This window comes from Procambarus clarkii, chromosome 6, assembly GCF_040958095.1.
Source record: "Procambarus clarkii isolate CNS0578487 chromosome 6, FALCON_Pclarkii_2.0, whole genome shotgun sequence".
Classification (NCBI taxonomy): Eukaryota; Metazoa; Arthropoda; class Malacostraca; order Decapoda; family Cambaridae; genus Procambarus; species Procambarus clarkii.
Genome location: NC_091155.1, coordinates 21076655 through 21199142, shown reverse-complemented (window position 1 = coordinate 21199142; position 122488 = coordinate 21076655). Strand labels below are relative to the sequence as shown.

General features: G+C 44.6%; 6 protein-coding genes across 8 annotated transcripts; 3 read left to right on the top strand and 3 right to left on the bottom strand.

Moving 5' to 3' along the window:
* Positions 1-7364: 7364 nt before the first annotated feature.
* LOC123753581 (mucin-22-like) lies at positions 7365-11517 on the bottom strand. The gene is made up of 2 exons (XM_045735556.2): positions 9837-11517; positions 7365-7414 (listed from the first exon to the last, which is right to left on the bottom strand). The coding sequence occupies exons 1-2, from the start codon at positions 11515-11517 to the stop codon at positions 7365-7367; spliced, it is 1731 nt and encodes a 576-aa protein (XP_045591512.2).
* LOC123753570 (titin homolog) lies at positions 8734-79890 on the top strand. The gene is made up of 8 exons (XM_069310844.1): positions 8734-9864; positions 13457-13699; positions 15735-15841; positions 25232-30175; positions 44026-44106; positions 73860-74898; positions 75022-79203; positions 79650-79890. Exons 2-7 carry the CDS (start codon positions 13525-13527, stop codon positions 79131-79133), a joined length of 10458 nt encoding a protein of 3485 aa, XP_069166945.1. The 5' UTR covers positions 8734-9864; positions 13457-13524; the 3' UTR covers positions 79134-79203; positions 79650-79890.
* Positions 79891-83229: 3339 nt separating this feature from the next.
* LOC123753932 (neuroparsin-A) lies at positions 83230-105392 on the bottom strand. Of its 3 annotated transcripts, none has more exons than XM_045735920.2 (4): positions 105241-105392; positions 87591-87669; positions 84520-84628; positions 83230-84406 (listed from the first exon to the last, which is right to left on the bottom strand). In XM_045735920.2, the coding sequence occupies exons 2-4, from the start codon at positions 87650-87652 to the stop codon at positions 84278-84280; spliced, it is 300 nt and encodes a 99-aa protein (XP_045591876.1). In that variant the 5' UTR covers positions 87653-87669; positions 105241-105392; the 3' UTR covers positions 83230-84277. The 3 variants fall into 3 exon arrangements, with proteins under 3 accessions (XP_045591876.1, XP_045591877.1, XP_045591875.1); XM_045735921.2 differs by lacking the exon at positions 105241-105392 and adding an exon at positions 95855-96251; XM_045735919.2 differs by lacking the exon at positions 105241-105392 and adding an exon at positions 94281-94433.
* On the top strand, positions 94214-95211 carry LOC138355564 (uncharacterized). The gene is made up of 2 exons (XM_069310839.1): positions 94214-94314; positions 94689-95211. The coding sequence occupies exons 1-2, from the start codon at positions 94214-94216 to the stop codon at positions 95209-95211; spliced, it is 624 nt and encodes a 207-aa protein (XP_069166940.1).
* Positions 103518-104906, bottom strand: LOC138355563 (uncharacterized). Its single transcript, XM_069310828.1, has one exon. It carries the CDS (start codon positions 104904-104906, stop codon positions 103518-103520), a length of 1389 nt encoding a protein of 462 aa, XP_069166929.1.
* Positions 105393-112715: 7323 nt separating the features above from the next.
* Positions 112716-119868, top strand: LOC123753930 (uncharacterized). The gene is made up of 2 exons (XM_045735917.2): positions 112716-112876; positions 118796-119868. Exon 2 carries the CDS (start codon positions 118796-118798, stop codon positions 119555-119557), a length of 762 nt encoding a protein of 253 aa, XP_045591873.1. The 5' UTR covers positions 112716-112876; the 3' UTR covers positions 119558-119868.
* The last annotated feature ends 2620 nt before the right edge of the window (positions 119869-122488 follow it).

Here is a 122488-nt window from a genome sequence, read left to right as displayed (position 1 = left end):
CTGGTGCATTCCAGCTATATAGAGGTGTTGTGGCCGTGCAGCAGTGTCCACACAACTAGTCAGTCTCAGGTGTTTCCAAAGAGCAAATGAGGAAGCTGTAATTTGATACAGTCCACTTGCAGCTGGTACACTATAGCCAGTATAACCACTAGCCAGCTGCAGTTCACTTGCAGCTGGCTATTGTCATCTTCAGCTAACTCACTAAGAAAGGCTGCCTGGAATGTCTTAATACTTTTATTAAACATATTTTAGCTTTATACAGCCTTTTAAGTATTAAATAGTTTTAAGTAAATCAGAATAGAGTTACTGATAACATACAAGCCATTAATAAATTATAATTGAGGATTTACGTTAAGTAAATACCAACATAAGACCCATGAAATAGCAAATAGTGCAGGAAGTTGCTATTGTTTTGAGTGATATCTAGCATAGAAACTTAAGTATTTATTATATTAGATTTTGAAAGCAGCAGCACAAATACCAGGGATATTCTTACATGGATTGATCATATTGAGATGTGATTCTCACAATCATGCATTAAGTTCTGAAGACAAAGTGGTATTGCTTAATGTGCATGAGAACAGGAATGTGGGGAAGGATTAAAGGAAATCAATGTGTAGGATTAGGCAAGACTTGCGTGTGTGGGTTTTTTTATACTAATAACAGTGCAAAGTTATATGACTGGGGGAGTGTTGTATTGCAATGGAATGTTAACATTTGAAAATATTAACCATGCAGCAGCCAGCTTGTAGTGAATGCGAGGTTCAATACAGTACATATAGTCTTGAGTGAGTGCATTGAACTAGTACCACTTTTACCCTAGCTCAAAATTTACCATCAATTGGTTTAACATTTTCAGTGATTGGTTATGCACAAGTCTGAGTTGATTATATTTATATTTAGCCATCGGACCAGGTAGTGGAACTGGTATTAGTTGAGTGTTTGTTGCACATGTTGTATATACCTCCATTGTTAGGTGACCAGGGAACATCTCAAGGTGGTAGTGATAACGTCAACTACCCAAGTTTGTGTCAAGATGCAACGCATCCTCCTGTTTAGATAGTACATTTTGAAACTGTGCACCATAGAATAAATATTAACATACTAAGCAATTAGTAGGATTTTGTACTATTCACTCTATCGTCCAAAAAATAATGAAGTTAAAATCCAATTTAAATATTCCTAGGCCTAGTATAGTGCACACACATGTACTATATTAGGCCTCAGATAGTGTGTGTTAGTCCTGGTAAGGTAAGGTTAGGTTAGTTTAGTTTGTCTTTGCAACATAAATAGAAAATATTTTCCAGTTTGTCTCAATATGTCCGATTTGTACTTTCTAATTGGGTTGAGAGTCAGTATATGTACTGTGGTCTTCATCGTCACTATACTACCAAAACAAGAGGATGAGCGGCAAGATGGCAGTTGCTGTTTTCAACAGAGCTGTGTTATTTTCCCAACTCCACATAAATAATGTTTTTCATTGAAACTTTTAGCTTCTCCCTCCCCATTTTTGTTTTCCAGAAATTTAACTATTTAAACACAATGAGAATTGAGACCAAAATAGTGTTGTTTTGCATTGTAAAAACACTACATTCATCATCATGTGTGCTGGATTGTTAAGAAACCTTAACATTGTACATACAGCAAATTTTTATTCTCTTGTTTTAATATACATGATCTTAAAATGCATCCTGTTTTCTTGCAAGATCATTTGTGGTGTATTCAAATAATATCCTTGTAGAACGGAACACTACAACATACATCACATTGACATATAGGATGTAGCTCTACACTACAGGAATGCATCTTAATATAGAGCAGCATGTTGTTTATACAGTATTGCTGATTATGTACTATTTTGTTTTGCGAGTATATATTGTACAGAACATATTCTAGTGTTGCCACCAGTAATTTCACAGATGCTGATGCTTAAGAGACCGTTCGAACTCTTTCCATCTCCCTGCGTTAGATATCTTACTTGAAATTCTTTACCATCTACAACCTTGATAAAATCTTTGCCGAATCTGGCCCTTTGGCATAACTTATCTTTGTGTCTGCTCATGTAATGGCGTCCTGAATATCTAGCAACTGTGCTGTGAAAGCATCTAGCCATTCTGGCTTAGTGCTGTCTTTTGATTATTAATTTCTGTATTGTGTTTATTGTGCTGCTGTATGTGCATTCACTGTACCACTGTGTGTATAAACACTGTACTGCTGTGTGTATATACTGTACTGCTGTGTGTATATACTGTACTGCTATGTGCATATATATACTGTGCTGCTGTATGTGTATATACTCGACCACTGTGTGTGTATATATACTGTACTGCTGTGTGTATATACTATACCACTGTGCATATATACTGTACCGCTGTATGTGTGTACTGTACTGCTGTGTATATAGTGCACCTATATGCTGTACTGTACCGCTGTGTGTATATGTTGCACATGTATATACTATACTGTACTGTGTATATACTGCGTACCTGTGTACGTATATACACTATATCGCTGTGTATATATACACTATACCGATGTGTATATTATATATATATATACACATCGGTATAGTGTATATATACACAGCGATATAGTGTATATACGTACACAGGTATGCAGTATATACACAGTACAGTATAGTATATACATGTGCAACATATACACACAGCAGTACAGTACAGTATATAGGTGCACTATATACACAGCAGTACAGTACACACATACAGCGGTACAGTATATATGCACAGTGGTACAGTATATACACACAGCAGTACAGTATATATACACACACAGCAGTACAGTATATATACACACACAGTGGTCGAGTATATACACATACAGCAGCACAGTATATATATGCACATAGCAGTGTGCAATATATATATATATATATATATATATATATATATATATATATATTAGTCATACCTAGTAGCCAGAACGCACTTCTCAGCCTACTATGCAAGGCCCGATTTGCCTAATAAGCAAAGTTTTCATGAATTAATTGTTTTTCGACTACCTAACCTAACCTAACTTTTTCGGCTACCTAACCTAACCTATAAAGATAGGTTAGGTAGGGTTGGTTAGGTTCGGTCATATATCTACGTTAATTTTAACTCCAATAAAAAAAATTGACCTCATACATAATGAAATGGGTAGCTTTATCATTTCATAAGAAAAAATTAGAGAAAATATATTAATTCGGGAAAACTTGGCTTATTAGGCAAATCGGGCCTTGCATAGTAGGCTGAGAAGTGCGTTCTGGCTACTAGGTACGACATATATACACTGTACTGCTATATAAATGCAGTATATACTGTACTTTATATTTCACAACAATGCAAGTTTTACCATCAAATGTATGGAGTTTTATTAAGAGGAGAGAGATAATAGCTCACTGGCATGATGAGGTAATAATAGTGGTAGAGTATTGTGCGACATCATCATCATGTGCACAGAAAACTGCACATTATCATGAGCAGGTACCAAGACTTGTATTGGTTGGTTTGCATATCCAGAGCTCTTGTTGGTGCAGTTAATAAGCATTTTTGTTGCTTTGTTCATCTAATTATGCAATCTAGTTGACAGTTTTGATGATCATTTTGTTTTTATTGCATTCATCTCATCATTAGTCGAGAAGAGCATGATGTGCTCTATTAGATGCTGTAGAGAAAGTTCGGAGTGCATTTTATCAATAATGATGGATGACATGATTTAATAAAACTGTTACAGGAAAAATATCAACAAAGTCTATGGTCAATTTGGCATATATCTTATGTCAATATATATGGTGCTACATAGCCTTCCCGGTTTGGTGCCTTCTATTGATAAGTAATTATGTCAAAGATGATGTAAAATATTTTGACATCTCTTACTGATACTTGCTGGGAGGAGGAAATGGTATATTAATGGCACTGGAGCAGAAAGCCTCGAGTTCATCGCCAATGTAGACAGTAGTGTCTTCAGGGAGGATTAGCTAGTGTGCCTTCCTATGCTTGTGTGTGTGTGTGTGTGTGTGGAGCAGCTACTGCTCAACTTTGTGTGGGTGTGCTCGCACTTCTTGAAGCTGAGTATACAGTGTTACTGCAGTTACTTTGGCTGTTTGGTTGGACATGTTCTCTCTTTCTATTTTGTTTTTATGCCGTTACCTGTTTTTTATTCCTTTGCTATGAATTTCAGAAAGCTACGGAGTGCACCAGTGTTGCATTTGGTGCATGCTAACATTGAAGAATTGAAATCCAGATTTTGTCAGTATTATGAAGTCTTTGCAATCCTTAAATATTTTCTTGTGGCATTCGGTTTGTTAACCCTTAGACCGCGCATATTGGGGGTATATTGGCAAAAAATATTCAAATTATGTAAAAATAACTTAAAATGTTAAACAAATCTCCAACTTATTGGCTTCAGTGTTGTGAAACTTTCATCAACATTTTCAGAGATTGATTTTAGACGATTTTTTAAAAAATAAGAACGTTTTGTTGATAAGGAGAACAGCTGCTAATAACTGGAACTGAAGGATTATGCAGTAATAAAGATATGCAAGCACCTGTCCGACGAATAGTAGTAAGAAGTGTCCACAAAGTGGATATGCAGTTGGTGCCTTTGTATCATTGACGAGTAATACATAATAACAAATAATAAATATGTTAATATGCTTTATTTTGATATCATTAACATTGGACAATGTATTTATATATGTTACTTTCATCAATGTTCCAAAAATATAAAAAAAATATAAGATTTTTTTCTCCTTTATTATCTTATTTTGTTGTAACCTTTACATTCTGGAGAATGCATGTGTTTTCCTAACTGTGAAGATAGAATGAAATTGGTCAACAAATAAATCAGTCACAACTCGTCAAACTTGGTACTCTTAATTTTTTTTGGCCGATTTTTTCTCAGATTTCAAACTCTATTTTCTTTGTCTCTTCAGGTTGTTTTGATGATTAGGGATCATATTTGGGCTTTTTCACTTGTATAAAGTATACCCCTAAATCATTATCATTATTATAATTATCCCTATATTTTATGTTTTTGGGGGCTATTTTTTCTTGACTTCATTTCAACACACATTGACCTACAACTTTCACATATTCGAGTACGAATGCCAAACAATGTTAATTAAAACATACAATTAAATTAACGAATTAAAACTACTTTTATTCATTGTTAATAACTTCAACTTCAATTATCTCTGAAACTAGAGTTTCAACTTTGAGTGGCTTCTAAAATTCCAGTTTTTGACCAATTCTCACTATTTTGACATACAGTACTGTATTGTGTGGTCAGCTGTCTGTTCTGCAATCCCTTCATAATGGATTTTTCATAAGCTTTATACATTTGGAATTATAATTTTTTTGGTCTAAATTTGCCACATTTCAAATGCACTATTGATTTTTTTTTTTTTACAGTAAACTATACTGAAAAGTTATACAGTATTCTAATTTGATGAAAATAAAGATCATATGCTATTCTGAGAGAATAACAACATTAAATGAACAATTGGTGATGGTTCATATTTTTTATTCTGAATTGAAAATCTGAAGTTTTCAATATAAAATTTTATAATTAATTTTGATTCTTGTTTTTCAAGTTATACTGTGATCATTTAGACAAAGTTGGAGCATTTGCCTAGTTGATTATGCCAAAAAAATTGGAAAGTGTTTGTGCAAATTTTAAAAACTTATGTTAAATTATTTTATGTCAAATCATACATGCACTGTATGTATTGCACGGTCTAATGGTTAATGTAGTGTGACTGGATGCTCGGTGAGTATCAAGTCATCTTATTAATTATGACTTTGGCAGATATGTTCATTATTTTGAGAAGTTAGCCCATGGCATTCATGTGCACTTTAAATACGGTAGATTTTGTTGTGTCAGTCAGAATTTTTATTGTTATAGTGAAATAATGAAACAGTAATGTGCTCCACTGCTACTACTTGCTGTTATTAATATCATATGGTAAAGTATGCAGAAAGATTTCAAGTTCCCTCAACAAACATACATAATTTGAACTGAAAAGGAAAATAAAGTATATATGGGATAAGAGACGATAACAATCTTAAGAGATTAAAGTGTATTGGTGTAGTACTTGGGAACATGTAGACATGTAGCACGTTTCTAGTTACATATTGTATTGTAACTGCAGCAATTATGAATGTTTTCTTTGATACAAAACATTTTACTCCATACAAAATTATATAGAAAAATAAGGAAATTTTATCCTGAACCTTGAAACATTTTCTATGAAGTACTGTATTGCAATAATAATTTGTCAAGTGGTTGACATTGGGGGAATATATTATTAAAACTTTTGTAATTAATGTGGGGATTTGTGGGTGTAGAGATAGAAATACTGTACAGTATATGAGACATAACTGTATGGTAGGGGAATTGTAGTGGGGCTTGGGAGGGGGGAATGTTGGGGGCTGAGCTTGCAGGTGAATGTATTGATGTCAAGGTGGGCTTATGAATGTGCATGAGAGTGGGCTTGCAGGTGAATGTACATATTTGTAAGTGCACCGCGTTATAGTGTGTTTACGTGAAGGAACAGTGTTTATTGTCATGTGTGGTATGAGTGGCATTACAATGTGCAATATTACAGGTGAATCTGGCCTATATACAATGTTTATAACATGGTTTTGGAGATGAATATTAACACATTTGGTCTAATGTGTACATGTATTCTGCATGTGTACATGCACACAATACCATGAGCAGGAACCAAGTCTTTATAATGTGGCTGAGCACAGTCTACAGTATTTTGTATTACTAATAACCCAGTTTACTTTTACTAGTTGCAAATGTTTACCTAGAGTGGCACACGAGTGCTCTACTTGGCTCGCTCAGTGTTATGCTCCACTACGCTTGAGAAAAGATGAAATGCATTTAAAGGGGGGAATTATGAAGTATATTGCCTAGATTAAAGAAAATTGTTATCAGCTTTCAACTGTAAACTTTTGATAATAAAACTATACAATTGGTATGTTACCATCAATGATGATACCACTCTTAATATAATGTGCCAACTAGTGTAAGAGCCCACTAAACCAGATCTTTGGGTAATCCGGCCAAAATCGAGTCTTGAGTTTTTGTGTCCAACTTAACCTAATTCTGACAGAAATGGGAGTTTTGGCTGGAGCTACTGAATGACATTGTGAGACCTAAGACCTAAGCTCACCAGAAAGCCAAGGGCCTTCAACAGCTGACAGTCAAAACTGACCTTGCCAAGTTCATGTGCTGTACACATGATCTTAAAATGATTAGGCGAGTGTATTTACATATAACTTAATTGAGGAAGAAGGTGGAAGTTGTGATGGGTGGCAATGACTGTAAACATTGGCTCTTCACTTATGTAGCTCTTATACTACCACTTTACTGTTCTTAGGAATGTTTGTACAATTAAATGGATCTGTAAAATTACCCAAAACTATTGGGTATAACTAAGCAAATATTGCGGCAGCCAGGAAAATGATAGGATGGATTACGAGAACTTTCAAATTCAGGGATCCCATCACAATGGTTGTACAGTACTCTTCAAATCACTTGTGCTGTCCTGTCTCGAGTACTGCTCAGTACTCACTTCCCCATTCAGAGCAGGAGAGAGTGCTGAAAAAGAGTACAGAGAACATATACGGGATACATAAACGAGATAAAGCATCTAAATTATTGAGTTTGTCTCAAAGCTTTCCAAATGTACTAGCTAGAAAGACGACGGGAGATATCAAATAATATACACGTGGAAAATACTGGAAGGCCAGGTCCCAAATCTGCACAGTAAAATAACAACATACTGGATTTTTTTTTTTTTTTTGCAGGGATATTCCTGCGCGGGCCCTAAGCCTCTGGCTGGCCCACTAAGTGTTGGTTGTTTCTGTTTTACTTGGGCGGAGTATGAGTATTTATGACTCGTAGGGTCGCTTCCGTAAGATTTTGCCATGTGTGTTTAACAACAACTTCTCTTTGATGAATCTAAGTTGAAATCTTAATGGGTTTGTAACTATGCACTGTGTTAGATAATGTTCCAGTGGTCTGTCGGGCATTTCTCCAGTGCTGACATTTCCTATCATCTTCCGGAACCTGTAAGTCTATTTCCCATGCACATGGGTATCCAAGCCTGATGCGATGTAAGTGTACTTCTGTTGCTCTACTGCTCCCTTTCATCAAACTAAGTGGTTCATAGTTGGTTGAATTCATGTACCGACCCGCAGATCCTGATGTTGCAACTGCTGTGTTGTGGTCACTGTACATCTTTTGCAGTGCTCTGTTTCTAATTACTTTCTTAATCTGTGATAGACTCTGTGGTATGTAAATGTCTACATTTCTTTTCTTAGTAGCAAGTTTTGCAGCTTCGTCTGCAATGTCATTTCCTATTATTCCCACATGACTTGGCACCCAGTTCATAAGTACCCGTCGGCCTTGTCGTTTGAGTGTTTGCATTAATGATATGACATTTGTGATCAGATGTATGTTATCACATATGTGTTCTTGTTGCAAGGTTTCAATGGGGTGCCATAGGCACCATTAAGAGTGAACTGTAAAAACATCAGAGGTCCACGGTTGTTCAACATACTCCCAGCGAGCATACAAAATATTGTCGGAACAACAGTGGACATCTTCAAGAGGAAACTAGATTTTTTTTTTTGAGATATATACAAGAGTTGTTACATTTTTGTACAGCCACTAATACGCGTAGCGTTTCGGGCAGGTCCCTGGAATACGACCCCCCCACGAAGAATTGTTTTTACAACCAAGTACCCATTTTACTGTTGAGTTAAACAGAGGCTACAGTTAGGGATTTATAGTTTCCTCCAAGGAGTGCCGGACCAACCGGGCTGCGGTGGGTATGTGGGCCTGCGGGCCGCTGCAAGCAACAGCCTAGTGGACCAAACTCTCACAAGTCAAGCCTGGCCTCGGGCCGGGCTTGTGGAGTAGAACAACTCCCAGAACCCCACCAACCAGGTATCCCTCGGGCTCCAGTAAACCCCCTCCCCCCGCCACCCTCGGGCGGTGTGTAAAATATATAAATAAAATAAATAAATAAATGTTTATTTAGGTAAGGTACATACATACATGAAATTTTTTACAAAGATTGGTGGACTTATAGATAGAGCTAGTACATACAATGCCTAAAGCCACTATTACGCAAAGCGTTTCGGGCATATGCTCCAAATGCTCCAGATGCATCTTTCTGGATGATGATATTAATAAAATAATTAAGGCGGTGTACAAGTGACACCCCCCCCCACCCTTGTGTACAAGTGACAAGAGGCGTGAGTACACCTTGAGTGACCCAACCTCACACCTCAAAACATCTCACTCGTACTACTCCAACAAACCATGCATTATATTCTATTGTACAACATGAAACATCAATTAGCAGACGGAGGCCGGCCGTGGAGGGATCGATTATCAAGGATTGACCAGCGCGCCGCTAGCTTCTGTGCTGGGGTTCCCGGGGCGTGGAGGGGCGCTGGGGCTACATGTTCCAAGGGATGCCTGGTGGGTGAATGGGGAGCGGGGGCTATATGTTCCAAGGGATGCCTGGTGGGTGAATGGGGAGCAGAGGCTATGTTCCAGGGGATGCCTGGTGGGTGGGAGGTTAGGTTGCAGAGGTTGCCAGGTGGGTGGGAGGGAGGAGGGCAGAGTCACAGGGTTGCCTGTAAGGGGAGCTGGGAGGGGAAGGGTGGGCCAGGCTCCAGGGGTGGCCCAGCACGGGCCTCGCATTCCAGTCTTGGAATCACCCGTGTTGCGGTGCGCCTGAACTCCTCTACTCCAGCCATATCTGTGCCCAACGCACACCTGGGTGCCACACACCTGGCCGCCACACACACCTGGGCGAGCGCTAAACCTGAGAGGAAGGTGAGAACTCATATTCACGTTTTTCTTGAACCCAAAATGTTCGTTAGTGTTGATAGTGGTCATGTTGGAAGTGTTGGTGTTGACAGATGTCATGTTGGAAGTGTTGGTGTTGACAGATGTCATGTTGGAAGTGTTGGTGTTGACAGATGTCATGTTGGAAGTGTTGGTGTTGACAGATGTCATGTTGGAAGTGTTGGTGTTGACAGATGTCATGTTGGAAGTGTTGGTGTTGACAGATGTCATGTTGGAAGTGTTGGTGTTGACAGATGTCATGTTGGAAGTGTTGGTGTTGACAGATGTCATGTTGGAAGTGTTGGTGTTGACAGATGTCATGTTGGAAGTGTTGGTGTTGACAGATGTCATGTTGGAAGTGTTGGTGTTGACAGATGTCATGTTGGAAGTGTTGGTGTTGACAGATGTCATGTTGGAAGTGTTGGTGTTGACAGATGTCATGTTGGAAGTGTTGGTGTTGACAGATGTCATGTTGGAAGTGTTGGTGTTGACAGATGTCATGTTGGAAGTGTTGGTGTTGACAGATGTCATGTTGGAAGTGTTGGTGTTGACAGATGTCATGTTGGAAGTGTTGGTGTTGACAGATGTCATGTTGGAAGTGTTGGTGTTGACAGATGTCATGTTGGAAGTGTTGGTGTTGACAGATGTCATGTTGGAAGTGTTGGTGTTGACAGATGTCATGTTGGAAGTGTTGGTGTTGACAGATGTCATGTTGGAAGTGTTGGTGTTGACAGATGTCATGTTGGAAGTGTTGGTGTTGACAGATGTCATGTTGGAAGTGTTGGTGTTGACAGATGTCATGTTGGAAGTGTTGGTGTTGACAGATGTCATGTTGGAAGTGTTGGTGTTGACAGATGTCATGTTGGAAGTGTTGGTGTTGACAGATGTCATGTTGGAAGTGTTGGTGTTGACAGATGTCATGTTGGAAGTGTTGGTGTTGACAGATGTCATGTTGGAAGTGTTGGTGTTGACAGATGTCATGTTGGAAGTGTTGGTGTTGACAGATGTCATGTTGGAAGTGTTGGTGTTGACAGATGTCATGTTGGAAGTGTTGGTGTTGACAGATGTCATGTTGGAAGTGTTGGTGTTGACAGATGTCATGTTGGAAGTGTTGGTGTTGACAGATGTCATGTTGGAAGTGTTGGTGTTGACAGATGTCATGTTGGAAGTGTTGGTGTTGACAGATGTCATGTTGGAAGTGTTGGTGTTGACAGATGTCATGTTGGAAGTGTTGGTGTTGACAGATGTCATGTTGGAAGTGTTGGTGTTGACAGATGTCATGTTGGAAGTGTTGGTGTTGACAGATGTCATGTTGGAAGTGTTGGTGTTGACAGATGTCATGTTGGAAGTGTTGGTGTTGACAGATGTCATGTTGGAAGTGTTGGTGTTGACAGATGTCATGTTGGAAGTGTTGGTGTTGACAGATGTCATGTTGGAAGTGTTGGTGTTGACAGATGTCATGTTGGAAGTGTTGGTGTTGACAGATGTCATGTTGGAAGTGTTGGTGTTGACAGATGTCATGTTGGAAGTGTTGGTGTTGACAGATGTCATGTTGGAAGTGTTGGTGTTGACAGATGTCATGTTGGAAGTGTTGGTGTTGACAGATGTCATGTTGGAAGTGTTGGTGTTGACAGATGTCATGTTGGAAGTGTTGGTGTTGTCCACATCATCCTGATGTGTTTATTGTGCTAGAAACATTTCTAGATGACAGGACTCCTGAGAACTTTAGTAACTTTAGTAACATTGCTTTGGCTAACTGCCACTAGGCTCTAGTGGCAGTTAGCCAAATAATGATGTGCTACGTTAATAATGTGCTACGACTTATTTCTTTAGTTGCATCTTTGCAGTACTGGCATTCTACTCAGTAATGTTATACGACATCATTTATATTGTGGTACAGCAGTTGATCTTTATACATTAATTAATAAATAAGGTCCCCCCCATTCTGGCTTGTGTTTTTCTCCCCGATCAGAATATACTATTATAATTTTATTTGAGAAAATTCCCGTTGTGAATGAACAGAATGTAAAAGTTTATGAATGCGTCTGTGGGGTCGACCGCTGGATGGAATGGACTTAGAGTCGAGGACGGGTTGGGACTGGTAGTGTGAGGGTCATGTTGCAACAAGGGAGGGGCACGGGATTCTCCGCCACTCAGAAGAATACATTTCTTGAGTTTTGGTGAAGAAGACAGCAGTGAAGTGCGACCTTAGGTCAGTGTTGATAGAGGACGACTGTGATGTTGGTCTTGGCTTGTGGGACCACAAGGACGGTGTGACGCCAGGGGAGTGGTATCATCCTGGTAGTCCACTGTGGTAGACCTCAGGTCTGCTTGTCCCAGTTGGCACCTATTGACGGGTGACCCCAGTTGGCACCTGTTGACGGGTGACCCCAGTTGGCACCTGTATACCCCAACACCCAAGTCACAATAAAGTGACGGGAGAATTAAGACCTTTGGGCGGCCTGAGAGGCCAACAGCAACGCCATTATGACTGGAAGTCAGCGTCGCCGCTCCAGTAATGTTGTGGTAACGAGTCTTGGATTGTTACAGTTTGACTTGTACAGTGAGAGTAAGTGTACAGCGATCTTGTGTTGACACTTAAGTACATGAGTTAGTCATACTTACAGTCATTATGAAACGACATTAGACAACCGAGATGTATAGCATGATGGAGACGAGAGCGACACACACTGACCCGACGGTGGTTGAGCTATAACTGGCAGCAAGTGGACCCAAGGAGCAGATTTAAGGTGTGGACTCGCCCGGCGGGGAGTACCCTTCGCAGTGAGCGGTGAAGAGAGTAATGGAGATTTTATTTTAATTATCGTCTAGTTGTTCATGGAAGATTATTTTGTTATGGTAAACTCGCAGGTTCGTGGATGGCAGCTGTTAGGAGTTCAGATACATTCGAAGACCAATTGATTGATGGTTCTACAGTTGGTTTGAAGGTCAAATCCACAGGGAAGAAATTTAATCGATTATAAGTAGAATTAGTCCACAGTTGATCCACAGGGATCGTTGGACGTCTTCGTTTGTACCAATATTGGTATCATACAATATATATATATTATATCTCCTGACGGATCCTGCAGCCTCTCCGAGACACAAACCAGGGATTTACACAATTCCCCCCAAGCACTCGGGCTGGGGGAATTTTTCCGACTCAATCGAGGATTCCGGGTTCGAATCTTTTACCTGAAGCCTCAGTTCATAAAGCAGTAAATTGATACCTGGGTATTAGAGAACTGTTGTATTCACCTATTTGTGCTTGCAGGGGTTGAGCTCTGGCTCTTTGGTCCTGCCTCTCAACCGAGGTTGAGAGGCGTTGTGGGTTGCATCCTGGAGAAGGTCAGTAGTTAGTTTCGGTAAGCCTAAGCACAGGCGTTCTGTACCCTACAGCGAGGATATATATCTGTACCACATTACATAAAGACTATATAATGCACAAAAATTTAGTTATGCCCGGCCATTTTTTAGTACAAAATAATAATACAATGAAATAACTCTTGTAGCAGGAGACATGTGCTACAACAACCGTGTGGCTCTAACTTGACGTCTGTTGGTGTCTCACTCGTGGCAGGCGCAGCCGGAGGGGCAGCAGGGCCAGACTCTGCCGAAGACCCAGCCCTGGCCTCATCCGTCACCGGGATGTCTGCGCCCCTCTTTACACGGCTGAGCCTGCCGGAGGGGCTGGAGGAGATGGTGGAGGTGCTGGCTCGGGAGGTCATCAAGAGCCAGTACTCGGAGCCGTATGACATATATAACTTTGCCTGGAAACACTTCTCAGAGCTGGTGGCACGCCACAAGAGTCTCCCTGCTAAAGGTAAGTGCCGGAGTACCACAATAACTCACAACATATTAAATCCAAGTATGAATGCAAAACGTCGCCAAAGATCACGGAGAGGTACGGTAAGAGTGAGGTAAGGGGCGCAACTTATGTACCATGCAAGGTGATGAAGATCTTGAGAAAAAAGGCTGGTAGCACATCTGGAAAAAAGGGACTTTGTAACACACCACCAGCATGGGTTCAGGGATGGTAGGTCGTGTCTTACAGGTTTAATAAAATTCTATGATCAAACAACAAGCATTAAGCAAGAAAGAGTAGGAAGGGCAGGCTGCATTTTCTTGGACTGTCAGAAAGCTTTTGACAGTTTCCCATAAAAGAGACTGTTGCATAAGTTGAAGAAACAGGCTGGAGTAGACTTCCTAAACAACAGGAAGCAGAGAGTTACTGTTAAGGGTGAAACCTCAGACTGGCAGTCCCACAGGGTTCTGTACTTGGACCTATCTAATTTTTGATATACATAAAAGATCTTCCAGAGGGTATAGACTCGTTCCTCTCAATGTTTGTTGCTGATGCTAAAATTATGAGTTAAGACAGAGGACGACAACAAGGGACTACAAGATAACATGGTCCAAAAATGGCTACTAGAGTTTAACTCGAGCAAGTGCATTATGATGATGTTTAATGCCTAGGAAACAGGAGGCCAAAGATAAGGTACCAGCAGGGAGAGAAAATTCTCCAGGAATCGGTAAGAGAGAAAGACCTGGGGCTTAATATCACACCAGACCTGTTCCCCTGAAGCCCACATCAAAAGGATATTGATGTGGGCTTCAGGACACACACACACACACACACACACACACACACACACACACACACACACACACACACACACACACACACACACACACACACAGTACCCACATGAGCCACAGAGACAGTCATCCCTTCAGTGATGTGGTGGAGGCTGACTCCATACACAGTTTCAAATGTAGGTATGATAGAGCCCAGTAGGCTCAGGAACTTGTACACCAGTTGATTGACAGTTGAGAGGCGGGACCAAAGAGCCAAAGCTCAACCCCCGCAAGCACAAATAGGTGAGTACTAATAGGTGAGTATAGGATAGGCCGGGATAGGTTTATCCGGGCCCAATAGGAAAAAAACGAGAAGCAAAGAAGAATCCGTGGTTTAATGGGGCATGTATGGAAGCAAAGGAACTGAACAAAAGGGCGTGGAGGAACTTCCGAAATAACAGAACACCAGAAAACAGAGATATACCAGAGAAAAAAGAATGAGTATGTTAGTTTGAGAAGAGAAGCAGAGAAAAGTATGAAAATGATATACAAATAAAGCCAAGACCGAACCAAAGCTACTCCACAGTCACATCAGGAGGAAAACAATAGCGAAATAACAGGTGATGAAACTTAGAATGGGTGAGGACAGGTACATGGAGAATGACAAAGAGGTGTGTGAAGAACTCAACAAGAGCTTCCAGGAGGTCTTCACAATAAAACGAGGAGAAGTCCCTGAGCTAGGAGAGGTGGCAGTAAACCAAGCGGTCTTGGAAGGGTTCGAAATTACAAGAGATGAGGTCAAGAGGCATCTGTTGGATCTGGACGTGAGAAAGGCTGTTGGTCCGGATGGAATCTCACCATGGGTATTGAAAGTGTGTGCAGAAGCACTTTGCTTGGCACTCTCCATAGTGTATAGTAGGTCACTGGAGATGGGAGCTGGCCTACCAGAAATATGGAAGACGGCTAATGTAGTCCCAATATACAAAAATGGTGACAGACAAGAGGCACTGAACTACATGCAATTAGGCAAGTGTCCTTAACTTCTATACCATGCAAGGTGATGGAGAAGATCGTGAGAAAAAACCTAGTAGCACATCTGGAGAGAAGGGACTTCGTGACAAGATGGTGTTATTGTCAATAACAATGAGGGCTCCTTTCAGGTGCTACCTTCACTCTGAATGTACACTTACAATATTTTATCTTTAGGCTGAAGTGTGACTGAGTAAGATGAATGTATTAATTGTGAAGTGATAATAAGTGTTGCGTTGTGTGTCCAACAGATGGGGCGCCGTACGGGGGTCGCTCCAGGAGGGTCCCAGGAGGCAGCCAAGGAGAGAGCGGTGGGCAGCGCGCCAGCAGGAGACGACCGCTGCCTGGGACTGGCGTGGTTGGTGCTCTCCTCTCTCATCACACTTCCTCTATTCTTTTCTCTCATATCTTCATTTATTAAGCATTAATCACTTAAACACCATTAATATATACTGTCTTCCTCTACACACCATTTGTTTTGTTTCTCTTGAACTACACACCTTCCCTATGCTCCAGGCTACCCTTCACCTTTATGCTCCAGGCTACCCTTCACCTTTATGCTCAAGGCTACCCTTCACCTTTATGCTCCAGGCTATCCTCCACCTTTATGCTCCAGGCTATCCTTCACCTTTATGCTCCAGGCTATCCTTCACCTTCTTTATGCTCCAGGCTACGCTTCACCTTCTTTATGCTCCAGGCTATCCTTCACCTTTATGCTCCAGGCTATCCTTCACCTTTATGCTCCAGGCTACCCTTCACCTTCTTTATGCTCCAGGCTACCCTTCACCATCCCCATGCGCCAGGAGCTCCTTCACCCTCCCTATGCTCCAGGTGCTCCTTCACCATCTCTATGCTCCAGGTGCTCCTTCACCCTCCCTATGCTCCAGGTGCTCCTTCACCCTCCCTATGCTCCAGGTGCTCCTTCACCCTCCCTATGCTCCAGGTGCTCCTTCCCCCTCCCTATGCTCCAGGTGCTCCTTCCCCCTCCCTATGCTCCAGGTGCTCCTTCCCCCTCCCTATGCTCCAGGTGCTCCTTCACCCTCCCTATGCTCCAGGTGCTCCTTCACCCTCCCTATGCTCCAGGTGCTCCTTCACCCTCCCTATGCTCCAGGTGCTCCTTCACCCTCCCTATGCTCCAGGTGCTCCTTCGCCATTTCTATGCTCCAGGTGCTCCTTCACCCTCCATATGCTCCTTCACCATCTCTATGCTCCAGGTGCTCCATCACCATCCCTACGCTCCAGGCGCCTCTTTATCTACGCTCCTCTCTGTCTCATGCTAATTGTTCTTCTCTGCCACCTTTTACTGTTATTCTTGATGACTGTGTGTGTGTGTGTGAGGGGGGGGGGGGTGCGTGTGTGCACGCGTGTGTGGTGTAGGTGCAGACTCCTCGCTGAGTACTCTCGTCTGGGTCTCGGTTATCAACGGTCTTTCTTATCCTCCTACTCCTTCCTGTGTTTTCTTGCGCCATCCTTTAATCTTATTTAGTGTTTGATACCTTTCATCGCTAAAGCATTAAGGTGACAGTAGCTGCTTCAATTTAGTATGAATAAATGTTTATTAAAATAAATTCCTGATTTAAAACTTTCAACAGCTTGATACACCTGCGATTGTTTTTAAATCTTAAACAGCTTAGTTAATTTAATGAGTTAAGTAAATAGTCCCTAGTTGGTGTGGACCATGTGTGGAACCAGCGAGCAGGACCAGCGTGGACCAGCTGGCCCACACCAGAGCCATGTGTGGGACCAACGTGGTCCAGCTGGCCCACACCAGGGCCATGTGTGGGACCAGCGTGGTCCAGCTGGCCTACACCAGGGTCATGTGTGGGACCAGCGTGGTCCAGCTGACCTACACCAGGGCCATGTGTGGGACCAGCGTGGTCCAGCTGGCCCACACCAGGGCCATGTGTGGGACCAGCGTGGTCCAGCTGACCTACACCAGGGCCATGTGTGGGACCAGCGTGGTCCAGCTGACCTACACCAGAGCCATGTGTGGGACCAGCTGGCCCACACCAGAGCCATGTGTGGGACCAGCGTGGTCCAGCTGGCCTACACCAGGGCCATGTGTGGGACCAGCGTGGTCCAGCTGGCCTACACCAGAGCCATGTGTGGGACCAGCGTGGTCCAGCTGGCCTACACCAGGGCCATGTGTGGGACCAGCGTGGTCCAGCTGGCCTACACCAGAGCCATGTGTGGGACCAGCGTGGACCAGCTGGCTACACCAAGCCCGTTTGCAGTAGCTGTAGCTGAGACACCTGCCATCTCAAAGGCATGATTAAACATTAACTTTTACCTTTTCCTCCATAAAGCTTAACAGTAGAATTGTAGCAGACAAATGGAGCTCTGGAAGAGCTTGTATTCATGGCTTCTTGCTTTTAATAATTTTTGTTTTTGTGTGATGGTGTTAGCGGCGGTCCTCAACGCCTGCCCGTGAGGGCCGGTGAGGGCGTCTCTCCGGGGAGACAAACAGTGGAGTGTTCCGTGGAACGCATTCTCCTGCCCACTGTACCTAATATATATGTATAGCACTTAGAGCCATGATCAGGAATACCTACTGTAGTGTTGGAGGTTCCCATCATCCTGCTCTTCGTCACTGGAAGTTGCAGGGTAAACTACAGCTGTTATGCTGTCCGTTACCTACCTACTGCCACAAGTCAAATTAACCATGATACCAAATTCACCTTGTCATGAAAAAGTTCGTCAACAATAGGATGCGAGAAGACGGGTAAGAGGGAGAAAGAGCAAATATCAATACCAGAGCATACTTCATGACTCAGGATGGCAGGTAAGAAGTCACCTGTGTAAGTGCTTGCTTAAAGCCAAGAGATAAAGCAGTAATGTATCATATATACGAAGAAATACCGAAGTAAATCGTTCCTTTGTAGAATGTCACAGATTACCGTAGTAGAAAGGCAATGTCTAATGGTCATTCACTGAGGCCTTTCTAGCTAGTGGGCGGTCTTATGAAAGACCAGTGATGCGTCTCTATAATGCTAAGCAAAGCTTTCGAGCATGCACACATAACTCCTAGCATAGATAACAAAGGAAGAATGATAGTTTTCATGTGTGCGCATGATTGGTGCCTGAGAGTACGAGTAGCAAGGTGATACTCGGACGAGGCCAAAGAGTAGTACTGGAAGGAAAAGAACACAAAGAAGAAGCCATAGGTTCCACTAAGAATATGGGTATTCATAAATGGCCATGAAATACTCCTGGAAGTCTAGAAAACCCCAAAATGGTAGTGGTGCGCTCCTGGATCCAAGAGACTGCACAGAAGAGGCCATGAGTGCCTTTAAAAATAAATAGGTAACCAGAAGTAGTCATGGGAGGGGGGGAGGAATGATCTTGGAAGCAAGAGAGTACCCGGAACAGACAACGAGATCCATCTGGAAGCAAGAGGGTATAAAGAAGAGGAGGTGGAGCGCCTCAGCAAGTATGAGGGTGCTCGCTACCGGAAGCAAAAGAGTGCCCGGAAGAAACCGTGGAAGTAGTAGTAGTAGACAGCCTGGTAGTAGAAGCTGCACACTTTTTGTTGGGCGGTGTTCTGGAAGTAAGAAGAATCCAAAGGGCCGCAAGAAATGCAAACTGGAAGAAATAATTATAGAATATTGTTTTCCAATTAATATACTTACCTGAATAACATGACACAGGCTCAGAGGGTGCTATTGAGGAGAGCTGCGTCAAGACTCCCAAGTTGTGATGCAAGCTGCAGGAAGATTATCATATACCTTTTGATGTAAGAATAAGGGTTACCCCAAGAGACTGTGAGGAAAGTCATACGTGTACTAGAAAATTTGTGACGCATGCCTAATGGTTACTCCTGAAGACCTTGTGACACAACCGGCAGGGTTACTGCTGGACACATTGTGACGCAAGCCACAGGGTTACTGCTGGACACATTGTGACGCTAGCCACAGGGTTACTGCTGGACACATTGTGACGCAAGCCACAGGGTTACTCCCGGAGACCTTGTGACGCAAGCCACAGGGTTACTCCCGGAGACCTTGTGACGCAAGCCACAGGGTTACTCCGAGAGACCTTGTGACGCAAGCCACAGGGTTACTCCCGGAGACCTTGTGATGCAAGCCACAGGGTTACTCCTGGAGATCTTGTGACGCAAGCCACGGGGTTACTCCCGGAGACTTTGTGACGCAAGCCACAGGGTTACTCCTGGAGATCTTGTGACGCAAGCCACGGGGTTACTCCCGGAGACCTTGTGACGCAAGCCACAGGGTTACTCCCGGACACCTTGTGACGTAGCAGGCTACCTGCTGAAGGCTGCAATAATTTTGTATATTTTATTGTATTCAATTTTAAATATAATTTTATTAATTTAAGTAGCTAAGCCTGCACACACACACGTATACTCACATACACACACAAACATGCACATGCACACTCAAACATACACACACTCCGTTTCAAGCGTACATATGATAGAGCCCAATAGGCTCAGGAACCTATACACCTGTTGATTGACGGTTGAGAGATGGGACCAAAGAGCCAGAGCTCAACCCCCGCAAGCACAATTAGGTGAGTACATGCATACACAAATACTCACATGCACAAACACGCACGCATGCGCACACACAAAGATCCCAGAGAGCCAGGAATGAGTATGTCAGTGTGAGAAGAGAAGCAGAGAGACAGTCTGAAAATGATATAGCAAATAAAGCCAAACCCCAACCAAAACTGCTCCACAGTCACATCGAGAGGGGAAACAACAGTGAAAGAACAGGTGATGAAACTTAAAATGGGCGAGGACAGGTACACAGAGAATGACAAAGTGTGTGAAGAACTCAACAAGAGAGTCCAGGAGGTCTTCACAATAGAATGAGGAGAAGTCCCTGAGCTAGGAGAAGTGGCAGTAAACCAGGCAGCCTTGGAAGGGGTTCGAAATTACCAGAGATGAGGTTAAAGAGGCATCTGTTGGATCTGGACGTAAAAAAGGCTTTTGGTCTGGACGGAATCTCACCTTGGGTATTGAAGGGTGTGCAGAAGCACTTTGCTTGCCACTCTCCACAGTGTATAGTAGGTCACTGGAGACAGGAGACGTACGAGAAATATGGAAGACGGCTAATGTAGTCCCAATATACTGAAAGGGTGACAGACAAGAGGCACTGAACTACAGGCAAGTGTCCTTAACTTGTATACCATGCAAGGTGATGGAGAAGATCATGAGAAAAAACCTTGTAGCACATCTGGAGGGAAGGGACTTCGTGACACACCACCAACATGGGTTCAGGGATGGTAAATCTTGCCTCACTGGCTTAATAGAATTATAAGATGAAGTGACAAAGATTAAGCAAGAAAGAGAAGGATGTGCAGACTGCATTTTCTTGGACTGTTAGAAAGCCTTTGACACAGTACCCCATAAGAGGCTGGTGCCTAATTTGGAAAAACAGGGAAGAGTAACTGGTAGGGTACTCCCGTGGATAAGGGAGTACCTAAGCACTTGGAAGCAGAGAGTTGGTGCTGGGTAAGACCTCAGATTGGCATGAAGTCACCAGCAGAGTCCCACAGGGTCCTGTGCTCGGACCTATCCTGTTTCTGATATATGTAAATGATCTTCCAGAGAGTATAGACTCATTCCTCTCAATGTTTGCTGCTGATGCCAAAATTATGAGAAGGATTAAGACAGAGGAGGACCTCATGAGGCTTCAAGACCTCCTGGACAAACTAGGAATGGTCCAACAAATAGTTGTTAGAGTTTAACCTGAACAAATGTAATGAAGATAGGTGTAGGTTGCTGGAGGCCAGATATAAGGAATCATTTGGGAAATGAAATTATTCAAAAATCACAGAGAGAAAGACCTAGGGGTTGATATCATGCCAGACCTGTCCCCCGAAGCCCATATCAAGACGAAAACATCAGTGGCATATGCCAGGTTGGCCAACATAAGAATGACCTTTAGAAACTTGCGTAATCATTCAGAACCTTGTGTACCACATATGTCAGACCAATCCTGGAGTATGTAGCTCCAGCATGAAGTCTATATCTTGTCAAGCATAAGACTAAATTGGAGAGGGTTCAGAGATTTGCCACAAGACTAGTACCCGAACTGAGGAGTATGAGCTATGAAGAGACTACAGGAATTATACCTCACGTTGCTGGAAGACAGAAGAATTAGGGGAGACATGATCACCACATACAAGATTCTCAAAGGAAATGATAGGGGTAGATAAAGACAGTTTAATTAACTAAGGGGGCCCCTTGCACTAGAGGGGACAGGTGGAAATTGAGTGCCTAAATAAGCCTTAGAGACATCAGAAAGAACTTTTTTTAGTATCAGTAGTTAACAAATGGAATTCATTAGGAAGTGATGTAGTGGAGGCAAACTCTATACACAGTTTGAAGTGTAGATATAATAGAGCTCAACCCTTGCAAGCACAACTAGGTGAATACATACATGCACATACACACACACACACCATGGCTGCCAACACGGGGAAGGTAAACACACCAATAGATATATGTTTTAAATGTTATGTCACCACAAGACATAACGAAAGGAGGTGTTCTTGGCAGGTTAGAGAATACTGAGGACATGCTAAAAAAGTATGAAGAAAAAGTACTTGAATTAAAAGAAGGAAGTGGAGCTCTCAGGAGTAAGTTTCGCACTTTAAAATGAAGTATTCTTCAGCAAGGTAAGAAAATTACCACCTTAACAGACAAGGTTAAGAATCAGGCGGAACAAATCAAGGAACTAGTGAAGGAAAATGAGTTATTGACAGTGAAGAGTGGTGAGTTTGACAAAATTAGCAAGAAAATACTTATATGGTGAACAACTCAAGGGAACCCTAAGGGCCAAAATGGAGTTAGGGAAGGGAATGCATGGAGAAACTTAATGGACAACTCACATAGAGGAGGTTAATAAAGAACTAGAAAAGTACACAGGGGTAATTAAAGAAATTTATGTGCAAGTAAATGAGAGAAACAATCAAGGAAGTGTGTTTGGAAGTCAAAACCAGAAATGATCAACAAGAAGCAGAAGTCAGGCAAACAATTAGGAAAGAACTAGTTACCAACAGTAAATTAGTACAAAACACTGCAGATATAATTAAGTCCATAATAATTTTTGGGTATTTAGAAAAGGAAATATCATCTAGGTTGGACAGAGCAGCAAAAGAGATGAAAATCATAAAGAAAATAGTAGGTTTAGGAGAAGTCCTCAATTTAAAGGCAAATTTCTGATTTTAGGAGAATAGGAAAATATGAGAAAGACAAGAACCGCCTCTTAAGGGTGACATTTAATGGAGTGAAACAACTGACGGAAGTGCTTAGAAATGCCAAGAAATTGCAGGGTGATGAGGTTGGCAAACTTTGGTCAACAAGACAAGGCCTCTCAAAGAAAGACAAAGAAAAGCCGAAAACATACCTCGATGAAGCGAAACGTCTAAATGGGAATAGAAATGAAAGAAATTATTTTTTCTACAAAGTGTTAGGGACTGGAAAAATAGTGAAATGGTAAAGGACAAAAGGAAAGGGAACATGTTCCTGAAAATTGTATATACGTACTGTACCAACATAGATGGAGAGATAAAAAATACTGGAGCTAAGATATATAATTCAGCTTAAGGTCCCAGTTATTGTTGCACTAACAGAGACGAAACTTAAACAAAATATTTTAAATGAGGTGGTATTACCAAGAGGCTACTCAGTTTGGAGATGTGACAGGAAAACTAGGAAGGGGGAAAGGAGTGGCTGTGCTGGTGGAAAAACACCTGAAGATAAGAGTTAATAATAAAAAAACCCTGAGAAGTTGGCATAATGGCATTGATCGTCTGGAATCAGGATGATAAACTGATAATTGTAAATGCCTACAGCCCAACAGCAAGCAACACGGGGACAAAGGAAGAACTTGATGACAAACGAGAGGGGCCTCATAATGGTCTCAAAATTACGTATGAGAGTTTTAGGCTTCAAAACAAGGGGGGAAGCCTGATGGTTGATACCTGGTTGATGGGGTTCTGGGAATTCTTCTACTCCCCAAGTCTGGCCCGAGGCCAGGCTTGACCTGTCCCGAGTGGACAGCGCTCGAGATTCGTAGTCCTAAGGTTCCAGGTTCGATCCCCGGCGGAGGCGGAAACAAATGGGCAGTTTTTTTCACCCTGATGCCACTGTTCACATAGCAGTAAATAAGTATCTGGGAATTAGATAGCTGCTACAAGCTGCTTCCCAAGGATGTGTAACTAAAAGGAGGCCTGGTCGAGGACCGGGCCGCGGGGACGCTAAGCCCCGAAATCATCTCAAGATAACCTCAAGATGGTCATGAGAGAGGATATAGTAAAAACAGATAAATATAAATCACGACTGTTGGTACTGGGGGACTTCAACTTGAAAGCAAAACATTGGGGGGCCTACGAAGCAAGGTCGGAGGACATTTGGACAGGCAGATTTGTAAACCTCATTCTGGAGACATTTATGTATTAACACATCAAGCAGGCCACAAGAATAAGGAAAGGGGGATGTTTTGCCAATACTGGATAATACTGGACCCCCAGAAAAAATATTAGAAAGTCTTCTTTTGCAAACAGAGTGGTATATGGTTGGAACAAGCTAAGTGAGAAGATGGTGAGGCCAAAACCGTCAGTAGTTTCAAAGCATTATACGATAAATAGTACTGGGAAGACGGAACACCACGAGCGTAGCTCTCATCCTTTAACTACACTTAGGTAATTACACCCATGCGCACACGCGTAAATTAAATTAATCTCACGACCCGGAAGACAAGAGTTAAGAGAGACATGGTCACCACCTACAAAATTCTCAGAGGAATTGACAGGGAAGATAAAGGGACACAGGTGGAAACGTAGCACCAAAATGAGCCACAGAGACATTAGAATTTTTTTTCAGTGTCAGAGTAGTTAACATATGGAATGTATTAGGAAGTGATGTGGTGGAGGCGAACTCCATACACAGTTTCAAATGTAGATTTGATATAGGATTAGGAACCTCAATACTAGTTGACTGACAGTTGAGAGGCGAGACGAAAGAGCCGAAGCTCAACCCTCGCATGCACAACTAGGTGAGTAAGCATAATAGGTGAGCACACACACACACACATACATACACACACACACACACACACACACACACACACACACACACACACACACACACACACACACACACACACACACACACACACACACACACACACCCGCGGGGCCTCGCGACTGAGAGGACAGCGTTCTGGGATTGTAATCCGAAGGGCTTGGGTTCGATCCCCGACAGAGGTGAAAACAAATGGGCAGAGTTTCTTTCACCCATATGCCCCTGTTTACCTAGTAGTAAATAGGTACCTGGGAGTTAGACATCTCCATGACGCAGCCTGTGGCAGCTGCCATAGGCTGCGTCATGTAGATGTGTGCATGTGTGTGTGTTAGAGAGAAATATAGGTTATATATAATAGAGAAAAAATAGATTGGTAAAAAGGAGGAGTCCAAAAGCTAGTAGGTCGATTCTGCAGACACAAATAGTAAATATTCACACGAGCAAGGAGACAGAGGATCATAAATGCACCTTAGGAATATTATAAGTAATTTGTGTCAGTGTCAGAACTCAAGAAATTATAAATTACCAGTACTGTATGTCAACCGGGACCTAACAACTGACGCTCAACTCTAGCCAACTCAGCTTGGTGTCTATACACACTCAAAAACAAGAACATTTGTGTGTGAGGGCATGTGCAGAGCCAACAGTGGTGAGAGGCTGACTAGTGTTTGTGTGTGTGTGTGTGTGTCCTAGGTGCTGGCGGGCGTGGCAGGCGTGGCTGGCAGAAAGAAGGAAGTAAAGCTCCTGAAGGAAGGCGTGGCGGCTAAGACAAGTTCCCTGGACCGCGCAACAACTAAACCTGTCCGTCGTTCCTTCATTGCTGAAACAAAGGACAAGATGAAGAAGAGCATGTCGCTGGACCGCCGCAACGCCCCGGCGCTCAGCCGCGCGGACAAGGCCGAGAGCGAGGAGAAGGTGGCCATCGCTCGCGAGTCCATGTTAACAAGAGCCAGGAAGACGAAGAAGCTTGAAGAAGGGAACAAAAAGAAGAAGCCCGGAGTCAAGGAGGGAAACGGGCGCCGGGCAGCTGTGATTGGAGGTGTAGCAGCTGCGGGGGCGGCAGTCGCAACTGCAGGGGCTATCGCGGCAACTGAGCTTGCTGATTACACCACTGAGGCAGCCGGAGATTTGAGTAATGCAGTTGAAGATGTTGCTGGTGGAGTATTGGATGCTGCAGGGGCACCAGCTGAGGATGTGGCAGCTGAGGATGTGGCAGCTGAAGCAGAGGAACCAGCTGAGGATGTGGCAGCTGAAGCAGAGGAACCAGCTGAGGATGTGGCAGCTGAAGCAGAGGAACCAGCTGAGGATGTGGCAGCTGAAGCAGAGGAACCTGCTGAGGATGTGGCAGCTGAAGAAGAAGCTGCAGCAGAGGAACCAGCTGAGGATGTGGCAGCTGAAGAAGCTGCAGCAGAGGAGCCAGCTGAGGATGTGACAGCTGAAGAAGCTGCAGCAGATGAGCCAGCTGAGGATGTGGCAGCTGAAGAAGCTGCAGCAGAGGAGCCAGCTGAGGATGTGGCAGCTGAAGAAGAAGCTGCAGCAGAGGAACCAGCTGAGGATGTGGCAGCTGAAGAAGAAGCTGCAGCAGAGGAGCCAGCTGAGGATGTGGCAGCTGAAGAAGAAGCTGCAGCAGAGGAACCAGCTGAGGATGTGACAGCTGAAGAAGCTGCAGCAGATGAGCCAGCTGAGGATGTGGCAGCTGAAGAAGCTAAAGCAGAGGAGCCAGCTGAGGATGGGGCAGCTGAAGAGCCAGCTGAGGATGGGGCAGCTGAAGAGCCAGCTGAGGATGGGGCAGCTGAAGAGCCAGCTGAGGATGGGGCAGCTGAAGAGCCAGCTGAGGATGGGGCAGCTGAAGAGCCAGCTGAGGATGTGGCAGCTGAAGAAGAAGCTGCAACTGAGGAGCCAGTTGAGGATGTGGCAGCTGTAGCAGAGGAGCCAGCTGAGGAGCCAGTTGAGGATGTGGCAGCTGCAGCAGAGGAGCCAGCTGAGGATGGGGCAGCCGCAGCAGAGGAGCCAGCTGAGGATGGGGCAGCTGCAGCAGAGGAGCCAGCTGAGGATGGGGCAGCCGCAGTAGAGGAGCCAGCTGAGGATGGGGCAGCCGCAGCAGAGGAGCCAGCTGAGGATGGGGCAGCCACAGCAGAGGAGCCAGCTGAGGATGGGGCAGCTGCAGCAGAGGAGCCAGCTGAGGATGGGGCAGCTGCAGCAGAGGATGTGGCAGCTGAAGAAGCTGCAGCAGAGGAGCCAGCTGAGGATGTGACAGCTGAAGAAGCTGCAGCAGAGGAACCAGCTGAGGATGTGACAGCTGAAGAAGCTGCACCAGAGGAGCCAGCTGAGGCTGGGGCAGCTGCAGCAGAGGAGCCAGCTGAGGATGGGGCAGCTGCAGCAGAGGAGCCAGCTGAGGATGGGGCAGCTGCAGCAAAGGAGCCAGCTGAGGATGGGGCAGCTGCAGCAGAGGAGCCAGCTGAGGATGTGGCAGCTGCAGCAGAAGAGCCAGCTGAGGATGTGGCAGCTGAAGAAGCTGCAGCAGAGGAACCAGCTGAGGATGTGACAGCTGAAGAAGCTGCACCAGAGGAGCCAGCTGAGGCTGGGGCAGCTGCAGCACAGGAGCCAGCTGAGGATGGGGCAGCTGCAGCAGAGGAGCCAGCTGAGGATGGGGCAGCTGCAGCAGAGGAGCCAGCTGAGGATGGGGCAGCTGCAGCAGAAGAGCCAGCTGAGGATGTGGCAGCTGAAGAAGCTGCTGCAGCAGACGAGCCAGCTGAGGATGTGGCAGCTGCACCAGAGGCACCAGCTGAGGTTGTGGTAGCTGAAGAAGAAACTGAAGCTGCAGCAGAGGAGCCAGTTGAGGATGTGGCAGCTGTACCAGAGGAACAAGCTGAGGATGTGGCAGAAGCACCAGAACAACAAGCTGAGGATGTGGCAGCAGCAGCACCAGAGGAACCAGCTGAGGCTGCTGCAAATGCAGCTGAAGTGGTTGATGCAACTGACGTTGCAGAAACAATTGAAGACACGGGAGCTGCAGCCGAGGATGTTACTGAAGCAGCTGAGGGAGTTTCAGAAACAGCTGAAGATGAAATTCCTGCAGATGAGGATGCAGTAGATATTGTCGAAGATACAGGAGCTGCAGCTGAGGATGTTACAAAAACAGATGATGATACAGCTCCTGCTGCTGAGGATATTACAGAAGCAGCTGAATATACAATTCCTGCAGCTGCGGATGAGGCAGATATTGTCGAAGATAAAGGGGCTGTAGCTGAGGATGGTACAGAAGCAGCTGAAGATACAGTTCCTGCAGCTGAGGATGGTACAGAAGCAGCTGAAGATACAGTTCCTGCAGCTGAGGATGGTACAGAACCAGCTGAAGATACAGTTCCTGCAGCTGAGGATGGTACAGAAGCAGCTGAAGATACAGTTCCTGCAGCTGAGGATGGTACAGAAGCAGCTGAAGATGCAGTTCCTGCAGCTGAGGATGGTACAGAAGCAGCTGAGGATAGTACAGAAGCAGCTGAAGATACAGTTCCTGCAGCTGAGGATGTTACAGGAACTGAAGATGCAGTTCCTGGAGCTGCGGATGTTACAGAAGCAGCTGAAGATGTGGCAGATACTGTCGAAGATACAGGAGCTGCAGCTGAGGATGTTACAGCAGCTGAAGATGTGGCAGATACTGTCGAAGATACAGGAGCTGCAGCTGAGGATGTTACAGAAGGAGCTGAAGATGCAGTTCCTGGAGCTGAGGATGTTACAGAAGCAGCTGAAGATGTGGCAGATACTGTTGAAGATACAGGAGCTGCAGCTGAGGATGTTACAGGAGCTGAAGATGTGGCAGATACTGTTGAAGATACAGGAGCTGCAGCTGAGTATGTTACAGAAGGAGCTGAAGATGTGGCAGATACTGTCGAAGATACAGGAGCTGCAGCTGAGGATGTTACAGAAGCAGCTAAAGATGCAGTTCCTGGAGCTGAGGATGTTACAGAAGCAGCTGAAGATGTGGCAGATACTGTTGAAGATACAGGAGCTGCAGCTGAGGATGTTACAGGAGCTGAAGATGTGGCAGATACTGTCGAAGATACAGGAGCTGCAGCTGAGGATGTTACAGGAGCTGCAGCTGAGGATGTTACAGGAGCTGAAGATGTGGCAGATACTGTCGAAGATACAGGAGCTGCAGCTGAGGATGTTACAGGAGCTGCAGCTGAGGATGTTACAGGAGCTGAAGATGTGGCAGATACTGTCGAAGATACAGGAGCTGCAGCTGAGGATGTTACAGGAGCTGCAGCTGAGGATGTTACAGGAGCTGAAGATGTGGCAGATACTGTCGAAGATACAGGAGCTGCAGCTGAGGATGTTACAGGAGCTGCAGCTGAGGATGTTACAGGAGCTGCAGCTGAGGATGTTACAGGAGCTGAAGATGTGGCAGATACTGTCGAAGATACAGGAGCTGCAGCTGAGGATGTTACGGAAGGAGCTGAAGATGCAGTTCCTGGAGCTGAGGATGTTACAGAAGCAGCTGAAGATGTGGCAGATACTGTCGAAGATACAGGAGCTGCAGCTGAGTATGTTACGGAAGGAGCTGAAGATGCAGTTCCTGGAGCTGAGGATGTTACAGAAGCAGCTGAAGATGTGGCAGATACTGTTGAAGATACAGGAGCTGCAGCTGAGGATGTTACAGAAGCAGCTGAAGATGTGGCAGATACTGTTGAAGATACAGGAGCTGCAGCTGAGGATGTTACAGAAGCAGCTGAAGATGTGGCAGATAGTATTGAAGATACAGGAGCAGCAGCTGAGGATGTTACGGAAGCAGCTGAAGATTTAGATCCTGCAGCTGAGGATGTTACAGAAGCAGCTGAAGATGTGGCAGATACTGTCGAAGATACAGAAGCTGCAGCTGAGGATATTACAGCAGCTGCTGAAAATGCAGTTCCTGCAGTTGAGGATGTGGCAGAAACTGTCGAAGATACAGGACCTGTAGATGAGGATGGTATAGAAGCAGCTGAGGATGTTGCAGATACAAATGAAGACAATGTAACTGATGTGGATGATTCGGGAACCACAATTGGTGAAGTTGCAGATACAGTTGACGATACTGAAGCTGCTGCTGATATGGCAGATATTGCTGAAGATGCAACTGAAGACACAGCTGGTGCAGATGAAAGTTCAGCTGAAGCTTTAGCTCCTGGACCTGAAGACGAGGCAGAAGATGTGACAAACACTGTGGCGGCAGCTGAAACTGTACAGGAAGTGGAGGAGTCTGTGAGGAGCGCCATGGAGGGTAGAGTTGGAGACGAGGAGCACAAGAGCACTCCTTACCCCTCCGCCAGGCTCCGCTCACCAGAGGCCCTCGCCTCCACACTTGACAGCATTCAAGACGAAGGCTCGAATTCCGCCGATATTGACGAGAGTAAAAATGTAAGTTTCTTCGTTGGTGATGAAGATGTCGATAACGAAATCAAGAATGAGACGAGTCAAATTCTCGGGGAGACGGAGGCCGGGATAAGCTCTGCAGAAGGACTCGTTATTGACTCATATGGCGGACAGACAGCTGGGGAGGACCCGAGCGATGCAGCTGCCCACGGTGTTGAATCATCGCCCTTCGCCTCCTTCGCTTCTCAAAGTCAACACCAGCACGAGTTCGACGAATCAGACGAGGTGGGTATCAATTAGATCTAATCAGTGTGGAATGTCAGGCCTCAAATGGTTGTGAATTTTTATTCAGGATTAGTTTTTAATGTGAACACCTGTGATGTTTTGTGGATTGTGGATACGTTTATATTCTCAAGCAAATCACCTGTTTATCTTCATGAAATATTTAGAGCATAGTGTTGTGTGTGAGGCTATCATCTTGAGTGTTTCCTTCAGTCCCGCATGCTGGTTGGTGCCTCACTGTGTAACCATTGACATAGTCTCAGTGTAGCAAAATAATGCATTATAACAGTACAGTACGCATCTCACAGTAAGGACAGAGAGATGAGCTTGTTTGTTGCTTGTGTTTGGAGACTTGAGGAAGCCTGAAGATTGTTGTCTCTAGTACGGCATGAGTTAACTTAGTCTGTAATGTATGATAAGTCTGTCACTCCTAGCATGATGACTGATCATTCTGAGGTATAACCCCACCTGCCAGTGGTCATAGTAACCTCGATGAGAGACTCCCTTAGTATTTAAATAATTCACCAGTTTAATGTAGATCTTCCTTCTGCCTGTGGACTGCTGGTGTGTTTGTTGGGCCGAGTCAGGATGACGAGCTGGTAAGCGGGGCGGTGGGCGTGGCAGCCACCAGCGCCGCAGTGCTGGTCGCCGCTACCTGCGTCGCCGCCAGCGACCCCGGCTCCTCCAGCGTGCGTACCCTCAAACACGCTCCTCTTCTCCTACCATCTCGTACCTCAAAATTGTCCCTTCTTCTGAAGATATACATCACAAATGTACTCTCTTCTACCATCGTATTTCACATTAGTACACACATTTATATTAGACAACCACCGGGATAAAGAACATGGTTTCAGTATTTTGTGTGGCCATAACCTTTCTTTCTGTGACCCTCTCGACACCTCACATGACTCTGAAATTGATTTCCTCTGACGAGGAGCCCCGGGGAGCTGTGTGTTTATGTGTGTGTGTGTGTGTGGTTGGCATGCGACATCACAACAGCACAAGCCCCTCACTCAATGTTATGATGTGATCACAAACTCTGACCCAACAACTGTGCTTGTCTGTTACATACACCTTGATGTTGCTGGGCTAGTTTGGTTGAGAATGTGCATCTATCAGAACGACAACTGGAATGCCATGTTATAGCACAGTAGACTGTCACAAGAATGTAACAGTGTGAGAAGCAGTCTACTTTCTGTTTTATTAAACATAAATGAAAACTTGCCAAGTTCAGGGAAAATTGGAATGAAATGAAGAATAAATCCTATTACTATTATTATTATTATAATTATTATTGAGAAAATCCGTAAGAGTCGAGTGCCACTCCTGCCTGACAGCTGGGGCTGAGCAGATCGCCTCGGACCCATGCTGAGTCAACGCCTCTTTTTTGCCAGACTTCCCAGCCCTATAGCGGCCAAAATATGCCACTTACAATTTTTTTTATTATTTTTCCTGTGATCAGAGAACACAAATTAACAGGTTAAGATATTTTTTTATGTGTCTGTGGGTGACAAAGGCCAATTAGCCCTTGGGTTAAGAAACGCTAGGTCCAAAAATGATGTCTTGTGGCACTCGTATGGTTAAGGGAAGGAGAGGTTATGTTATCGATCACTACTTATTGGTGTCTGGTATTGAGATATGATCAGGTAATATGATAATATTATAATTTGGAACGAGGCTTCGAATTCCGTAATGAGGAAGTTTAAGTAGGAAGTGATTGTGATTTATGGAATCAAAGGCTTGTCTTAAGTTAATAAAGAGGGTATTTGGTAATTCATTTGTGTCAAGGGCTGCGTAGATTAAGTCAAGTAAACTAATAATATCATCATTGGTATATTTTATTGTTTGCCTGTGGGGAACTGACCTAATGAGATTTATATTTATTTAATTTGTTTAATTTACATAGTAATTTATATATTTCGATAGCAAACTGTCTGATGTTTAAAGTGGCCTGTATGATTTAAAATTCTCACAAATTGCTTTCCTTACACATTCTGGGGGTTTATGGTTTATTTATGTAGTTATTAATATAAATTATTGGTTAGTAGATCTTCACTACAATATTAGACTACATATATTATTAACTAAAATGGGAAGGCCTTATCTGTATATAGTGAGCCTGGTCCACCAGTTATGAACAAGGATGATGACACCAAATAATCCTCATGGTTGAGGCTGACAACACCTGTACTGGTGTACTAGGTAACTATTGTTTATTCTTCTTCCTCTTCAATTACACCTGTCAAAGGGCACTCACAATAATAGCAGGAATCCTAATATGACAGCTATATCAGAGGGATATATAGTTACTATTTATGAAATAAATCCAATGAATATTTACCTTGTTTTTGTGTCTCGCTTGTGTGCTAACCGGCATTCCTAAATCTAAATATTATAGGCCAATAATAAGCTAGATAATATAGGAATCGGAAAAGACACCTCCCTTGATAGTAGTCAAAGTTGTGTTGGTAACGGGAGCATTTTACTCCCATAACACCGGTCCAAGGGTAATTTATTGGGGCTTGATTTGCCCCAGCATGACTTATTGTTAAATTAAATGGCGACTACTGAGGTCCTCCTCCCACTGATGCCTTAGTTGTTTTGTCCACATGTCAAGAAGTAGTGAGAGGGGCCCTCATTTACTCTACTTTGGTACTGCTAATTAAGTTGATTAAAGGGAAATGTTTTTATGATGTTTACAGTCCAGAGACTGCTGTATTAAGAATAATTCCATTACTTGGCTGGTAAATTTAATGATGACAAGTGGCAATGATATCTCGTTTTCTACGAGAGGAAAATGCCACTGTGCCACATCTTCTATGAGTTAATTTGTTAATTACACAACAGCAGCAATATTACCTGCCTGTTGTATAAAATGCTAGTAAATGGTGTCGGTTTTTCCCGACATCGCTAGTTGTATCACCTCCTTTGTGGACTAGACATGATCTTTTAGTATACTGTACCAGGAAAGGCTTGTGGCTGGTGCAAATGTCCGAGTAGTTTGGGTATATCATGGTTGGTATATTCACTAGTGTTACCAACTCTGGGTTTGGGTGAGTGAATTATATGAAGGAAGCAAATAAACAAGAGGTATAGGGAGTTAGGATACCTGCAGGTGGGATTTGTGACAACAATTGCCGGGATCTTAGGATAATAATTTGTCAAGGATAACCCCAATTGACGAATAGAAACTATTGAATGCATGTGTTGTTTCTAAATCTGAAGACAGAGTATTATTGCCTTCGGTGAGCTTAATCTGTTTGTTGCGTGTTGTTGGAATCCTAGAAAGTTAGAGATAATTTACCATATGCTTTTCATCTTTTTCATTTTTTTAGCTTCTTTATTGTCTTCAGAATAGGATAGTTTGGTCTTCTTTATATGTTAATGTTGATGAGTATATTTTTGCTTATTCTTTCATGTGTAAGCAAATACTTCGTTTTTTTGTGTTTTTATTTTGTTAGCTGCTTTAACTAAGTATGCCATTTGTGAGCCATGGATTAAATCTTTTGGCAGTTATTGGTTTGAGGAAGAGAGGAGTGAGTTGCATAGATGTTTGATATTATGGTTTAAAAGTTATCAGTTGATATAATAGGTGCCCAAGTGTTAATTTACCATAATATTATTTTATTAAGACAATTGTGGAATTTTTAACATTATCTAACTCCGTAAAATAAGAATCTAACTACTGTACTAACATAACAGTAAACTTAGCTGTCTACAGTGACAGTAGTCATAACCAGTGGCTACTAGGAAACTGTTGCTGTCTTTATGGGGTAGTGGACTGTATCTATTCTCTGTGTTCCCCCAGGTGGCTCAGTTTCAGTTTCACCATACCAACAGGTATGGTGCAGCTTTCATTTACCTGTCGGATGAAAATTACCACTTTAGCACTTGGTTAAAAATAAGAATATGTATAATGCAGTGAGCATTAATACCGTTACAAATTATTTTACCCTATCCCGGCTGGTCGGCCGAGCGGACAGCACACTGGACTTGTGATCCTGTGGTCCCGGGTTCGATCCCGGGCACCGGCGATAAACAATGGGCAGAGTTTCTTTCACCCTATGCCCCTGTTACCTAGCAGTAAAATAGGTACCTGGGTGTTAGTCAGCTGTCACGGGCAGCTTCCTGGGGGTGGAGGCCTGGTCGAAGACCGGGCCACGGAGACACTAAAAGCCCCGAAATCATCTCAAGATAATATCAAGATAAAATCCCTTTGATCTGGTATCTTACCACATGTGTATTATACAGTATTGTAAACAATGACAAGATTACAGTATTTAATTCCTTATTGCTGTTAATTTATCTATTGCAAATGTATACTTATCTTTAAGCAATTGCAATATATAAAATATTTGTTAAATATTGGTTAACCTAGTTAGTATAATTTTAATTAAGTGGTAAGTAATTTACTTACTGAGGTGGGCTTGTAAGCCCACGATATAACCACATCTGCAATAAATGGGGTTAGTGGCACAAAGATATTGGATCCAAATCTCAAAACATAACCAACCTCCCTTATTTTATAATATGCAGGTACGGAGCTCTGTTATATTTTGCTAAAACCTAACCCTCTTGTTGGGCTAGAACATGTAGTGTTGTTCGCTGCCATTGTTGAAGTGGTGTTGTAATGGCGTCTGGGCGCTTAGTCAGCTGAGGTCCAGTAGCATTATTTCACCTCACAGTTTCTTTACATTTCGCACACCATTTAGGTCCAAAGATGTAAAACAGCTGCTATTAAGCAGCTTGTACCTCTTGGAGTGCCCTTATGTGGTGGAGGAGCAATGTTTACTGTCACGACAGTGTCTGGACACTCATGTGATCCACTCCCAGGGCAGGTATATGTGTCTGGAGTACCTGTTTTAAGGATCCATTTATACTATTCATTAACCAAACATGTTTGGTTAAACAATTATTTATTGAGTATATGTATTTATTTTGGAGTACAGTATTACCATGATATGCTTACAGCTATAAGATGTAGTTGCATATCCTGATATGGATCCATTAAAGATGCTCCCTGGGATGGTGTTCACAAAATGGTCAAAATATGCTGATGTGACACAGTCTTGGAAGGGAGGGAGGGAACTATTAGGAGAAAGCACCCAGCCATTATGACTATATAGCACTTGGAAGAGATCATGATAAGGATTTGGGATAGGACAGAGGAAGTAAGTAATTATCAAAAGAAGGCACCAAACCGGGAAGGCTATGTAGCACCATCAAATACGCAAAATAATCAGAGGGCGCTAAATATCACCAAGGATGCCAATACGAGAACAAAAACGCATAAGGCGAACGATATCAAAAGTATCCGAGTCACCAAGAATTCTATCGAGGGACAGGTGACCGCGAGGGGCGGTCGGAAAGCAAGACACACGCTCGTCCTGGAAGTCAGGACATTCAAGAAGGACATGCACGACCGTAAGAGGGACAATGCAACTAGGACAATAAGGAGCAGGGCGGCGCTCCATCAAGTGACCATGGGTTAAGCGAGTATGGCCAATACGCAACCTCGCCAGAGCTGTTTCCCACCGCCGGTTACGGTGGAAGGAGGACGGCCACGAGGAAACACAACATTTAAGAGTACGTAGCTTGTTACCAGTAACAGACAACCAAGAAGCCTGCCAACGGGTAAGGACTGAGGAATGGATAACCGGGTAAAAGTCGGAATACGGAATGCCTTTACGAGAGATGGGACAAGAGCGGACAGCTTCCTTAGCGGCAGCATCCGCACGCTCATTTAAAGACACGCCAATATGGCTGGGAACCCAACAAAACTCAACCGACTTAAATTTACTGTGAACGAGAAACAGCCAATGCTGGATCTCGACAACTACTGGATGAACTGGATTAAAGCACCCGAGAGCCATGAGGGCACTACGAGAGTCAACAACAACCACAAAGGAAGACTGACAACGAGAAAGCAGGAGACGAAGAGCATAGAGAATAGCATAAAGATGCTAGTCTCCGGAGGCAAGCGACACATATAAGTGCGATCAGGAAAAACAACAGAGTAGCCAACACCGTCCGCTGACTTAGACCCATCGGTGAAGACAGAAACGGAGCGGGAGTGAGAAGAAAAGTGCTCGAGGAAAAGGCGTTTTAGAACCGTAGGAGGGGTAAAAGCTTTAGTGATACGAGTCAAGGATGTACAAAACCGCGGAAGAGGGACCCTCCACGGGGGCAAAGAAGGAACAACACGAGGAGAAACATCAGAAATACGAACGGAAAGAGAATCCTGTAGGCGAGATAACCGGACAGAAAGAGGGAGGTGGTGAAGAGGAACAGGAACCGCAGGAGGGGTAAAAGTTAAAGCACGACAGAGGCGAGAGGAAGGATGTTGCAAGGACCGCGCAAGATAGCGAAGACAGTAGCGATCACGGCGGTCCTGGAGAGACAGGAAGCCCGTGTCAACATACAAGCTAAGGACGGGAGTCGAACGAAAGGCACCAGAACTGAGGCGCAACCCAGTATGGTGCAAAGCATCAAGACGGCGAAGAGTAGAAGGAGAAGCAGACGAGTAAGCAGGGCAACCATAATCGAGCTTAGACAGGACGAGAGAGGAATGTAAAGCAAGGAGAGTGCGCCTATCTGCCCCCCAAGAAGTATGGGACAAGACCCGAAGGAGGGTAAGGGCCTTAGAGCACTCAACACGGAGGTAAGAGATATGGGGAGACCAAGACAAACGAGTGTCAAGGAATAACCCCAAAAGCTTCGCGGAATCTTTGTATTCAAGGGGATGACCATAAAGTGACAAAGAGGGACGAAGAACAACCCGTTTCCGCGTAAAAGTCATGGCACAAGTCTTAGAAGTAGAGAACTTGAAGCCATGACCTGTGGCCCAAGACGACACGGCATCAATTGCAAGTTGAAGCCGGCGTTGAAGGAGAGGCGAATCATCACCCTGACAACAAAGGGTAAGATCATCGACATAGAGAGCGGAGAAGACACCAGAAGGAAGAGAGGAAAGAAGACCATTGAGGGCAACCAGAAAAAGAGTAGTGCTCAGAACACTACCCTGGGGCACACCTTCGTATTGCTGAAAAGAGGGAGACAGAGCGGTACCAAGGCGCACCCGAAAGGAACGACGAGAGAGGAAGCTGCGGAGAAAGAGAGGGAGATGACCACGAAGGCCAAAAGAATGAAGTTGAGATAGGATATGATAACGCCAAGTGGTGTCGTAAGCCTTTTCTAGGTCAAAAAGGACGGCAACAACGGAGGTCTTCGCAGCAAAAGCAGTACGAATATAGACCTCCAAGTTCACCAGGACATCTGTCGTGCTGCGGCACTTGCGGAAACCAAATTGAGAAGGGGAGAGGAGGTGATGGTGTTCCAGGAACCACATCAGACGAACGTTAACCATACGTTCAAAGAGTTTGCAGACACAACTTGTGAGAGCAATAGGGCGAAAGTCCTTAGGGGAAGTACTCAGAGACCCCGGTTTGCGAACAGGGAGGACAACGGCATCGAGCCAGTCCTCAGGGACTGACGACGACTCCCAGATCCGATTATACAGACTCAGTAAATACCGAGACGTGCTCGGAGGGAGATGGCGAAGCATCTCATAATGAATACCATCGGAGCCCGCCGCCGTAGAACCGCAGAGGGCCAGGGCAGAACGAAGTTCAGAGAGAGAGAAGGGATCATTATAGGGAAGCTGAAGATGAGTACAGAAATCTAAAGGACGAGACTCAAGGACAGGTTTACGAAGAAGGAAAGATTGGGGAAGATGAAGACCAGAGCTAACAGAAGAAAAGTGGGAACCCAGTTCGGAAGCGACCTGCAACGGGTCCGCCACAAGAGTATCATGGAGGTGAAGGACCGGTGAAACATCGGGAACGAACTTACCCGCTATCTTGCGGATACGCTTCCAAATCTGGGCCAGAGGGGTTTCGGACGTAATTGTCGAGACATAAGATGCCCAACATTCACGTTTAGCCGTACGGATGGCCCTACGGGCCACCGCACTCGCTTTCCGAAAGAAAAGAAAAGAATCGGTCGTCTGCCTACGGCGGTGCTTCTTCCAGGCTGCACGCTTACAGCGGACAGCCCGAGCACAGTCCGCATTCCACCAGGGAACGCACTTCCGTGGACCCCGAGAGGAAGAGCGAGGAATAGAGCGGAGGGCAGCGTCGAAGACAGTGTCATGAAAAAGGAGGAGAGCGCGAGAGAGGGGCAGAAGGGAGAGGTCAGAGAGAGTAGCACTGAGGGAAAATAGGGTCCAGTCCGCCTTAGCAAACTGCCACCTAGGGAAAGAGAGGGAAGGGCGAAAAGAGAAAAAGGAAACAAGGATGGGGAAATGATCACTTCCATGGAGGTCATCAAGAACCTGCCACGTGAAATCTAAGTAAAGAGAAGAAGAGCAGAGAGAAAGATCAAGACAAGAAAGGGTGCGAGTTCGAGAGTCCAAATGAGTGGGCTCACTAGAATTCAGAAGAGACAGGGAAGAAGAGAGGAGAAACGGCTCAAGGAGGCGACCCCGGGTATTCGTCAGAACGTCACCCCAAAGAGAATGACGACAATTGAAGTCACCCAGCAGGAGCACAGGCTCCGGCAAGGAGTCTAGGAGGTGTTTCAAATCAGGAAGAGAGAGTGGGACACTCGGGGGGAGATAAATGGAACAAACTGTGTACCATTTCCCCACAAAGATACGAGCAGCAGAACAATGGAGAGGCGAAGGAAAAAGTAAAGGAACAAAGGGAACATCAGCCCGAATCAAGAGAGCAGAAGAATTAGAAGCCCCAGCAATGGCTGGGGGGGGGGAGAGAAAGGAATAGCCACGAAAACGACCAGGACGAGCACCAAGCATTGGCTCCTGGAGACAGACACAAAGGGGCGAAAACCGCGAAACCAGAAGTTGGAGTTCGAGGAAATTGGCGTAATAACCTCGAACGTTCCATTGAAGAATGGACAACGACGAGAAGAGAAAGGACAAAAACAGAGAACAAGGAAGAAACAAAGGCGAAAGACCAACAGAGCACGTTAAAGAATATCAGGGTTGGGATCAGGGTCAGCAAAGTCAGGGTTAGGGGGCATGGGTAAACTGAGCAAAGACGGAGGGAAGGAAACGGGAGAACAGATCAGAGGTGGGCGGGCAGGGTCTGGAGGAGGAGGAGGAGGAGGAGGAGGAGGAGGAGGAGGAGGAGGAGACAACGGAGAGGAGCAGTCAAGGACAGCAGCAGGAAGAGGGGGAGTAGAAAGAGAGGAGCGCACCCCAGCAAGAGCAGCAACCGAAAGGGAAGCAGGGGCCAAAGAAACCTCCATAGCAGGAACAGGGGGCGCAAGCACTGAAACGGGAGGGGAAGGAGCAACAGAGCCAGGAGGAGGAGCTGAGGAAGAAAGCGAAGCCTTCTTACCCGCCGGGGAAGAGGAAGGAGAGGAGCCAGGCTTACGCTTCTGACTTAAAGAGACCGGTGTCCCAGCAACTACGTACCGGGCAACGGATTCCAGTGTCTCAACAGGAGAAGCCGAACGAGAGCACACACGACGGCCGTTAGGAGAGCGATGGACATCCGCCCGCACCGACAGGCGGCGGGGAGAGCCGATAGATGGAGGAAGAGGATGGGAAGGAGGATCGGAGGGGGACGAGGAAGAAGACACAGAAGACACGACAGACCGGGTAGAAGGAAGGGGAACCCCAGACAGAGGACCAGGAGGAGGATCCTTCGGGAGAGAACCCAAAGGGACAGAGGAGGGGGCAGTGGGCGCATCAGGGTCCAAGGCCCGGAAACGGTTGTGAGTCTGAGGAAGGCGGGAAGGACGAGGAGAGGAAGAGCGCAACACGCGAGCATAAGAGATATTAGCATAAGGCGGGAGCCGGCGAACCTGGCGCCTCGCCTCAGGAAAAGATAAACGCTCCCGGTGCTTCAAGTTGAGGACGGCTGCCTCAAGCTTGTAATGGACACACGCACGGGAGAAGGTAGGATGGGCCTCACCGCAGTTGAGGCAACGAGCCCGGGGAGAAGCGCACTCCGACTTAGAGTGACCTTCGCCACCACACAAAGGACAGAGAGAGACAGTCCCGGAGCAGCGGAGGGCACCATGCCCAAACCTCCAGCACTTGTTGCAGAGCCGAGGAGAAGGAATGTACTCCTGGACAGAGCACCTGGCACCAGCAAGAATGACAGAGGGTGGAAGGGTCCTACCATCAAAGGTAATCTTCACAACCCGGAGGGGTTGACGGCGACTACCACGAGGGGGACGAGTAAACGTGTCCACCTGGAGAATAGAGTGGCCCTGGGCAGCGAGGATATGTCGAATATCGTCGTGGCAGTCGCGCAGGTCCCGAACACCGGTCGCAACATGGGGCGGGAGCAAAATAGTGCCAACACTGGCATTCAACTGAACGTTCTTCGAGACCCGAACGGGGGTCTCGCCAAGGCAGGATAAGGCAGCCAAGCGGGAAGCAGCATCCTGAGAAGGAGCAGCAACGACACGTGTACCGAGACGAGTGGGGTTGAAAGTAATGGAGGCATCCACGGAATCAATGAGATGTCGATGGAGGGAGAAATCGTCAGGAGGCGCAGAATCAAGAGGGAGGAGATCAAAATATTTGGCCCACGAAGCGGGACCAAACAAGGCTTGATAGGTAGCAGAACTGGAAGGAATCGAGCGAGGGCGGCCGTGACGAGGACGGCGGTGAGAACCCCCAGAGAGAGAGGGGTTAAAAGGCGCAGTAGTTACAACTAGAGAAGGAGCCGCGCCAGGGGACGAGGTAGTCACCACTGGGGGCTTGGGGCTCGACCCAACCACAGAGGAGGGAGGGGAGCCAGAGGAAGGAGTCAGAGAGGCCAAAGGAGGAGCAAGGTCGGGGCCCAATGCAGCGGAGGCTACAGAGCCCGGTCTTCCAATACGGACCGACTCGGGGGCTTGGTCGCCCACCCCACGAGCCTGAGAAGGTAAACCAGAAGAAGCCGAAGCAGGGGTAATCATCTTGACGAAAGAAAGAATTCACTCACGAATGTGTCCCCACACCCACCATGGAGCCACAATTAGAGGCAGGACACCCAACAAGAAGCTATCGCCGATCTTGTCGGGGCCTCCTAGGGGTGCGTCGCGAGTATACGCCCCACAAACGCCACCTTAAGAAACCGACAGTCCGTCGAGATCGGGTTCAGTGACGAAGTGGGGATTGACAATAAAAGGTTCCCCTCGCTCTCGACGTCGGGTACTGCAGTTCTACGGGTGCATGAGTATGCCTCCTCAAGCACCCGGGCGTCAAAATAGAAGAAGTCCAAGGGAAGAACCAGAACGAGCAAAAGGTCGGTAGGAAACGGCAAGCAGATAGGAGAAGAGGGGGGAGAAAAACGAAACAGAAGGAAAAGGAAAAGATGCCCAGCAGAATTGGAGAGGATGGCAGCAGGAGCACAAGGCTAGAAAAGGACAGAGGACTGTCCCAAGGAGCATCACACTCCGGCAGCCGCCCACTAAGCCCCCACACGGCGACAACGAGCTGAGCGGGGAGGGGGTAGGACAGAGGAAAAGAATGGTGCCCAACCACTTGGACGGTCGGGGAGTGAATGCTGACCTTTTGGTCGACCTGTTATACTATAATTTTCTTGGAAATTTGCCACAACAATCATGTGCAAGAATTAAAATGGAAAAACAATTAAAAAATAAATAATTAATAAAATGATTTTTTGTTTTAATGTTTAAATTGATGTATTTTAATTGTGTTGGTTTTTCATTTTATTTTTTATATATCTTGAGGTTATCTTGAGTTGATTTCGGGGCTTTTAGTGTCCCCGCGGCCCGGTCTTTGACCAGGCCTCCACCCCCAGGAAGCAGCCCGTGACAGCTGACTAACACCCAGGTACCTATTTACTGCTAGGTAACAGGGGCATTCAGGGTGAAAGAAACTTTGCCCATTTGTTTCTGCCTCGTGCGGGAATCGAACCCGCGCCACAGAATTACGAGTCCTGCGCGCTATCCACCAGGCTACGAGGCCCCATTATATGATTGTGTTAATAAAATAATATTGGGGTAAAGTAATATTTGGGCCACCTTATATCATGTACATATTTAATTGGTGCTCTTTGTTTATATTGCATAGTGCAATATAGGTTGCAGAGGTTGAGGTTGCATATTGATGTTTTGTTGTGTTATCTGAAGGTTAATTTCTTGGTATGTAATAGTGTTTTATTAATATTTATGAGGAAGGTACCATGGTGATCAATTGTTCTGTCAGTGGTTATTCCATAAGGAAGATGGGCTGTTATATTAGTGCATATGAGGTTCAGCGTTGAATTACGGGCTATTCATGCCCGTGCCACCTTTTGGGTGGCTTAATCTTCATCAATCAATCAATCAGCGTTGAAGCACATGTTGGAGTGCTTCAACTTGCTTCAACAATAATGGGCTTGATGACTGGGAATTAGCGTACAGGAGTTCGTGCAGTTAAGGTAGTTATCAACTTGGTGGCTATTTTCTTGACCAATGGTTCATGGTAAAGTCACCACCTAGTATTGTGATTTTTATTGTTTGTTTTGATTAAATCCTTTAGTTGTTTGAGAATTCAGTTACAGTTGCATTGGAAAATTAATAGAGAATGTAAACATTTTTATTGAGAAACATTGAATCAAGTATTTCTAGTAGTGAGGTTATGTCATCGCAATGTTTAGTGTTCTGGGTAAATTCCGATAGGCTAGTGTTAGTTTGAAGTTTGTGTTTTGCGTGGTTGACCATGTAGTAACTGCAATAATGATTATCACTGTGTTGGGTATTATACTGATGAGATAATAGATTGAGCTCAGAATCAATGATAGTTTGCACCCAACAGAGAAGGAAAAAAGAGATGTATGAATATGCAGGTATTAGCAGATCAAGATTGTGAAGTCTATTTGAAAAGCGCAGTTATTGTAATACTTAAATACAATTTATGAACGAACATCATATTAATTTTAGAATGATATAAGGAGAGGGTGTGGAAGAGTATTTTCAATAATTGGCTTAATATTGAAATAAACAGGAACAGAATCCTGGGGCACTAACTAGATTGATTTTAGTGACCTCGATGTGCTTCATCACCCCTAGGGTCCCAGGGAGCAATAGACTAGCTGTAGCGGCCCTGCAGTGCTACACCATCACCACCCCCAAGGTCCCGGGGGAGTAATATACTTGCTGTAGCAGCCCTGCAGTGCTACACCACCACCTGCAGGATCCAGGGGGGCAATAGACTAGCTGTAGCGGTCCTGCAGTGCTCCACCACCACCTGCAGGGTCCCAGGGGGGCAATAGATTAGCTGCAGCAGTCCTGCAGTGCTCCACCACCACCTGCAGGGTCCCAGGGGGCAATAGACTAGCTGCAGCGGTCCTGCAGTGCTCCACCACCACCTGCAGGGTTCCAGGGGGCAATAGACTAGCTGCAGCGGCCCTGCAGTGCTACACCATCACCACCCGCAAGTTCCTGGGGAGTAATATACTAACTGTAGCAGCCCTGTAGTGCTCCACCACCACCCACCCCCTTACCCCCCTCCCAAGGGTCCCAGGTGGGCCATAGACTATCTGGGGTAACTGTCATTCATGCCTCACATCTTTGTAGCCTCATGACAGCTTTGTCTCTTATACTTACCAACATAACTACATAGAATTTTTTTAATTTATTAATGCATAATATGCAATACTGAAGAATTAACACAGTTTCTCACCATAGACATTGTAAACTGTGTTGAGGCATTACAGTACCAGTAGTCTGTAGGTATATAATATTAACCTGCAAACACACATTTTGATAGGATGTGAACTGGTATAATATATAATGGTGACTTATCTAAGACTGCCATGCCAAGACAGATGGTGTATTACATGATGGGTCAAACATCTGGGGCCTCCTGACCACTCTGCCTTCTTCAGGAGAATCATCGCAGAGGACAACAGCAGGAGTTCCAGGGCATCAACCCGAGCTCCTCACAGGGTCACACAGCAGTCAGCACCGTAAGTGTCCAGTTCCATCTCCCTGGTCTCCCTGGGACTTGGCAAACAACTCTCACTCATGCCTCGAGATTCTAACAAATATAAAGGATCCAACTGTTCTGATATGTATAATGTATATATGTAGTTTATTATCATAATTGAGTTTATATGGTTGAGGCGCTTTCACTTTGGATAATATATATTTTTGAAAGGTTAAATTTTTTTGCTGTGGTATAATGTCTTGCTAGTTAAGCTGAGATGAGGATGTGGTCGTCTCTGAACTATCTGGTAACAACACCAACGTTGTCATTACTTCTCCATCAATGATCAATCACACCATCGACAAAACTTCGATGCACTTGAGCAATATCCTAATTTTAAATTATGTGTATAGTTAGAACACACGACACAAAATAACATAATAATTGTAACGTAGATTTGGTAAGTAAAATAAATTAAACGTCATCTTTCATGTCAAAAGAAATCAGCTTCAAATGAAAATTATCAATTACAAAAATATTTTAAATTCACATCGAGATAAACTACAGCCAGTTATGGAAGCGTAAATCCTGGCCATAATGACTGACTGCTGCTCTCTTCTATTAAGTCTTACAATAAGTCATTCGGTTTTCTATGAAGGCTGCAAAATGTGTTGGTAACGAGAGGTTTCAGTGAAAGTCCACATTCAGTCTTAACTCTTAAAACTAACTTAAAGTAGAATATAGAGAAGCTTTTATTTATAGTTCAATTACCTAATTTCACAGAACTTTTTTTTCTCAACTTAAAGATACTAATCAACCTTTAAGACAGGTTTAGTGTAGACTTCTTAACTCGTAGTATACTGTAGACAGCTCTTTTCTCATGGAAGATTGTAGCCTGGTGAAGCTGGGGCAGTTGTGTTCACTCTGACTAACAGGTTTGTTTCCACCTCTGCTTCCCCCTTCCCCTGGTGCACTCTGGACAGTAGGTATACGACTTTGATGCCCCCAGGTTGTCACCTTTTCCTCAATAACACTTGAGTTATCAAAATGTTCTTCATGACATATAACTGCTCGTCGTACACACACAGTTTCAAACATATAAAACCTTCAAGTTGACTTTCTACGTTCCAGCACTTTCTCAGACACTCACTACAGAATACATTGTTAGATTTTACATCAATGTACTCAATTCTTTCTCAGACACTCAACAAAACCACATATTTTATTCCACGTGTGTGGAAACGACACAAGTTCCTGTGACGAAACACAATCATAAATACTCATTCCTATTATTATATATATGTTTGCCATGGCAATTTGATCTGGTGGTACTGATGTGTGTGTCCCTGACTACACATTATTGCTACATAAATATCAATAGTCAATGCTAACTGCAGAACAATAATGTTGCAGTCTGGAGGCGAAAGAATATTTCGGTGGTTTGAGGATGTGATTAACTATGTTTTGCAATTTGCAAAACAAGTATTATTTGCTAGCACTTGCAGACAAGTGGTGAAGGAGGGTTTGAATGTCACATTATGTCAAGAGATAGCTTGTAATGGTACAGTCATTATCACTGTAGCTAACAGGAGCCGTTACTATCACGCTTGTAGATCCCGTTATTGTTGCATTCCCTGAAGGTCATACATCTGAACACTAAATTCCAGTAATGTATTCGTATGTCAGTTAACTACAATCTGCTGTTATACACAATATATTATTAGGTCACCATTATTCTCTCTGTTGCCGAGAAGAACAAATTAAGTTGTATACCAATATACTGTGATGAAGCAGTATGTCGTAATCATATACCAGTATACTGTGATGAAGCAGTATGTTGTAATCATATACCAGTATACTGTGATGAAGCAGTATGTTGTAATCATATACCAGTATACTGTGATGAAGCAGTATGTTGTGATCATATACAGTACCAGTATACTGTGATGAAGCAGTATATTGTAATCATGTACCAGTATACTGTGATGAAGCAGTATGTTATAATCATGTACAGTACCAGTATACTCCCTGTCAATCTACACAACTCTGCTGTAGATAAATGTATTTATAATAATATCTTAAAAATTTACCAAATGGTGCCTGGAGAGACTGGCAGCAACAACAATAATGACTGGAAGGCTAGTAACTCACGAATGTTCTTAACAATAGAACAATTATATTATAATAATAACACCATGTGTGACACGCCAGGAAGCAACCTGTCCTCAGGGCTGTAAGACACGTCAACTACTCATCATTATTGTTCATAGTTGTAATCTCAAAAGTTTGTTACTTGGATAGAGAAAAATAAAGTGCTTACAATTTCTTGTTGATGTATAAAAGATGTCAAGTGATAAAGATTAGCATCGAAGGAGTAGTTTAGTATTTTCCTCCTGATGGCAACAAGTAAATGACCTGCGTGTAGAAGCAGTCCATCTTCTCCATGGTTCCCCATGTCATTAAACTGATGTACTAAATTGCCCGAATCTAACCTAACCGAGGGACCATGAATTGAAAATGGGACGTCACGAAAATCAGATTTTTGCCTTTGGGGAATTATACGTCAAAAAGCACTGTACTGTTAGAGAGGATGGATTGTAATGCGAAGAGGGGGAGGGGACACGTCTATTTTGACGTCTAATAATTTTTATATGTGCAAAATATTAGGAATTAATATAAATTATTTTCATAAATGATGTTCTCTCCTGCTGTCAAACTGTTGACAAACTGTCATGCATGGTGCCGTCTTCACTGCTGCTGGATCTCAGTTGAGTCATGCATGGTGTGTCTCAGTGAGTAAGAGATCAGCCTTGGGTGTTGAGAGAACAAGTGAGAGTCGCCTCTAAGGCAGTAACTGTGGAGAACATGTTGATGGAGCATCTATCGCTGCTTGTCCTCTCCTCCATCCCTACCAGCATCCCAACCTTCTTCCTATCACAATACAGCTGGTGGTACCTGTGGCACACTTCTGGCCACAACTCTCGGTGCTGGCCACAATTCTCGGTGCTGGCCACTACTCTCGGTGCTGGCCAGAACTTACTGTGTTGGCCTGAACTTATTGTGCTGGCCAGACCTTACTGTGTTGCCCAGAATTCCTTGTGCTGTCCAGAACAGTCACAAAAATATCAACAGTACCACAAGAACAACAACAGAACCACAACAACAATAGTACATCATCAACAAAAACAACAGAATCATAACAACAGTACCACAACATTATCAACATTACCATAACAACAAAGTGAGGAGATTTACGCTTACAAGGGTCCCCTCCACCTGGCAGCTGGTGCAACAGGGTGCATCAGCTGCCAGGTGGAGAGGACCCTTGTAGACGTAAATCTCCCTACTCAATAACAATAGTACTACACAATCGACTTGAGAATGGTCCAGGACGGACCAAAACGTCGTCGTCCCTTCACCTTCTAGTGTGTGGTCTGGTCAACAATAGTACTAAAACAACAATAATAATAATAATACAACAACAGTACCACAGTAACAACAACAGTACCAGAGAACAATACCACAACAACAACAGTACCCACACAGTGTACTGTGCCACACACACACACAGTGCCATACACACAGAGTGCAACACAGTGTACTATGCCACACATAGTGTACTGTGCCACACATAGTGTACTGTGCCACACACAGTGTACTGTGCCACACAGTGTACTGTGCCACACACAGTGTACTGTGCCACATACAGTGTACTGTGTCACACACAAACACTTGCAGGTTATTAAGGTGTTCTCAAGTGGTGTTGAGGAAGTGACGAGTGTGCTGGGCCATAGTGACACCTGTTGGTCTCTTTCATCATTCATGTCTGCCTCACCGTCCTCACCCCTCACACCGTCCTCACCCCTCACACCGTCCTCACCCCTCACACCGTCCTCAACCCTCACACCGTCCTCAACCCTCACACCGTCCTCAACCCTCACACCGTCCTCACCCCTCACACCGTCCTCACCCCTCACACCGTCCTCAACCCTCACACCGTCCTCACCCCTCACACCGTCCTCACCCCTCACACCGTCCTCAACCCTCACACCGTCCTCAACCCTCACACCGTCCTCAACCCTCACACCGTCCTCAACCCTCACACCGTCCTCAACCCTCACACCGTCCTCAACCCTCACACCGTCCTCACCCCTCACACCGTCCTCAACCCTCACACCGTCCTCACCCCTCACACCGTCCTCACCCCTCACACCGTCCTCAACCCTCACACCGTCCTCAACCCTCACACCGTCCTCAACCCTCACACCGTCCTCAACCCTCACACCGTCCTCAACCCTCACCGTCCTCAACCCTCACACCGTCCTCACCCCTCACACCGTCCTCAACCCTCACACCGTCCTCAACCCTCACACCGTCCTCACCCCTCACACCGTCCTCACACCTCACACCGTCCTCACACCTCACACCGTCTTCACCCCTCACACCATCCTCAACCCTCACACGTCCTCAACCCTCACACCTTCCTCAACCCTCACACCGTCCTCAACCCTCACACCGTCCTCAACCCTCACACCGTCCTCACACCTCACACCGTCCTCACACCTCACACCTTCCTCAACCCTCACACTTTCCTCAACCCTCACACCGTCCTCAACCCTCACACCGTCCTCAACCCTCACACCGTCCTCACACCTCACACCGTCCTCACCCCTCACACCGTCCTCAACCCTCACACCGTCCTCACACCTCACACCGTCCTCACCCCTCACACCGTCCTCACCCCTCACACCGTCCTCACCCCTCACACCGTCCTCACCCCTCACACCGTCCTCACCCCTCACACCGTCCTCACACCTCACACCGTCCTCACCCCTCACACCGTCCTCAACCCTCACACTGTCCTCACCCCTCACACCTCACACCGTCCTCACACCTCACACCGTCCTCACCCCTCACACCGTCCTCACCCCTCACACCGTCCTCACACCTCACACCGTCCTCACACCTCACACCGTCCTCACACCTCACACCGTCCTCACCCCTCACACCGTCCTCACACCTCACACCGTCCTCACCCCTCACACCGTCCTCACACCTCACACCGTCCTCACCCCTCACACCTTACAGCCAAATACAGCGAGGCCGGGAAGAGATATGCACCTCATGATTGCTTTATTTACTGTGTGGTGTTTGTTGCTTGTTGTGTGGTGCTTGTTGCTTCTTGTTGTGTGGTGTTTGTTGTTGTGTGGTGCTTGTTGTTGTGTGGTGCTTGTTGTTGTGTGGTGCTTGTTGCTTGTTGTGTGGTGCTTATTGTTGTGTGGTGCTTGTTGCTTGTTGTGTGGTGCGTGTTGTTGTGTGGTGCTTGTTGCTTCTTGTGTGGTGTTTGTTGCTTGTTGTGTGGTGCTTATTGTTGTGTGGTGCTTGTTGTTGTGTGGTGTTTGTTGCTTGTTGTGTGGTGCTTATTGTTGTGTGGTGCTTGTTGTTGTGTGGTGTTTGTTGCTTGTTGTGTGGTGCTTATTGTTGTGTGGTGCTTGTTGTTGTGTGGTGTTTGTTGCTTGTTGTGTGGTGCTTATTGTTGTGTGGTGCTTGTTGTTGTGTGGTGTTTGTTGCTTGTTGTGTGGTGCGTGTTGTTGTGTGGTGCTTGTTGCTTCTTGTGTGGTGTTTGTTGCTTGTTGTGTGGTGCTTATTGTTGTGTGGTGCTTGTTGTTGTGTGGTGTTTGTTGCTTGTTGTGTGGTGCTTATTGTTGTGTGGTGCTTGTTGTTGTGTGGTGCTTGTTGCTTGTTGTTGTGTGGTGTTTGTTATGTGGTGTTTGTTGTGTGGTGTTTGTTGTTTGTTGTTGTGTGGTGCTTGTTGTTGTGTGGTGTTTGTTGTTGTGTGGTGCTTGTTGTTGTGTGGTGTTTGTTATGTGGTGTTTGTTGTTGTGTGGTGCTTGTTGTTTGTTGTTGTGTGGTGCTTGTTGTTGTGTGGTGCTTATTGTTGTGTGGTGCTTGTTGTTGTGTGGTGTTTGTTATGTGGTGTTTGTTGTGTGGTGTTTGTTGTTTGTTGTTGTGTGGTGCTTGTTGTTGTGTGGTGTTTGTTGTTGTGTGGTGCTTGTTGTTGTGTGGTGCTTGTTGTTGTGTGGTGTTTGTTGTTGTGTGGTGCTTGTTGTTGTGTGGTGCTTGTTGCTTGTTGTTGTGTTGTGTTTGTTGCTTGTTGTGTGGTGCTTGTTGTTGTGTGGTGCTTGTTGCTTGTTGTGTGGTGTTTGTTGCTTGTTGTGTGGTGCTTGTTATTGTGTGGTGCTTGTTGCTTGTTGTGTAGTGCTTGTTGCTTGTTGTGTGGTGCTTGTTGTTGTGTGGTGCTTGTTGTTGTGTGGTGCTTGTTGTTGTGTGGTGCTTGTTGTTGTGTGGTGTTTGTTGTTGTGTGGTGCTTGTTGTTGTGTGGTGCTTGTTGTTGTGTGGTGTTTGTTGTTGTGTGGTGCTTGTTGTTGTGTGGTGCTTGTTGCTTGTTGTTGTGTGGTGCTTGTTGTTGTGTGGTGTTTGTTGCTTGTTGTTGTGTGGTGTTTGTTGTTGTGTGGTGCTTGTTGTTGTGTGGTGTTTGTTGTTGTGTGGTGTTTGTTGTTGTGTGGTGTTTGTTGTTGTGTGGTGTTTGTTGTTGTGTGGTGCTTGTTGCTTGTTGTTGTGTGGTGCTTGTTGTTGTGTGGTGTTTGTTGTTGTGTGGTGCTTGTTGTTGTGTGGTGCTTGTTGTTGTGTGGTGCTTGTTGTTGTGTGGTGTTTGTTGTTGTGTGGTGCTTGTTGTTGTGTGGTGTTTGTTGTTGTGTGGTGCTTGTTGTTGTGTGGTGCTTGTTGCTTGTTGTTGTGTGGTGCTTGTTGCTTGTTGTGTGGTGCTTGTTGTTGTGTGGTGCTTGTTGCTTGTTGTGTGGTGTTTGTTGCTTGTTGTGTGGTGCTTGTTGTTGTGTGGTGCTTGTTGCTTGTTGTGTGGTGTTTGTTGCTTGTTGTGTGGTGCTTGTTATTGTGTGGTGCTTGTTGCTTGTTGTGTAGTGCTTGTTGCTTGTTGTGTGGTGCTTGTTGTTGTGTGGTGCTTGTTGTTGTGTGGTGCTTGTTGTTGTGTGGTGCTTGTTGTTGTGTGGTGCTTGTTATGTGGTGCTTGTTGCTTGTTGTGTGGTGCTTGTTGTTGTGTGGTGCTTGTTGTTGTGTGGTGCTTGTTGTTGTGTGGTGCTTGTTGTTGTGTGGTGCTTGTTGTTGTGTGGTGCTTGTTGTTGTGTGGTGCTTGTTGTTGTGTGGTGCTTGTTGCTTGTTGTTGTGTGGTGCTTGTTGTTGTGTGGTGCTTGTTGTTGTGTGGTGCTTGTTGTTGTGTGGTGCTTGTTGTTGTGTGGTGCTTGTTGTTGTGTGGTGCTTGTTGTTGTGTGGTGCTTGTTGTTGTGTGGTGCTTGTTGTTGTGTGGTGCTTGTTGCTTGTTGTTGTGTGGTGTTTGTTGCTTGTTGTGTGGTGCTTGTTGTTGTGTGGTGCTTGTTGTTGTGTGGTGCTTGTTGCTTGTTGTTGTGTGGTGTTTGTTGCTTGTTGTTGTGTGGTGCTTGTTGTTGTGTGGTGCTTGTTATGTGGTGCTTGTTGCTTGTTGTGTGGTGCTTGTTGTTGTGTGGTGCTTGTTGTTGTGTGGTGCTTGTTGTGTGGTGCTTGTTGCTTGTTGTGTGGTGCTTGTTGTTGTGTGGTGCTTGTTGTTGTGTGGTGCTTGTTGTGTGGTGCTTGTTGTTGTGTGGTGCTTGTTGTTGTGTGGTGTTTGTTGCTTGTTGTGTGGTGCTTGTTGTTGTGTGGTGCTTGTTGTTGTGTGGTGCTTGTTGCTTGTTGTGTGGTGTTTGTTGCTTGTTGTGTGGTGCTTGTTGTTGTGTGGTGCTTGTTGTGTGGTGCTTGTTGTTGTGTGGTGCTTGTTGTTGTGTGGTGCTTGTTGCTTGTTGTTGTGTGGTGTTTGTTGCTTGTTGTGTGGTGCTTGTTGTTGTGTGGTGCTTGTTGTTGTGTGGTGCTTGTTGCTTGTTGTGTGGTGCGTGTTGTTGTGTGGTGCTTGTTGCTTGTTGTGTGGTGCTTGTTGTGTGGTGCTTGTTGTTGTGTGGTGCTTGTTGTTGTGTGGTGCTTGTTGTTGTGTGGTGCTTGTTGTTGTGTGGTGCTTGTTGTTGTGTGGTGTTTGTTGCTTGTTGTTGTGTGGTGCTTGTTGTTCTGTGGTGTTGTGCTGGTCAGTGACCAGTGGTGTGCTGGTCAGTGACCAGTGGTGTGCTGGTCAGTGACCAGTGGTGTGCTGGTCAGTGACTAGTGTTGTGCTGGTCAGTGACCAGTGGTGTGCTGGTCAGTGACCAGTGGTGTGCTGGTCAGTGACCAGTGGTGTGCTGGTCAGTGACTAGTGTTGTGCTGGTCAGTGACTAGTGTTGTGCTGGTCAGTGACCAGTGGTGTGCTGGTCAGTGACCAGTGGTGTGCTGGTCAGTGACCAGTGTTGTGCTGGTCAGTGACTAGTGTTGTGCTGGTCAGTGACTAGTGTTGTGCTGGTCAGTGACCAGTGGTGTGCTGGTCAGTGACCAGTGGTGTGCTGGTCAGTGACTAGTGTTGTGCTGGTCAGTGATCAGTGGTGTGCTGGTCAGTGATCAGTGGTGTGCTGGTCAGTGATCAGTGTTGTGCTGGTCAGTGATCAGTGTTGTGCTGGTCAGTGATCAGTGTTGTGCTGGTCAGTGATCAATGGTGTGCTGGTCAGTGATCAGTGTTGTGCTGGTCAGTGATCAGTGTTGTGCTGGTCAGTGATCAATGGTGTGCTGGTCAGTGATCAATGCCATGTATATAAATGTGGTGGCGCTGTTCACTGTTCAACACACAGGTAATATTATCCAGTATCTTGGCGTAGTACATACGAGTCTTAAGACGAGATCGTCGAGCCGGGCGAGGTGTCGTCAACACCGGTGGTAAGTCTTCTTCCACCACCTCCCCATTCTGTATTGTCCCTCCTCCACCCCTGGCTACAACACACACCTGCCTTCACTCCTGGCTACAAAACACACATACCCGCTTTATGTCTCTCTCTCTCTTCAACCGTCGTATTAACCACCGTTAAGGAGCCGGAAGGTGCGCACAAAGAATGCCTCAAGTCCCCCCTCACTCTCTCTGCTATAGGTAAACCAGCTACACAACCAAGCTGGCTTTGGCTTCAGGAAGTTCTTCGATGAAGTCAAAGCAGACATCAAGAACTTTGTGTCACATCCACATGCTAGACATTAGCAGTGCGGTGAGTGCCTGGGCCACACCACGTGTCACACCTGTCTTGCTCCACCAGGTGTGGTCACCTGTCTTGATCCACCATGGCTTTCTCCTCATTATCCACCTGCACAACCCTGTGTATATATTGGGTAGCAGCAGTGGGAGGCAGGACCTTAAAGGGCCGGCCACCAGTTGTGTAGAATAGTCAGTTCTGGCAAACATGCACCAGAGGCGGCTGCTTCAGTCTGTATTTGTGTTGGCTATACTGAACACGTCTCCCACGCCAGCACGTCTCCCACATGAGCACGTCTCCCACATGAGCACGTCTCCCACATGAGCACGTCTCCCACACCAGCACATCTTCCACACGTGCAAGTCTTCCACACCAGCACGTCTCCCACACCAGCACGTCTCCCACACCAGCACGTCTCCCACACCAGCACGTCTCCCACACCAGCACGTCTCCCACACCAGCACGTCTCCCACACCAGCACATCTTGTGACTCGCAGAAAGACTGGTGAGATGCAAGCTTGAGTATTCCCCCCCTCCAGGGAGAGATTTGTGAGGGTACCAGGGAGAGAAATGTGTAAGGGTGCCAGGGAGAGATGTGACAGGTGCCAGGGAGAGATGTGTGAGGGTGCCAGGGAGAGATGTGAGGGGTGCCAGGGAGAGATGTGAGGGGTGCCAGGGAGATATGGGTGAGGGTACCAGGGAGAGAGATGTGTGAGAGTGCCAAGAAGAGATGTGTGAGGGTGCCAGGGAGAGATGCACTAGGGTAGGAGAGATGTGAGTAAGGAGTGTAGCCACCCCCCAACACCAAATAATCATAAGGTGAGGCGCCACACCTCCCCCAGCGCCACACCCACCACCAAGCTGACCAAGGGATGCTCTGGCACGACTGATCAACCACCAATACTCAATATATATAATACTCAATTATAGACCTGTATCATTGACAAGTGTAATAGTGAAAGTATTGGAAAAACTAATCAAAACTAAATGGGTAGAACACCTGGAGAGAAATGATATAATATCAGACAGACAGTATGGTTTTCGATCAGGTAGATCCTGTGTATCGAATTTACTCAGTTTCTATGATCGAGCCACAGAGATATTACAGGAAAGAGATGGTTGGGTTGACTGCATCTATCTGGACCTAAAAAAGGCTTTCGACAGAGTTCCACATAAGAGGTTGTTCTGGAAACTGGAAAATATTGGAGGGGTGACAGGTAAGCTTCTAACATGGATGAAAAATTTTCTGACTGATAGAAAAATGAGGGCAGTAATCAGAGGCAATGTATCGGAATGGAGAAATGTCACAAGTGGAGTACCACAGGGTTCAGTTCTTGCACCAGTGATGTTTATTGTCTACATAAATGATCTACCAGTTGGTATACAGAATTATATGAACATGTTTGCTGATGATGCTAAGATAATAGGAAGGATAAGAAATTTAGATGATTGTCATGCCCTTCAAGAAGACCTGGACAAAATAAGTATATGGAGCACCACTTGGCAAATGGAATTTAATGTTAATAAATGTCATGTTATGGAATGTGGAATAGGAGAACATAGACCCCACACAACCTATATATTATGTGAGAAATCTTTAAAGAATTCTGATAAAGAAAGAGATCTAGGAGTGGTTCTAGATAGAAAACTATCACCTGAGGACCACATAAAGAATATTGTGCAAGGAGCCTATGCTATGCTTTCTAACTTCAGAATTGCATTTAAATACATGGATGGCGATATACTAAAGAAATTGTGCATGACTTTTGTTAGGCCAAAGCTAGAATATGCAGCTGTTGTGTGGTGCCCATATCTTAAGAAGCACAACAACAAACTGGAAAAGGTGCAAAGACATGCTACTAAGTGGCTCCCAGAACTGAAGGGCAAGAGCTACGAGGAGAGGTTAGAAGCATTAAATATGCCAAAACTAGAAGACAGAAGAAAAAGAGGTGATATGATCACTACGTACAAAATAGTAACAGGAATTGATAAAATCGACAGGGAAGACTTCCTGAGACCTGGCACTTCAAGAACAAGAGGTCATAGATATAAACTAGCTAAACACAGATGCCGAAGAAATATAAGAAAATTCACCTTCGCAAATAGAGTGGTAGACGGTTGGAACAAGTTAAGTGAGAAGGTGGTGGAGGCCAAGACCGTCAGTAGTTTCAAAGCGTTATATGACAAAGAGTGCTGGGAAGACGGGACACCACGAGCGTAGCTCTCATCCTGTAACTACACTTAGGTAATTACACTTAGGTAATTACCACTCCGCCTCCACTGGCTTACCAGCACCAAGATAGCTTCCAGTGCTCATTGACAAAATTTAATATATTTGGGCAAAATATTATAATGGCACGCACCTTTTTCATATATGCAATGCATCAACCACTTTCTAGAAATTTAATGTATCACTGCTTGCATGTGCAAAGCTTCTTACCTTTTTGTAGTCAGTTGCTTATAGTGTGCTAGTTAAGTATAGTGTGTTATTAGATCATAGTAGTAGGGATGAAGGTTTAGCGACAACTTTTTGTTTTAGTAAAAGTCGTCGCTAAAGGTCACCTTAAAAAGGGCTAATGACCTATCTTGGAAAAGCATTCCGCGAGCGCTATGTCATGGGTTCGTATCCTGGCCGGGGAGGAATTGCTGGGCGCAATTCCTTAACTGTAGCCTCTGTTTAACGCAACAGTAAAATGTGTACTTTGATGAAAAAACGATTCTTCGCGGCAGGGGATCGTATTCCAGGGACCTGCCCGAAACGCTACGCGTACTAGTGGCTGTACAAGAATGTAACAACTCTTGTATATATCTCAAAAAAAAAAAAAAAAAAAAAAAGTCGTTGCTAAAGTGTCACTTTAAAAAGTGCTAATGACCTATCTTGGAAAAGTCGTCATTAAAGAGTCACCATAAATTAAATAAATAACTAAATCCAACGAGTCAGTTTTCCACATAAGATTGGGTGTCGGTGACAAAACTATTTTCTTTTCTTAATGCGTCTGAAATAACTATGGTTTATTACTCAGGGAAAACTGGATTGTTAGTTGTGAAACTACACTTCTAAACGTATAGAGCCAGGTTCAAGAACTAACATCTCACACTTAGAATTACTTAACATGTTCCTTTTGAACATATTCTCTGAAAAAGGACTTCCTCTTACCTTAACTTTACTCGTAAATGGATACAGAATAACGTGTATTTTTTAATTTTTTGTGAACAAAGCTGCGAAGGGAGGTTTGGAGGGGAAGGAGAGATAGGGAAGGGGTGAGAGGAAGTAGCGTTCTTAAGGCAGATAATGAGTGGGGAGGAGGGGGGGGGGGAAGGAGAGTGGGTGATGAGATATGGGCAGAGACAGGTGGTACAAGGGTATGGGGGAGTTGGGTTTAAGAACTAACATTTGTAGCTGGAAATTACTTAAACTCCTAATGAACATATTCTCTGAAAATGATCTTATTATAATTTTATAAAAAAAAAAAAAAGTTGCCAACTTACAGATGAGTTGGGACTGTGACAAAATTTTACCCTGAAAACAGGCGACAGGTCAGCAATATATTTTTAGGATAGACACCCCTACCCTGACAGGTCAGCGGTAAATTTGGGCCAAAACTCAAATTGTGCAATATGAAGTCATCCCTACTACTGATCATAGTGTGTTAGTAGATTATAATGTGTCTTTTCCCACGTACTTGTCTGTAACTATTGAGCCTATAATCTGTAACTGTTAGTAAGTGTAACTATAAGCTATCCGCATGCCAAATAGCTTTATTAATAAAGTTTTAAATCTTGTTAATATAAAGTTCCATTATAGTGTTTATTGTTTCCTAATAACAGATTTTTGTATATGTCAATTGATGTCATAATTAAGAAACATTAACAATTTAAATTATATATATAAATATATATAAATATATATAAATATATAAATATATATAAATATATATAAATATTTATATATAAATATATATATATATATATATATATATATATATATATAAATATATATGTATATATGTCGTACCTAGTAGCCAGAACGCACTTCACAGCCTACTATGCAAGGCCCGATTTGCCTAATAAGCCAAGTTTTCATGAATTAATTGTTTTTCGACTACCTAACCTACCTAACCTGACCTAACCTAACTTTTTCGGCTACCTAACCTAACCTAACCTATAAAGATAGGTTAGGTTAGGTTAGGTTCGGTCATATATCTACGTTAATTTTAACTCCAATAAAAAAAAATTGACCTCATACATAATGAAATGGGTGGCTTTATCATTTCATAAGAAAAAAATTAGAGAAAATACATTAATTCAGGAAAACTTGGCTTATTAGGCAAATCGGGGCTTGCATAGTAGGCTGAGAAGTGCGTTCTGGCTACTAGGTACGACATATGTGTATATATATATATATATATATATATATATATATATATATATATATATATATATATATATATATATATATATATTTATATATATATATATTAGTATATTTTGGTAGCAGTCTTTCCTGTAGACATATTTTATTAAATATGACCGAAAAAGTAAGATTAATAATTCTAACACGAATTTTCTCAATCTTTCGTACATTATGCTTCACTGTTGGAGGTAAATCAAAAATCACTTCTCCAAAATTCATTTTTATTTCTAGTCTGACGCGACACGGGCGCGTTTCGTAAAACTTATTACATTTTCAAAGACTTCACAAATACACAACTGATTAGAACTTGCGTTTCCCTGATTTTATATCTACATTTGAGTGAGGTGGGAAGGGTGATGTGGCATTACATTTGAGTAAGGTGGGAAGGATGATGTGGCATTAGAGGATATTAATAGGGTATTAAAAGTATCAACACAAGACAGAACACGAAACAATGGATATTGAATAGAAGTGTTTGTAGAAAGCCTATTGGTCCATATTTCTTGATGCTTCTATATTGGAGCGGAGTCTTGAGGTGGGTAGAATATAGTTGTGCAATAATTGGCTGTTGATTGCTGGTGTTGACTTCTTGATGTGTAGTGCCTCGCAAACGTCGAGCCGCCTGCTATCGCTGTATCTATCGATGATTTCTGTGTTGTTTACTAGGATTTCTCTGGCGATGGTTTGGTTATGGGAAGAGATTATATGTTCCTTAATGGAGCCCTGTTGTTTATGCATCGTTAAACGCCTAGAAAGAGATGTTGTTGTCTTGCCTATATACTGGGTTTTTTGGAGCTTACAGTCCCCAAGTGGGCATTTGAAGGCATAGACGACGTTAGTCTCTTTTAAAGCGTTCTGTTTCGTGTCTGGAGAGTTTCTCATGAGTAGGCTGGCCGTTTTTCTGGTTTTATAGTAAATCGTCAGTTGTATCCTCTGATTTTTGTCTGTAGGGATAACGTTTCTATTAACAATATCTTTCAGGACCCTTTCCTCTGTTTTATGAGCTGTGGAAAAGAAGTTCCTGTAAAATAGTCTAATAGGGGGTATAGGTGTTGTGTTAGTTGTCTCTTCGGAGGTTGCATGGCTTTTCACTTTCCTTCTTATGATGTCTTCGATGAAACCATTGGAGAAGCCGTTATTGACTAGAACCTGCCTTACCCTACAGAGTTCTTCGTCGACTTGCTTCCATTCTGAGCTGTGGCTGAGAGCACGGTCGACGTATGCGTTAACAACACTCCTCTTGTACCTGTCAGGGCAGTCGCTGTTGGCATTTAGGCACATTCCTATGTTTGTTTCCTTTGTGTAGACTGCAGTGTGGAAACCTCCGCCCTTTGCAAACTTCTACATGGGTACCATCGAGCAAAAAGTCTTAGTCGACATGAACTTGAAACCGGCCATATACTGCAGGTATGTTGACGACATTTTTACACAGGTACCTGATGTCAGACATCTGCAGGAGCTGAAGGAGGCATTTGAGCAGAGTTCCGTGCTGCGTTTCACTTACGAGACGGAAAAGGATGGGAAGCTGCCTTTTCTAGATGTAACAGTCATGGAAAAGGGCGGAGGTTTCCACACTGCAGTCTACACAAAGGAAACAAACATAGGAATGTGCCTAAATGCCAACAGCGACTGCCCTGACAGGTACAAGAGGAGTGTTGTTAACGCATACGTCGACCGTGCTCTCAGCCACAGCTCAGAATGGAAGCAAGTCGACGAAGAACTCTGTAGGGTAAGGCAGGTTCTAGTCAATAACGGCTTCTCCAATGGTTTCATCGAAGACATCATAAGAAGGAAAGTGAAAAGCCATGCAACCTCCGAAGAGACAACTAACACAACACCTATACCCCCTATTAGACTATTTTACAGGAACTTCTTTTCCACAGCTCATAAAACAGAGGAAAGGGTCCTGAAAGATATTGTTAATAGAAACGTTATCCCTACAGACAAAAATCAGAGGATACAACTGACGATTTACTATAAAACCAGAAAAACGGCCAGCCTACTCATGAGAAACTCTCCAGACACGAAACAGAACGCTTTAAAAGAGACTAACGTCGTCTATGCCTTCAAATGCCCACTTGGGGACTGTAAGCTCCAAAAAACCCAGTATATAGGCAAGACAACAACATCTCTTTCTAGGCGTTTAACGATGCATAAACAACAGGGCTCCATTAAGGAACATATAATCTCTTCCCATAACCAAACCATCGCCAGAGAAATCCTAGTAAACAACACAGAAATCATCGATAGATACAGCGATAGCAGGCGGCTCGACGTTTGCGAGGCACTACACATCAAGAAGTCAACACCAGCAATCAACAGCCAATTATTGCACAACTATATTCTACCCACCTCAAGACTCCGCTCCAATATAGAAGCATCAAGAAATATGGACCAATAGGCTTTCTACAAACACTTCTATTCAATATCCATTGTTTCGTGTTCTGTCTTGTGTTGATACTTTTAATACCCTATTAATATCCTCTAATGCCACATCATCCTTCCCACCTTACTCAAATGTAATGCCACATCACCCTTCCCACCTCACTCAAATGTAGATATAAAATCAGGGAAACGCAAGTTCTAATCAGTTGTGTATTTGTGAAGTCTTTGAAAATGTAATAAGTTTTACGAAACGCGCCCGTGTCGCGTCAGACTAGAAATAAAAATGAATTTTGGAGAAGTGATTTTTGATTTACCTCCAACAGTGAAGCATAATGTACGAAAGATTGAGAAAATTCGTGTTAGAATTATTAATCTTACTTTTTCGGTCATATTTAATAAAATATATATATATATATATATATTTATATTATATATATATATATTTATATATATATATTTATATATATATATATATATATATATATATATATATATATATATATATAATATATATATATTTATATATATATATATATTTATATATATATATATATATATATATATATATATATTAGTATATTTTGGTAGCAGTCTTTCCTGTAGACATATATTATTAAATATGACCGAAAAAGTAAGATTAATAATTCTAACACGAATTTTCTCAATCTTTCGTACATTACGCTTCACTGTTGGAGGTAAATCAAAAATCACTTCTCCAAAATTCATTTTTATTTCTAGTCTGACGCGACACGGGCGCGTTTCGTAAAACTTATTACATTTTCAAAGACTTCACAAATACACAACTGATTAGAACTTGCGTTTCCCTCATTTTATATCTACATTTGAGTGAGGTGGGAAGGGTGATGTGGCATTACATTTGAGTGAGGTGGGAAGGATGATGTGGCATTAACACAAGACAGAACACTAGAGGATATTAATAGGGTATTAAAAGTATCAACACAAGACAGAACAGAAACAATGGGTATTGAATAGAAGTGTTTGTAGAAAGCCTATTGGTCCATATTTCTTGATGCTTCTATATTGGAGCGGAGTCTTGAGGTGGGTAGAATATAGTTGTGCAATAATTGGCTGTTGATTGCTGGTGTTGACTTCTTGATGTGTAGTGCCTCGCAAACGTCAAGCCGCCTGCTATCGCTGTATCTATCGATGATTTCTGTGGGCCTTAAGAAGACTTTGATAAAGCCGCCTTCAAACGCCATAGCAACTTCAAATTCATTTGACGTTTTGGAGGACGAGTGCTGTGGAGAGACTGTGGATCGCGCAAAAGGGAAAGCAACGAAGAGAAAGGAAGCGCAGGCCCCTCAGAAAGTAAAGGAAGTACCTAAGCAAACATTAGTTGTGGGAGATTCCCAGATAAGGTATTTGGATAGAACGTTTTGTGCTAGAGATAGGGGGAACAGGTTAAGGGTTTGCTATCCCGGAGCTGGCATTGGTGATATTATAAACAACATGAATGATATTATGGCTGGTAATGGGAACAATCCCATTATTTGCATTAGCGTGGGAGGAAATGATGTTGGTCGAGTCAGGAGTGAGGAACTGATTCAGAGGTATAAAACAGCCATAGAGTTAGTTAGGAGCAAGGGAGGAATCCCGATCATATGTGGCATTCTTCCAAGAAAGGGAGTGGGAAATGAATGGATATCGAGGGCACTTGGTGTCAATTGCCGGCTGGAAAGATATTGCAAATCAAATGCAATATCTTTCATAGACAACTGGGAACACTTCTATGGAAGAAATGAAATGTATGCTCGTGATGGGGTGCATCTATCGAGAGCTGGGGTTGTTGCTGTTGCGAACTCGCTAGAAGAAGTGGTTAGAGGTGTTTGTTTGGGTTTAAACTGTTAGTAGATAGAGGTATGGGAATTGATTTGGAGGAAGGAGGTAATAAAAGTATGTGTTTGTGGGAGAAAGGAATTGGCAAAACGATCAGGGAAAGAGAAGGGCCTCAAAATAACAATTCACTTAGGGTATATTACACTAACAGTAGAAGTCTAAGAAATAAAATTAACGAATTAAATGCTCTTGTCTGCACAGAAAAAATAGATATTATTGCACTTACCGAAACGTGGATGAATGTAGAAAATAGAGAACTATTAGCTGAATATCAAATATATGGATTTAAACTATTTCACACAGATAGATATATTAGACGAGGAGGTGGAGTAGCCATATATGTTAGGGACAATTTGAAATGTAGTCTCAAAGAGGGAATCAAAACAGAGCCACACACAGAAACTATTTGGATTGAATTAAACGAAAACGCTAATAATATTATAATAGGAGTAATATATAGGCCACCAAATTTAGACAGAATGGAAGCAAAGCATCTATGGGATGAAATATCTAGAGCATCTAGATCTAACAGTATTTATGTCATGGGTGACTTTAATTTTAGCGGAATAAACTGGTTGAACAAAACAGGGAATAGTGAAGCAGAAGATTTTCTAGAATTAATTGACGATTGCTTTCTTACGCAACACATTAAGGAACCAACACGGGAAAATAATATTTTAGATTTAGTGTTAACTAACAGGGAAACGCAAATTAATGACATCGAAATAGGGAGTGAGCTAGGGAGCAGTGATCACAAAGAAATCAGATTTAGCATAGAATGGAATAGACCAGTAGGAGAAAATTCTGTTAAAGTGCCAGATTTTCGAAAAGCTGATTTTAATAGCCTAAGAAATTTTTTGGGTCAAATTGATTGGAAAGGCTTGGGTATGGGGTGTGGGCCGGTCTTGGAGCGAGACATGAACCCAGCGATAGGTGACTTAAATGGGGATTTCGATGTGGATTCAATATATAACTTATTTAAGAATATTCTAAACAAAGCACAGGAACGTAGTATACCATACAAATTGAATAGATCGTATACTAATGACCCAAAGTGGATAACAAAGAATTTGAAGAACCTTATAGGTAAAAAGAGAGCTTGGTACAAAAGGATTAAAAATGGGGAGGTCACTTTAGAACAGGAATTCGTACAACTGGTTAGAAATGTTAAAAAAGAGATAAGGAAAGCAAAAAGAAACTATGAAGTTCGCATAGCAGGGCAAGCAAAGACAAATCCTAAAGGGTTTTTTCAGTTATATCGTACTAAGACTAGGGAAAGGATAGGTCCATTAAAATCTGAGACAGGTCAAATAACAGATAGTGATGAAGAGATGAGTAGTATTTTTAATAAATATTTTGTATCTGTATTTACTAAAGAGGAACTTAACAATATGCCTTCAGCCGAACAAGTCTATGTGGGTGGGGACGAGGACAGGTTGACGAGTTTAGCAGTTACCAGGGAGGATGTTCTTAAACAAATAGTAAAACTCAAACCAAACAAATCCCCAGGGCCGGATGAAGTGTTTGCTAGGGTGCTTAAAGAATGCAAAGAGGAGCTTTGTGACCCACTGTCAACCATATTTAATAAATCAATAGAGTCAGGCAGAGTGCCAGAGTTTTGGAAAGTTGCTAATGTGATACCAGTTTTTAAGAAAGGAGATAGATCACTTGCGTCTAACTATCGACCAATTAGCCTAACGTCTATTGTGGGAAAGTTACTCGAATCTATAATAGCAAATAAAATTCGTCTTCATCTTGAAAAACATAAATTAATAATTGAGTCGCAACATGGTTTTATAAATGGCCGTTCATGTTTAACAAATTTGTTATCTTTTTATTCTAGCATTGTTGAGGCAGTTGATAGTGGTAAGGATTGCGATGTTGTATACCTTGACTTTAGCAAAGCTTTTGATACAGTGCCACATGAAAGACTGATTAAAAAAATAGAGTCTCATGGTATTGGGGGTGCTATATTAAGCTGGATTAGGGCATGGCTATACCAAAGGAAACAGAGAGTTAGTATAAATGGAATCAAGTCAGAGTGGGAAAATGTTGTAAGTGGAGTGCCTCAAGGCTCTGTCCTGGGACCTCTGTTGTTTATAATATATATAAATGATTTAGATTCAGGTTTGAGTAGCAACATTTGCAAATTTGCCGATGATACGAAAATCGGTAGGGAAATTAATTCGGAGGAGGACTCACTATCACTTCAAGTTGATCTAGATAGGGTTTTGAAATGGTCAAAGGATTGGCAGATGCAGTTTAATGCTGATAAATGTAAAGTTCTGAGGTTAGGTAATGATGATAGAGTTACAAGATACGAGCTAGATGGTGTTGTGATTGCGAAGTCGGATTGCGAAAGGGATCTGGGAGTTATGATTAGTAAGAATTTAAAACAAAAGGATCAATGCATAAATGTTCGTAATAAGGCAAATCGGACACTTGGATTTATTAATCGCAGCGTTAGTAACAAGACACCTGGTGTGGTTCTCAAGCTATATCTTGCTCTAGTTAGGCCCCATTTAGATTATGCAGTTCAGTTTTGGTCGCCATATTATAGAATGGATATAAATTCACTTGAACGTGTCCAGCGTAGGATGACTAAGTTAATTCCCCAAATTAGAAATCTTTCATATGAAGAAAGATTAACAAAGCTTAAGTTGCATTCACTGGAAAGGCGAAGAGTTAGGGGTGACATGATAGAGGTTTACAAGTGGATGAATGGACATAACCGGGGGGATATTAATAGGGTATTAAAAGTATCAACACAGGACAGAACACGAAACAATGGATATAAATTGGATAAGTTTAGATTTAGGAAAGACTTGGGTAAATACTGGTTCAGTAACAGGGTTGTTGATTTGTGGAACCAATTGCCGCGTAACATTGTGGAGGTGGGGTCCCTCGATTGTTTCAAGCACGGGTTGGACAAGTATATGAGTGGGATTGGGTGGTTATAGAATAGGAGCTGCCTCGTATGGGCCAATAGGCCTTCTGCAGTTACCTTTGTTCTTATGTTCTTATGTTGTTTACTAGGATTTCTCTGGCGATGGTTTGGTTATGGGAAGAGATTATATGTTCCTTAATGGAGCCCTGTTGTTTATGCATCGTTAAACGCCTAGAAAGAGATGTTGTTGTCTTGCCTATATACTGGGTTTTTTGGAGCTTACAGTCCCCAAGTGGGCATTTGAAGGCATAGACGACGTTAGTCTCTTTTAAAGGATACAACTGACGATTTACTATAAAACCAGAAAAACGGCCAGCCGTTTTTGTTTTTTTTCCGAGTTTCCGAGTTTCCATGAGAAACTCTCCAGACACGAAACAGAACGCTTTAAAAGAGACTAACGTCGTCTATGCCTTCAAATGCCCACTTGGGGACTGTAAGCTCCAAAAAACCCAGTATATAGGCAAGACAACAACATCTCTTTCTAGGCGTTTAACGATGCATAAACAACAGGGCTCCATTAAGGAACATATAATCTCTTCCCATAACCAAACCATCGCCAGAGAAATCCTAGTAAACAACACAGAAATCATCGATAGATACAGCGATAGCAGGCGGCTTGACGTTTGCGAGGCACTACACATCAAGAAGTCAACACCAGCAATCAACAGCCAATTATTGCACAACTATATTCTACCCACCTCAAGACTCCGCTCCAATATAGAAGCATCAAGAAATATGGACCAATAGGCTTTCTACAAACACTTCTATTCAATACCCATTGTTTCTGTTCTGTCTTGTGTTGATACTTTTAATACCCTATTAATATCCTCTAGTGTTCTGTCTTGTGTTAATGCCACATCATCCTTCCCACCTCACTCAAATGTAATGCCACATCACCCTTCCCACCTCACTCAAATGTAGATATAAAATGAGGGAAACGCAAGTTCTAATCAGTTGTGTATTTGTGAAGTCTTTGAAAATGTAATAAGTTTTACGAAACGCGCCCGTGTCGCGTCAGACTAGAAATAAAAATGAATTTTGGAGAAGTGATTTTTTATTTACCTCCAACAGTGAAGCGTAATGTACGAAAGATTGAGAAAATTCGTGTTAGAATTATTAATCTTACTTTTTCGGTCATATTTAATAATATATATATATATATATATATATATATATATATATATATATATATATATATATATATATATATATATATATATTTATATATATATATATATATATATATTTGTATATTTTGGTAGCAGTCTTTCCTGTAGACATATATTATTAAATATGACCGAAAAAGTAAGATTAATAATTCTAACACGAATTTTCTCAATCTTTCGTACATTACGCTTCACTGTTGGAGGTAAATCAAAAATCAATTCTCCAAAATTCATTTTTATTTCTAGTCTGACGCAACACGGGCGCGTTTTGTAAAACTTATTACATTTTCAAAGACTTTAGTTCACAAATACACAACTGAATAGAACTTACGTATCTCCGATTTTATATCTACATTTGAGTGAGGTGGAAGGGGTGATGTGACATTAACACAAGACAGAACAAAGTGTGGTATTAATAGGGTATTAATTTCATCAACACAAGACAGAACAAGAGTATTAATAGGGTATTAATTTCATCAACACAAGACAGAACACGAAACAATGGATATTGAATAGAAGTGTTTGTAGAAAGCCTATTGGTCCATATTTCTTGATGCTTCTATATTGGAGCGGAGTCTTGAGGTGGGTTGAATATAGTTGTGCAATAATTGGCTGTTGATTGCTGGTGTTGACTTCTTGATGTGTAGTGCCTCGCAAACGTCAAGCCGCCTGCTATCGCTGTATCTATCGATGATAAACAACACAGAAATCATCTCTTTTAAAGCGTTCTGTTTTGTGTCTGGAGAGTTTCTCATGAGTAGGCTACTCATGAGTTAGCCTACTCATGAGAAACTCTCCAGACACAAAACAGAACGCTTTAAAAGAGACTAACGTCGTCTATGCCTTCAAATGCCCACTTGGGGACTGTAAGCTCCAAAAAACCCAGTATATAGGCAAGACAACATCTCTTTCTAGGCGTTTAACGATGCATAAGCAACAGGGCTCCATTAAGGAACATATAATCTCTTCCCATAACCAAACCATCGCCAGAGAAATCCTAGTAAACAACACAGAAATCATCGATAGATACAGCGATTGCAGGCGGCTTGACGTTTGCGAGGCACTACACATCAAGAAATCAACACCAGCAATCAACAGCCAATTATTGCACAACCATATTCTACCCACCTCAAGACTCCGCTCCAATATAGAAGCATCAAGAAATATGGACCAATAGGCTTTCTACAAACACTTCTATTCAATACCCATTGTTTCTGTTCTGTCTTGTGTTGATACTTTTAATACCCTATTAATATCCCCTCTTGTTCTGTCTTGTGTTAATGCCACATCACCCCTCCCACCTCACTCAAATGTAGATATAAAATCAGAGATACGTAAGTTCTAATCAGCTGTGTATTTGTGAAGTCTTTGAAAATGTAATAAGTTTTACGAAACGCGCCCGTGTCGCGTCAGACTAGAAATAAAAATGAATTTTGGAGAAGTGATTTTTGATTTACCTCCAACAGCGAAGCGTAATGTACGAAAGATTGAGAAAATTCGTGTTAGAATTATTAATCTTACTTTTTCGGTCATATTTAATAATATATGTCTACAGGAAAGACTGCTACCAAAATATACTAATATATATATATATATATATATATATATATATATATATATATATATATATATATATATATATATATATATATATATATATATTTATATATATATATATATATATATATATATATTTATATATATATATATATATATGTCGTACCTAATAGCCAGAACGCACTTCTCAGCCTACTATGCAAGGCCCGATTTGCCTAATAAGCCAAGTTTTCATGAATTAATTGTTTTTCGACTACCTAACCTACCTAACCTAACCTAACCTAACTTTTTCGGCTACCTAACCAAACCTAACCTATAAAGATAGGTTAGGTTAGGTAGGGTTGGTTAGGTTCGGTCATATATCTACGTTAATTTTAACTCCAATAAAAAATAATGACCTCATACATAATGAAATGGGTAGCTTTATCATTTCATAAGAAAAAAATTAGAAAAAATATATTAATTCAGGAAAACTTGGCTTATTGGGCAAATCGGGCCTTGAATAGTGGGCCAAAAAGTGAGTTCTGGCTACTAGGTACGACATATATATATATATATTTATATATATATATATATTTATATATATATATATATTTATATATATATATATGCGAACAAGCCTGAATGGTCCCCAGGACTATATGCGAATGAAAACTCACACCCCAGAAGTGACTCGAACCCATACTCCCAGAAGCAACGCAACTGGTAACTACAGGGCGCCTTAATCCGCTTGACCATCACGGCCGTCAAAAGGATGTGATAGCCGAGGCTATTTGAGCCACTTCCCCGACGGCAACTCGGATGGTAATCTTGGGCATAGCATTTCACCAAATCACCTCATTCTTTGGGGCACACGTGAGGAACACAAATGCGAACAAGCCTGAATGGTCCCCAGGACTATATGCGAATGAAAACTCACACCCCAGAAGTGACTCGAACCCATACTCCCAGAAGCAACGCAACTGGTAACTACAGGGCGCCTTAATCCGCTTGACCATCACGGCCGTCAAAAGGAAGTGATAGCCGAGGCTATTTGAGCCACTTCCCCGACGGCAACTCGGATGGTAATCTTGGGCATAGCATTTCACCAAATCACCTCATTCTTTGGGGCACACGTGAGGAACACAAATGCGAACAAGCCTGAATGGTCCCCAGGACTATATGCGAATGAAAACTCACACCCCAGAAGTGACTCGAACCCATACTCCCAGAAGCAACGCAACTGGTAACTACAGGGCGCCTTAATCCGCTTGACCATCACGGCCGTCAAAAGGAAGTGATAGCCGAGGCTATTTGAGCCACTTCCCCGACGGCAACTCGGATGGTAATCTTGGGCATAGCATTTCACCAAATCACCTCATTCTTTGGGGCACACGTGAGGAACACAAATGCGAACAAGCCTGAATGGTCCCCAGGACTATATGCGATGGTCAAGCGGATTAAGGCGCCCTGTAGTTACCAGTTGCGTTGCTTCTGGGAGTATGGGTTGTAGTGTCCTTCGTTACCCTTTGGAACTTAGTTTGGTTAAAAGCAAAGGTCAACAAACTGATCGAAACTGTGAACGCCAAGAAATCCGGACTCCACCTGCCAAAGATCATTGGGGAATATAAACCTGGATATGCGTATGGAAATGTCAAGACGCACAAGCCTGGAAACCCACTTCGGCCAATCATTAGCCAGATACCCACACCCACGTACAGATTGGCGAAGCGACTCAACGGCCTGCTGACTCCTTATGTTCCTTGCGCCTTCAGCCTGAAGTCTCCAAAGGAATTTGTGGACTTACTGCGGGGCGCACGGGCCACAGGGATAAGAGCCTCGTTGGACGTAGAATCGCTGTTTACCAACGTACCTGTGGACAAGACAATCGGAATGATAGCCGACAGAGTGTATCGTGATCCAGCCTGTACTCCTCTTGACATGCCAGAAAGTATTCTGAGGAAACTACTCCAAGCTTGTACTAAAGAGGCACCCTTCTTGAGCCCGGATGGGCACATGTATAAGCAAGTAGATGGGGTCGCTATGGGTTCTCCCCTAGGTGTCCTGTTTGCAAACTTCTACATGGGTACCATCGAGCAAAAAGTCTTAGTCGACATGAACTTGAAACCGGCCATATACTGCAGGTATGTCGACGACATTTTTACACAGGTACCTGATGTCAGACATCTGCAGGAGCTGAAGGAGGCATTTGAGCAGAGTTCCGTGCTGCGTTTCACTTACGAGACGGAAAAGGATGGGAAGCTGCCTTTTCTAGATGTAACAGTCATGGAAAAGGGCGGAGGTTTCCACACTGCAGTCTACACAAAGGAAACAAACATAGGAATGTGCCTAAATGCCAACAGCGACTGCCCCGACAGGTACAAGAGGAGTGTTGTTAACGCATACGTCGACCGTGCTCTCAGCCACAGCTCAGAATGGAAGCAAGTCGACGAAGAACTCTGTAGGGTAAGGCAGGTTCTAGTCAATAACGGCTTCTCCAATGGTTTCATCGAAGACATCATAAGAAGGAAAGTGAAAAGCCATGCAACCTCCGAAGAGACAACTAACACAACACCTATACCCCCTATTAGACTATTTTACAGGAACTTCTTTTCCACAGCTCATAAAACAGAGGAAAGGGTCCTGAAAGATATTGTTAATAGAAACGTTATCCCTACAGACAAAAATCAGAGGATACAACTGACGATTTACTATAAAACCAGAAAAACGGCCAGCCTACTCATGAGAAACTCTCCAGACACGAAACAGAACGCTTTAAAAGAGACTAACGTCGTCTATGCCTTCAAATGCCCACTTGGGGACTGTAAGCTCCAAAAAACCCAGTATATAGGCAAGACAACAACATCTCTTTCTAGGCGTTTAACGATGCATAAACAACAGGGCTCCATTAAGGAACATATAATCTCTTCCCATAACCAAACCATCGCCAGAGAAATCCTAGTAAACAACACAGAAATCATCGATAGATACAGCGATAGCAGGCGGCTCGACGTTTGCGAGGCACTACACATCAAGAAGTCAACACCAGCAATCAACAGCCAATTATTGCACAACTATATTCTACCCACCTCAAGACTCCGCTCCAATATAGAAGCATCAAGAAATATGGACCAATAGGCTTTCTACAAACACTTCTATTCAATATCCATTGTTTCGTGTTCTGTCTTGTGTTGATACTTTTAATACCCTATTAATATCCTCTAATGCCACATCATCCTTCCCACCTTACTCAAATGTAATGCCACATCACCCTTCCCACCTCACTCAAATGTAGATATATATATATATATATATATATATATATGTCGTACCTAATAGCCAGAACGCACTTCTCAGCCTACTATTCAAGGCCCGATTTGCCTAATAAGCCAAGTTTTCATGAATTAATGTTTTTTCGTCTACCTAACCTACCTAACCTAACCTAACCTAGCTTTTTTTGGCTACCTAACCTAACCTTACCTATAAATATAGGTTAGGTTAGGTTAGGTAGGGTTGGTTAGGTTCGGTCATATATCTACGTTAATTTTAACACCAATAAAAAAAAATTGACCTCGTACAAAGAGAAAAGGGTTGCTTTATCACTTCATAAGAAAAAAATTATAGTAAATATATTAATTCAGGAAAACTTGGCTTATTAGGCAAATCGGGCCTTGAATAGTAGGCTGAGAAGTGAGTTCTGGCTACTAGGTACGACATATATATATATATATATATATATATATATATATATATATATGTCGTACCTAATAGCCAGAACGCACTTGTCAGCCTACTATGCAAGGCCAAATTTGCCTAATAAGCCAAGTTTTCCTGAATTAATATATTTTCTCTAATTTTTTTCTTATGAAAAGATAAAGCTACCCGTTTCATTATGTATGAGGTCAATTTTTTTTTATTTTAGTTAAAATCAACGTAGATATATTACCGAACCTAACCAACCCTACCTAACCTAACCTAACCTATCTTTATAGGTTAGGTAGCCGAAAAAGTTAGGTTAGGTTAGGTTAGGTAGGTTAGGTCGTCGAAAAACAATTAATTCATGAAAACTTGGCTTATTAGGCAAATCGGGCCTTGCATAGTAGGCCAAAAAGTGCGTTCTGGCTACTAGGTACGACATATATATATATATATATATATATATATATATATATATATATATATATATATATATATATGTCGTACCTAGTAGCCAGAACGCACTTCTCAGCCTACTATGCAAGGCCCGATTTGCCTAATAAGCCAAGTTTTCATGAATTATTATATTTTCTCTAATTTTTTTCTTATGAAAAGATAAAGCTACCCATTTCATTATGTATGAGGTCAATTATTTTGTATTGGAGTTAAAATTAACGTAGATATATGACCGAACCTAACCAACCCTACCTAACCTAACCTAACCTATCTTTATAATGTAGGTTAGGTTAGGTAGCCAAAAAAGTTAGGTTAGGTTAGGTAGGTTAGGTAGTTGAAAAATAAATAATTCATGAAAACTTGGCTTATTAGGCAAATCGGGCCTTGCATAGTAGGCTGAGAAGTGCGTTCTGGCTACTAGGTACGACATATATATATATATATATATATATATATATATATATATATATATATATATATATATATATATATATATATATATATATATATATATTATATGTGTGTGTGTGTGTCGTACCTAGTAGCCAAAACGCACTTCTCGGCCTACTATGCAAGGCCCAATTTGCCAAATAGGCCGAGTGATTTTCATTATTTTTAAAAATATTTTTCCAATTGGTTTATTTGAAATATTATTATCATATTAGTGGCACCTCGACTTACGATAATTTCGAGTTACGATGTACATTTCATCGAAAAATGCGACTCGACATCCGATGGTGTCGTTGACTTCCGATATTTGTTGGTACATGTTCGGGTCGACTGAGCTCGTGGTTCCCGGTCACGCGGTCTGACCTGCCTCAGTTTACTACAGCTGCCCGCTTAGTGACGATCGCACCTATAAGAAATTCCGCGTTTGTGGTGATTTTTTGCAATTTGAATATTAAAGTAATTATTATATAGCACACCATGAGTCCCAGGAAAGTCAGTGATAAGGCTCAACATATGAGATCCCATGTAAGAATGACCATAGAGCAGAAACAAAGAGATCATTTGTAAATATGAAGATGGTGTGCGGGTTGTTGAACTGGCTAAGCAGTACAACAAATCTCAGTCAACGATATCCACCATACTAGCTAAGAAAAAGGACATTATGGGTGCTAATGTTATCTTGAGATTGTTTTGGGGCTTTTTTAGTGTCTCCGCGGCCCGGTCCTCGACCAGGCCTCCACCCCCAGGAAGCAGCCCGTGACAGCTGACTAACACCCAGGTACCTATTTTACTGCTAGGTAACAGGGGCATAGGGTGAAAGAAACTCTGCCCATTGTTTCTTGCCGGCGCCTGGGATTGAACCCAGGACCACAGGATCACAAGTCCAGCGTGCTGTCCGCTCGGCCGACCGGCTCCCATCAATGTGATGCAATGTGATGCATCATTACAGACAAATGTTAAAACGAAGGGAAAAAGAAATGTCTCTTGATAAATTTGTAGTGAGAAAAACAAGCACTGAACCACAACCAGGTCCTAGTGGTATTCAGGCAAAACGTAGGAAAGTACCCCAGAGAAAACATCACTGCCTGATGTGATAATGTAAGGGGACTCCCCTTCCAAACAGTAACAACTCTCCTCCCCCCTCATCACCATCTTCCATATGCCATCAAGAGCCCTCCATAAAGGTAAGATAAACTTAGGTAGATATATATATATATATATATATATATATATATATATATATATATATATGCGAACAAGCCTGAATGGTCCTCAGGACAATATGCAACTGAAAACTCACACCCCAGAAGTGACTCGAACCCATACTCCCAGAAGCAACGCAACTGGTATGTACAAGACGCCTTAATCCACTTGACCATCACGACCGGACATAATGAGGTGATAGCCGAGGCTATTTGAACCACCCCACCGCCGGCACTCGGATAGTAATCTTGGGCATAGCATTTTACCAATGCTATTGCCGGCGGTGGGGTGGTTCAAATAGCCTCGGCTATCACCTCATTATGTCCGGTCGTGATGGTCAAGTGGATTAAGGCGTCTTGTACATACCAGTTGCGTTGCTTCTGGGAGTATGGGTTCGAGTCACTTCTGGGGTGTGAGTTTTCAGTTATATATATATATATATATATATATATATAGGAACTACAAATATCTATAAATTAATATCTCAAATCACATATACAGGAAGAGGAGGACGAGCTACAGCAGGCAGCCACCAAGATCCAGGCAGCATTTCGAGGCTTCAAAACAAGACAAGATTTGAAGCAATCCCAACATTCAGGAAAAATAAACATAGAAGGAATTGACCTCAATGACCCTGAACTACATGAAGCAGCCATCAAAATCCAGTCTTCATTCAGAGGTTTCAAAACAAGACAAGATTTGAAGGGATCTCAGTCTTCAGGATTAGAAAACGTTGAAGGAATTGACCTCAATGACCCTGAACTACAAGAAGCAGCCATAAAAATCCAGTCTTCATTCAGAGGTTTCAAAACAAGACAAGATTTGAAGGGATCTCAGCCTTCAGGATTAGAAAACGTTGAAGGAATTGATCTCCATAACCCTGAACTACAAGTAGCAGCCATAAAAATCCAGTCTTCTTTCAGAGGTTTCAAAACACGACAACATTTGAAGGGATCTCAGTCTTCAGGATTAGAAATCGTTGAAGGAATTGACATCAATGACCTTGAACTACAAGAAGCAGCCATAAAAATCCAGTCTTCATTCAGAGGTTTCAAAACAAGACAAGATTTGAAGAGATCCCAACATTCAGAAATAGAAAACATTGAAGGAATTGATCTCAATGACCCAGAACTACAAGAAGCAGCCATAAAAATCCAGTCTTCATTCAGAGGTTTCAAAACAAGGCAAGATTTGAAGGAATCTCAGCCTTCAGGATTAGAAAACATTGAAGGAATTGACCTCAATGACCCTGAACTACAAGAAGCAGCCATCAAAATCCAGTCTTCATTCAGAGGTTTCAAAACAAGACAAGATTTGAAGGAATCTCAGCCTTCAGGATTAGAAAACGTTGAAGGAATTGACCTCAATGACCCTGAACTACAAGAAGCAGCCATAAAAATCCAGTCTTCATTCAGAGGTTTTAAAACAAGACAAGATTTGAAGGGATCCCAACATTCAGAAATAGAAAACATTGAAGGAATTGATCTCAATGACCCTGAACTACAAGAAGCAGCCATAAAAATCCAGTCTTCATTCAGAGGTTTCAAAACAAGACAAGATTTGAAGGGATCTCAGCCTTCAGGATTAGAAAACGTTGAAGGAATTGACCTCAATGACCCTGAACTACAAGAAGCAGCCATCAAAATCCAGTCTTCATTCAGAGGTTTCAAAACAAGACAAGATTTGAAGGGATCCCAACATTCAGAAATAGAAAACATTGAAGGAATTGATCTCAATGACCCTGAACTACAAGAAGCAGCCATCAAAATCCAGTCTTCATTCAGAGGTTTCAAAACAAGGCAAGATTTGAAGGAATCTCAGCCTTCAGGATTAGAAAACATTGAAGGAATTAACCTCAATGACCAAGAACTACAAGAAGCAGCCATAAAAATCCAGTCTTCATTCAGAGGTTTCAAAACAAGGCAAGATTTGAAGGGATCTCAGCCTTCAGGATTAGAAAACGTTGAAGGAATTGACCTCAATGACCCTAAACTACAAGAAGCAGCCATCAAAATCCAGTCTTCATTCAGAGGTTTCAAAACAAGACAAGATTTGAAGGGATCTCAGCCTTCAGGATTAGAAAACGTTGAAGGAATTGACCTCAATGACCCTGAACTACAAGAAGCAGCCATCAAAATCCAGTCTTCATTCAGAGGTTTCAAAACAAGACAAGATTTGAAGGGATCCCAACATTCAGAAATAGAAAACATTGAAGGAATTGATCTCAATGACCCTGAACTACAAGAAGCAGCCATCAAAATCCAGTCTTCATTCAGAGGTTTCAAAACAAGGCAAGATTTGAAGGAATCTCAGCCTTCAGGATTAGAAAACATTGAAGGAATTAACCTCAATGACCCAGAACTACAAGAAGCAGCCATAAAAATCCAGTCTTCATTCAGAGGTTTCAAAACAAGACAAGATTTGAAGGGATCTCAGCCTTCAGGATTAGAAAACGTTGAAGGAATTGACCTCAATGACCCTGAACTACAAGAAGCAGCCATCAAAATCCAGTCTTCATTCAAAGGTTTCAAAACAAGACAAGATTTGAAGGGATCCCAACATTCAGAAATAGAAAACATTGAAGGAATTGATCTCAATGACCCTGAACTACAAGAAGCAGCCATAAAAATCCAGTCTTCATTCAGAGGTTTCAAAACAAGACAAGATTTGAAGGGATCCCAACATTCAGAAATAGAAAACATTGAAGGAATTGATCTCAATGACCCTGAACTACAAGAAGCAGCCATAAAAATCCAGTCTTCATTCAGAGGTTTCAAAACAAGACAAGATTTGAAGGGATCTCAGCCTTCAGGATTAGAAAACGTTGAAGGAATTGACCTTAATGACCCTGAACTACAAGAAGCAGCCATAAAAATCCAGTCTTCATTCAGAGGTTTCAAAACAAGACAAGATTTGAAGGGATCTCAGCCTTCAGGATTAGAAAACGTTGAAGGAATTGACCTCAATGACCCTGAACTACAACAAGCAGCCATCAAAATCCAGTCTTCATTCAAAGGTTTCAAAACAAGACAAGATTTGAAGGGATCCCAACATTCAGAAATAGAAAACATTGAAGGAATTGATCTCAATGACCCTGAACTACAAGAAGCAGCCATAAAAATCCAGTCTTCATTCAGAGGTTTCAAAACAAGACAAGATTTGAAGGGATCCCAACATTCAGAAATAGAAAACATTGAAGGAATTGATCTCAATGACCCTGAACTACAAGAAGCAGCCATAAAAATCCAGTCTTCATTCAGAGGTTTCAAAACAAGACAAGATTTGAAGGGATCCCAACATTCAGAAATAGAAAACATTGAAGGAATTGATCTCAATGACCCTGAACTACAAGAAGCAGCCATAAAAATCCAGTCTTCATTCAGAGGTTTCAAAACAAGACAAGATTTGAAGGAATCTCAGTCTTCAGGATTAGAACACGTTGAAGGAATTGACCTCAATGACCCTGAACTACAAGAAGCAGCCATCAAAATCCAATCTTCATTCAGAGGTTTCAAAACAAGACAAGATTTGAAGCAATCCCAACATTCAGAAATAGAAAACATTGAAGGAATTGATCTCAATGACCCTGAACTACAAGAAGCAGCCATAAAAATCCAGTCTTCATTCAGAGGTTTCAAAACAAGACAAGATTTGAAGGGATCCCAACATTCAGAAATAGAAAACATTGAAGGAATTGATCTCAATGACCCTGAACTACAAGAAGCAGCCATAAAAATCCAGTCTTCATTCAGAGGTTTCAAAACAAGGCAAGATTTGAAGGGATCCCAACATTCAGAAATAGAAAACATTGAAGGAATTGATCTCAATGACCCTGAACTACAAGAAGCCGCCATAAAAATCCAGTCTTCATTCAGAGGTTTCAAAACAAGACAAGATTTGAAGGAATCTCAGCCTTCAGGATTAGAAAACGTTGAAGAAATTGACCTCAATGACCCTGAACTACAAGAAGCTGCCATAAAAATCCAGTCTTCATTCAGAGGTTTCAAAACAAGACAAGATTTGAAGGGATCCCAACATTCAGAAATAGAAAACATTGAAGGAATTGATCTCAATGACCCTGAACTACAAGAAGCAGCCATAAAAATCCAGTCTTCATTCAGAGGTTTCAAAACAAGACAAGATTTGAAGGGCTCTCAGTCTTCAGGATTAGAAAACGTTGAAGTAATTGACCTCAATGACCCTGAACTACAAGAAGCTGCCATAAAAATCCAGTCTTCATTCAGAGGTTTCAAAACAAGACAAGATTTGAAGGGATCCCAACATTCAGAAATAGAAAACATTGAAGGAATTGATCTCAATGACCCTGAACTACAAGAAGCAGCCATAAAAATCCAGTCTTCATTCAGAGGTTTCAAAACAAGACAAGATTTGAAGGGCTCTCAGTCTTCAGGATTAGAAAACGTTGAAGGAATTGACCTCAATGACCCTGAACTACAAGAAGCAGCTATCAAAATCCAGTCTTCATTTAGAGGTTTCAAAAGAAGTCAAGTTTTGAAGGAATCATGTCTTTCAGAAATAAAAAACATCGAAGAAATGGACCTTAGTGACTCTGAACTACAATTAGCTGCTTTAAAAATTCAATCTGCATATAGAGGTTTCAAAACCAGGACAAATTTGAAGAGTTCACAGTTTAAAGTAAATGAAGAGATAGACCTTAATGATCCAGGACTACAAGCAGCCGCAACGTTAATTCAGTCATGCTATCGTAGTTTCAAAACCAGACAAAATTTACGAGAAAATCCTCTAGATGTTACACATACTCATGTAGACAGTCCTGCAACAGATGTTCATTCATTAGTGAATGGTTCTGAAACATGCAAGGAAAGTACACTGCAGCACCTAAGTGGAGAGAAGATAATGAGGGTGTCTGCAGAAGACGTGCGAGCAGCCACCATAATACAAGCCGTCTTTCGTGGATATCGCGCAAGAAACAGTCCTCACAGTGAAACTGCAACAGTTCAGAAACCAGGTGTCCGAATGACTATTCCCAATGAAGAAGTAGCTATTAAAAAATCCCAAACTACGCAAGATACAAATGGATATGATGACAGTGAAGAAAATACACTTTGTTTAGAAGAGGCAGCAAGAAAAATACAATCTGTGTATAGAGGTCATTCTGTCAGAAGAAAACAGAAGCACATTGCACAAAATGAAATAAAAAATAGTGAAATAAAATATAATAAATCAAAGGAAAATGAAAGTAGGAAAATCTTTGTTGAACCAGAAATAATTATTACTTGTGTAGATATGAATACGAATACCTTCCCGGAGATAGATGAGGAGACCAGCAAGTTGGGTGTGGCGGAGGATGGAGATAGAGACAATTCGAGCATCTCCACACTAGATACCAATCTATGTTCTCAGAAAGGTTCTGAATTAACAGTACCAGTTGATGCTGAAGAATGGAATCGTGCAGCAACCAGGATTCAGAGTGTGTTTAGAGGATATCAGACCAGACGACAAGTCAATAATCTTCCTAGAAATAGAAACAAACACAGAGCAGCGACAAAAATACAAGCAGGTTTCCGAGGTTATAAAGCACGGAAAATCCTTAAGAAACCTTCGTGCAAGTCGTGGTGTCCCAGCACAGCAGGTGGGAGGGAGCGATACCAGGAGGATGCTGAGGGTGTGGACATGAGCGACCCACTGCTACTGAGGGCGGTGGTGAAGATCCAGGCCGCTCTCCGTGGTCACCTGACCAGGAAGGCGCTCAGGACGACAACTTCACAACCTCACCATGAGGGAGCATCTTAAGAGCCTCACCATGAGGGAGCACCTTAAGTGCCCCACCATCAGGGAGCATCTTAAGAGCCTTACCATTAGGGTGAGGATTACCTCTTGGTCTTTGTTCCATTAGCTTCTACATTTTTGCTCCATTACCTCGTTCATTGTCCCTTACCTTTTACCTGTTCTTTGTTCATTACCTCTTATTTGTTCCATTACATTGTCCTTTATTTATTACTTTGTTATCTCTTGCTCTTTTTTACATTGCCTCTTGTTCTTTTTTACATTGCCTCTTGTTCTTTATTCCATTACCTCTTGTTTTTATTGCATTAAATATTGTTCTTTGTTCCATTTTCTCTTTATTCCACTACCACAAACATATTTCTTGTTCCGTTACCTATTATTTGCTCTATGTTCCATCAACTCTTACTTGTTCTTAGTTCTATTTCGTTGTGAGTTCGAATGTATAACATTGCTCTCTGTCTTAATGTTTGCCATGTTCTTGCCCCTGCTGCTTGGCCGGCCATGTGGTCACTCTGAACACAGGCAAGGAAGCGAGGTCACTATAAACTGGAACAAGGCAGCGAGGTCACTATAAACTGGAACAAGGCAGCGAGGTCACTATAAACTGGAACAAGGCGGCGAGGTCACTATAAACTGGAACAAGGCGGCGAGGTCACTATAAACTGGAACAAGGAGGCGAGGTCACTATAAACTGGAACAAGGAGGCGAGGTCACTATAAACTGGAACAAGGCGGCGAGGTCACTATAAACTGGAACAAGGAGGCGAGGTCATTATAAACTGGAACAAGGCAGCGAGGTCACTATAAACTGGAACAAGGAAGCGAGGTCACTATAAACTGGTACAAGGAGGCGAAGTCACTATAAACTAGAACAAGGAAGCGAGGTCACTATAAACTGAAACAAGGCGGCGAGGTTACTATTAACAGAGGCAAGGAAGCGAGGTCATTATTTACAGAGGCAAGGAAGCGAGGTCACTATGAACAGGAACAAGGAAGCCTGTGGAATACATGTCCTTCTTGTACTAATTGGCTCGGTCAATAACGACGCAGTAAAAACACTTGTGTTACTGCAATCAAATTTTATATACTTACAAGCAAATAATTTGCACATTTATGTATGACACTTAGCAGGCTATCTTGTATAGAGCACTTACTATTTATAATGTTCGTGTATAAAGGAAATTGCTCGAATAAAGAAATCTTCATTCAAAATGTTATATTTATTCAGTAAAAATACAAATTTACAAAAAAAAAATTGACTAATGCCTATTTTTACATGTTATATATGTACATGTGTTAATTGTCAACGTGTACAAATATAACAGATCAACAGTGGTATATAATACTGTAACTCAACTGGGAGGAGTGATTGGGTGCTACATTTTAGCTGTTTGCCCCTTTTCACCCAGCAGTAACTGTGGACCTGGTTGTAAACCATGTTGGCTGGTGTTTTACGAAAAACTAGTAGTTTGGCTAATGCATATATTTTCAGTAGATTATGGTAAATATACATGACTTTCTTGTTAACAGAACTACATCCAAACACACACATACACAGGCACAGATGGGGTCAAAGAGCTAATGCTCGATCCTGCAGCCACAAATAGGTGAACTAAATAAATAAATATACAGTATATCGGAAGGGAGTATCACCTCTGGCTGGAAGAAGGGGACCCTTAGCCTCGGATAACAGCACACAACACATTAGATCGGATTTTAGGTCCCCTTCAATACAATTTCAATGTTCTTTTATTATACTGTCCAATTCCTTTTGTGTTTTGTTGTTCTTTATTAGATATTTAAAGGTTACAAGTTGTACATAGGTTAATACAATGAGTAAAAGGGAGTTAAATTCATCATAACATCCTTACGTTTAATTGTTCATAACACAACTCTTCATAACATCCTTACTAGATTTACCTATGCCCCGAATTTCACTGATCCTGATCTACTTAGTATACTCTGTGTGGGAATTGTTTAATATTTCTGACTCTGAAATAAAACACACCCTTATTTCACATAAGAAACTAACTAGCCACTAGGAAGCTGTTGTTTTTTTTGTGGGGTAGTGGACTGTACAGTATCTATTCTCTGTGTTCCCTAAGTGGCTCAGTTTTCAGTGATCCAACAAGAATGGTGCTGCCTTTCATTAATCTGTGTGAATGAAAAAATCTCCACAACTACGTGGTAAAAAGAAATATATATAATGCAGCTAGCACTGATACGGTTAAAAATTATTTTAGCCTATCCTTTTGTTCTGGTAACTTGTCACATATGAATTATTATAAACAATGACAAGATTCTTTAATGCAATGAATTTATCTATTGCAAATGTATACTTAAATTTGTCTTTAAGCTATTGCAATATATCAAATATTTGTCAAACCTTGATTAACCTAGCTAATATGGTTTTATTTTAGTGCCAAGCAATTTACTTACTGAGGTGAGCTCGTAAGCTCGTGGTTGTAACCACACCTGTAATTTAATGGGGTTAGTGACACAAAAGACACTGGATCCAATCTCTAGTTACTACCACCAACCTCACTTATTAATATGCAGGTACGGAGCTCAGTCTTATAATACTAAGACTTAGCTCACTTGTAGGGCCAGAGCTTGTAGTGTTGTTCACTACTGATGTTAGAATTGTGTTGTCTAGACTCCGTCGGCTTCTGGCTTGAGGAGTCCAGTGTTACCAGTGGAGTCCAGTGTCCAACCATGGAGTCCCAGGAGGTGGTAGAGGTCTTGTTTATTAAAGCGTCAACGTCTGGACACATGTGATCCACACCAAGGCGAGTATCATTGCCCTGCCTCTTTTTAATGATACATTTATACTATCGTTAACCAAATGTATTTTGCTAAACAAGTATTCTTAAGTATATATATTTATTTTGAAGTATTACCATGATATGCTTATAGGTGTTAGATGTAATTACATATCCTGATATGGATTCATTAAGGAGGCCTTCTTGGGATGTGTAGATCACAAAATGATCTACACAAATGAATGATAATGTACGTTGGTGAAGGTGTAATTGCGTATTGTTTATCCCCCTTTTATTCCTTGCACTGTTACCTGCTGTCGCCTATTCTTGAGAACTTACCATCGACTTGAGGTAGGATCAGGAAGAAGAGGCTCTGAGGCACCTTGCAAGTAACAAGTTTCTGTTCTCTCTATTCTTGGCAATGTTTATTCTTCAATGAAATATTCGTGGTTTTTATGCCAACTTCCATGAACTCCAACCTCTGATGACAGTTTTCACCACATTGTGTTTGTCTTCAGGAGTCGATGCTTGGCGCTCGTCCTGGTCACTTCGTGGTTATTCATTTCTCTCCCCCCTCCCCTTCATCTTCGGCTGGGGCCCATAACTCTACTCCTCTCTTGATCCGTCATATGATATTCCCTTCGTCCCCCCCCCCCTACTTTTTCAATCGCACGTTCAGTGTACTGCGGCCCGTATCTTTGTGAGGAAATGGTATAGTCTGTTCCATTTATCTCCCACTAAATGTCCCACTTTCTCTTCCTGATTTTAAACCGCCTGTTGAACTCCTTACCAGAGCCTGTACTCTGGTAAGATTTGTTTCCACTGACAGTCGTTGAGGGAAATGTTAACCATTTTTTCTAGCCTGGTTTTCAGAAGTGTCATACTCTTCAAGCTTTTCGCTGTTATAAGATGGTGGGCAAGCCTGTATGTATATGTGTGTGTGTGTGTATAAAATAATTTTTTTATAATATATATATATATATATATATATATATATATATATATATATATATATATATATATATATATATATATATATATATTTTAGCAATATATATTGCTAAATATATATTGCAATATATATATTGCAAATTACAATATAAATTGTAATTTGTGTAATATATATTACACAAATTACGTGGTTAATAAATATATATATATATTACACACTGGCAGCAGGTTTTTTCATTTAGACATGTTTCATTGGATATGCCTGCATATTCCTTGTTGATTTTCCTGTTTAGGGCTTCTATCCCTCTGTCTAGTGCTCTTGCATCTTGGTTTAATTGGAAGAGGATTTCTCCAAATGTCATCTTTGTTCGAGGTAAACTAAAAGAATAATTAATTGTTGAATGTATTATACTTATTATAAATTTACACAACGTTTCGAGCCTACATGGTTCATTCTCAAGTGAATGGGATAGTACTGTTGTTGTTGTTTTTTAGATTTAGCTACTCTGAACGAAATGTCCATGTAGCACGGGCTATGGTGAGCCCGTAAGGGATAGTACTGGGCGTATTGGACTTATACCATTCGGTAGATCAGGTACATACATTACACACTGATTTACAGACACGTACCACATTTATACACTGATACCACATTACACACTACAGTGTCCGTCTTGATTCCAAAGCTGGTGTGGTTCCAACAACCACTTCAAATGCACAAACTGATTTTCTCATTGATACATCATGGTAATGTGATTTCCTTGTGTATTACTATTATTATTATTATTATTATTATTATTTGTACTCTGTTTATCACAAAGGCAAATACGCACATAACAAAATGGTCACCATTAATATGTATGAACAATGTAAAAATGAGGAGTATACATACCCTAATAATTATAGGTACACTTAATTATAGGTTCACCATTAATTATAGATACATAACCATTAATCGGAGGTGTATGCAGGAAAAATATTCGGTTGTGTAGCGCCGTTAAGACTTGGGTGGTGGCGCCTGACAGCTGTGTAGCGCCGTTAAGACTTGGGTGGTGGCGCCTGACAGCTGTGTAGCGCCGTTAAGACTTGGGTGGTGACGCCTGACAGCTGTGTAGCGCCGTTAAGACTTGGGTGGTGGCGGCCGCTGACAACACATAGATCCCAGAGTGCGTCAGTCCCGCCTCTTAATTATTAACACAAAAATTTTTGTATACAAATGCAGTATGGGAGTGGAGGACATGAGTGCCACATGGGAGGCACCACGCCTGATGCTTGAGGCACTAGTCGTGTGGTCAGGCTGAGCCAGGGTGATAGGAGAGGCCTGGCGCCAGTGCCATTCTCTACCTTCCGCACTGGGAAGAGAGAAGGCTACTGTGAAGCCCAAGGAGAAGGCGACACTGAGGAACTGCGTCACGAGCGGGACACCAGGAGCTAGACTCTAGCAGAAGTTGCCGAACCAACACTCGAGGTTGGCAGAGCAACCAGAGCAGAAGCCGCAGGAGCAGTAGGTGCCGGCGCCACACGCCCCGTTCTCACCCCACTCCCCGCCACACGTCTCCCCAGGGCCCTGCAAAACACGGTTACAACACAAATAAAATATGTGAAAAATATATGTGATTCATCAAATAGCTTCTCAAAAAAGATATTACACAGTCGATGGCAAGAGTAAATGAGACGTACCTTGGCGCACACTGGGTTGCCACACCAGTCTGAAACTGTGCCATATTTGCAGTTGTGAGGCGGAGCCCTGCCGCCCTGCCTGCTGCACCTGGGGGCCCCTGCAGTTCCCCTGTACAGGAAAAAAAATGGTACATTGAACATTACACAAATAGCCGGTGATAACTGGAACAATGTTGATCAAATAAACAAATACTGTATCACAAATGTATCCGGCCTTCATAAGACAAGTTCACTGGTCTCTAGTGCTCTTACAAGACACTATGTCCAAAAACAGTTTGGTCAAGGCGGGAGGCTAGGTGACCTGTGACACACAGCACCTGCACTATGCCCGGTCACAGCTTACTCATGGGGCCCCGTTTTTAAATTAATGTGAGGGTAGACGTTCCCTGGTGGGTTCGCCTGCCACTGGGGGTACACGTCCCCTAGGAGTAAGCCTCTCTCTATTGAGTTACGCCTACCACTGGAGGTACGCTTACCATTAGGGATACACGTTCCCTGGGGCTACGCGGGATTTATAAAGAAATACACGTAACCTTAGTCTCCACAGGAGACATCTCCCGTCACGCCGGGTGCAGTCGCACCTCCACAGATCTCCAGAATCAGCTCTTGATACTGGTAATGGTTTCAAAAGGGCCACCACTTACGGGCTATTCATGCCCGTGCCACCTTTTGGATGGCTTAATCTTCATCAGTCATCATCTTAGTCTCCACGGGAGACATCTCCCGTCACGCAGGGTGCAGCCGCACCTCCACAGATCTCCAGTATCATCTATTGATACTGGTAATGGCTCAAAAGGGCCACCACTTACGGGCTATTCGTGCCCGTGCCACCTTTTGGGTGGCTTAATCTTCATCATCATCATCTTAGTCTCTTCACAGAGGTCACGACCTCTCCGTAGGGTGCAGTCGCACCTCCACAGATCTCCAGTATCATCTATTGATACTGGTAATGGCTCAAAAGGGCCACCACTTACGGGCTATTCATGCCCGTGCCAACTTTTGGGTGGCTTAATCTTCATCAATCAATCTTAGTCTCTTGTTTGTTCAGTGTGGTGTCTGTCAACCCTAGAAAGGATTATTGCCAAGCATCACTTGCCGTCATGGTGTTCCTACCGCACCACGTTAATGGACATGAAAACATCCTTGAGATATATTTCCTCTCTAGTAGGATAAAACACACTTAACTGCTTTCAGTTGTTGGTATTCACGAGGTACATGAAAGAGGACGACTTTCTTTTTTTGTCGGGCTCTTGAAGCTTCAACTGCAGTGCATATATTTTTGAACTTGTTAATTCATGGAGGCCGAGAGACTACAGTTTTATGTGGTTTCACAGCAGATGCAGCTCCTGCTGTGGTGGGCATCATTATAAACAATAATATTTAAGGTGTTAACAATAGGGCAAAACATTTGCGCTGCATGATGATATTTAGGCAGGTCCTAGTCTCTAAGATATTGTCCACTGAAGGAAAGGAAGTGATTAATACCACAGAAAAGATAGTTCCCAGCGTGAGTGGCGTCAGTACTAGGCTGCTCACACCTCTGCTGAGAGGCGTCAGTACTAGGCTGCTCACACCTCTGCTGAGTGGCGTCAGTACTAGGCTGCTCACACCTCTGCTGAGTGGCGTCAGTACTAGGCTGCTCACACCTCTCTGAGTGGCGTCAGTACTAGGCAGTACTAGTAATGTGGTTGTAATTGACTTTGTTGATAAACTGATTTTGAAACCAGAACTGTGGCACACAAAGTTCTACTATCTAATTGCTTAGAGTGGCATTTTTTTTTACTATGGTGCACAGTTATAAAAACTACTATCTAAACAGGAGAATGGGTTGTATAGGAAGGGTATGGTTTTTACTTAGCCATGTTTCTGTTAAAATAAAAATTAAGTGCCTAGTGCTTCAAGTAGCGCATTGATGTTATCAAAATGTTTACAAAGCGATCTGACATTTTGGTTGAATTCTAATAGGCTCGTGTTATTTTGGAGTTTATTTTTTACAAGGTTTGCTGTGTAGCAATTGCAAGTATTCCTAGGGTTTTGTTAGCATTTTTTTTACAGCCGCTCCCATTTGTTGTGTAACGTTCAGTGAACGGTGGATTCTGACCCCAAGGTCCTTTTCTTCATCAATCTGCTGCAAGGTATAGTGCTGTTAATATGGTTGTTGTGACGTGGGTTGTTATGCCCAACATGCAAGATCTTTCCATTTATCGACATTAAAAAGCATTTGCCAGTCGTATGACCATTTGTGGAGTTCATGTATTGTTCTTTGTAAAGTCTCAATATTTGGTGGATGTTGATCCGGAAAATTTCTTCAAAAGGTCAAGTGTAACACAAACAAGGAACAACAGTTTCAAGCTCAACACGCCATATTGTAGGACAGAACAGGAGAGGCTTTTTCACCCACAGGATTATAAACCCATGGAACCGCCTACCCGCCGAAACCGTAAATGCATGATGGTGGTATTTGTGGTGTTGGTAATGTTGAATTTCGATATTAAACTGGAAAAAATCAAGGCAAATAGGGGGTGGGGGACCTTCGACAAGCCGCTGGCTTCCTGTCCTCATCGAGGCCACTAATGTTAGTTGCCTTCAGATAAACATATGTGTAAATAATCTATTATTTAATCTATTATTTACTCACATTATTTACAATAATCTATTATTTAAGCAGGTGACCACGACAAGCTGTGTACGTGGTGCTACATGAAGACCTGTGGGCGAGGAGCACATCTCGACTCTCACTGATTACAAGTTTGGTTCTTTATCCTCCGAGGGTCAGGGTCTTCACCACACGCCATGAGTTTACATCGTCACTGCTTGTCCACGGAAGTCTTCCAGTTGTGGACGTCTGTTGTCACCAAGCATCTGCCACACAGTGTAGCACGAGGCCAAGATGTTTACCACCGACAGACACAGTATAGCCAGACTTTAATGCTTCCCCAGCCACGGGAACTGCTCTGCAGGAGGTACATACTGATACAGGCTGTAGGAAGAAGAGAGAGAGGGAGAGGCTGCAGGAAGAAGAGAGTGGAGGAGAGGCTGCAGGAACACTAAACAACGTTTGGATTACTTACTGCAGGAATATGACGACAACAACCACGAGGACTGTGGTGGTGAGGAGGCTGGAGCGTCTCATGGTGGTGGTGGTGGTGACTGTGGGAGAGATTATTGTTGATAATTTTGGTCACTGGTACTGGAGGAGAAAGCGACAGTGCTCACCTATCAGGAAAACGAAGACAAGGTGACTTTGAAAAAAGAAAAGGGAGTGTAAGTGAGAGGAAGTGTGGAGTGCTTACCTATCACTGACAACGGGAAAGTGGAATATAGCTCTTGTCCCCTGCCTACTTGCCACGTTGTATCTGTTGCAATATAACTCAACTCTTCCATCCGAATTTTTAGTCGAAGATGGGCTAAAAGTTAAGATGTAGGTGGTTTCCGCAGCTTCTGTTTTTTTCAGTGCATTCCACGTACTGTTAGAGTACGAGTTTATTCATTTATTCAACTAATTTGTGTTTCTAGGTTCCACTTAAGTTCTCTCGTCCTACTTTGCCAGTTTAAGAGGCAGTCCTTGTCCCACCTGGCCAATTCTCCTCAGTATCTTGTATGTTATGATCTTGGCCCTTTTCCTATTATCTAAGGTTGTGAGACCTAGTTCCCTTAACCTGTCCTCGTAGCTTAACCCTCTTAGTTGTGGGACTAGTCTTATTACTATCCTCTGTGTTTGTGTGTGGTAGTGGTTGTTGTAGTGGCGGTGGTTGTTGTGGTGGTGGTGGTGGTGGTGGAGGTGGTGGTGGTGGTGGTGGTGGTTGTTGTAGTGGTGGTGGTTGTTGTAGTGGTGGTGGTGGTGATGGTGGTGGTGGTGATGGTGGTGGTGATGGTGGTGGTGACGGTGGTGGTGATGGTGATGGTGATGGTAGTGGTGGTGGTGGTTGTTGTGGTGGTGGTGGTGGTGATGGTGGTGATGGTGGTGGTGATGGTGATGGTGGTGGTGGTTGTTGTGGTGGTGGTGGTGATGGTGGTGGTGATGGTGGTGGTGATGGTGGTGGTGGTTGTTGTGGTGGTGGTGGTGATGGTGGTGGTGGTTGTTGTGGTGGTGGTGGTGATGGTGGTGGTGATGGTGGTGGTGGTGGTGGTGGTGATGGTGATGATGGTGGTGGTGGTGGTGGTGGTGGTGGTTGTTGTGGTGGTGGTGGTGATGGTGGTGGGGTGATGGTAAGATTCGTGTTAGTGGTTATTATGATGGGCATAGTAATGATAATGTTAGTAGTTGTGATGGTGGTAGTGACTGTAATGATGTTAGTAGTGAAGATAGTGGAGTTACAGTTAATGGTGGCGATGGTAATGATTGTGGTGGTAATATTGGTGTTAGTAGTGGCGTTAGTGGTTGTTATGGTGGTAGGAATGGTGATGATGGTGGTAGGAGTAGTGATGGTGGTGATGGTAGGAGTGGTGGTGGTGATGGTGGTGGTGGACACTGTTGCCAGCGAGGGGAGGACGGTGTGAGGGACGGCGGGGCTCATGTAAGCCTCATCACCTTGACAAGGTCAATTTAGTGAAACAAATGGGTGCCTCATGGTGGTGTGGCTCTGGTGACAGGTGTGGTGGTGTGGCTCTGGTGACAGATGTGGTGGTGTGGCTCTGGTGACAGGTGTGGTGGTGAGTGTGGCTCTGGTGACAGGTGTGGTGGTGAGTGTGGCTCTGGTGACAGGTGTGGTGGTGAGTGTGGCTCTGGTGACAGGTGTGGTGGTGTGGCTCTGGTGACAGGTGTGGTGGTGTGGCTCTGGTGATAGGTGTGGTGGTGAGTGTGGCTCTGATGACAGGTGTGGTGGTGAGTGTGGCTCTGGTGACAGGTGTGGTGGTGAGTGTGGCTCTGGTGACAGGTGTGGTGGTGAGTGTGGCTCTGGTGACAGGTGTGGTGGTGAGTGTGGCTCTGGTGACAGGTGTGGTGGTGAGTGTGGCTCTGGTGACAGGTGTGGTGGTGAGTGTGGCTCTGGTGACAGGTGTGGTGGTGAGTGTGGCTCTGGTGACAGGTGTGGTGGTGAGTGTGGCTCTGGTGACAGGTGTGGTGGTGAGTGTGGCTCTGGTGACAGGTGTGGTGGTGAGTGTGGCTCTGGTGACAGGTGTGGTGGTGAGTGTGGCTCTGGCGACAGGTGTGGTGGTGAGTGTGGCTCTGGTGACAGGTGTGATGGTGTGGCTCTGGTGACAGGTGTGGTGGTGTGGCTCTGGTGACAGGTGTGGTGGTGTGGCTCTGGTGACAGGTGTGGTGGTGTGGCTCTGGTGACAGGTGTGGTGGTGTGGTTCTGGTGACAGGTGTGGTGATGTGGCTCTGGTGACATTTGTGGTGATGTGGCTCTGGTGACAGGTGTGGTGAATGTGGCTCTGGTGACAGGTGTGGTGGTGTGGCTCTGGTGACAGGTGTGGTGGTGTGGCTCTGGTGACAGTTGTCGTGGTGGTGAGTGTGGCTCTGGTGACAGGTGTGGTGGTGGTGAGTGTGGCTCTGGTGACAGGTGTGGTGGTGGTGAGTGTGGCTCTGGTGACAGGTGTGGTGGTGGTGAGTGTGGCTCTGGTGACAGGTGTGGTGGTGGTGAGTGTGGCTCTGGTGACAGGTGTGGTGGTGGTGAGTGTGGCTCTGGTGACAGGTGTGGTGGTGGTGAGTGTGGCTCTGGTGACAGGTGTGGTGGTGGTGAGTGTGGCTCTGGTGACAGGTGTGGTGGTGGTGAGTGTGGCTCTGGTGACAGGTGTGGTGGTGGTGAGTGTGGCTCTGGTGACAGGTGTGGTGGTGGTGAGTGTGGCTCTGGTGACAGGTGTGGTGGTGGTGGGTGTGGCTCTGGTGACAAGTGTGGTGGTGGTGGGTGTGGCTCTGGTGACAGGTGTGGTGGTGTGGTCATGCATCATGGTGATGAGTGTGCCCACCTAGGCCACCCTTCCCCTCCCACTCCCCCCTTTTCCCCACACCTTCCTTTCTCCTCCCCAAACCCCCCCTCTATCCCATCCCCCCAGCCCTCCATTTTTTCCTTCCCTCCAAGTCCTCCCTTCACCCCCGCCCTCTCCTTACCCAATCCTCCTAGCCCCCTCGCACCCCAGATCTCCCTCCCATCCAGGACCCTCCCTGTTTTCCTACTCCAGCAGAATCAACAGAAACTGAGGATGGACAGAAAAGAGTCAGCTTCAAGGTGATGTACTCGAACATAGATGGGATTACAAGCAAGGCAAGTGAACTTAGGGAAAGAGCACAGGAAATGAACCCAGATGTAATTCGACTCGCAGAAACTAAACTCTCAGGAATCATAACGAATGCGGTGTTTCCCCAGGACTACACTGTAATAAAGAAAGAAAGGGAAGGAAGAGGCAGAGTGGGGCTACTAATGAGAAAGGAATGGAGTTTCAAGGAGATGGTTATCCCAGGCTGTCAGTGGTTCAGAGACTACATAAGTCACCATGATGATGGGAAGACCAAGAGTAATAGTAGCGGTGATATATAACCCTCCACCAAACGACAGAAGACCCAGGCAGGAGTATGACAGAAACAACATGCCAGTTAATATAATTGAGAGGGCAGCCTCTGCTGCCTGCAGAAATTGATCCCATCTGTTCATCATGTGAATTTCAACTACGAAAGGACGGACTGGGAGAACAAGGATTCTCATGGAGGTGAGGAAACATGGAGAGCTAAACTATTGGAGGTGGCGACAAAAAACTTTTTAAACCAGCATGTCAGGGAACCCACAAGAATGAGAGGAAACAATGAACGAGCGAGACGACCTAGTCTTCACTCTGAACGACTCCGACATAAGGAAAATCGGTTTCGAGGCCCCAGTAGGAATGAGCGATCACAGTGTACCGATGTTTCAGTATTTGGTTGAAGAAGGGTTAATGTACTTGAGGAAGGGACCTGAAAACAAAAGGCTGGCATTCCGAAAGGGAAACTATGAGGAGTTAAGAAAATTCCTAACAGATATAACTTGGAAAACAGAGCTCAGGGGAAAGACGGCCCAAGACATGATGGACTACATCACGCAGAAGTGTAAGGAGGCAGCAAATAAGTTTGTTCTGGTCCAAAAGGAAAAAAAAACGAAATACAGATGAGAAACATCTGGTTTAATCAGAGATGTAAGCTAGCAGGGCAACAAAGTACAAGACCGGCGAGAAACAATGGGCAGAGTTTCTTTCACCCTGATGCTCTGTTACCTAGCAGTAAATAGGTACCTGGGAGTTAGACAGTAGTTATGGGCTGCTAATTCCTGGGTGTGTGTGTGTGTGTGCGCGCGCGAGGAAAAAAATGGCTAGTAGTTAGTAACAGTTGACTGATTGACAGAGGTATGCCACTAGACTAGTCCCAGAACTAAGAGGCATGAGTTACCAGGAAAGGCTGCGGGAAATGCACCTCGCGACACTGGAAGACAGAGGAGTAACGGGAGACATGATCACTACCTACAAAATTCTCAGGAAAATTGACAAGGTAGACAAGGATAAACTGTTTAACACTAGTGGTATGCGAACAAGGGGACACAGGTGGAAACTGAGTACCCAAATGAGCCACAGGGACGTTAGAAAGACCTTTTTCAGTGTCAGAGTAGTTAACAGATGGAATGCATTTGGCAGTGGTTTGATGGACGCTGACTCCATACACAATTTTAAATGTAGATATGACAGAGCCCAGTAGGCTCAGGAACCTGTACAATAGTTGATTGACGGTTAAGAGGCGGGACCAAAGAGCCAAAGCTCAACCCCTACAAGCACAAATAGGTGAGTACACACACTCTATTCTCAAAAGTATTCTATTTTTACTGTGCGTGTGTCGTCCGCCCCAACCACCAGGCAAGTGGTAGAGGTCACTGTGGTTACTGGTGATGACCGGCCCGGATCCTTACACCCTCCACCACTACCACCACCACCACTACCTCCACTACTACCTCCACCACCACCTCCACCACCACCACCACTACCTCCACTACTACCTCCACCACCACCACCACTACCTCCACTACTACCTCCACCACCACCACCACTACCACCACCACTACCTCCACTACTACCTCCACCACCACCTCCTCTACTACCTCCATCACCAGCTCCACCGCCGGCGATAACAGTGCCACCACGTATGATAGCAGTGCCCCACGTATGATAACAGTGCCACCACGTATGATAGCAGTGCCCCAAGTATGATAACAGTGCCACCATGTGTGATATAACAGTGCCACCACATATTCAAATTCAAAATTCAAATATTTATTCAGGTAAAGTACATACATACAAGATGTGATACAAACATTGATGGATTTATAGATAGAGCTAGTACATACAATGCCTAAAGCCACTATTACGCAAAGCGTTTCGGGCAGGAAAAACACTAAAGACTAAAACTTAATACTAATTGAGATTAAAGTATAAATTGTGTTGAGAAAATAAAAAAATAAAAAAGGGGGAACATGGCAGAAAAATAACAAATATACAATTTGGTCAACAAACAGCATTGCTTAAAATAGTAGACATGGGTTGACATTTAGGGGTGCGGTAGGTTACAGGGAATTAATAAGGTAGTGCTTAGTTTTTATCTTAAACTGGTTGGGAGAGGTACAGTCTTTAACATGACTGGGAAGGTCATTCCGCATTCTGGGTCCCTTGATTTGTAGAGCATTTCTAGTTTAAGTCGTACTCTTGGAATATCAAATAGGCATTTGTTTCTGGTGTGGTGCTCATGGGTTCTGTTACAACCTTCTAGGAAGCTTTTAAGGTCAGGATTGACATTACAGTTGACTTAATATCAAACATATTCAGAGATCTGAGTAGGGGTACCGAGTGATGTCTGGGGCCAGAGTTGGATATTGTCCTAATAGCAGCTTTGTGTTGAGTAATTAGAGGATGTAAGTGATTTTGGGTAGTAGAACCCCAAGCACAAATACCATAGTTGAGATAAGGATAGATGAGGGAGTAATAGAGCGTCACCAGGGCAGGGCGAGGTACATAATATCTGATCTTAAAAAGAATGCCAACAGTTTTTGAAACTTTTTTTTATATATTTAGAATGTGTCCCTGGAAATTCAGCTTGTGGTCAATGAGAACGCCAAGGAATTTGCCATCTACTTTGTTACAAATTTGAGTATTGTTTATCCTGAGATTTATTTGATTTGAGGATTTATTGCCAAACAAAATATAGAAAGTTTTGTCAATGTTGAGGGTGAGTTTGTTGGCAGTTAGCCAAAGATGGACTTTATTTAGCTCAGTATTCACTGTGACATTTAGAGCAAGGGGGTCAGGACTGGAGTAAATGAAGGTTGTGTCGTCAGCAAATAGAATTGGTTTGAGGTGTTGAGAGGCATTTGGAAGGTCATTAATGTAGATGAGAAAGAGGAGAGGGCCAAGTATGCTGCCCTGAGGAACACCAATGTTGATGGGTAGGGTGGGAGAAATTGAATTATTCACAGAAACATACTGGAGCCTGTCAGTAAGATAAGACTGAAGATATTGCAGGGAGTGACCTGACTCCATAATGATGTAATTTAAGAGGAAGGTTTTGGTGGCTGACAGTGTCAAAAGCCTTACGCAGGTCCACAAATAACCCAACAGGGAACTCATTTTTATCAAGAGCTGCATATATCAAGTTAATCATACTAATAAGTGCATCGTTAGTGATTTTTTGGGGTCTGAAGCCATATTGACAAGAGTGTAGTATAACACTACTCTACATGTGGTGATGGTGACCACTACATGTGACGAGAGTACTGAAGGAGTCACTATAGCAGCTGTCATAAATGACATACCTGACTACGGTATAGATGATGCTGTCAGTGAGGTGTGAGTGAGGGATGGTAGCCAGGGTGGCGTAATGCTGGCACTGTGGCACTCGTGAGCAATGGTCGCTGCTCCCACACGTATCAAACTGACCACGACACTCACCTCGCCTTAAATAATTAAACACACACACACTCGTGGGCGTCACATGCTACCCCCGCCTCTTGCTGCGCTCATTGCAACCATTGGTTGATGTGACTCCCCGCCTCGCCCCCCTGCCACGCTCCTTACAACCATTGGTTCACAGGTCCCGAGCCCCGCCCACCCAAGACCCCGCCCACAGTGCCAGGAACAAGCCCATTCACACTTCAGCCCGACACTTTGGCATTCCCGCCAGATTCTTTATATAATTACACTGCCTGTTCCTGGGGTCACAGTTGTGAGGGCAGTGCCACCACGTGTGAGGGCAGTGCCACCACGTGTGATGACAGTGTCACCACGTGTGATGACAGTGCCACCACGTGTGATGACAGTGCCACCACGTGTGATGACAGTGTCACCACGTGTGATGACAGTGTCACCACGTGTGATGACAGTGTCACCACGTGTGATGACAGTGTCACCACGTGTGATGACAGTGTCACCACGTGTGATGACAGTGTCACCACGTGTGATGACAGTGTCACCACGTGTGATGACAGTGTCACCACGTGTGATGACAGTGTCACCACGTGTGATGACAGTGTCACCACGTGTGATGACAGTGTCACCACGTGTGATGACAGTGTCACCACGTGTGATGACAGTGTCACCACGTGTGATGACAGTGTCACCACGTGTGATGACAGTGTCACCACGTGTGATGACAGTGTCACCACGTGTGATGACAGTGTCACCACGTGTGATGACAGTGCTTGTCGGAAATTCCGACACCAATTGCTACTAACCATAATTATCTAAGTGTATCATGTAAAGAAATTTGGGTTTGTGACTTCTCATAAAAAATGGAAGTTATTATCACGTCCCCAGATTAGATTTATTCATAATACTTATATTAAATACCACTTAAATCACTAGTCTGGGCACTAGAAACAATACAAATGTGTTACCCCATGACTGGACATAACTGAATCATTAATAAAATCAAAGTCTCCTTCCATTTGTCAATAAATGGGCAGCAACTGAACCGATTTCTAGACGCGTCGCTGGATCGGGGAGGGAGGAAAGACGTCATTATTATCAACAACAAACTACGCGAGCATGCGAGCAAAGCTCCACGAATATTTCCCTCTAGTTAAAGTGTTGTAGGACCTCAAATCTCCTATCATCGACACGCCTACACTAGCAAATAGGGAAGTGTTCTATATCCGTTTGACTATTATTAATGTACTTTTAAGGTCTTATTTGTTATTTCAAGTGGTCAGGATGCTGGGCAAGCCACCCGGAACGGGTAAGCCTTAATTAATATATCACAATATCTTTTCCTTGTCATATGCCGCATATATTAGTTACAGTTTACTACACACAATTCCTAATAATTACATTAATGGTGTACCATACCTTTCTTAGCACAAGGGGAAAATGGGAAAGCAAATTTATCTACCTTATAGATCGTAAACTGCTGATGTAGATTCCGCGTCGAGTAGCTGCTCGTTACTCGTGCGTAGAGGCGTCGGGCTGCTCCTCGTAACGCTCGCACACACTCTTGCGTCGCGCAGTTCACCAGGTGTTCCTCCACCGAGGCTAGACTGAGACTGATGTTAGCATGCCTTCTCAGACTGATGCACTAGACGTACTGGTCCACTCTCCCACACGTAACTTCGTCGTATGTAAAGCGGTGGTTGAATTGTAGAGGACCAGGACTGCTACCAATTCTTCTCTACTCAGCTCCAGTCGTGCACGGCCCGCAGGTTGTCCCACAACCTCCCAGTGTTACTTCTCGAAGTTATTCAGATTCACTGTCATCCTTGATTCCTTGGTGTCGTCCTCACACCAGGTCAGCTCTTCCATACTCTCGCCACTGGTCAGCCCGGCCAAGCCCAAGCCGCTGACAAATCACGCCACGGCTGACGCTGTACCCAGAATGCATTGGGGACCTCGCTTTTGAGCGGGAAATCTCGCCTTCCCTTCGGCTCATTCCGCCATCTTAACGTGGAGGAGGCGCCTCATAGCCTCATCCCAATAAACTTAAAATTGAATTTCTTCACACAGTGACATCAGGCTTCCTCTAAAGTGTCATAAAATCAACCAAAACTTCTAGTTATTTATAGATGGGAATTATGACTATTATAGGCAGGAATAGGGGAATACAGGGCTGCACTCCGTAACATACCCCTTCCTTAAAATAAGTCATACTGAATGGTCAGCAATAGAGAGGGCAATCGGTGTCCTTGATCCATCCATCCCCGATGTGCCTTACCTCCAGTCAGTGGCGTTACTGGAACTACCTCGCCAGTCACCCACATCATTCCTCCACCTTGCACAGGAGCGGGTGAGGTTGATGTTCCCTGAACACCTGAAGAGGGACCTACCCCCCCCCCCCCCCCCGTATCCCCGAGTACGCCACCGCGACTCATTACCATCACAAGGCTTAGGGTATGTAGTACCCTCACCACATCGTACACTAGGAGGTACTCCTGCACTCTCACGGTGTCCTACAAGTCCTCCACGTTAACACTCCTCTCTTAGCCATTCTCTTCTTTTCTCCTGTAAGAGCGTTGTCTCTGCACAGCGACATCTTCTACCTTCCCTTCATCCAGCAACTTCCACTCTTCCACACTATAGGCTTCTGAGTCGATTCGGCACACCTCATGCTAGGCTGGCGCCTCCCATCAGTTCACTTCATCCTGCCTTTCTTCCTTCGAGCATCCCAGTGTCATCCATCCCACTTCTCTCGGCGAACATCTTTATCCTTCCTCGAAAAAGTCTCTTCCCTGTAGGAACCTTCCTAGGTTCGTGGTCGGGTCCAGTCACTTTACTGTAGCTCACTTTGCTACTGTGGTTTCCCCTTACCCGTACCACTCATCTGGCTGGTGTAGGATACAGTGCGTCGTGGCTCCTCCACACTGCCCCTCACAGTCGCTCGCTCACCCACCGAGCTCATCTGGTTCACTCTTACAGGTGGAGGGATGGCGGCCTGCAGCTCTTCCGTCTCATCAGGCGCCTGTACTGCTGCTCCTCGCCCCCTCCTTATCCACCTGTAACATAAGGCTTAGCCGCAGGTCTTCGTCGGGGTTCTCCACGACCCCTGACGATCTCTCTGCACCCTCACCCATGTCTTTCCCGGGTACATTATTATGGGTGTGGGCGGCTTCCTTATCACCGGCAAATTTCCCGACACATCCCCTGATGTCGTCTCACCACCGCCTGATACGCATGTACTCCTTGCCTAACTAGGTTGAATCCTACCACCACCCAGGTCGTTATCCAGTACCATCTGGATGTGCTTAGGGGTAACCTAGGGACGACAGCCACAATCCCTTTCTCGACCCCGTAGTCGGGATGAGCTGCACCTCGTGAAGGGGTAACCTGCATTCCTCCCCTACACTGAGTAGCCTCACTGCTCCCACAGGTTGCTCTGCAAAATCCCTGGGAAGAATATCCTCGGTCACCATGCTCCCGACCACACCCGTATCGCGGAGCATCACAGCGTCGACAGGGTACGACTCTGCAAACTTCAAAGTTCCTCGCAAACGAAGGGATGTTGCCTCAGCTTCACTTCCCAACCATTCACGTTAGGACCATTATAATAAGAAGTATGAGTAACCACCCTCTCCTCCTCCACAACCAGGCCCACAGACTGCCTGGGTTTCTCACATTCTCGGGTACAGTGTCCCTTCACCCAACAGTTGAAACATGGTCCCATTCTGGGAGGATCTCCACAGTCACCCGGACCATACCTCCCTGGGTCGTCGTGCTCTGGGTTCTCGCAGAACTCCCAGCCACATAATCCCTACACCATAGCTCGCACCTGGATTGCCACACTGAGGCTTCCTCACGGGCTCTCGAACGCTCATCTGGGCTTGGGACTTGCTACTTGAGTGGTATGACTCACCAAGTCCATACCCAGTCTTAACTTCCGCACGGCTCTTCCACGAACGGTCTTCCTCTTAACTGTAGCCACTGTTCACCCAGCAGTGAGTGGGTACTTGGTTGTTAAACGATTCGGCGGGGTTGTATTCCGGGGAAAATTAGGATTAAGGACCTGCCCGAAACGCTACGCGTGATAGTGGCTTTACAGGAATGTTTTTGTATGTTGTATGTTGGGCAGGTTGCCTTGGTTGACTCTCCCTCCGAGAGGTGAACGCCTCCTTCAACATGTCCGGGTGGAGTAGAAACATGAACATCTCCACTACCACCAACTGTCTCATGTCCTCGAACGTCTCCACCTCCTCAAACTTTAGCCATTTAAAGGAACCTACGATCCAGCTCCCTGACTGCCTCTGCATAGGTCCTCCATGGTGCTCGAGTGCACCTGCGAATCCTCTTCCGGTATGACTCGGGTGTCAGTTGGAAAAAGCGCAGCACCGCACTTTTTACCGCATCGTAGTTCAGACAGTCATCTATGTCTAACATGTTGTAGGCCTCCCTGGCCTCTCCAGTCAATCTACTCTGCACCAGTCCTGCCCAATCCAAGAAAGGCAGGCAGAGTGACAGCCAGCGAGAGAGAGAGTGCCGGCGGGGAAGTGGTTCAAATAGCTTCGGCTATCACTTCCTTTTGTCCGGTCGTGATGGTCAAGCGGATTAAGGCGTCCCTGTACATACCAGTTGCGTTGCTCCTGGCAGTATGGGTTCGAGTCACTTCTGGGGTGTGAGTTTTCAGTTGTATATAGTCCTGGGGACCATTCAGGCTTGTTTGCATTTGTGTTCCTCACGTGTGCCCCAAAGAATGAGGTGATTTGATAAAATGCTATGCCCAAGATTACCATCCGAGTGCCGGCGGGGAAGTGGTTCAAATAGCTTCGGCTATCACTTCCTTTTGTCCGGTCGTGATGGTCAAGCGGATTAAGGCGTCCCTGTACATACCAGTTGCGTTGCTCCTGGCAGTATGGGTTCGAGTCACTTCTGGGGTGTGAGTTTTCAGTTATATATATGTGTGTGTGTGTGTGTGTGTGTGTGTGTGTGTGTGTGTGTGTGTGTGTGTGTGTGTGTGTGTGTGTGTGTGTGTGTGTGTGTGTGTGTATACAGGATATGTTAAAGCTGGTCAGAAGAATTTCATTTTACCTTTGTAACCGCACGTTCATGACTATGTAATAAGACACCTCGAACACTGTTTATGTAGGACAGACGTAAATCTGTGTATTTATGTTTGTAGGTTAGATTAGCATGTTAAAAGCACTACAATCACCTGCTGTTGATTATTTAATCAATCACTGAACTATATGTTTAACAGATCTCTAGCCCTGTCCATAGAGGACAGAATAAACTGTATATATGCTGGTTAGCATTGTAAATGTGTGACCCCCCCCCCCCACACACACAAGCAACAAGCACAACCTCTAGGCTCTGTTGACGCCCCCAACCCACAATCACTCTGGCGATTGTGACACTTGCAAGTACACACACACACACACACACACACACACACACACACACACACACACACACACATTACCAAATGTAATGTAATGAAGATAGGTGTAGGGAGCAGGAGGCCAGATACAAGGTATCATCTGGGAGAGGAAATTCTTCAGGAGTCAGAGAAGGAAAAAGACTTGGGGGTTGATATCACGCCAGACCTGTCTCCTGCAGCACATATCAAGCGGATAACATCAGCGGCATATGCCAGGCTGGCCAACATACGAACGGCATTCAGAAACTTGTGTAAAGAATCATTCAGAACTTTGTATACCACATATGTCAGGCCAATCCTGGAGTATGCAGCCCCAGCATGGAGTCCATATCTAGTCAAGGATAAGACTAAACTGGAAAAGGTTCAAAGGTTTGCCACCAGACTAGTACCCGAGCTGAGAGGTATGAGCTACGAGGAGAGACTACGGGAATTAAACCTCACTTCGCTGGAAGACAGAAGAGTTAGGGGGGACATGATCACCACATTCAAGATTCTGAAGGGAATTGATAGGGTAGATAAAGACAGTCTATTTAACACAAGGGGAACACGCACAAGGGGACACAGGTGGAAACTGAGTGCCCAAATGAGCCACAGAGATATTAGAAAGAACTTTTTTAGTGTCAGAGTGGTTGACAAATGGAATGCATTAGGGGGTGATGTGGTGGAGGCTGACTCCATACACAGTTTCAAGTGTAGATATGACAGAGCCCGATAGACTCAGGAATCTGTACACCTGTTGATTGACGGTTGAGAGGCGGGACCAAAGAGCCAGAGCTCAACCCCCGCAAACACAACTAGGTGAGTACAACTAGGTGAGTACACAAGCGCAGCAAACATCTACACATGTGGTATACAAGCACTACACTCCCAACAAACGTCCACCGTCAAATGAACTGGTCAGTCACACAACCAACTCGTCCTCCTAATACACCGTCGCATTTTGACACAAACTCTTCCTAAGGCCAAAAATTGTCGTACTAGAAAACGTAGCGGCTACAGAAATTGACATGCTGTCCAGCTTTTGTCTTGGGTCCTCTGGTAGGCCAGGATAAGGGTACCTTAGTACGACTGTTTCTTGACGTTGAGAAACCTTAGGAGGACGGGCTGTTCAGACAGGATCTCGCTGTCAATACTATAAAATAGAATGTCTGTGTCTGTTTAAAGTAGGAGATAAAAAACTTGAGGCTAGCCTCATCCAACCTTTTAAGATGATTCAAAGGCATCCCTCCAGACACCCCAACATCTCTCCAGACACCCCCAACATCCCTCCAGACACCCCAACATCTCTCCAGGCACCCCAACATCCCTACAGACACCCCAACATCCCCCCAGACACCCCAACATCCCTCCAGACACCCCAACATCTCTCCAGGCACCCCAACATCCCTCCAGATACCCCAACATCCCTCCAGACACCCCAACATCCCCCCAGACACCCCAACATCCCCCCAGACACCCCAACATCCCTCCAGACACCCCAACATCCCCCCAGACACCCCCAACATCCCTCCAGACACCCCAACATCTCTCCAGGCACCCCAACATCCCTCCAGATACCCCAACATCCCTCCAGACACCCCAACATCCCCCCAGACACCCCAACATCCCCCCAGACACCCCAACATCCCTCCAGACACCCCAACATCCCTCCAGACACCCCAACATCCCCCCAGACACCCCCAACATCCCTCCAGACACCCCAACATCCCTCCAGACACCCCAACATCCCTCCAGACACCCCAACATCCCCCCAGACACCCCCAACATCCCTCCAGACACCCCAACATCCCTCCAGACACCCCAACATCCCCCCAGACACCCCCAACATCCCTCCAGACACCCCAACATCCCCCCAGACACCCCCAACATCCCTCCAGACACCCCAACATCCCTCCAGACACCCCAACATCCCCCCAGACACCCCCAACATCCCTCCAGACACCCCAACCTCCCCCCAGACACCCCCAACATCCCTCCAGACACCCCAACATCCCCCCAGACACCCCCAACATCCCTCCAGACACCCCAACATCCCTCCAGACACCCCAACATCCCTCCAGACACCCCAACATCCCTCCAGACACCCCAACATCCCTCCAGACACCCCCAACATCCCTCCAGACACCCCAACATCCCTCCAGACACCCCCAACATCCCTCCAGACACCCCAACATCCCTCCAGACACCCCCAACATCCCTCCAGACACCCCAACATCCCTCCAGACACCCCAACATCCCTCCAGACACCCCAACATCCCTCCAGACACCCCCAACATCCCTCCAGACACCTCAACATCCCTCCAGACACCCCCAACATCCCTCCAGACACCCCAACATCCCCCCAGACACCCCCAACATCCCTCCAGACACCCCAACATCCCTCCAGACACCCCCAACATCCCTCCAGACACCCCAACATCCCTCCAGACACCCCAACATCCCTCCAGACACCCCAACATCCCTCCAGACACCCCAACATCCCTCCAGACACCCCAACATCCCTCCAGACACCCCCAACATCCCTCCAGACACCCCAACATCCCTCCAGACACCCCAACATCCCTCCAGACACCCCAACATCCCTCCAGACACCCCCAACATCCCTCCAGACACCCCAACATCCCTCCAGAAACACCCAACATCCCTCCAGACACCCCAACATCCCCCCAGACACCCCCAACATCCCACCAGACACCCCAACCTCCCCCCAGACACCCCCAACATCCCTCCAGACACCCCCAACATCCCTCCAGACACCCCAACATCCCTACAGACACCCCAACATCCCTCCAGACACCCCAACATCCCTCCAGACACCCCCAACATCCCTCCAGGCACTCCAACATCCCTCCAGACACCCCAGTGCCTGGAGTGACCCGTGGTGACCTTGTGACCTTTCCGTGGTCGTCAGTGACCCGTGGTGACCTTGTGACCTTCCCGTGGTCGTCAGTGACCCGTGGTGACCTTGCTATCGTACCCACACGTCCGCAGTTAGCATCATGATGGCGACACAGGGGCGGGGGGGGGGGATCCTCACAATAAGATAACAACACGATATAAAAGTCGATGAAATACTTCACTCTGCTTTATCTACTTGGATTACAAACAATTAAGCATTTTGAGTACACATACTCTGTTCGTATACTGTACTCACCTAATTGTACTCACCCAATTGTGCTTGCGGGGGTTGAGCTTTGGCTCTTTGGTCCCGCCTCTCAACTGTCAATCAACTGGTGTACAGATTCCTGAGCCTACTGGGCTCTATATGTGTTAGTATACTGACGTATACTGTATGTTAGTATACTGACGTATACTGTATGTTAGTATACTGACGTATACTGTGTGTTAAACGCTATGGAGGAGACAAGAGCAGCCTGTGTGCTGACCTAGCTGTGCCTGGAGGAGTGAGGTTGTGCTCTAGTACCAGGACCCCCGGGTACTCTCATGCCCGGGGGACATGAGAGTACCCGACCCTGACCCCGTCCAGTACCGTCTACTGCCGTGGCTGGAGGTATAGCTCCCTCTTCCTCCTAGTTTATCATGTTACCTTTCTCTCCTCTTTATTGCAACCATTATCTCATCTACTGACAATTTTTTTAAATAGGTTCCAAGAGCAAGTAGTCTCTAAAGAGGTAGTTCCCAAGGTCTCTAAAGAGATAGTTCCCAAGGTCTCTAAAGAGGTAGTTCCCAGGGTCTATAAAGAGGTAGTTCCCAAGGTCTCTAAAGAGGTAGTTCCCAAGGTCTCTAAAGAGGTAGTTCCCAAGGTCTCTAAAGAGGTAGTTCCCAAGGTCTCTAAAGAGGTAGTTCCCAAGGTCTCTAAAGAGGTAGTTCCCAAGGTCTCTAAAGAGGTAGTTCCCATGGTCTCTAAAGAGGTAGTTCCCAAGGTCTCTAAAGAGGTAGTTCCCAAGGTCTCTAAAGAGGTAGTTCCCAAGGTCTCTAAAGAGGTAGTTCCCATGGTCTCTAAAGAGGTAGTTCCCATGGTCTCTAAAGAGGTAGTTCCCAAGGTCTTTAAAGAGGTAGTTCCCAAGGTCTCTAAAGAGGTAGTTCCCAAGGTATCTAAAGAGGTAGTTCCCAAGGTCTCTAAAGAGGTAGTTCCCAAGGTCTCTAAAGAGGTAGTTCCCATGGTCTCTAAAGAGGTAGTTCCCATGGTCTCTAAAGAGGTAGTTCCCAAGGTTTCTAAAGAGGTAGTTCCCAAGGTCTCTAAAGAGGTAGTTCCCATGGTCTCTAAAGAGGTAGTTCCCAAGGTCTCTAAAGAGGTAGTTCCCAAGGTCTCTAAAGAGGTAGTTCCCAAGGTCTCTAAAGAGGTAGTTCCCATGGTCTCTAAAGAGGTAGTTCCCATGGTCTCTAAAGAGGTAGTTCCAATGGTCTCTAAAGAGGTAGTTCCCAAGGTCTCTAAAGAGGTAGTTCCCATGGTCTCTAAAGAGGTAGTTCCCATGGTCTCTAAAGAGGTAGTTCCCATGGTCTCTAAAGAGGTAGTTCCCAAGGTCTCTAAAGAGGTAGTTCCCATGGTCTCTAAAGAGGTAGTTCCCATGGTCTCTAAAGAGGTAGTTCCCAAGGTCTCTAAAGAGGTAGTTCCCATGGTCTCTAAAGAGGTAGTTCCCAAGGTCTCTAAAGAGATAGTTCCCAAGGTCTCTAAAGAGGTAGTTCCCATGGTCTCTAAAGAGGTAGTTCCCATGGTCTCTAAAGAGGTAGTTCCCAAGGTCTCTAAAGAGGTAGTTCCCAAGGTCTCTAAAGAGGTAGTTCCCATGGTCTCTAAAGAGGTAGTTCCCATGGTCTCTAAAGAGGTAGTTCCCATGGTCTCTAAAGAGGTAGTTCCCATGGTCTCTAAAGAGGTAGTTCCCATGGTCTCTAAAGAGGTAGTTCCCATGGTCTCTAAAGAGGTAGTTCCCAAGGTCTCTAAAGAGATAGTTCCCAAGGTCTCTAAAGAGGTAGTTCCCAAGGTCTCTAAAGAGGTAGTTCCCATGGTCTCTAAAGAGGTAGTTCCCAAGGTCTCTAAAGAGGTAGTTCCCAAGGTCTCTAAAGAAGTAGTTCCCAAGGTCTCTAAAGAGGTAGTTCCCAAGGTCTCTAAAGAGGTAGTTCCCATGGTCTCTAAGAGGCAGTTCCCAAGGTCTCTAAAGAGGTAGTTCCCATGGTCTCTAAGAGGCAGTTCCCAAGGTCTCTAAAGAGGTAGTTCCCATGGTCTCTAAGAGGCAGTTCCCAAGGTCTGTGTTTTCTCACCTGCATATGTAACCCTAATATTGACTACCCCAAGCAGGAAAAGTGTATTAATGACCCTCATAGTAGTAGGCATTTTCACTTCCATTTATATATTGGTACATAAAATCTGCATGGGGTAGAGTATGAAGAATGAGAAGTGCACTAGAGTAGTGAAGTAGACATGCACAAGAAGGAGTAGTGGGGAAGGCAAGCACACTAACCTGTGGTACACTGGCACCAGTGGTGTGCTTGCAGATTTTGCTCCGGTGAAGTCTAATCTCTACATTTGTAAGATGAGAGAGGTGCGTGCGTAAGGTGTTCTTCCTGACATTCCCCACCCTCCATATCGCCGTCATGGCAGGTAGCCAAACACAGGATAAGGGCCGACCGGGAACAGCTTCGCAGTGCCTGTGAACTCCGCCCAAGATACCACTCAAGCAAGTAATCTAGAATCATATTTTGTTTTATTTATATCGTGGGAAGCCTTTCATAACAAGCCGGTTATCTGTGCTATCTTCCGTGAGCTGCGTCGCATCTTTGCCCGTCCGTCTCTTGGCTGTTGCTACCCTACCCTCGTGCCTGCGTTATCACAGATTGTGGCGGGGGCGGATGGAGGCGGACTCTACGAGTGGGGGGCTGGGTGCATACTTGTCGTGGGGGGGGGGGGGGCGCTGGCAGAGGTAGAGGAGAAGGGGCGCACTAAGATAGTTGGGGGAGGGGGAGGGGGGATGAGGACGGGGAGCGAGCACATGTTATTGGGAGAAGTGTTTATATTTTTTCATTAGCATACTTAGCTTCCTGATCCCTTACGGAGCCCCTCAGACTACATTAGTGGTTTGTGTCCAGAGCTACCTTTATCATGCTAAAAGTCTTCATCTCACATGTCTAATGGTGTAACACTTCAATGGGTTGACCACTACAGGTACTTTAGCGTCATTGTCGGCTCTAACAAGGGAAAGAAAGAGGTCAACCAACTCATAGGAACATGTAAAAGTAGACTTAGGACACTGAAAGCTATGGCCTGGAATGGACATGGAGCCTCTATTGCAGTGCTTAAAATGATGCACACAGCCTATGTGCGCTCCGTCACAGACTATACCGCGCCAGTTCTGTGCACCTACTCCCAAAACGATATGAAAAAGCTCGAAAGCATGCAAAATGAAGCCATGGCAATCATTCTTGGAGTCCCAAGAACTGGCAAAACGTCTAATCTACTAGAGGAATTGTCCCTCCCCAGTCTTAAAAGCAGAATTAAGGAAATGAATGCTAAGCTTACAATTAAGATAGCTAGAGATCCCATTACAATGATATCGCCAAGAAAAAACTGAGTTCTGTGTTACTTACAGGAAGAAAAAAGGAAAAGCAAAAAATGGCATCACATATCAGTCTACTACCTCGAAGAACTTTACCTGCTTGAGCAAGCCCGTGAGCTCATGCCTGTAGAGAGGTTACCTCCCTGGGAGGATGACTCAGGCTGGATTATCATCAATGAGATGACAACGAAAGAATCCGACATGATACCACAAGAAATGAGGCACAAGTATCTCGAGGAAATTTATAAAGAAGCCGGATATGAACTAGATCAAATTTACACTGATGGGTCATCTAATCCTGTCAACGACAGTGCTGGCGCAGCATACGTTGTAATAAGGAATAATGCCTTTCAATGCAGAAATGAAGAGAAAGCACGTATTGAGAACTATGCCTCTTCAACGCAAGCAGAGCTAACTATTATGGAGTTAAAATTCCTTGAACGAAACACTAACGGCGCAGTAATCTGCATTGATTCAATAGCAGAGCTACAAAGCCTAGGTACAAATCGGGCAGAAAATCTTGCGATAGTCGCTGAAATCAAGAGAGCTGTGAGAGTATTAACCAATCAGGGAAGAGTCAAGTTTCTGTCGATCCCCTCCCATGTTGGAATATGTGAAAATTAACGAGCAGTTGTGCTGGCTGCTGAAGGAGACCATATTGAATACTTCATACCCAAGACCTCGAGACCACTACTGCAAATTAGAGGTATTGTCAGGCAACATCTCCGTGACAAGGTAACTGAGGAAAGGATGATACAAGCACAAATTAGTGAATATGTACGATGGTACAATAATTTTGCAGCTGGCAATCCCAAACATTATGGACGAAGAGGAGGTGGCCGCAGGAGAGAATCAGTAATAGCGAGAATCCGTCTTGGATACAAATATCCATGGAAATTCAGAATGGTAACAACAGTTGAGCAGCGGAGTTGCAGAATCTGTGACATGAGTGACGGACACCGCCTTGACCACTACCTACGTGAATGTGAACACCTGAGGGACATTAGAAATATGTGTAGAATAAACCCCACATTGTTTGAGTTAGGAAAACACTATTTGTCAAATATTGATACTGTTCTTAAAAGATTCCTCCCCTATTTTGCACCCGCAAGATAACGTAAGATTTTAAGGGTTGACAGATGTTAATCTTCTTGTTTGAGGAGCTGTTCACTTGAGGCAGTTAAGCAAGTCCCAGCTGTGTCTGGGTACAAGTGACAGGATGAACAACCCAGCGGGTTTTCTTCCTATTGGGGAGTGTTGTACATGCTGCTATGGCGGTATGTCCACTCACAGGATGAGTGACGCTGCTCAATAAACTCGCCCCTCGGGGCAAAATTAAAAAAAATATATATCTGGGGTACAGGCACTGTAGCACCAGTGCTAACTGCAACTAACATAATCACATCTGATCGATACACCGAGAGCTGGACACTTAGCCTGGGCGGGGGACACATCTCTGGGGATGTCCCAACGGCTCAGGTGTCCCAACACAGAGCTGTGCCGGCTCTTGTAGAAGAACCTCACACCCGATCACCTGAGTGCTGAGCACCACGTGGCCCCATGACTGAGTGCTGAGCACTACGTGGCTCCCATGACTGAGTGCTGAGAGTCTACACGTAAGAAATATTGCATAGTGACAGCTTGCAAATTTCAATTGTTGCGAGTGACGGTAATGAGCAAGAGTGAATGTTATGTGATGCTGTGTTGAACACTCTCACCACACTTTCTCTCTACACCACCTGATGACCACACTCTCACTCTATGATGAACACACTCACACTCTAGGATGAACACACTCACACTCTAAGATGAACACACTCACTCTGTGATGAACACACACTCACTCTATGATGAACACACTCACACTCTAAGATGAACACACTCACTCTGTGATGAACACACACTCACTCTATGATGAACACACTCACACTCTAGGATGAACACACTCTCACTCTCACTCTACGATGAACACTCTACACTATATGATGAACACACTCTACACTATATGATGAACACTATGATATATGATGAGTGGCTCTACACTGTGTGATGAGGCACTATATGTGGTTCACGAGAACACATAAGAAGGCCTAGCAAGGAAGAGCAGACTATTACATATACCGAAGTTCAAAACTGTATTCCTGCAGAGGGATATGACAATGAGAATGAGGGCAGCAGACGTAAGGAAAGAGCGCAGGGAGAGAGAAGGGAATCAGGGAACCACAGCTCCGATCCCTACAATCCCAGAGGGGAGTGGGGAACTCTCCACAAGCAGTTCAACAGCCCCAGTGGGAGGAGCATCACCACCACCTTCCACCCAATAGAAGTCCTACCTGCCCCAACCCCTGCCAGCCCCCCCCCCCACTAAGTACCCACCTGGGCCACCCTTTCCCCACTCTCCAAGACCTCCCTTCCCCCCCCTCTCAAAGCCTTCCTGTCTCCACCACCCCCCAAGCCCTCATCCCCCCAAACTCTCCCTTCCCCCCCACCCATGCCAGTTTTCTTCATACCCCAGATCCTTCCTAGTCTTCCCATCCTGGGCCCTTCCTGTTTTCCTACTCCAGAGGAATCAAAGAAAACTGAGGATAGACAGAAGAGTCAGCTTCAGGGTAATGTACTCGAACATAGATGGGATTACAAGCAAGGCAAGTGAAATTAGGGAAAGAGCACAAGAAGTGAACCCGGATGTAATTGGACTCACAGAAACAAAACTCTCAGGAATAATAACGAATGCGGTGTTTCCCCAGGACTACAGTGTAATAGGAAAAGAGATGGAAGGAAGGGGAGGAGGTAGAGTGGCCCTGCTGATGAGGAAGGAATGTAGTTTCGTTGAGATGGTTATTCTGCTCTGAGAGGGGTTCAGAGACTACATAACAAGCATCATGACGATGGGAGGACCAAGAGTAGTAGTAGCGGTGATATATAACCCTCCACCAAATGACAAAAGACCCAGAAAAGAGTATAACGGAAACAACATGGCAGTTAACACTATAATTGAGAGGGCAGCCTCTGCTGCCTATAGAAATCGATCCCATCTGCTCATCGTGGGGACTTCAATCACGGAAGGATAAACTGGGAGAACAAGGAACTGTATGGAGGCGAGGAAACATGGAGAGCTAAACTATTGGAGGTGGTGACAAAAAACTTTTTAAGCCAGCATGTCAGAGGACCCGCATGAATGAGAGGCTACGATGAACCAGCGAGACTCTACCTAGTCTTCACTCTGAACGACTCTGACTTAAGGGAAATCGGTTTCGAAGCCCCAGTGGGAATGAACGATCAAAGTGTACCGATGTTTGAGTATTTGGTCGAAGAAGGGTTAATGTACTCAAAGAAGGGACCTGAAAACTACCTACGACAGGAGGCATTGAACTACAGGCTGGCATTCCGAAAGTGAAATTTTGAGGAGATAAAAAATTCCTAATGGATATAACATGGGAAACAGAACTCAGGGGAAAGACGGCCCAAGATATGATGGACTACATCACGCAGAAGTGTAAGGTGGCAGCAGACAAGTTTGTTCCGGTCCAAAAGGAAAAAACGAAATGCAGACGAGAAATCCATGGTTTAATCAGAGATGTATGCTAGCAAGGCAACGTACAAGAGCGTGGAGAAACTATGGAAATAACAGGACACTTGAGAGCAGAAAAAGATACAAAAGTGCCAAGAATGAATACGTCAGGGTGAGAAGAGAGGCAGAAAAGACATTACGAAAATGGCATAGCAAGCAAGGCAAAGAATCAACCTAAATTGCTGTAAAGCCACATTAGGAGGAAAACAACTAAGAGGAAAAAAAGTATTGAAACTGAGAATAGGGGCAGACAGATTCACTACAAACGACAAGGAAGTGTGCGAGGAACTGAATACGAAATTCCAAGAGGTCTTCACAGTAGGCCAAGGAGAAGTTCCAGAGATTAGAGCGGGAATAATTAACCAGGCACCACTAGAAAAGTTTGTGATTACCAGTGGGGATGTATGGAAGCTTTTGCTAGGGTTGGATGTGACAACGGCTATAGGCCCAGATGGAATCTCACCATGGAAGATAACTCATAAGATAACTTGGTAACCCATGGTTACCCATGATAACCCATGGAAGATAACTCAGACAACTAAGATAACATCTCACTAAAGTAAGGAGCAGAAGCACTGTGCCTGCCACTCTCCATAGTGTATAACAAATCACTGGCAACAGGTGGACGTGACTATGGTATAAGTCACATTTGTGAAAGGAATGTGCAGGAAGTGAACACCTGGGACATGAAGAAGTTGTGTTTTCTCCGTCCTACCCACCAGGACCCTCACGTCCCCCGGGGTGCTGCGCTGGCTCCAGCACTGTCATGCTCATAACACATACACACACACACACACACACACACACACACACATACACACACACACACACACACACACACACACACACACACACACACATACACACACACACACACATACAGAGGGGGGAGGGGGGCGCTAGTGGGGTGATTATGTTGGGGGGGGGAGGGGGCGCTAGTGGGGTGAGTATATTGGGGGGAGTTGGTGGGGGGGGGGAGTTGGTGGGGGGGGGGGGGGGAGTTGGTGGGGGGGGGAGTTGGTGGGGGGGGGGAGTTGGTGAGGGGGGAATTGGTGGTGGGGGGGGGGAGTTGGTGGGGGGGGGCGAGGTCGGTAAAACCCGCTCCACTTTCTCTTACTCTAAGGCGACTTTCTCTTGATGGTGCGGGGAGATCCTGTACGTGGGTAAGTTACTGTACGTGGGATAGTCACTGTATGTGGGGAAAGTCACTGTACGTGGGTAAGTCACTGTATGTGGGGAAAGTCACTGTACGTGGGTAAGTCACTGTATGTGGGTAAGTCACTGTATGTGGGATAGTCACTGTATGTTGGGAAAGTCACTGTACGTGGGTAAGTCACTGTATGTGGGTAAGTCACTGTATGTGGGGAAAGTCACTGTATGTGGGGAAAGTCACTGTATGTGGGATAGTCACTGTATGTGGGGAAAGTCACTGTACGTGGGTAAGTCACTGTATGTGGGTAAGTCACTGTATGTGGGGAAAGTCACTGTATGTGGGGAAAGTCACTGTATGTGGGATAGTCACTGTATGTGGGGAAAGTCACTGTATGTGGGATAGTCACTGTATGTGGGGAAAGTCACTGTACGTGGGTAAGTCACTGTATGTGGGGATAGTCACTGTATTATACACAGGAGGAACTCTCTTGGCGCCACCAATAGACGTGCCCAGCAGCAGCAGCACAGGAGGAACTCTCCTGGCGCCACCTAGAGACGTGGCCAGCAGCAGCAACACACATGATTTAACCAGGACTCCTGGTTTAACCTGGACGACCAGCGGACGTCAGGACACCTACGCCTGGGACCGCCGGGTCACGTTCTGTTTTTGCTATTTTGGATTTGAAACTGCCGTTGGGCATCCCTAATCAACAGTCCGGTTTGTACGACGCCTGGCACACATATCGCCCTGGGTCACAGGATTGTTGATATATTTTGAACGTTTTCTGCTTGGTTCTTCCGGCGGGGTGATGGTGCCCGGCGCCGGCTTGGCCGAGAGTTGCCGTGAGTTGGCGGTTCTTGGTGCACCCTCAGCCGTGGTGGGCGGCTGGCATCCGCTCTGCTGGGGGGCACCGGATGACTTTTAGCGTTTTAGTTGGGGGCCGAGTTTTCGGTTTTGCTACCCGATGTTCTCTGTGTGGGGCGGGGCTGGTGCTTGTCACCCTGAGGGACTCCTGGGGCTCCCTAATCATCTGCCTGACTGTGCGTTTCTTTGCCGCAAGGCATCTTAGCGTTTGGTGATACGCGTCTTCGTTTCGCCATTAGGATTTGCGATTAACCCTATACGTTTACGCCGGGGCTCATCCGATCCTACGATCGTCCTCGCCCCTAAATCAGCAACAGCAACAACACAGGAGGAACTCTCCTGGCGCCACCTAGACTTGACCAGCAGCAGCAGCACACACAGCAGTTGTGTTGTTGTACACAGAGCTTGTGGATGTTGAACAACATCGACAAGGTTGTCCTACACAGAATCCAGGACAAAGCAAGCCTGGGAGGTTGCCTGGGAGTGTGCAGTGTTGTTATGTTTGCTCTCCCTGTCACCCACACACACGCCCTCACCCCACCCCCCCCTTTCCCTCCCTCCAACCACTTCCAACTTTCCCCAACCACCCACCCCTCGCCCCCCATTCCCCCTCCGCTCCTCCTCCTTCCCCTCCATTCTTGTTATTTGTCTCAACTTTTAAATTGTCAAGACTTAAATGGCAATGCCGTCATTAGCTTATATGGGAGGTATGATGTTGATGATGCAGTGGTCACGCTGTGCTTGTGGCAGAGGTGGTTAAGTCTCTCTCACTGTGGAGGTGGGTGGAGCCAGCATCACCCATCCTCCTCCTCCCTCTCCCCACTCCTCCAAATAACCCACAACCTTCACCCATTCTCCCCCCCCCCCCAAAGCCAAGGTATATAAGCCCGGAAACCAGGCTTCCCGCCACAGTGTTCGCGCACATTCAGACCTCGACGGGCAAAAGTACAGCAAAGGTGAATATTGTGCATATGCCTGTTATCATAGTTGTATCCATTGATGTGTGTGTGTGTGTGTGTGTGTGTGTGTGTGTGTGTGTGTGTGTGTGTGTGTGTGTGTGTGTGTGTGTGTGTGTGTGTGTGTGTGTGTGTGTGTGTGTAGTAGCTGTGCTTGTGGTGAAACTGAAGCACCGTCTAGGTCCTTTGATCTGGAAGACGCCACATTTGTTTACTCGTCTGATCATTCTCCAGAGTAATTCACAAGTCGATATTATATATATATCTTCCTCAGCTTCCAGTTGTGAGGTCCAGATAGGTCCCTGTAGACCTGCTCTGGTATACGGAACTTCAGAGGTGTTTTGTTTTTTATTTTATTTACTGCCACAGACGTGGCCACACATTTACAATGCTAAACAGCATATGTACAGTTTATTCTGTCCTCCATGGACAGGGCTAAAGATCTGTTAGACATATAGTTCAGTGATTGATTAAATAATCAACCAAAGATGATTTTAGTGCTTTTACAATGCCTATTTAGAAGACATTTGACATTTAGAAGTAAGGTAGGTTACATGGGGTTAATTAGGTAGTACTTAGTTTTCATCTTAAACTGGTTGAGAGAGGTACAATCTTTGACATGATTGGGAAGATCATTCCACATTCTGGGTCCCTTGATTTGTAGAGCATTCCTAGTTTGATTAAGTCGTACTCTTGGAATATCAAATAGGTATTTGTTTCTGGTGTGGTGCCCATGAGTTCTGTTACAACTTTCTAGGAAGCGTTGAAGGTCAGGATGGATTGACATTACAATTCAGGCACAAGTCAAGCACAAGACGAAGCTGTAAAAAGTTCAGAGGTACGCCACTAGACTAGTCCCAGAACTAAGAGGCATGAGTTACGAGGAAAGGCTGCGTGAACTGCACCTCACGACACTGGAAGACAGAAGAGTAAGGGGAGACATTATCCCTATCTACAAAATTATCAGAGGAATAAACAGGGTAGATAACGATAAACTGTTTAACACGGGTAGTACGCGAACAAGGTGGGGGGGCACAGGTGGAAACTTAGTACCCAAATGAGCCTCAAAGACATTAGAAAGAACTTTTTCAGTATCATAGTTAACAGATGGAATGCATTAGGCAGTGATGTGATTGAGGCCGACTCCATACACAGTTTCAAATGTAGATTTGATAGAGCCCAGTAGGCTCAGGAATCTGTACACCAATTGATTGACAGTTGAGAGGCGGGACCAAAGAATCATAGCTCAACCCCCGCAAGCACAACTAGGTGAGTATCTTTGTCTATCCTACATAAAGTCTAAATATATATATATATATATATATATATATATATATATATATATATATATATATATATAATATATATATATCTATATGTATAATATCTATATCCTCCTTTGACAGGATAAGATAGCTCTTATAAGAACTAGTGTGTTATAAACAACTTAACCGCTGAAGGTAATTAAGATGCTTCCACAAGCTCATGTTATGGGGACATCATAAACATTGTATAACTGATGCATTACATAGTAATGCATATCATCGAGTGTTCCAGTACTCATATAGTATTTACAGAGTTCAGCATACCTCAGCCCAGGAGGACGAAAGTTAGTCAATATAGGACATTCTACAATATAATGTTCAAGGGAGTGCATGTTTTCTTTCATAAAGTCGACACATGGTGTATTTAACACTTTCACAAAGTTGACACATGGTGTATTCAACACTTTCACAAAGTTGACACATGGTGTATTCAATACTTTCACAAAGTTGACACATATTGTATTCAACACTTTCACAAAGTTGACACATATTGTATTCAACACTTTCACAAAGTATTCTGACTCATCAATCACTCATGGTGGATTCAACATGTGAGTTTTGATAAAGTTGCCAGATACAACTGGCAGCGGGCAGAATAGGGCGTATTCTGGCCACTATAACATCACAGTGCCAAGTTCTTGCTCTATTACTTCCATGTATAAATATCTCCCAGGCGTCTGGGGTTGATGATCTTGTCGTTACGTCCGCTAATGCTACACACCAATCATTAAACGCTCTCAAGTGGTGCTATATATTTGATGTGTAAGTCTACCCCCCTCCCTCTCTCTCTCTCTTTCTCTCTGAACTTTGAGATGACAGCTCTCATTGCGTCCTGACGATAGAGAAGATGGAAGGACAAAGGAGTGAAGAGAGACACACAAGAAACTAATAAGATACAGCAGAGATTTTCTCCAGGCGACTTTCCCCTCCTGGCCTGAGTCCAAGTGGGCCAGAGTCCGGCCCCCCGCCTGCTCCTGTCTTGCTTGTTATTATCCGGAGGGCAAGTTTATTGGGCAGCGTCAATCATCCTGTGGGTGAACACACACCGCCATAGTGACAGTATTGGGCAGCGTCACTCATCCTGTGAGTGAACACATCACCAAAGCAGCATATACAACACACCCAGTAGGAAGAACATGTACTAGACTGTTCATCCTGGCACTCGAATTCTGACGTAGCCAGGACTCGTTAACTTTCTCGTGTGAACAGTCAAACAAGAAGATTATCATCTTACATTCCTCACCTTTACGTTATCATGCGGGTGCATAGTGGGAAACATTTAAGAACAGAGCCTTTATGTGACAAATAGTAGTTTCCCAACTTAAGCAATGTGGGATTTATTATACTAACCATATCCCTAATGTGTCTTAGGTGGGTACAATCTCCCAGATAGTAGTCAAGGTGGCGTTCCTCCCTGACACCACAGATTCTGCAGCTCCACTGTTCAGCTGTTGTTTCCATTCTAAATCTCCAGGGGTACTTGTATCCACGACGAATTCGTGCAATTACAGAATCCCTCCTTCGGCGACCACCTCTACTTCCATAATGACTGAGGTTGTCTGCTGTACCAGCGTACAGACTCACAGACTTCTTCTCTTCCTCCTTTCCTTCTCACGGTGATGTTGCCTCATGAAGCCTCTAACTTGTAGAAAGTCTTTGGATATGAAGTATTCAATACCGTCTCCTTCAGCGCCGTCAGCAGCCAGCACATCTGCTCGTTCATGTCTACAGGTCCCAACATGGGAGGGAATATTGAAGCTGGTGGGTCTTCAATGTTTTAGATCGGGAGTCTTTAAGATCCTACTGCAAGGGTCAATAATGTTGTAAGTGGAGGGTCTTCAATGTCTGTGGTGTGGATGAGGTGGGTATTCATTGCCTGAGTGATCATGCCCCTCAGATAAAACAGAAGATAAGGTTGCATGTTACGGAAGTTGCAACAGCAGCAATATGGTGGCACCAGGAAGCCAGCAGTGGCCATTCACCCTCCCAGCAGTTTCACATTCCTCTCTCATTACATGTATTGTTTGGCGCTGCGCCGCCTCTCTCCGGCGTTCTTGCCGCCAGCGTGTGTCACGGAGACACTTCTCCGCCTCCAGACACACGTCTCGCTAGTCACACCCTCCAGTCACAGCTCCTGGGTGTTTAGGTCCTGGAACCAGAGCTCCTGGGTGTTTAGGTCCTGGAACCAGAGCTCCTGGGTGTTTAGGTCCTGGAACCAGAGCTCCTGGGTGTTTAGAGAAGGAAGAGTTTTCTCAGTATAGACAAGAGCCAAACTCCTGTATAAACAGGAGTCAGGGCATCAGAAAGCCCATACGAAGTACTGAGGACAATACTGAAGGAGATTGTTTTGTAACGCCGGTGCACCGCTTCCTGACGCAAAAGCCAGTAAGATACGTGGAATATGCAGAGGACCCATAGTATAGTTTGGACAGCAAATGGAGAAGTGTCCATCTATCCGCAGGCTGGGAGACTTGCGACGAGACTTTGAGCAAGGAGTGTCTCAGTGCCTGCACTTGCCAAGCGCCCTCCAACACTCCTTCTGTCTCCACCATAAACACAGTTATATAAGTTGATGTCCACAGAGTTGAGGGCGGACAGTGAACGCTGTTTCCAAGCCTCAGTCATCACACAAGTTGCCTTAGTAGGGGCCTCAAGCCATGCTTCCTAACCCACCACAAAGGTTTAATAATGTCTAAGTTATACAGATTAAAGCTTAATTATTATATAAAGTATCAATTACAATAGGCGATACAAAGTATGAATACCTTGAGACGAGACTTGGCTGAAGGCCGGGAGGAAGCCATGTTGGGTCCGCCTCTTCCAGTCTGGGGAGCAACAGCTTCCTTCATTACCAGCAAGAGAAAGTGAGGGTGGCGGAGAGAGGCAGTGAAAGCTGAGAGGAGGGGGAGGCAAGGCCGCGGCAGATCACTACTCACCATCTCACTCTCACCATCTGCTCACCTACTACCTACCATCTATTATCTATCACCTATTACCTGCCACCTACTTCCTACCACTTACCACCTAACCACTTTCTACAAAACAATTACTTACTCAGTACTGTACTGTACCGGAATTAAGCTAATGTGTAACAAGAACAAATATATTACATGCCTGCACATTTGAACATTCCGCACGCAATTATAAATTGTGAATGTTTGTTATTGCGACCTCGCAAGGACAGCTAAGCTTTCCCACCTGTCAGTGACTGAAGACAGTCTCTGGCGTACCCCATAAACTCCAGCATGGTTGTGGACTGTCTCTCACACTCCAACATGGTTGTGAACTGTCTCCCACACTCCAGCATGGTTGTGGACTGTCTCCCACACTCCAGCATGGTTGTGGACTGTCTCCCACACTCCAGCATGGTTGTGGACTGTCTCTCACACTCCAACATGGTTGTGAACTGTCTCTCACACTCCAACATGGTTGTGAACTGTCTCCCACACTCCAGCATGGTTGTGGACTGTCTCCCACACTCCAGCATGGTTGTGGACTGTCTCTCACACTCCAGCATGGTTGTGGACTGTCTCCCACACTCCAGCATGGTTGTGGACTGTCTCCCACACTCCAGCATGGTTGTGGACTGTCTCTCACACTCCAGCATGGTTGTGGGTTACAACTGGGTGATGAACTGTAGGAAGGTGGCAGCGAGGGCTGGTGACCAGCTTTCTCCCTGGATACTGTAATTTTACCTGAGGGGACCCCAGACCCCACCTCACCTGAGGGGACCCCAGCCCTCACCTCACCTGAGGGGACCCCAGCCCCCACCTCACCTGAGGGGACCCCAGCCCCCACCTCACCTGAGGGGACCCCAGCCCTCACCTCACCTGAGGGGACCCCAGCCCCCACCTCACCTGAGGGGACCCCAGCCCTCACCTCACCTGAGGGGACCCCAGCCCCCACCTCACGTGAGGGGACCCCAGCCCTCACCTCACCTGAGGGGACCCCAGCCCCCACCTCACCTGAGGGGACCCCAGCCCCCACCTCACCTCTGGTTGTGTGGTGGTGGCCACACTTCGGTTGATATTATTACCTTATTACTGTTCCTGGAGAGAGCGAGGCGCCTCGAGTTGTGCTGCGCCCTGCTGGGGGTGTGCCACTTTCACTTACTTTACACGCAGGTGGAGAAGCCGGAGGAATGGGCGGAGAAGGAGGGGGCGAGAAGTTAAGAATCAAGAGAAGAGTGACTGGTAACAATCTTTCTAATACACAGAATGTGTATGTGTGTGTGTGTGTGTGTGTGTGTGTGTGTGTGTGTGTGTGTGTGTGTGTGTGTGTGTGTGTGTGTGTGTGTCTACAGGTGTGGTGGATGGAATTGTCAGGGGAAAGCGCCAAGTTATTACGACTATATAGCACTTGGAAGGGATCAGGATAAGGATTTAGGATGTGACGGGGGGAAAGAAATGGTGCCCAGCCACTTGGACGGTCGAGGATCGAACGCCAACCTGCATGAAGCGAAACCGTTGCTCTACCGTCCAGCCCAAGTGGTTGAGCATACAGGTGTGGAGTAGTATCATAGTAGTGAGTCGGGTCTCCACGAACTCAACATAATAAAGCACATACTAATATTGATATCATTGTGTCATTGCAGATGTTCGGGACAGGTGTGCAGGGCGTGGTGGTGGTGGCGCTGGTGTGGGGGGCACTGGGCTCCCCAGATCACGGGGCCCACCCTCCCCACCCTCCCTCCGGGGGAGGAGGGTACATCGAGGTGGCGCCCATCGCCCCCTCCTACGGGCCGCCACCCAAGGAACAAGCCTGTTACCCCAAGTACGTGACTAAGATCATGACGAAGGACGTGCAGGAGACTCAGGGTCACTACGCCACCGTCATCAAGCCCGTGCCCACTACCCAGTACGCCTACATCACCGAGACGCTGGTCTACCCCAAGACCATCATACAGTACTCCACTATGACCGCCTACGCTGAGCCTAACATCTACACCGAGACCAAGATCCTCTATGACACCAAAATGTTGACGGTGCCCGTCTACATGACGGAGTCCGTCTATGGCTACAACACGGCGAAGCAGTACTTCACGGAGACCGCCGCCGTCTACGTCACGCTGACGGAGACGCAGAGTTACCCCATGACCAACGTAGTCACCAAGACCGGCTACGAGACCAAGGGTTACTACGTGACGCAGACCAAGGTGCAGCAGCAGTACCACACCGTCACCGTCACCAACCCGTACTACGTCACGCAGTACGAAACACAGTACAAGCAGGAGTACGTCTACAACACGGTGACGGAGTCTGTGAACCAGTACGTCACCATGACGGTGTACGCCACTGTACCGGAGTACCACACAGTCACCAAGTGCTCAACTATGAAGTACGGCTACGGCTACTAGCCCGGCCCCTGCTGCTGCTGCCTCAGCTGCTGCCCGCCAGCAGCCACGACCTCCGCCCCCCGCCCGCCCAGCCCCGGACATCTGCTGTACGCCCGTCGCCCGCCCGCCCCGGACCACGGTCTTGCCCCAGCTGGTGCAGGACACCAGCTGGGGCAGCCTCGCCAGCTGTCGTGGTCCCGGGGCGTGCGACGAGGCCCGCCCAGCCTCGCCGCGCAGACCACTAATATCGGTCTTATGTAAATACTTTGTTTAAGTCGCCCATTTTGATATCACTTGTATAAATATGTATTAAGTACATGTATTTATAATAATATACGTGTTTTACTCACCTGTATTTGTATGTGCATGACTTGTGCGTGCGCAAGTCTTGTGTGCGTTGCGTGCGCAAGCGTTGCGTGCGCAAGCGTTGCGTGCGCCAGTTTTGTGTGCGTGGCGTGCGGCCAGTCTTGTGTGCGTGGCGTGCGCCAGTCTTGTGTGCGTGGCGTGCGCCAGTCTTGTGTGTGTTGCGTGCGCAAGTCTTGTGTGCGTTGCGTGCGCAAGTCTTGTGCGCGTTGCGTGCGCAAGTCTTGTGTGCGTTGCGTGCGCAAGTCTTGTGTGCGTTGCGTGCGCAAGTCTTGTGTGCATGCATGTAGGCATATATTATTAAATATGACCGAAAAAGTAAGATTAATAATTTTAACACGAATTTTCTCGATCTTTCTTACGTTTCTTTTCACTGTTGATGGTAATTCAAAGATCAATTCTCCAAAATTCATTTTTATTTCTAGTCTGACGCGACACTTGAGCGCGTTTCGTAAAACTTATTACATTTTCAAAGACATTAGTTTACAAACACACAACTGAAGCTGAATAGAGCTGATTGATTGATGAAGATTAAGCCACCCAAAAGATGGCACGGGCATGAATAGCCCGTAAGTGGTGGCCCTTTTAAGCCATTACCAGTATCAAGAGCTGATACTGGAGATCTGTGGAGGTGCGAATGCACCCTGCATGACGGGAGATGTCTCCCTTATGAATGTGTTAAGATGAAGATGAGGCACGGGCATAAATAGCCCGTAAGTGGTGGCCCTTTTGAGCCATTACCAGTATCAAGAGCTGATACTGGAGATCTGTGGAGGTGCGAATGCACCCTGCATGACGGGAGATGTCTCCCTTATGAAAGTGTTAAGATGAAGATGAAGCAACCCAAAAGGTGGCACGGGCATAAATAGCCCATAAGTGGTGGCCATTTTAAGCCATTACCAGTATCAGGAGCTGATACTGGAGATCTGTGGAGGTGCGAATGCACCCTGCATGACGGTCTCCCTTGTGAATGTGTTAAGATGAAGATGAAGCCACCCAAAAGGTGGCACAGGCATGAATAGCTCGTAAGTGGTGGCCCTTTTGAGCCATCACCAGTATCAATAGATGATACTGGAGATCTGTGGAGGTGCGACTGCACCCTGCGTGACGGGAGATGTCTCCCTTGTGAATGTGATAAGATGAAGATGAAGCCACCCAAAAGGTGGCACGGGCATGAATAGCCCGTAAGTGGTGGCCCTTTTGAGCCATTACCAGTATCAAGAGCTGATACTGGAGATCTGTGGAGGTGCGAATGCACCCTGCGTGACGGAAGATGTCTCCCTTGTGAATGTGATAAGATGAAGATGAAGCCACCCAAAAGGTGGCACGGGCATGAATAGCTCGTAAGTGGTGGCCCTTTTGAGCCATTACCAGTATCAATAGAAGATACTGGAGATCTGTGGAGGCGCGACTGCACCCTGCATGACGGGAGATGTCTCCTTTGTGAATGTGTTAAGATGAAGATGAAGCCACCCAAAAGGTAGCACGGGCATGAATAGCTCGTAAGTGGTGGCCCTTTTGAGCCATTACCAGTATCAATAGAAGATACTGGAGATCTGTGGAGGCGCGACTGCACCCTGCGTGACGGGAGATGTCTCCCGTGGGAATAGAGCTGATTGATTGATTGATAAAGATTAAGCCACCCAAGAGGTGGCACGGGCATGAATAGCCCGTAAGTGGTACATTTTTTTTTCTCTCGGTATTCTGAGGTTGCATTTAACCATCAAGCTGTTATCGCGGGGGAGGATACTGCTTCACAGTCTTTATGAGGGTGTCCAGCTGCTGGACACCTTTGTTGACCAGGAGAGTGGCTGTGTTGATGGCTTCAGGGTGGCCACTGCATGATTCAGGAACTCTTAAAGCTCTTCTAAGGTCATTGGTTGCTTCACATTCCAGAAGATAGTGAAGTAATGGCTTTTCTGTGACAGTTTGGCAGAAGATGCACTCTCTCTGTCGGGGTTCACCAATGAATAGAACTGATTGATTGATTGATAAAGATTAAGCCACTCAAAAGGTGGCACGGGCATGAATAGCCCGTAAGTGGTGGCCCTTTTCAGCCATTACCAGTATCAAGAGCTGATACTGGAGATTTGTGGAGGTGCGACTGCACCCTGCGTGACGGGAGATGTCTCCCGTAATTATTAATTTTTTTTTTCCCAGTGTTCTGAGGTTGCATTTAACCATCAAGCTGTTATCGTGGGGGAGGATACTGCTTCACAGTCTTTATGAGGGTGTCCAGCTGCTGGACACCTTTGTTGACCAGGAGAGTGGCTGTGTTGAATAGAGCTTACACATCTTCGATTTTATATCTACATTTGGGTGAGGTGGATGAGGTGAAAACAAACTTTCAACAATGGGTATTGAATGGGTATTAAATTAAAACACAAGACAGAACACGAAACAATGGGTATTGAATTGAAGTAATTGTAGAAAGCCTATTGGTCCATATTTCTTTATGCTTCTATATTGGGGCGGAGTCTTGAAGTGGGTAGAATATAGTTGTTCATTTTTTTTAATTGGCTGTTGATTGCTGGTGTTGACTTCTTGATGTGTAGTGCCTCGCAGACGTCGAGCCGCCTGCTATCGCTG

What these genes read in the sequence shown, in the direction of transcription:
- LOC123753581 (XM_045735556.2), bottom strand. Translation starts at nt 11,517, where the DNA reads ATGACATCTGTCAACACCAACACTTCCAACATGACATCTGTCAACACC. An exon ending in CAGGTTTAGCGCTCGCCCAG is followed by an intron (nt 7,415 to 9,836) that starts GTGTGTGTGGCG and finishes GTAATTTTACAG; the next exon opens with ATCCATTTAATTGTACAAAC.
- LOC123753570 (XM_069310844.1), top strand. Translation starts at nt 13,525, where the DNA reads ATGTCTGCGCCCCTCTTTACACGGCTGAGCCTGCCGGAGGGGCTGGAG. An exon ending in AGTTCGACGAATCAGACGAG is followed by an intron (nt 30,176 to 44,025) that starts GTGGGTATCAAT and finishes TGCCTTCTTCAG; the next exon opens with GAGAATCATCGCAGAGGACA. An exon ending in AATCCAGTCTTCATTCAGAG is followed by an intron (nt 74,899 to 75,021) that starts GTTTCAAAACAA and finishes CTTCATTCAGAG; the next exon opens with GTTTCAAAACAAGACAAGAT.
- LOC123753932 (XM_045735920.2), bottom strand. Translation starts at nt 87,652, where the DNA reads ATGAGACGCTCCAGCCTCCTCACCACCACAGTCCTCGTGGTTGTTGTC. An exon ending in GTTGTCGTCATATTCCTGCA is followed by an intron (nt 84,629 to 87,590) that starts GTAAGTAATCCA and finishes TTTCCTGTACAG; the next exon opens with GGGAACTGCAGGGGCCCCCA. An exon ending in GCAACCCAGTGTGCGCCAAG is followed by an intron (nt 84,407 to 84,519) that starts GTACGTCTCATT and finishes CGTGTTTTGCAG; the next exon opens with GGCCCTGGGGAGACGTGTGG.
- LOC138355564 (XM_069310839.1), top strand. Translation starts at nt 94,214, where the DNA reads ATGGTGACCACTACATGTGACGAGAGTACTGAAGGAGTCACTATAGCA. An exon ending in GATGATGCTGTCAGTGAGGT is followed by an intron (nt 94,315 to 94,688) that starts GTGAGTGAGGGA and finishes CTGGGGTCACAG; the next exon opens with TTGTGAGGGCAGTGCCACCA.
- LOC138355563 (XM_069310828.1), bottom strand. Translation starts at nt 104,906, where the DNA reads ATGGGAACTACCTCTTTAGAGACCTTGGGAACTACCTCTTTAGAGACC.
- LOC123753930 (XM_045735917.2), top strand. Translation starts at nt 118,796, where the DNA reads ATGTTCGGGACAGGTGTGCAGGGCGTGGTGGTGGTGGCGCTGGTGTGG.